Raw genomic sequence first — 122,976 nt, forward strand, 5'->3', positions numbered from 1 at the left:
AAAAAATTAAAGTTGATTACTTTCATAAATCATGTGAAGATCAACTGAACTGTGAGAGGTAATTCTGAAAAATATCAGATAGATTGAAAGTGCTCCCTTTGCCTTTATTTCTGTACATCTGTGAATAGCTGAAATACAATCCTTGTCCTGCTAAATCTAGTCAGGGGAGTTGGTTGAATTTGTGAGCCGTTTTGGCAATAGCTAAACCAATCATTTTATTGATCAGTTTCTAATTTGTGAATACTTTTGCCCTGCACAGGTCTCCAATGTTGTCCTGGATGTGAATTGAATGGACAGAATGTAAATTGCCCCTCCTTCTGACCAGGGATGGTGGTTGTCAATTTAGCAGTCCTGTGATGCCCTAAAACATCTTGGGGACACGTAACCCTCAGGAAAGCTTGTCACTGAGAACAGCCACTCCACCTGGGGCCCTGACTACAACTCTGGCATAACTGTGAATCAGAGACACCTAATGCCCTAAGCTCCATGGCACCTTCTCAGCCAATTCTTATTAAAACAAAATAAAAAATGATCTGCCAAGCTCTTTTAGACTTTCTGAAGAGAGGAAAAAAAAACCCCAAATGATCATGAAAGCAACTATCTGAAGCAATTAGGGGAACTGTGAATGGCTCCACCAAACAGAGGTTTAGATGAACAGACTGTTTCCTCATAGGTATTTTAAACAATATTTTTGTATTTTATACATTCTATAAACAATTTTAAATGCAGTGGAGTTACTGGTGATGAAGGGAAATATAAGAAGAGAGCAGGGTGGGAGTGCAGGATGAGGGAGGATATGAAAGATGAAGCTGTCTGAAATATGAAGATCTTAAGTACTGGTGTGTCTGGTTATTTAAGTGTCCCTAGCAGTCAAATAATGAGCCTTCTTCATGTTTTGCCTTTCTGGACTTGGCTTGCTTAGAGAAATTCGTAGGCATTAGGGTCTGTCTGGAGTTAGTTCCAAGATCTTTTTTTTTTCCCCTTAACATTTTGCAGCTGAGGCAGCCTTGTGAAAAAGACACTTTGAAGAGAAACATTACCAAATATGTCTTTTCTCCTACCCATATCTTCTATTTCCACAGGAAAGGGACGCAGGCACAAGCAGACCAATGGAAATGCAGGAGCAGCCACCGTCACTGGAGGAAAGACGAGCCCTGCCTGCAGCCTTGCTTGTAAAGAGAGGAAGCTGCTAAAGGTAAATGTCTTCATCAGTAACAGGGACGCTGCCACCTTGATGTTTCTGCCAGTTTTGTAAAGGTTTTACTCAGTGCTTCATCCCCTTCCAGCCACCCTTGGCCACTCCTGGCCAGCCAGCTCCAAAGATTGTTTTGCTTCCCTCAGCTGCTCTTTGCGAACTGCAGACAGTGAGAGTCTGTCTATTTTTGTCAGGGGGCATCACTCACACAAGCAGAATAACTGAGCCCTGTGCCATTAATGCGTCCTGCCAGAACCTCAGCTGCAAATACAGCTACATAACCTGATCCCGCCCCTGTGTTTCCAAAGATTTTTAGGTAATAATAGAATGAGAGTGCAGCAAGAGCTACTGTTTCTTTTTCCTGCTATTACTTTTCAGATACAAAATGTTGTTACTAATAACCACTGCACATGAAAGTCCTGAGTAAGGAGGGTTTGCGTTGTGCTAGGATGCATAAAACAGTCCTCAACCCAAATGGTTTGCAGTCCTGTTCATTGCCACCCACTCCTGCAATTATTAAATTATTCCCCTCCAGAGAAAAAAGTCCTAATCTCTGGAGTCACAATTATGTAAGTCATGATTTACACATACTGAACGTCCTCCCCTTTTTCCCCAAAATGTTACTATGAGCTTTAACACAGGTGAAATCAAACTTCCTAAGTAATCATCTTTTCCTTTCATCACTCTTTGCTGCTACTCTCCACTCGCCTTTTTCTGTATCTTATGATAGTCATGCTAGACTTGAGACAGTATGGACAACAGTTCATCCAGAAACACTTAATGATGGTTTCTTGTCTGGTTCTTCCAACCCAATGGGAAGCTGCTGCCAGGCAAAATCTCCTAAAGCTTAGTTTTGCCTTCCTCTCGTTTTGGAAGGAACTTGTCTGGCTTCCTTGCTTCTGACCAGCTTCCATAGAACTTGAAAATTAAAGCTTTGTGAAAAGTCAGGTTGAAATTAGCAAATACATTCAAGATACCAGAGGTGATCAGATAAATAGATCAGGTCAATAATACAGTAAGTGTTTTTCCTTAGGAAAACAGACAAAAATATTCCTAGATGTTTCATGTGTAGCTAGGGAGCAAAACTTAAAATTGTGGCTATTCCATTTCAGAATAGGAACGAATCTGGATTATTAATATAACTATGTTTCCCTAAGTGCTTCTTCTGCAAATCCATTTTCAGTAGAGCTCTTTGTTCTGCTTTACGTACTGCCTTTTTTGTGCCATTGTAGTAAAATATAATACAAATCAAGCAGGACTTGTGAAATCTTGTTCTCCGCAAAGAGCTGGAGTGACATTACACTTTGACAGCCCAAGCAGCTGTGTGGAGACAGAGTCTGGACTCAGCTGGTAGGCAACTTTTTGTTGGAGTTAACAGATGAAGCTGCAGATAGGGCTAGGACCAATAAAAACAAAAGAGTTAAGAATAAAGTTATGTCTAACAATAACCATGGGCTGGGGTTTGGAGACAGTAGGTAGTCTTCATGTACAGTTTCAGGCAGAAACAGTGGTAGGTTTATGATGTGTCTTGTTTGGTGATTGCAGGCTAGCAATGAGATAAACCATAGGTGACCTACTGGTAACCTATTTGGAGCTTAGGTTATAATCAGTGAGACCTAAGATTAGATATAAGGCAATTTGAAACTTCTAGGGGGACATCACATGGGTAGTTTTATTTAGTTTTAGTAAAAATCTACTTCCCATGACTATGTTAGATAAGACAAGAACTTGAAGGAAGCAGAGGGGCTGAGAGGAGGTTTAGAGCCACTGAAGCAGCTGGGCCAGGACCTAAACCACATCACACTGAGTTTAGGATTTTGGCTAGTGGATGGCTTTGGGATGGGACTGAAGATGAATCCAACACACAACATACAGTCAGGAAATCTTGTATCAAGATTTTTGTAGACAACAGACCATACCTGATTTTTCTTAAAGCTAGCTGGCAGGGCTAAAAATGAGGCCTCTGACTGAACCCAGCCACGTATTAGCTGTCAGGGCAAAGAGTGATTCAGGATAGCAAAAGTTGGGTGAAATTTTAGTGCTACAGCTAACGTGCAGGACTTCAGGCAAGGCTATGTCTGGGGCTGGCAGGCAGTGCCATCAGAGGGCAGCCTCAGTCAGCAAGGGACTTTGTGCCAGAGCCATCGACAAAGGCTGCTTGTTGTGCGGACTCAGGAGAGCACAGAGAAGGGGAGCTCTCGGGATCTGGTTAGGACATGGCACAGAGGCACCTTGGGCCAGGGATAAGACCACAGTGGAGGTTCAGGACTTGGGGGGGGGGGGGGGGAGGGTTGGGGGGTATTTTGGTTAAACTGCAGGCACTTTGTAGATTCAGGATTATATCTATACATCATTTTTTGCTAAAATAGGATTAGAGGCAGTAGACAGCTGTGAGCAAGGGGTAGGTTAGGAGTCAGTCAGCATCCTGGGAATGGTGCTCTGGCCCAGGGCAGTTAGCAGTTTGGTGCTAGGATTAAATACCAAATCCAAGAGATTCACATGGGAGCTCCACTCCTCAAAAGATTCAGCTATATCTCTAGGCTACCAGTCCTCAGTTCAAACTCAAGCCACATTTATAGCCGTACCTGAGATTACTTCTTTCTAAGTCATTAAAATTTCTTTAGAAGAAACAATAATAATCCAATTTAGTGTTGGCTTCAATCCTAACGCAACCTGACAAGTGCTTACCTACATCAAGAGCTATTAAAAGGTATTGTCCTGTTTACATCAGTCCTAGTTCCCATCTGAAGCTCAATACCAGCCCAGTGTACACCCCAAACAGATTGGCCAACCTAATTAAAGGGGAAAGGTGTATTTCCCCACTGGACACCAGCAATTATTTAATTAATTATATTTCTATGACTGCACATTCTTCTTCAGTGTAGCAAAAAAAAAAAGCACAGGGACTCACTTGCACCAGCCCATGAGAGATGCAGAGGTGCCTCACAGAGACTTTCAAAGACTGCCCTGAGGAAAGAGGTCATGTCTGCAGCACAGGAAGTTGTTGCATTGCTTCTTCTGAACAACACCTCATGAAAGGCTACAGGCTTGTGCATATATATGTGACGATTTCATCTGCAGTAATAAATAAAACTAGAAAAATAGCAGAAAAAAATGGGTAATATAAAAGAAATAGATGATTCTTTTCAACAAAAAAACATACAGACAATAAAAATTGTGGCCTTTGCATTTTCAGATATAATATTCCCTCTGGCCCTTAAGCTGGAGCACAGGGGGAAATGACTTGGTTTTCTACTAACTGCAATAAGCAAATAGTTATTAATAATTTCTAACAAATATTCTTTCCCTTTGGGATAACAGCCAAATAAGGCATGATACTCCCTGTTTACTTCTTGAGGAGACGGGTAACAACTGCCTCCTGTAATGACTGCACATAGATCCAACCCCTCCTGCAAATCCCTTGCGTCACTCATCCTCCTCTTCCCACAAAGCCCTTGTGCCTGCATGGATAATTACGACCATTCTGAAATTCTGATCTCTCAGATTTTGTTGTGTTTTTTTTTTTTGTCTCTCGTGTTCCCATTTCTCTCTCCAGCCTTGTAATACTCTGCAGGCTCTGAACAATGGATTAGCTGTTCCCTCCAGTCAAGGTTTCCAGAAATAGTCTTTAGAGTTTTGCCGTATGTTTATCTTTCTTAATACTCCAGTGAGCAGCCCCCTCATGACTCACAGGCAAACAAAGGTCTTGAATGGTTTATTTATTCTTCTGAGCTGCATGGCACTGCCTGGGGCTCGCCATGTGGGGAGCTCTGAGGAGGTGCATACTGTTGCACATATTTAATTACAAACAACATCATATTTACCCTGACCCATACTGCTATGAATCAGAATGAATGTCAGAAAATCTAGCCACCCTCAGGTAGCCCCACTTGAATATTGTTCCTGGAAAGGGTTGGCTCCATGTGCCAGTGTGCTCCTACATGTACACCCTTTCTCAGCTGGCATCGCTGCTGGGAGAAGCAGGGGAGGAGTAGGGAGGAAGCCATCCTAAATAACTCCACTTCTGACCCTCTCCACTAAGCTCTCTCCCACTCCTGACGGAGTCACTGAATGACCCTTTTCCATTAGCAGCAGGGTGTATTTTGGCTAACAAAGAACAAAGGCAACAAACAGTACTGGAGCCCAAGAGTTCAGTATTAAATAAATAAACAACTTTACCCTACTTGACAAAGACAAAACCCCAACAGCCAGTCACAGAATGAAATTCCCATCAAAAAGAAGACCTGAGCTGCAGGGCTAAGCAATGTTCTTCAGAGTACTGAACAAAAGACTGGCTATCATGTCCAGTACTGGGTGTGCAAAGCCATGCAAACCATTCAGGTATAAAACCTTAAATAACTTCAGAGGCTGGAAAAGAAACGATGTGGGTTACTCAGTCACACATCCCCTCAGGGGAAAGGATCAAGGTGAAAGAAGTCAAATGTGATCCAAGCAGGTACCTGATCAATCAGTTTGCCTACACTTCACTCTGTGCTCAGCTGGCAGTTCTGACTGAGAACATCTGGGAGCTCTTGCTTTTTCAGAGAAGCTGCTGGAGACTAGGCACAGGGTGATATTTAGACATGTTTCTTTAGGGCTCAGAAACCACTGCTGAGAAATATCCATTTAGTAATATATAAATATAGTGGGGGGGCACACATTGACATTGATTAAGGCCATTGGTTAAGATGGGAAAGTGACAGGCATTAGGTGATACTTTCACAATCTCCTCATGAGTTCTGGGAAGGTGTGCTGGTAAGATAGATACAGTTGCTGTTTTACACATGAAGATCTAAAATAAAACAGTTTAAGGAAAATATCTGAAGTCCTGGCCTATGTTCTTGAGCAGAGCTCCTGAAGTGTTCATGGTCATTTAGAATGGTCTGAATAGGAAAACTTGGAACTCAGCACAGGGGGTGAGCAGGTAGCTCAAAATCTTGGGAGCATGTTCCAGAGGAAAAAAACATCAGATCACCAAAGGAGGAAGATGAATCAAAACTGCTGCATGCTCAAAAGGAAAAAAAAAAAATAAAAATAAGGGACTGGGGCTCAGGTTATCTGAATATCAGTGTCTGAAATGGCAGGAGACTATCTGAGTGTCCTACCTGGTATGCAGCAAAATAAATGGGCCTCCCACAGATATGAGCTGTGCCATGTCTCAGGTACCAAAGGATGACACAGGCAAATTGTTCAGACACATGGATGGGTCACAAACTGCCTGTCATCTATGTGAGAGCTTTAAAGACAAACTAGGTAAATAAGGACATCTAACCTTTCTGGAATACAGTGAAATGATGAAAACTCAGTAGCAACAAGATGATTAAACTTATGTACCTCCTAGCCAAAGTCACAAACCTTCTCCAAATGCCTAGTCACTAAGGTGGTCTACCACTGCAAGATTAGCATATTAAAGAATTGGGGGCCCAGGAAAGAGGTCAACTCCAGCAGGCTGCTGTAGTGAGCACCTTCCCCTTACAGACAGGGACCTTCTGTTTAAAAGACTCTACTGGACACAGCTGTGCAAATAGGGTGAGAAGGAAAGCCTTTTTCTGAAGGGAGGGTTTATGTCTTTCATAGGTCAAGCTCCATCTGAGACCTGGGGGAAGACCAGGACAGGTAGTGACTGAAGCCTGAATAGGACATATATACTTCAAGATAGTACTTAGTATAGGAAATCTTTGTTAAAGATTAAGAAAGGATTGATGATATGTTGGCAGTATTTCCAGATTTCCAAGTTTTCAACATCAACAGTAAACGAAAGGTGAAAAGGGAGGAGAAGAAAGAAAGATAGAATGTTGGCAAATATGATGTTGCTCTCTCTGAGCCACTCCGGTCCTCACAAGTCAAAATATTTTGCACCAGGAAGGAAAGGATAACTTGTACACTGAGGTCTTTTATGAGAAAGGAAGTTCAGTCAAAGTGTGTATTTCCTAAGTGTCAAAGAAACAAATACTTTCAGCATCAAAAAACGAAAACATAAAACAAGTATTCTGGGCACAGCTCACTTCTTCTCACAAGGCAGGTAGAAGTCCTACAGGAAGAGGATGAGACAGAAATTTAGATGCTGGAGAGCTAACACTGTTTCGTGTATACTTAATCATGTTGAATTCCACGAATACTTTGAAACTAAGTCATAAAGTTTAAGCCTTTCTATTGTCAAACTCCCAGGCATATGTCTTTCTTTTTATTTATATATTTATTTTCTATAATACACCACTATCATATACTGCACTGTTTCATCTTATATGAATTGACATTGGCTGTACTGTCTTGGAGCACACTACCTGGTGCACTGAAAAGGGAACAGGTATCTGGCCATGTATATGTAGGGCACTGCAAAGGCTGAAGTTTACTCCTGGAGCAATGGATTTCCAAAGAAAGCAGAATAGGGTTTTTTCCTGTTTTGAACATGGTCAGATAAAAATATTTTTTTGCACAGAAGTATATTACAGAATTTTAAGGCTGCAAATTCAAGTGTTCTGTTTGAGGCTTATATCCTGTGTATAATATGTATACTATACATTGTCATTTAGAGATAAAGAATCTGCTGCACTGTGATGCTTTTGGATTTTTTTTTCAGCATTATTTTTTAAGCAGGAGTAATAATATTACTTTACAGAAACCATCTTGTATAATATTTGAAAGGTCTATAAAATCCGTATCACTGCAAATCAAGGTGCATAAGATGCTTTTTGTTTCATCAGGTCTTGGGCCATTGAAGTAGGCCCTAAAGATCAGAGAGGATTCTGTACTGAGTTTAGTAAAGGCATACCAGGCTGCTGCTTTGTGGAACTATTCACTGTTTCTGCTGACTTTTTGTCCAGGCTTATTCTTGTAAATGTAATCATTGCATGTGACATTTTAAGTACACATCACAAACAGTGTTAATGAATTCAGCTGCATAGCAGAAAACAGAGGAACTCAGGCTTACACTCATGTTTCCTAACACTTTCAGGCAGGATAGCTCAACAGAAAAAAAAAAATAAAATTTAAGTTTGAAGGTATTATTAGATGGGATAAAAGTGTCTACACACAAATGGAAGTAACCATAACAATTCGATATTAGGAAGAAATTCTTCACTGTGGTGAGGCACTGGCACAAGTGGCTGCCTCGTTCCTGGCAGTGTTCAAAGACAGGTTGGACAGGGCTTGAGCAACCTGTGCTAGTGGAAGGTGTCCCTGCCCATGGCAGGAGGTTAGGACTTGATGGTCTTTTAAGGTCCCTTGATTAATTTTCCAATGTAAAAAATATGCACTTAATTCTAGCTGGGACTTATCTAGTCTTAGTTATAATCACTGACTTACATGACATTTTTTTCTGCTAGATTAAAGTGCAAAATACTAACATGAATCTTCTCTCTACATAGACGGTTGCTGCCTAAAATAAAATCACTGGTAAGCTGTCTTTAGGGATACATACACTGATGTTCTTCCTAAGTGTTTTATTAGCTAGTACAATAGCACTGATTGTAGCCATCATTGTTCATCATTGTTCTTTTCTTTTAATCTGTATTTGTTAGGTATGTTAGTTGTCATGCAACAACTGAGAGACTGTTATTGTTTTGAATTATTCCCTATGTGCCAGTCCAAGTTGTGAAATGTCTTGGGTGACTCAAACTGAGTCCTGACTCTGCCCAAGCTTAAATCTCACAGCAGCAGCAGCTCCTTGCTGGGCTGCCAGTGAATACAAAGGGCCAAAAGCAGTTCCCAGAGTGTGGGTGAAGGGACGCAATGGTGAGCAGGAGAGGAAAAGGGGTTGGTGGCTGTGCTGGCACCTTCCCCTCATGTTAAACTGACAATTATCAGCTGCTGACATCTATAGTTCCACCCAGTATTTTGAGGTACAGAGTGCTCAGCCATTCCAAGGCTCTAGAGGTCAATTCACCATCTCCCATCCTGTGAGTCTTCTGCCTTGCCAAACAGTTCTGCGAGGTTTTGGCATCCCCCTACTTTCTCTGGGACTCACGAAAGACCCTAAGGCATCACACTCATATTTTTATTTCTAAGTATTTTTAGCACAAATAGAGATGTGACATGTTTCTAGTTGGCAGGGCTACACCCTTGTCATGATGGCAGCTGTCTGGATTTATGCCTGGTTTTGGCTTCATATGCCAACTAAATAATAACTGTCTTCTTGCCATCTTTAAAGCTGCCTCCTGAAGGAGAGACACTGGTTAGCCCTTGAACTCTCAGATTTTTTCCTTATCAGCAGGGGTCTCTGCCTTTCTTAGCCTTCCATCCTACAAGGAGATAAGTTTTTAATCATTCATTCCTTTGAATTTGCATCAGGCATATTCCTACTCAGCAGAAAAGATTCTTAGGATCCCAAATGTTGGAAAGATACTCACCTGCAACGTGAAAGAATATTGTCTAAAAACCATGCCTTGCTCCTGAACCAGGGAAGATTTGTATGCTGTGGAAAACAATTCCATCCCTGACTTTCCTAAAAAAAAAAAAAATCTACATAGACTGTGAAGGAAAGAGATATCAAAGAAAGTGAAGGACATTGTTATTTTCCACAGGGAAAAGACTATCTAAATATTTCTTAGAATGTTTCTTAAGTATTACAAGTAACTGAGTGTCTATTTCACAGTAACTTTTTTTTAAGGCAGCTGTGTGGCTTCACAGAATTATAAAAGTCATGAACAGATTAAACGACCTGAGATGATGTGCTCATTTTTCCATTCCTCTCCTGGTAAATGATTGTTCTCTGAGCAATGTATTTCCAGTGCTTTTTCTCAGTTCTGTTTAAAGGAGTCAGACAGTAGGGGTTCCCATTGTTTTCTCAGGAGGTTATTCCAGAGCCAAGAAATTCTCCCTAGATATAATCAGTAGATATTTCGTATTATTATTGTATTTTTTGTAGGCCATTGTTCATTTTACTCATGCTGAAAACATATCTTTGTGGTGTCTGCACTCTCAAAACTTTTACAAGTTTATACACCTGTGTATATATATGTGTGTGTGTGCGTGTGTGTGTGTGTGTCTGTTCCCCAGTTATGTCTTGGTCTTAAATGAGATCTATATCAGTTGATTCCTGTGCCTGCCTAGAGTTATCTAGGTTCACAATTGGTTCAAAAATAGTGTTCCACTAATTCAAAAAGTTCCTTCAAATATCAAATTTTCCTTGCTGTATTTTTTTTACCAATCTTCTTTTAATTCTTTCCAAGTTGCCTTCCCCCCCCCCCCTCGCATTTTCTATAAATTAAATGTAACTTTGTAGGTTTAAAATACATATTCTGTTGTTTGGGAACAGATGTTAATGTACCAGTTCCTCCCAGGGAGTTGGAGTTTCTCAGGTACTTTGAACTAAGAATACACAGAATGAAACTTTTTTATCTCACAGATAAGCACCATACTTTTTAAAGTGCTCCAGAAGAATCATTCACATTTTTAACTTGTACAATGTCACAGGCAAAATATAGAAAACTTACTCATATTCATGCCAAAACAATTTCTGCCTTCATTAACAGGTGTAGTGCGTACTATGACCAGCAAGCCACAAAAGCCTTGCTGCTGCTATGATTTGGTTTGCAATACAAAAGAAATGCATTTCTATTTGTTTGACTGTGAGAAAGTGATCCTGTAGAAGCACATACTCACTGAGCTAAAATGTGACTATAAAAAACATTCCTCTGTTGTTAAATCTTAGTGCCTCACTAGTATTCCATTCCCATTGTGAATGTGATGAATGTCTAAAAAACCCCAAGTTAATTTCTGCTGAGACTTCATTGAGTCAAAATGCACTATAGATTTTTTTCAGAGCACTGTACAAAAGAGTTGTCAGACTACAGCACTTAGATTTGCTGAATGTTACAAGTACCTAATGAGTACGGTATGCTAAAAGCTCCTCAGTTCCATTACATGTGCGATAGTACTTGAAGTCATTTCCATTTGGCTGTCTCTTAAGCATTTGCTGTTGTCCCTTTCTGAGCTACAGCTAAACAAAAAATAAGAAAGGCTCTTTTCCACACTGCATTCCGCATTTCTCAGCTCAGATTTTCTCTTTCCGAACCCATATAATTCATTAGCTTGGAAAGCAAAATGAAAGATTAAAAAAAAGGGAGCTTTTCAAGATGATGTAACCTGGGTTGCAGAGTAGGTCAGGACAGGAGTCCTAGCCAGTGTGCAGAGGAAATTGTGTGGCTTTCTCATGCAAGGTACGGGAGGAAGAAGTGAGGGAGCTGTACAGTACAGATATCTTGACGTAGGCACTACCTAAGGAGGTCAAATCATAAAATCACTGGTACTACTTATTATACCCTCTGTGCAAGTAGAGAAAAGACCTTACAGACCAAATAGGAATGGCCAGGGGAGAGCCAGTGCTGCACGATTCCAGCTTTGTGGCATATTTTGCCTTATACCTACTTTGAATCCATAGTTGGAAAATGAACTTTTCCTTTTCTCAGTAACAAAGTACCTCAGGTATCTTGAGGTTGAGCTAAGAAAAATAATTGTTTACTGCAATTGATGGAATCTTTTGCCAAATAATTGGATCAGGTTGGGAGCTTATAAATTTGAAATTTCCTTCATGAGGTTTGTTCATAGGGATGTCACCAAAAACTACAAAAGCAGTGATTTTCCATTCACAGAACTGAAAGAGTTTTTAAAAAGCTACTTAAGTTTAAACAAATGATGCCAGCTACCTCTTACAGCAATTGGAAAGAAATCAGCACTTACAAAAGGTAATTCCACTTGTCCTCCCTATAGCCACCTAACAAGAGGTGGCTTGGCTTTTCTATCTGTGTGCAAGGGTAAGGTATTTGCAAAGTTCTTCTTCCTGCATTTGCCAACACAATTTCTTAAACCAACAGGTACCTCATATGCAATGGGAAGGGCAGCTGTGATGAAGAGTTAATGGGAGTAGGCAGTGGGCAGTCAGAACATCTGTATACTCATGTTCATTTCCACACTGAAGAAATGCAGGTTTAAATATAAATACATAGATAAATTTGACTTAAGTAGAGCCCTTTTACTATGCTTATCTGGCTTTTGGCAAACCGCTTGACTAAGCAGTAGAGCTTATTAAAAATATAATTGCCTGAAACAACTGTTTTTTAAGTTTCTAAAAACCTGCTTAAAAGACTCCTGGGCCTTCCTAAGCAAGTATGGCTGTTCAAGGATGGCTGTTAGTACGTGAACAGCTTCTCAGTCTCCAAAAGAAAATGTTGCATGACCCACTGTGCCAGGCAGAAGGTGAGGGGTTTCTGTTCCTTCGTTTGAGGAGGCAAGCACTTCTGAATACTGCAGAAGGCTTGCATATTGATTTGAGATGTGCAACAGGAGCTCAGACATATTGTGAATGATGTTAATCTGAGTGTTATATATACATATATACATATATACATATATACATATATATATATAACTGCCAACCAATTGTTACATACATAGGTAGAAATTTTAGTTACTCCTCCAAAGAAACAAAATACCTCCATTTGGTGACAGGGATTACCATCATGCTACTGCTCAGGAGAAAAGCACGAATAGCATTTGCAGATGAAATGTTTCCCTCATGGGAGCTCTGTGAGGATAACAGGGAGAAGACAGCACTGGAGTATTTGGCACTAGGCCCACCCTCAATGTGCTCCCTACCCACAGGGATGCGACATTAGCCTGAATTGTTTGTGTTCAGCCAGATATCGTATCTGAAACTCATGGTTTACAAATACTTGGACTTGTTTTCAAACTAACTCTATCTATTCTAATAACATTGATAGTAAAAGGTATTCATATGCACACAGTAATAATGCTACTTTACACAGCAATATCTTTTAGGCATTAGTTTTCTACAAAGAATTGGGAAAGAGTAACTAATTCCCCAGAAGGCTCCAATCCAGTAAGTATGAAGTCAGTAGCCATTTATGCCTAGATAAGATTCTATCATTCAAACTGTGAGACTACCAAAATCCCAAGGGACGTCTGTATGCCAGATGAATCACGTCTCCACTTATCATTCAGGAATGGAAAGAGCCAGTAATGACTGCATTCAAACAGTAAATTCAAAACAAGCTTTCCAAGCTTCTGCACCCTGAGCAGTGCCAGTGACAGCAGACAATATACTTGGCCTTCAGAGTTCGGGCATGCGTGCATCTGTGTGCAGTCATCCTCTTCTATTTCAAGCAACAGGTTTATACTATTGTCTTGCACACAAATCCAGAGCTAAGCAAGCTGAGGGGAGCTGCAGACCAAGTTATTTACACAGTATCCACAGTCTATTTATTGAGGTGTAACGGTTTTAAAATCCTCTACTGAGGAGTACACTGTGTTCTTTGCTTTCTAAACATGCTGGAAAGCACACTGCATGTGTTGTCTTACCAGGTTTTGGTGATGTGAGTTTTGTGCCATTCTGTTGCAGGTGAGTAACATGTAAGGCTCTTTTAGTGCAGTCCAGGCACGCAGTGGTAAACACAGACTTGAAATCCTGGAGAAGGCAGGGATGCAGAGAAGCTGGCATTACTGGGACGTTATACCAATGAGAGAAATCTGTTGTAGTTTCATAACCTAAATAGATATGCAGAGGTTTACTATGGAAATCTCACCTGATTCATTGATGTTATCTATCCTGTTACATATGGTTGATAAGAGAAATACTCATAAATGCTTTGATACTCCATGGAAAGTGATATCATTCTACATAAATTGCTCCTATCTCTAGATCTTCATAGGATATGCAAAAAGGGAAAATGAGAACAGTGCCTCATCTGCTCTTATGCTCTGGTCACTAAAAAGAAAGATAATTTTGTCATGAAGTTCAGTGAAGCAAAGATGTCTTCTCTGAATATGAAATCTTTGTAATCACAGCTCCTTCCTATGATAAAAATACATTGTATTCTGTTGATGAACCTCAGTTGCAATTTCATACAATTATCTACTTTAATATGCTAGCAAAAAGCTGGCAAAAGCTTTTATTTTGAAAGTTTCTTTTTATAATCAAATTGTATATGAAGACCTGATTCACCAGAGTTTACCCACATGGTTTTCAAAAGGACCAAACTCACAAATAACTATTGTGGTGTTGGGTGCTGCAGAACAAACATTAAGAGTGGTTCTCTTTAATAAGCAAGCCTCTTCATCACTTGTACATAGGGGCCTCTAAACATCATTAAAAAACTTTAAAAGGGATTGTTTACAAAAACATCAGGAAGTTGAATAAGGTCAGGAAAAGCTGTGACGAAAGTGAACCCAGCAGGGATATTATTAACCAATCCAGACAACGTGCTGGTGATACAAAGTAAATACCACTGTCAGGTAAGAAATCCTTCCCCAAACGTCTTTGGTCAACACCTGAGCTCCGTTTAAACTTTACTGGAGGTCCAAGAGAACCATTGCATTCTTCTTAGGCTTTTTACTGTTTGTCTGCACCTGCCCTCCTCAGTTATAGCCTGAATGAAGCCACTTAGCCTTGGAAGCCATAGTGGAAATTGCAGAGCATCAGAATGACACCATTGTTGTTGAAGAGTACTACCTGATTTTCCAAACCTAGAGTCCAACAGCAACTTTACCCAGTCTGGCCCCTTAAACAGGATCAGTTCTCATGCACAGGTTCTCAAGTCAAGCAAACTGGCATCAAGAGCAGAGCAAGGCAGGGATGAGAGGCTTTGAGCTGCTCCTAGGCTAAAGAAGGGGCTCCTTGCTGGTGCTGAGGCTGCCTGCAGCTGATGCTGATGCAAGGAGGTGTTTGTACCAAGGGGAGAGTAGCTGAAGATGTAGGCTGGGAAAATAACCCACAAGAGGAAACATGAGCAAGGTGAAGTTTAGGGGGAAGAGATCATATTGCAACCAGTTTTAGCTCACTTTAATTCAGACTGCAAAGATTTTAGCTCCTCCTGAATTTCAGCAGTGCTTAAGGAGTGAAAAGGCTGACAGCTCATATCATCTGTAGAGGAGAGTCACAAACTGCTTTCATTCTTCGTGCTCCAATGTCATTTGTGACTCTGAGTGCTCTAGAGACAGGTATTTGAGCTCACCTGGAAGAGTCTTGGATGTCTGACTGCAGGTTCATTCTCCCAGGTGTGCTTCTGATAAGCCTTTTCATGAGAAGTCTGTGGTTAGACGCCCCAACTCAGCCAGCCTTGAGGAAGAGCTAGACAGCACTTCATATTTCCTGTTGTTTCACAGCCAGGTTTAGACAGTCTCAGGTATGAAAGCTTCACTTGCCTCAAGACTTACCCAAGCATAGGACAATAGAGAACTGACACTCATTTCTAGTGCAGACAACATGACAGGGGCCCTTTCAAAGCCTCTGAAGTCACTGTGATGACCTAATTCATGTCCCACAAGGATCTCAGTGGTTCGTGGATTTGGTCTTCAATCAGTTTGCTGTAGAGCTGCCTGAGGAAAATGGAATTAACAAGGAGTCCTCAGCACACTTCTAAACCTCCTTCTGTTGAAAGCAATGCTAGCAACACATGAAGAACTTCAGGGCAATTTTGAAAGTCCTTCTTCAATCCCACTTTTTCAGTGACAGGATTAGGTATTTTTCCTCCTAAACCTTGAATTTTCCACGCTGCTTTGTGAATGGTGAAAAATATTAAGAGGGTTTTTCACCTCAAACTTTTGGGACAGTTTTAAGCTGGTTACTTAAAAGTAGTTAGTTTTATACTCTCTTTCCTCACTGAGAGGCGAAAGAAAAGTTAACTGAAAAATGCACCTAATGATGCTGTGAAAAACACACAGAGATTGAAAAGTCCAGGTTCATATGCAACTCTAAGCAGCATCACTTCAGTATATTTTTACTCCTTTAATGAGCTAATTTTTCAGTGACTTTTCTTATCTGATATTCCTGGAGGGCCCTTGACATTCCTCGCATTTTTTTCCTTTTTGCCTTCAGCTGCTTCCTAGTCCCCTTTCTACTTCAATGTTTCATTAAGATACTAAGCTGAGTGACAGATTTTAATTAGGTGACATTTGTTGCTAAGGAGACATGCTTATTTAAACTAAATAAGAAGAGGTTACTTTAAAACCCGAATGCACTATAAAATGTAGGTTTATGTGTAGGAGGGTGCAGTAGTTTTTATCAGAGTGGTCATTAGCATATTTCTCATGTGCTATGTTGGAAAGAAACTTGCAATAACATTCATTTTTTGCTGCCTAACATAGTTCCAGTCTTGCCAGTCTGCCATGCTAATTAAACCTCTTTCACAAGTGTGCAGTTAAAGTTGGCAGTGCCTGGCAATCACTTCAATTTAAATTCTCTTGGAGTCAATATTGTGTTGTTATAAGAAGACCTATGTTTTTAGCATGGTTATTTTGGCATTTTGCAGTCCTAATTCTAGTAATGATAATAACTAAAAGAGTTGCTAGCTTTACTTTGAAAAAAAAGAAAAAAGAAATGGTTCATTTTCAGAGTACCCAGCTGGGTTAGGTCTTGTCTGAATTCCCTCACTGATAGAAGGAGTAAAAGATGGAGGACATGTATCGTTAATTATGGGAACATGCATGAAAGATTAAGACTGCAGTAAGGTTAAGACATCATAGCTGGTTTCACATATGAACAGCAGCATCCATAGGGATATTCATGTGTTTCAATTTGAGCCATTTAGAACCTTATTGAATTAAAAAAAAAAAAAAAAAGAAAAAAATGGATAACATGTCCAAAGACTGGGGGCAAAGTTTGATAGATATTAAAACAAGTATAAAAAATAATACAGTCAAACAGTATATAGCTGGGCGGTTATAGAGAGTCCTTGTAGAGATTAATGGACTATATCCCAAATTCCAGAGAGTTCTGAACTTCCCTTACCTTTTCTTCCTGAAATGGAACCTTATGCATTTTAGAATAGTACCTCTGATACAATCTTGGTTCAATTTCTGTAGGTCAAGGTCCTATAGATCCTTGAAGACCTTTCCATAAGAACAAAAAGATTAAAGAAATGTTTAGAAGTGAAAATTAAATTAAATTTTCACTAAGATAAGAGAAAAATAACTTGCTATCTCAAATAAGCATCATCAAGAAAGGAAATAAACTCTTGGTTTGTTGTAGTACTAGTGATAAGGGAGATCTCTACAGGCATTTTAACTGCAATTGTTTGTCTTTGACCTTGCCTTTTTCCTGGACAACATGCTTTTTCCAGTCTGGACAAAAATTGATTGCAACAAGACAAGAGAAAGAATGGAACTCTTCCAGTCCGAGTTACAAGGGCCCTAAAGAGCTACTGCTGCTTTTGAACTAGTCCAGCAAAGCATCTTGGGTTAGGTGCACATTTAGGATAGTGAAATTTACATGACACACTAAAATTTTGTTCTTTGTTACCATGACAGCTGCATGGTCAACCATTGTTTAATTATTCAGCAAAATACGTAACACTCAGTTCAGAAACACCCTTGAGAGTTTTAATGACAGTCAGAACATACTTAATAATAAATTCTTAACTGTTATGCTGCTATAGGTAAGAATCCTAGCCATCTCATATGTTTTTCCATCTGACTTCAGTCTAAATAAACCTATCTATGACTGGGCTCTCTCTGTCACCATTGGTGCCCTTTACTGCATTATTTCATCAAAACAGGATATTGTCCAAGAGAAAAATGAAGTTTCCTTTCCTTTAGCTAAGCTTCACAACAGCCATTTAGCATCAGGATTTTTAATCTCGAAATCTAGGAAATGGGAGTAGAGGTTTATCCAACAAGATGAGGGAAATGAACCTGGTTTCCCACATCCTGGCAAGTGCCTGAGTAAACTGCTCATGCAGAAGACAGGGGTAAAGAGTGCATTTAGTCTTACAGCAAATTATATTAACCGTTTTGTAGTAAATTTGAAATGTCAAGGAGCTCTGGTAAAATGAACATAGAAAGAACAAAAGGATTTTACTTTCATAATGCTGAATTTAAGGCAGCTCTAGGAAGAAGATATGCAGATAATACTGTCTGCAGATTCCCCTCAAACATTGCACCGTTTATATTTTTGTTTGAAAAAGTTTGCAGAAATAATTACAATGTTAAACCAAATCCAATGTAAATGAAGTACATTGGGACAACTAATTATAATGAACAAACTCTAAGACTCAAAAGCAAATGACTTACTGTAGCTGGTGTTTGCACAGCATCAAAAAAAAAAAATCTCTGACTGATAGTGGATGCTTCAAACACATCAATAAAGAATTTAAGCACATTTTAATGCTTTCCTGAATCAGAATTCTTGTCCAGCATATCTTAGTGCTGTTGTCTTTGCTAGAATTTCTAATAGTTTATTAGAGCAATGCTAAGTAATGCTTATTTTTCCAAGATGATGAGACAACTAAATTGCTCTCACTTCTGTTTTTGTTTCCCAAACATAGATGACTTCAGTGGAAATTTCAAGATGTATTTCTTCTAACCTTTTAGATTAAAAAGTATATAGAGAGTTTCAATCTCTCTAGTTATCAGTTTATGTCTATATATATCTATTATACTATTTCTCTTTATATGCACAATTATATCTCAAAAAACACAGGCAAAAACCAAAGATAATTTATTAATTTAATTTAATGACACAATAACATGCCTGGCCATGACTTTAGTCTAATTTGATTTAAAACAAACGTAGAAAAATATTTAAGTTTGAATAAAAGTCAGGGTTTGACCCCACCCTTCCTCTCACATCCCAACCCACCAGCCCAGAGAGAGCCTAAAATAATAACAGCAGTTCTGCAATATGGCCTCAAGGTCAACAGATTCAAGTTCTGCTCGATCAAATACAAATTTAATCTTAAAAGCCCCTGATTGAAACAGTAGTCCTCTGTTTAAAATTCAGTTTTGCATTAAAGTGCCTAAGCAGATCTTCGTGTTGTGGTTACATGCAAAAAGGGAGGTTACAGACAGCCAGTGCTACTCTAGTAGCACTTAGTGGGAAATCTGAGTATGTGCAGAGTCATTATTCTTCACTAGCAGATGTGTTGACTCTATTGACTTCATTTAGACAATTCCTGATGTATTATGACATCAGGAAGGTCAGTACTAAACTCAGGAAGCCACAGAGGCAGAAATTTGGTCGAGTTCTTTTCCAGCACCACAATAAAAGTTAGCATTTTTTTAGAGGTGTGTCTCAGCTAGATATCCATGCCTAGAGTGCACCACAAAAAATATTTACTCTATGGCCTGCTTTTCCTTCTGTCCCTCTCTCTACACGCAACTGTGCAAAGGCGAATCTGCCAAACGTGTTTATAGAGACTAATTTGCAGCTGCTACTGTGTTATGCATCCCTCTTCCATTAGCATTGTTATAAGGAGATGGACATAGTGCTATTTACTCCTTCTGAGGCTTTTTTAAAAATTTGCTTTTAACTGCTAACTTCAGGACCAAAAGCTTTTGAGGCCCCAGTTACCAGTGGAATTTAGGTGCTGAATCAGACTTTAAGCATTCTTGAAGATGAGTATGGGCATGGCTAAACAATTTTGTTTGGGCGCCAGGACTCCTCTGAAGATTGCAGTTGAGAGTTGACCACAGCTAGATTGCTTCCAGGCCTGTCACTGACTCCCTTTGTGTGAGTGCCAATATCTGTCTGTTGAATGCAGGGCAGGAAAGCCGTATAAATATACAGCTCATCTTTCAGTTCTTCCCTTGAATTCAGGGGAAGCCTGGAGATTTATTTATCTACAATGCTGACATTCCTTTTTCCTTCTTATGATGAGGTCAGGAGAGACTTGCCACCCACTCTGAAACATAATATGGTAAACCTCAAAGCAGTGACACAGGAAAGAATAGCAGGGTTTATTTTCCCACAGGGAAAGAGATGGATAAGTTGTCAGGGAAAGTCTTGTGATTGTGACTCTTCCAGTCTTTTGATATGATTGGGTGAAAATTGTGTCCACAATTTGTTCTTACTTCCATTAAAGAACAGTCACTGAAGGTGTTAATGGTACTTTGCTGCAAAAACGTACAAACCACTGGCAATGGCATGGTTCTGCTTGGCTGCAGCTCTGGTAGAGCTCCTAAAGGCAGCTTCCTTAATGTAATGTCTGGTTCCTCACCCTTTCAAGCCCATTTGCAATCAATGTGTTTAAGTACCACTGAGACATACATCTTTTCTGTGACATAGTGTGAGTACATAGGGACTGGAACACAAACTTAGGATCAATTTGGATAGGATAAAAGCACAAGAAGAAAGTTTCCCAGGGAGTACTGCCCTTTGCTCAGATGGTGTGTTTAGTTGTGTGCTGTCATGCATTTTCAAGTTCTCTGTTCTAACCTGAAACACCCTATGATCCAATGAACTGGATGCCTAGCTCACACACAAGTGCAGGTATCCACAAAGCAGGTCTTCCTCCTCCCTGTCCAAAGGGACATGCAAAGAATGTACCTAATGCACAAAAAACAATGAAATAAACATTTTCTGTAGAAAGATTGACACAGCACGCAACAGGTCCTTTCTGGCAATCTGCTGGCTGCTTGCTCATGATGCTGATGAAGACAGTCCCTGTGTGGAATGGTACTTGTCCTCAATGCTGGGTAACAACTGCCACGCAATCCACAGGGAACTTGGATGTTTAAAAGCAAGGTATTACAACGCGCACTGCTGTACTCTCCAAATAGGGTTATTTTTCTTGTTTTGCTTTGGGTTGGGTTGGGTTTTTTTCATGTATTTGGCCTTTGGTTTGTTTGAAACAAAGGCTGAGATCTTGAAGATAAACTGGTGCCTGTTTTGTGCCTTTCCAGAAGTGGCTCTCTTAGGTGTAGAACACTGTCCTATTGGAACTTAATGTTATTACAAACTTAAATGTTATTGAAAAACTGGCCATCAGATCCCTAAAGCAAAAGAGGAATGGCATAAGTATAAATTCTGTAGTTAACTACAGGTCTCCAGACTGTACAACTCCTGTTTCCTTGCCTTGTAATTGAATTTCAAAAAGTAATAAATGTTAAAAACACCAAGGAAAATAATCAGGCCATGAAATACAAGTCTGGTGGACAAAGGTAGCCAGGATCTAGTTCCCACCCTTGTTAAAAACAATAGGAAATCCATTTCAGACATGAAAATAAACTTCTGCAGAAGAGGTCTGATTTGAAGCCAGAATGAAATATGGTCTCTTCACACAGATTTGTGTTTGTCAAGTTGCTATTTAAGCAAGGTCTTCAAAGTAGCAGAAAAAGAACAAAAAGTGCTGAAATACAGAACAATCCATCCAGGGTAGGAAAATAATTTTGCCCATGCTAATATCTGAAAATGGAGTAGAGCTTTATTACCTTTGCTTGCTTGACAGCCACTTTTGATTTTTTAGCCTGTATGCCTGTGCCAGACTGAAGCTCTAATTTGACAACATTAAATCTCTGTGCCAACACTGATCTAGGGTACTTCCTTCTATTGACAGAGTGACAACTATAACGTTTTAGAGGTCAAATGTCTTCATATACAATGATAAATGTGAAGAAAGGATGAGCTGATCAAAACTTACATTTCTCTTGTACTACTCAGAACATTCTTAAAGTGCCTCTGCCATTTCTAGAAGATTATTCCTATGTTTGGCATTGCAAGGGAGTATTGTGTATGGACAGAGGGTCACTGTGTATTCTACTGATCCTGGAGACAAAAGAATAATCTGTCCATTTTCGTCAAGAAAATAAGGATGGTAGTACAAAAGCCTCAGGAAAATAATCAAGATATAAAAACATGTCTATGTCAACTTCTCAGTGAGACACTGACCCACAGTCAAACACAAAGCCATAGACTAAATAGAGATTTCCTACCCATAGAACGAAGCGCAGACTTCTTTGACTACCTGTCGTGGTTCAAACAAAGTCAGCCATAAATCAAGCAGTTGCTCTCTCACTTCCCCCCTTTTTGCCCTCCCCCTGCTCCCGGAGGGATGGGAAGGAGAATCAAAAGAATACAACTCCCACGGGTTGAGGTAAGAACAGTTTAGTAATTAAGGTATAACACAAATCACTACTGCTACCACCAATTATAATAATGATAAAGGAGATAACAAGGGAAGAGAATACAACACCTCAGCACCAGCTGACCGATAACTCGCCCCACCCTCCCCAACTGAGCACTGGCCAATACCTTGTCCAACCCCAAAGTGTACTAGCCCTTCCAGATAACTCTCAGTTATATCCTGGGCATGACGTGCTGTGGTATGGAATACCTCTTTGGCTAGTTTGGGTCAGGTGTCTTGTCTCTGCTTCCTCCTGGCTTTCCCTCCTCCCTGACAGAGCATGAGACTCAGAACATCCTTGGCCAGACCAAACATTTGAGCAGTAACTAAAACATTGGTGCTATCAGCACTGTTTCCAGGGTGAAAGTAAAAAACACGGCACTGCACCAGCTACTAAGAAGGAGGAAAATAATGAGTGCTACTGCTGAACCCAGGACACTACCACACTATTTACTTTTCAATACTTTCATTAGTGCATTACTGTTTTCACATGCTTGATTTCTTAATAATACTGCAATTACCCCTAGAGAGAAATGGGAGATATTGTCAGAGGGAGAAGGTTATTTTATAAGAAGGCTGGATTCTCTTTGACACTTTGCAAAAAATTCTGATTGTGTTGTACCATGAAGGAAAAATTCCAGGCGCATGAGATTTTTGAAGAATATACCAAATGGTTGACTATTCTGCTGGAGACTTCAAACAACTCTGTTGAAGACATTCCAAAATTAAGATTGAGACTGGTTCTCCAGAGATTTACTGCAGTCTGGAAAAGTACCCAAAACAGGGAGCACTTTGCTTGTACCCTGCAAGTTAGCACAACTGAGTATTTTGTGAAATCAGATTTCATTGTGCAGTGAAAGCATGGCCTCTCTTGGAAAGACCCCACAAAAAGAATCAGATGTCACACATGACCAATTTTAATTTCCTTACTCAATGAAGAAAAACTCTATGTTATGTCCATAGACTATCATGTTTTTGAGGCAGTTTATCTTGTCATTGCTTCCTGCTCCATCTATACGAGCATGGATTCATATATGAGCTGGCTTCAGTAATCTACAAGGTTACTGAATATAAAGTAAAATAGTTATTAAAAATATCTTCTTATTTAACCCTATATTACAAAGTATAACCTCACTCATAAATTACAGAAATTCAAATACAGGGATTCAAATATTCAAAAATAACAAGAAAGTGGTGAGGAGGAAGAACAGCAATTCTCTCCCACAGACTTTACCATATCCAGATCTGAGTACAGTCTGGTTAGAAATTCTTTGCAAAACTGAATTGTCGGCAGAAGAGTCACCACAGCACAAGAAGCCAAGCAGGCAGGGGAGCAAGGAAGAGGGGAGCTTGGAAGAAACTGGAAGAGTTTGCTTGGCTTCTTACAGAAGGTTTTCCAAAGCCAAGGTCTTTCCCATTCTGATAGTCACCAGACACCAGAGAAACTGATGTTACAGCTCATTATTTCGCTGCCCACCTCTAATCATGACAGAGAAAAATATTTGTCAGTTGTAAATCCAGGATGCTGGTTTGAGCAGTCACCTTGACACCCTTTCAGAGAAATAGCCTTGCTCAGATGAACACTGAAAAATGTACCTATGTCCCATTTCCATCAATGGTTAAACATGTATTTTAGACTAGGCACATGCTGGACTTTTTACTGAGTACCAAAAGATCTAAACGCAATCCCCATGTAAGGTTTCCCAGCCAGTTCTATCACATGTCAGCATGAACTGAAACACCTTTAGAAAGCTGGAAAGGAAACTCTTGCTGAACAGAAACCTCTTATTGCCAGTTATGTCACCCCAAGGGGCAGTTAAGAGAAGACCATCAGGTTCCTCAGTTCATCCAAGGTCAGAATCTGAGCTGAACTTGCAGGTCCTGGGGTGTGACTGTTCAGTGTCTCTCTGGATGGTTCTGCCTATGAAGACCTGCATTAGCACTAAGGTCATAAATGAAAACCCAAATGCTTATATAACCCAACACATTGTCTCACCTCCTTCCATATTACTACTGTGAGTCACTACAGGACAAGTCTGTCTTCATGACATGAATTTCTAATTATTTCCTAATGTGGTTAAGATTTTATGAAATTAGCAGTTTTGCTTCCCGTGAGCAGAAAAACTGCCTTCAAGGTTTTTTAGACTGGAAGCGCCTATTAGTGGAGTTGACTTCAAGTTGTCACTAGAAAGAAGTAGTTTTGATACCTAAAGTACAGGTCCTCACCTGGACCATCAAAGCCAGTTCAGCGGAAATTTAATCAGCATGAAACTCCGCTGTGCATTGATTTCCACCTCTCCACACTTCTTTTTCTCCCTGAGGTATACAACGTGTTTAATCTTGTTTGCAGTATATTTAATCTTGCTGGGGCTGAGGCTGAGATGCACAGTTTTTCTTACTGCTTGTACTGATACAAGCAGGCATAAAGTGTGATTTAAGGATGTAATAGTTATGAATATTTGGCTTGCACTGGAAATAACATTTATTTTTCACATGTGCTTTGAAAGTTGAATAAAGCTTGACTTAAGAAGGGGTTTTCTGTGATGGCTGCATCTAAATGGTGGCACTCTTACAGAAAGAACACCATTGTCTCTACTGATGTTCTTTCAGAGGTGGAGTGCCAGATGGTTGCAGGCTGTCCAGTTTTACAATCTGTAAGAAGGCTGTATTACAGTTTCATTTAAATGCGTACTTTCTAAACTGCAGTGACATCAGTTATCTGTTACAGCCTGGACTGCTTCATCAATGTAAGAGAGTGTCGAAAAGAAAATTCCACCCTGTACCCACTGAATTAGACAAGGAAAATGGGATTCTCCTGCAGGCCACCTCAGAGTATTTTCTAAAATCCCACCCATGGAGTGATTGTACGAACTGGTAGAAGTCAGTACCCACAGAGTTAAGGCCTTCCTTAAATCACGGTTCAAAATATCTAAATTAATGGATTCAACATGGGGAAAGGAAAATCAAAAGTCAGAGAGGATTGTGAGGTTTGTGTCATGAAAATATCTTTGTTCTGGACAGTTTGTTCACAATTATAGCATCTGAAGGCCAAATTGTCTGGTTTGTTTCATCAATCTTGCATTAAACAAAGTGAACGTATGCCAGACAAAAGGATTCACTGCTGGAGAATTCCCGCAAGCTGGAGTAGTCTTTGGCCACTTCAGACGCTGTGGGCAGAGCTCTGCCATCAGTCCCACACACCCATGTCATCACTTGCTTTCCTGGACACTCATCCCCTGTAGTAAGGGAAAACAGAGCACAAATTAATATTTTCCCTATGTTTTCTATCCAGAGCAATTCAACAGTAGGTTTGGTTTATAGTGAGTAAGTTAGAGGATGCTTTTCACAGCTAAAGAAGCCCCCACTTTTCAAGGTCCAGTTGCATGGCACACTTGTCCCACAGGGCAGTTGCTCAGTGCTAAGCCTCTCTCACTTCTCCTGGAAAAGGATGTGAAAAACTGCTCAGCTATCAGATGGATGCACTACCCAGCCATGCCACATTTTATACCCATCTTGTTACTATACTTTTATTAATATGGGGTTACCCTTTTCTTAGCCATTCAGAAAGTTACTACAACAACTGTTTTTCTAATCTGTCTTACTGTCACCTTTTTTCCTTGCAACTTTATCTCTGTTTCCTTACTCTGTCACGTGAAAGAAAAACTTCAGGCTCCTCACTAGCTAGTTATTAACTCTCCTACTTTTTCAATTACAGTGATAGTCGACTTTGACCTTTTGCATTCGTGTAACTTAACACAACTGGATTTTAAAATATGGTCCAAAAAGCAAAGCCATTTTACTGGTTCAAATCCCTGTTGAAATATTTGTTTTGACAAGATGCCTGGGAAAATCATGGCAAAAGTTAAGCTACCAAATGGTAGATCACTGAACATACCTATAACCAGTCTTCTGCTGGTATCCATCTGTCATCTTCTTTCAGAGAGACCATAAATTTGTGGGAAAGTCACCCACTTTTGATCTTGCCAACCATATTCCCATGTTGTGTTGGTAGTCTATGACTATTGCTCCTAGGCACAATGCAGACATTACCTCAAAAATGTATTATTTGTAAAAGTACTAGGCAAGGTGTTTATAGCTCACTTTTACATCGCAATTGATTCAGGCATTCAGGAAGTTTCTCTTTTGTCAGTCTCATGCTTAAATCTCCAGAGCAGTATAATTCATAACTCAGCTTAGTTTTCATGACTATAATAAAAAATGTTGCAAAATAATTAACAAATTAAACAAATGTGGCAGTACTTTTCTCACATTTTCTAATTGGAATTTTTACAGGTGCAAGCAGAGATTGGCTTTTCCTAAATAAAGTCCATGAAAAAAATGTCTTAGGGAAAAGAGTACAGTTTGACTAAGTTTATAGGGACTTAGAGCATCCTACCAAAATCTTTGAAAAGGAAATCAGGCACTGATACAGGCAATACATTCTAAAGTGATTCCAGTAGAACTCTAACGTTTTTAGAATGTGATAGGTTTTATTCAAATCATACTGTTCAAATCTTTTATGTAAAAGATACCATCACACCAGACATGTCATGAAATGACATTCAAGAAGTCAGCCTGTGTGGCTTGTTTTTTTTTTCACTCACTAGTGAAACACTATAGATACAGACCTCGTGGACAGAAAAATGTCAGCATTCATTGGAAGCTTGGTAAATCTGTGCTGCCTGTTTCTAATATTCCTTTTCTAATTTTCAGCTTTTCCCACCTCTTAGAAAAAGAATAAAATTACCCATCTATTCCTTGCCAGGTTAGAAAACAGGCACTCTGGATTACCAAGCTGGCAAAAATGCATTCCTTGTCAGCTCTTACACAGTCACAGCTGAACAACATGCCAAAAGGAAAGCTGTTCTGTATGGAAGCTACCTCTCACTTGATGCCATATATGTTGATGTGGGACATTTCTACTGAATGTAAAAAAGTAGAGTCACAAAATCAGCACAGCTGGAAAGTGACCAACTTCATACCACTGTGGTGAGGACATCTGTACAAAACAGATCCAAGTTCCCTCTTTCTCTCATCCAACACAAGGCAATGAACCAAGGAGTAGCAAGTGATGACCAGAGTGATTCACTGAAGTTGAATTCTGACCTGTTGAGGTTTGTTTTACCTTCTACTTAATTCTAAACTACTTGGAGGGGAAAAGTGAAAAGTAAATGATTCTTCTCTCTGGCAAGTGATTGATCTGTGGCATAATTTTTGGAAAGTCACATCATATTCCGACCTGTCTTTTACTTGTCAGGGTCACTTTGACCACTGAGTTTTAAGGGCAGAGCCTGTCTCTCATCATGTGTTTGCACACAGCCTAGCAATGCAAGCTTCAGTTTGGACCAGGGCCTTTAAGTACTATATAAATAGTTATTCTCAGAGAAACAAAAATCAAACACAAAAACTACAAGGAGATGAAAGCACACATGGTTTCCTGGTGACTCATTGTGCTCAGTCCTGAACACGTTGTTTTATTTTGCTCTCAAAGGCCAACTCACACATGGTGCCCTCCAAAGAAGAGTAAGGATGCCAACACAGAGGAGCAACCAACAGCAGAACTCAGGGCAAGTATTTATGGACTGGGCTGTTTTTTCTCCTTCTTTCCTCTGCTGAGTACTGCATCACTAAGCAAGTATCTCTCCCTGGCAGTTATAGATAGACACTAGTGCCTTATCGTGTTCTTGCTCACGGGGAAAGAATGTGTATCAGCTAAAGAATGAGACACCCGGGAAAGCTGAACGGAAACAATATTTATCTTTTTTTAAAGCCTCTCTCCTAGAGTCAGAGGCATACATTCTTTGGGAGTGAGTTTCTTGACCTGGTAAATGACATGATGCTTTATATGCAAAAATATTAAAAGGAGATTATGTCACCAGTAAAAATGTGCTGAAATGAGGCCTTTCCCTTTTGCAAGCCTTTAAAGGAACTTTCCAAGCTTACCAAAACTGTGCAGTCATGCTGCTGACAGGCAGCCAAGTTCACATAAGGACCAGTCCAAGGGCACCTTCAAAGCCAGAGTACTGACAGACCGCCCAATATAAACTGCAAGGTGTGTTAAACATGACATTAGCAATGTGGGATCTCAGTAACCAGAGCCCAGAAATTATCTTCATTTGTTCTTGTATCACAAGGTGAATCTTGAAATAGCTGTAAGTCAGGACTTGAGAAAACATAAAGGTGATTAGAGAAATAGAAGCTATGAAGACAAGGCACTGGACACAGATCAACAAGACACAGGCCAAGATCCACATAGGTATTTAGGTTCCTATCCATCTATTTATTTCACAGTGAGCATTGCTGCCTGGAAAGGAGTTACAGTCTTAAATCCTTTTGTAGATTTTGGCCCTCTGTTTTATTCTCAGGCTTGTTCAGCTGATAGATCAACTCAGCTCTTTCTGGAGAGTTCACAGTTCATAACTTATAAAACAAGTGCATAGCACATGTGTATCACAAGCACATCTTAACAGAATTGATGTTGTGACATGAAGGATAACAGAATACTCAGTCAAACAGATAACAGAATAACAGATAACAGGATAACAGAATACTCAGGCAAAAACATTTTCGTCAAAAAATTGAACATTCATTCTGCCTGTGTGGTAGGAAGCGCTTAATGTTTCAACACATACTTCCAACAAAGTTGAACTCTTGCCAGTTCAGCTGCAGCCATAACCAATACAAAGGCAAGGGATTTTTACTTTCAAGCAGATGAGGGCAAATTAATTAGTATATTATTTCCTTGGAGATGCTTATCCTTTGGGTCCTCCATACAGTAAACACCTAACGCAAATTGATTATGCTTTATTCAGATTTCCCAGGTAGAAATTCTGTTCACTGAATAATTATCACCCAAGATCTTAGGACTTGAAATGAAAACAACCATTGTGTATAAACAAAAATGTGGTTTGGATTTGGCCTTAAAAGGAGTAAAGATTAATAAGAAAAAAAATAATGATCAACCTATTCAGTTTTGCAGTTTGATTCTTTAGGAGACTTTTTTTGTTTTGAATGCTCATTATTTTAAGCTTTAGGAATGTCTTGCCTAAATCATGTACAGTGCCAAAAGAAAGACCTATTTTTAGGGTGATATTTCTCAGCTTGTTTCAGCAATGCAAATGCCAAAGTATTTGAAAGACTTTAAAGAGATTATAAACTTTTAGAATATACAGGTCAGTCCCTGTCTTCAGGGAAGTTTGGCAGGAACCCACCCACAAGAGAAAGCATTCCAGAAGGAAACTTACTGCAATAACTTTTTTGCTACAAGTGGACTGTCCAGGACAAAGTAATACTCACCATTGCCTGGGTTCTATAAAACTTATTAAAAAGACTGTTAGTATAGTATTGTCTAGATTACACCGTGGTTTTCAGTGCTTCCTGTATGCCTTGCTATAGCAATCTATCTCCTTCAGACAGCATATAAAGAAGAAAAGTAATGTTGGAGACCTATTTTCTTTCAGTAATCCCCCAGAATCCTTTCTGTATCTTAACAGTAACTGCAAAAGATTGCTCTGGTTTCAAATTTATCACAATCTCAGAGGAAAGGGATGCTAAGGGAAAATGGATACCTCAATCACAGATAACTGTTCCACATACAAATAAGATAGACAGCAACAGGAACTGTTCTTCCCCATACACCTGAAGTTGCATGTAGCAGACGATCTCCTACTTCTGGTAGGAGCCATGAGACAGTGAATTAACCTCAGTATGATTAGTGCCGTCCATTGGCACTTCATTCTCACTTGTTGTTGCAATCAGAGGTCACCTAGTACCTCTCAAACTCACTCCCATTCTACAATCCCTTTCCTTTCACATGCTGCTTTGTGGTAGTAAGTAAAAAAATGGGTTGGTTCCCTTGAGAGTTCAGAGAGAAACAAGGGATGAAGTAGCTTAGTGTTAGTGTGGCAGCTAGCAGACCTTTGTTTTTCAGAAGCAAAATTCTCATCCTGATTTTACTAATAACTGTTCTAGAATGAGAAAGTTTTGCTTTGATTTTCTTTTAAATACCAACAGAGACCTTTTCTAAAATAAATGTAACTGCAGACAGGAATCTGGGCTATGTATGGTAGAATTACACTAGCAGACTGACTTACATCAAACTTAGAGAGCTGCTCCCAAGATGTATACACATCCTTTATTCTTGAAAGTGCTGGTCTTTGATCCCCACTTCAACTTAAACCACAGCCTGGGTCTAATTTCCCTTTCTTCACATTTTTAAATTCTCAAAACCAACTCAGCAAGTTCTCATCCTCCCCTGCACCTGGGGAGAAAAAAGGCCAAAAAGGCAAGAGAACTAGCCAAAGGGAATGGGGATGTTCCTGGGTTCCTAAATGACTTTGCTCTAAAAGGCGGGAGGGGGTAAGCTGACCCACTTCTTGTAGGTGTTGTCACTGTAGGTGTTCTCACTGACTTCTATGTGCTTAGAACGCTAAGCAGAGATTTAATCCTCTTTGCCAGCACAACATGCTGGTATGAACATGCTATATAGTTTTCTGTTCATTAGGATCTGCCAGAACAGTCTCTTTAATATACCTGAATGTCTCCACATACATCTGTTGTTGGCCTCTGATCAACCATGCCCTTTATATATATATCTTCGTACCTTCTAAGGGTACTAAGATATACAAGGCAAAGGAAAGAGATAACAAAGATGACAGGCATAGACATCAGAGGTCTATTAATATTTCTGGAAAAGCCTCCTTTATTGAATTCATTAGGGGAAAAAAGGGGAAAAAATAATAAAAAAAAAGTAAAAGCTGATGGGCTGATGGACTGATGGACTGGAGTCCCAGTGATCAGACTAAATCAGGACCTGAACTTCATTGTGAATTGTCAAGGGGTTAAGAATGTTGCCTGCTCTTTGTTTCCTAATTTCACTGCATGAATGACAAGCCTGCATGCCCTACAAAGAATTTGAATATGAATTAGAATTGGAATATGAATTGTCCTTCCTTTTTGTGGAGTAAACCTGTTTTCAAAAGTCAGTAAGTTGCACAAGGTAGTCTGCAGTGTTTGTCACCATTGAATCCCTTTTGTAAACCCGATCAAGTTTCCATCTTAATCATAGTGGGAGAAAAATAAATAAGCATTTACTTGGAAATCTACATAAACTTTTCAGTAAAAACAACTTAATTGTTCATGATAAGAATATAGGGAATTAAAATAGTTAAGAGCTAAGAAAAATAACATTTGTTTCACATAAAATGAAACGAGTAAACAGGACAGGAAGACACTGCTTAACACTGTAAGAATGGTATTATAAATGACTACCTACATTTGAGAGTTGCAAACAACATAGAGTGAGATGAATCATGTACAATTATGAGTGATAATATGACACTGAGCAACACAAAATGTTGGCTTTATATCTGAAAAACAACCTTCTTTATTACAGACAAATTTGCTATATAGCAGCAGACTTAACTCCACCTTAGTTTTCTGTAAGTGTTCCAGTGTCAGGCTAGGGAGGCCTTTGAGCAATATACCATACACAGTGTACACTACTGGCAGAAAGATAATCATAGTCTTCTTGCCCCTGGGAACTAAGAATGTCACCAACTTGATGTCCATATTGTTGTTCCCCATTTCCTGGTAATTGTGTACATCTTCCTATATAATCCCCTTCAGCAAGCTATGTCTTAAAAGCAGTTAGGTTCCTTGCCCCAGACTCATCATACCCCTTGCAGTACTGCTAGTTCTTTCAGTTTCTAACCCAGGGTGATTCACAGTCATATTAAAAAAAAAATCTTTTTTTTTTTTTTTTCTGTGCAACACAACCTTTAAGCTCACATAGCTCCTTCCCCTGTCTTCCTTCACCCATCAATGTACTTAGGGAGTGTAATCCTGCACCTTCTTTCACTGTGCTAGGCTATACAAGCTAGTCCTTCTTAAGTCTCTCCCTTGCAAGATACAACTCTCATTCCCTGGCCATTTCAGTCATCCTTTCTGCACACCTTTTGTTTAAAGTCACCTTGCTGGAGAAAACGTATCAGGTGCCAGAGGTAAAATATGCAGATTCAGACTCATCTCCAGGCTATGCTAGAAACATCATATCTGACAAATGTTAGGATGATGTCTGCCTTCTTTCAGGACTCATCCTGCCTGTGTTTCATAGACATCCTATGACTGCTAATATCCTCAGCTGCTTAGCATACACTCCATCCTTATTACAACAGATGAACTCCGAGTTTCCAATGGAAGATTTTGCTATTTACTTCTAGATGTTTAACTTTTGCACTTTGACAATTCAAATGCAGGACAGGGATCTAAATCACGTAATAGTGTAAAATCTGTTCAGCTGCTATGATTCTATCTTGAGAATGGTTAGCTCTTCCCCTTTTATGGAGAAAAAGAATGACCTAAACAGAAACACAATGCATTGCATGTTTGCATGACCTCACCGTAGTCTTGTCTCTTTGGAAAGTACCCTACACTTGACATGCATTCCAAGTATACACTGCTTTGTAAATGTTTTTTATTCCTTCTTCCCAGAGCTTATTTTAAGCCACTAGTTCCTAAACGAGGGTCACAACCTTACTTTTATGCACAAGCTTGGCAGTATAATTGGAAGTGGGGTCATGACCCCAGAAGTGGGTCTTGACGGACAGATGTTCTGAGATTCAAAACCCTTTCTGACCTCTCTTAACACTATTGAAGTCTCTAGCAGTGTGAAACACATCATGAATGCAACAGAAGAAGATGAAGCTCTGCTTACCATCATTTGGGTAGTTCTGATGTACTCCACAGCTCTCAGCCTGAGCAGCAGGCATGTTGCCGGTGTCAAGACATAACTCTCGTGTTTGCCCAATGTGGAATTGGAAATACAATTTTCTTTGTGTTCATACATGGTATTTTTAAGCAACTGCAATGCAAATAATACAGCAAACATCTAAGTAATACACAGTGCTTTATGAATACTGTGGAGCTTATTCTAGGCCTCTCTGCTTAAGCTGTGAAATTATTCTGATGTGCTGATAAAGTCTTTCCAGGCTTCCATAGGGATCATATACATCATACCCCTCAGCTAAAATGCCCTCAGTTATTCCTGTGAGCTAAAATAGTTTGGTTTAATTACAGAAGAGCTCATGCCCAGATAATGCTCTGGAAGGAATTAAAGGGCAAACATAGCCATTTTCCATAGAAAAGGGAGAGAAAAAAATAGATGCATAGAGTCCTGTTGTCACAAACATTATTATGTAGGTTCATATTCTAGGGCACTCATAAAATGAGGAAATGCCTTATCATATTAGAGTGGGTGTGGACCAATGATGAGATGTGTGCCAGAGTGCTCTGGTTAGTCTGGATAGTCACACTTCTCACTTATTTACCCAAGTCTCCTTCTCAGAACAGTCGAGGCATGAGATTGCCTTTCTCTCACTTCAGAACATGGTTGGGAGGCCAGTGGACATATATCCAGATCCTGGATTTGAGAAACTTTCTGCAGTTCACCACTTTAGACAATGAGCCTGTGCCTATGCTGGTAAGTTAAACAATACCCAGGAACAGTCACAAGCACTGGAATGCAATTGCCTGCATAGTTCCCTATCAGAGAGCTCCCAGGCACCCTTTAAATTCTTGCCAGGCAGCACCCCCAAACAATTCCTGCACACTGCCTGCGGTCTGAACATTCACAGGATCATTCTCAGCAGAGGTTTTGCATGCAAGTCCTCTGTTTTGCAGGCTGAAAGAGTTTATTAAAATAGACGGTCTATTCCTGCCAGTAAACTGGTTTGAATTATACATGCAGAGTGTTAAAGGTTCCATTACCTTCAGCAAAGTTATTTATGATGTAACATATTAGTGTGGTTAAGGAGCTGGGATCCTCTGTAGGAAGGCAGTAATGAAGCTTTCTGAAATACTTTGAACAAGAAGTAAGAGTGTGAACAGCTTTTAACGTACATGAAGGAGGCATAAGTATTCACTTTGTTCTGATTGTTGTTGTGTATCCGCTCATATTCAGTCCTGTCCTCCCCAGAGAATAGAGACAGAGCTGGCAGAGGTGCTTGGGGAAAGATATAGCAGCCAAAACCACAAACTCTTGCTGGTGGTAGATCATCTCTGACAAAGGTCACTGATGGTACTGCTTAGCCCTTTTTTTACCCCCCCTGGAAAAGACTATAACTAAACTTCCACTGATCTCAGCCAGGAGAGTAGCTGTCTAGTGGTTCAACAATGTATATCCTAATAAGAAAGTCTCCACCACATTAACTGTAGGGGTCTTCATTTTATGTGTTAATGCTTCCCTTCATGCTATCATTTATTTTATTTCTTTCCTGAAGAAGAATAGCTGACACCCAATAGGTTTTTTTTCATGTCATGATGATGATACTACCTGCTCTTCCTTTTTTGGTTGAAACTTTTTCTCCTTGTGAACTCCTGACAGGTGTTTTTTTTCTTTTGGTGCTGCATTCTCCATTTTTAATGTAGGCCTGTGTTTTGTCTCAATGGTCCCAAATTTGCCAAAGGAAATAAGCATGCCTCTGCAGGGGTAGTACTTACCACTCGCTAAACGAATGTGCAAATGTCCACATCCAGGACTTCACAAAAACAAATCATCCTCTGCTTTGATACCAGCAGTTCAAGGTCTGTGGCTCTGAGCCCAAGTGCTTTGCTGTGCCCAAACCTCACAAGCCAGCTGGCAGGACTGTGCATCAGCAGTCAGGCAGGCTTGGTCTGCTGTATTTATTTATTAAACTGCTCTAGACACCTGGCACTTTTGTCAGGATTTTTATCACTGTGCTTTAGCACATATGTTCGGCTATGGAACAGCTCTTGAACGTTCAGGGTCCATTTGTATTTGTATCTGAAATAAGTAAATTCTGGATAAAAATGTGTAGTGTGTGCTGCACCTCGCTTTTCCAGTAAGAATGTCCAAAAAACCCCTTCTCAGATGACATACTTTCACATTAACTTGTATTTCCTTAAGATAAAAAACCTGGCAGTGAATATTCATGCCTACTTGAGTAGACCTGGTGATTATAGCTACACGTGTGTGTAACTATATGGAGAGCTCAAACAGTGGGTGACAAAGACAGTACAAACCTTTGAACAAAGCCTGAATCACCATGCAGTGGATATAGCGATTGAGTTATACATGACAATACCCCTCATCAGCACCTTCTGTTCTGTTTGATCATCAGTTTGCTCTTCTGTGAGGAGTATGATTGAAATTTAGGCTACACAAAGCAGAAATTATTTTAAGTTCCTATTGCTTCCTGGTTGTTTCCTTAGTGTTTATGTTGTGATTAAGATTCTTAAAAACCTCCTGCAAGGACCATCTCTAAGAATCAGACCCATGTACATAGATAGCCATTACCCTCAGTGGCTAAGTGGCTCCCTTGTTTCATGGAAAGTAGGTCCATGTTATATTTTGTCAGGCAACAAAAACAACCAATACCTCTTCATGCCTTTGCCATGCCCTCAGCTGAGGCAACTCAACTGGTTTGGATTTTCTGTTTTCTGCCCAAGATGAATGAAATACTGCGGATGTAACAAAAGCCCTATAAAACAAAGGTGCACTTTTTAGTCCAGATTACATTGTTGCTATGATCAGAGCACAATGCCACAACTTTATCAACGCACTGGAGGGTGCAGTTATTCTTTCCCTCAGAGAAGACTTTCCCCTCTCCTTTCCTACTTTCAGCTGGTTAGCGTTACCATGGGTACTGAGGACAGCTGCCCTCCCAGGTGTGCCAGGGCACCTCTTTGTGGGGTTCCCCTGTAAACTCTGCACTGAAATGGCAAGGGTGAGTTTTGCCCCTCCTGAAGCAGTTGCATTCCTGCCCTGTGTCACAGGATGGATTACTGCAGAGAGAGCTGCACTATCACTGAGAGAAGGAAACCGCTGCGTCATGGGGAAGGCAGTGAGCATGAAATTTCATTTACCTCCAAAGATTTATTCTATGCTTTGATAAAACTGAACCCAGACCTAAGCCCCATCAGGGTGCACACATGTCAGGCCCAGTTTGGGAGAACTCTGGCCACCACTGACCTGGATTAAAAACTACTCTCACTCAATAAAATAACAGCTTACAGTGGATCAGACCACAGGACCGTATACATAATCTCTGGTAGTGTCTTCAAGCAAATGCAAAGGGAAGTGTCCTAAGAATAAATCAAGTGTCCATGATGTTTCCCCATTATTCTGTCACAGCCTCTGAATATTTCCATCTCAGTGGCATCCTGAAGCAGATAGGACTTCAGTGTGTTTAGAAATTCCCAACAAATTTCCCTGAATTCATCCAGTTTCCCTTTGAACTTAGGTCAGCTTGTACTACTACAACTGTGTTAATAGCCTTTTCTTTTTTCACCCTGAATCTGGCTCTTACTATCATTATTTGGTGTCCCGTAGTTTTACTGCTGGAAGAGTTATTTAAATCACAACCATGACTACTTACTTTTTCTGTGTTACTCATGAATTTATAGACCTCCACTATACATCAGTCTGAGTAATCTCTTTCCCAGACTGAAAAATCTTAGTTTACTTAATGCAGAAGGTGTTCTGTATCTCCAGCCACCCCTGTTGTTCTTCTCTGAACTCTTTCTAGTTCAGATACACCATTTTTCATATGACAGTATGAGAGCAGCAGACAGCAAGCAAGAGTGTAATGCTGTTCCCTACTATATTTAAATTTCCTTAACTTTTAACCTGCACTGCAGTTCCATCACCCTCATTGTTGCTTACTTCATTAGACAGCAGCAGATAGGGACCTGGTGGTTTATTTCTCTACATATTTAGGCCTTTTTACAGGAATTTGCGGAATTTACAGGAATTTCAGCCTGTACAAATTTGGTGTTATGCATTGTGGCAGTGAATTTGTCAATCTACCTTTATATTAGGTTCTCATTGACCTCTAATATGACAGCAGTGCCAGAAGAGCTTACTATGTTTTCAGGTATATTTTGTACCACCATATACTGTGCTGAAGATCATCACCATCCCCATATTACCATCGGCGAGTCAGACCTTAAGACAGTTCAGCAGTTCAGCTATCTGGGAAGCATCATTTCCTCGGATGCCACGATCGACAAAGAGATAGACAACAGAATAGCAAAGGCATATAGAGCCTTCGGAAAACTCCATAAAAGTCTGGTATAATAAACACCTGAAGAAAAGTACAAAGGTCAGTGTCTACAGAGCCATTGTATTGTCTACTCTTTTATATGGGTCTGAATCATGGGTCATCTACCGTCATCACCTGCGACTCCTGGAACGCTTTCATCAGCGCTGCCTCCGTACAATTCTAAATATCCATTGGACTGACTATGTGTCTAATGTCACTGTCCTCGAACAGGCAGGGGTCACCAGTATCGAGGCCATATTGCTGAAATTGCAGCTGCACTGGGCAGGGCACGTCTCTAGAATGAAGGATCACCGCCTCCCCAGGATCGTGTTTTATGGTGACCTTGCCACCGGTAGCCACAAGAGAGGTGCCCAAAGAAGAGATATAAGGACTCCCTGAAACAATACCTTAGCCTTGGCCATATTGACTACCATCAGTGGTCCACCTTGGCCTCCAATCGGGAGACTTGGAGGCACGCCATACATAATGCCGCTGACTCCTTTGAGTGCTCACGAAGAACTAGTCTCGAGGAGAAAAGACAACGCAGGAAGAATCGTGTCCCACCTGTTCCACCCAAGGAGACCTTCTGCTGTGCTTTTTGTAGCCGGATTTGCCTATCCCACATTGGCCTTCTTAGTCATCAGCACGCTTGTAGTAAGTGTGGGTAAAAGCCCTTCCCAAATCTTCGTTTGCGAAGTCAAGCCATGATGATGATGATACTGTGCTGATCTTTCTTCCACCAAGCCCCCAGCATACCCACTGTCAATATTTTCATGAAGAGCTATGTACTCCAGTTTTCACAACTTCTTTATTAAACTCCTTGTAATCCTCTGGAAGCATTCATACTGCTCATTTGGTTCCTGGCACTCCAAATGACAATTTTCCATTTCTTATGTGGCTATTGATCCTCTGATCTGTTTCCTATTTGGATACAGAATCCAGAATAGATGAACTCTTTCATACCCATCAGCTTCTTTTAATGCTCTTCAGTTTAAAAGCTCATTCATAACCTGAAGTGCTATAAGTTTGGTTTCTTTAATGTCTATTCAAAGTCCTGTATCTGTATATATTTTTCATGACAAAAGGATACCCCATTCCTATGGCCTGGAATACGAGCCCCTGCTCCTCTACCATCTTTTCTGCTGGACATTAAAATTCTGCCTTTTGCTTTCTCTTTCCAGCCATGCACAGACTGCTGTAAACCTCTTAGAGAGCACTGCACAGAAGCCTTGCGGGTTTTAAGGTGCCTAGACTCAGCCTCCCAAATCTATGCCCCACCCCTCCTTTTGCCCTTGGTGCCTATGATGACTAGGGCTCCAGGATCCTGCCTGATGCATTTTACAAGGCAGCTCAGACTCTTAGGGACATCTACCACCTTTGCAGACCTCCCCAGCCTGCTCCCAGCCACTGGTCACACCTGCCTCCCAAAGGCAGTGGGACCTCAGCTCTGCTGTAGCTCCCTGTGTGCACTCATTCCACCATTTTTGGGGATCAAAAGCTTTGCACAGGAGTCCAAAATACTGGAGTCACTCTGATGGCAACAGACCAAAAAATCTGCTTTGCAAGAAAAGTTAAGCAGTGCTCCTTTTTTTCCCTAACCAGCCTGGAGACCCCATGAACTCTCCCCACTTCCTACAGAGCCACCTGAACAGCTAGCAAGGAGCAGCCAACCCAATTAGTCCCTTCTGTTTCAAAAAGGACACAAACCCTTGAACCATGCCAGATGCAGGACACTGGGCCCTGTAAGAGCTGTAGCATAGGCAGGCACAAGATGGCTTTCTTCCTTTTAATTACTTACAGTTATAAATCTGAGAGTATAAACTCTGCAAGGCTAAACAATATCTTCTCCCATGACTTATTAAAGTTGAATGGCACGCAGTCTTGTTCTTTTGCCATGCTGTTTCACAGAGCTCTGTCTCAGACCAGTTGGCGAAAACTCACTTTAAGATGAAAAGCTTTTGGAAAAAGAACAGCACATTCTGAGCACATAACAAGCACTCTGAGGCAAGAAAGGCTTTCTCTTATTTTTAATGTTAAGCTCATTAGGGATTGGGTTCGTGTTTTGTAAGTGATGTTGCAATGGCAACAAAGCTGGCTCTTTAACCACTCTAGGTGGAGCAGACTCACCTTCTCACATGTTGCATACTTCTCACCTTTCTGCATACTCCTCTCCCTGCCCAGATATCTGATCTTACCTTCAAACCCGCCAACAGATCTGCAGGCTGTGCATCCCCTCTCACTCTGCCCAAGAAACCTGTGCCTGACTGACTGGCAGACAATCACAGAGCCTTTTTACTCTCTGTCACCGAGTGCATGGCGATCTGCTGCAGCAGTGAACCAGTTAAAACATCCTCTTGAAGCCGTTTGCAGCTGTGTTCTGTGTATCTGTAGATGTGCTTGTCATAGTCTCTGCTTTCTCTTCTTTTCAGTGTTTCAGCATTCTAGTTCACCAAACACAAAACCACTAACAGAAAGTTCTGATCATACTTTTTCTCCTGCATGAGGGTAATAATTCTTGTCTTTACTCCAAGGCTGTTGAAAACTCTGTCCCTTCTATTTTTGTTCTTTTGCATCACAAGTCACACCTTCAGTCTTTTCCTATTTCAGGTCAATCACTCTCCAGTCCCCAAATCACTTATTTCAATCCATAGTCCTCATCTCTTTCAAACTTCTTCTCAAGTTTGCCATTTGCATCAAACCCTCAGGAAGAACAAAGATATCATGATATTTTAGAAGTCAAACAACTTCACAAGGATGTGGAAAGCAGAATCAAATCACCCTTGGACCCCTTTGGAGGATCCTGTTTGGAGAAACAGGAAAAAGGGACCATCATGTGAAACATGCTATCACACTCCTTTTCCAGCTTCTCCTCAAAGGTGCAGAGTTTTGAAAGCCTGTGTGCTCCAGCATGTCTCGGTAGATCCCAACATGCAGCAGTGTTCTGTGTTCAAGGAGAAAGGATAATACCAAGACTGAAATCTGCAGGCTTTTCTTTGGGAGTAGTACTTTCTGTGAACTGTTTTGCCTTATTCTGCTGTTTACATTTAGAATGACAAAGGTAACAATTATGTTCTGCATTATATTTACACCTACTCATTTACTACTTCCATATTTTGCAGAAGACAGAAGGGAGGGTTTTTTCCCCTGTTAATTAGTAAATAAAAAAGAAATGACAGATTAGTTTCTTTACTTTGTCATCTTTTCCCAGGTAGACAACTAGCTTTCATTTTGAAAAACTCAAGTAGTTTTGATGAGAAGCCAATTCCTTTTCTAGACCCCAGTGTTTGAGATGCAGCAGGTAAAAACTCTTCCTTGGCTGCACTATCACAACTTTTACAAGGCTGTGAAAAATAATGACAGCAAATATGGGGTATCTGCAGTATACTGGCTATAGGGTCAAAAAGGACTTTGACTGTGATATCATGAGAAAAATAAACATTATGTTGCAAGAAGAAAAGAGCAAGAACTTTAAAAGCAAGTTCTTGGCTTGAACCGATAGCAAAAGTTGCCTTGCTGGATCAATTTGCTTTTGTCCATGCTATTGTTAAGTACATGTATACAAGTACAGGAATGTTCCCATGAGAAAAAAAAAAAAAAATCACTTTGGTAATTACAAAGTGGCAGCATCATATTCTGTGCTGGATTAAAATATTTTGTTATCCAGATCAAAGTAAAACTTCCAGTAACAGCTGACAACTTATTTCCTTCAGCTGGACAGAAGAGAATGAAAAGAAAAACAAAACAAGGAAGAGAAGGAGCCACAGAGACAATTAAAAGTAGAAGAGGAGAGGAAGGCAGCCAAAACAGGTCACAGATTTTATCAGATGGGCATACAGCAAAGCTGGCTGGCATGACAGAGCAAATACTTGACGCTGTGAACACACTTCTTTGCTTTGATGCAGTCACTAGCATCCTACCTAAGAAAAGACACTGTATACAAGTGCCACATCATTTTACAAGCACTTGACACAAGGCATTAATCATTTTTTCTCACTAGAAGCAGTTGCCAAGTATTGTTCTCTGTTCTGGGAGTGAATTCAATGCGCGCTGCACCTACCTAATAGAGGCTGAAAGCTGGCCCAGGGTTTCACTTTGAAGGCATTTTACTGGAGCTTTCCTGTCATAATGCATTCACTTTTATAGGATTCAAAACCTTTATCCTTAAAAAGCTACAGGGGGACACAGATATGTAAGTGTCACTCCATGCATTTTAGCATCCTGTCTCCAGCAGCCTCCATTTACCATCGCTCTGGGAAAAGATGGAAACCACCCAGACAACTGCATAATGCTTTCATGGGGGGAAATGCCTTCCTGGTTCCTGCAGAGATCAGCATGTGCCCCGAAGCATGAGATTTGATTACTTTACTCCAGAACATAAAACTTCTAATGCTATTAGAAAGCCTTCAGGCTATTAGGCATTTTCTTGAAATACAGCTACCATGTCTAGCTTGAAGACCCCCTATCAAACAGGCCATGTGCCTGGCATTTCCTTGTACTAACCACCAGCCATTCATATCATCCCAAGAGCCCTGTTCATAACCAAATGTCCATTTTCAAGAAGCCAAGGGGCACCCAGTCTAAGCTTCCACCAGAAAATAAAAGATAAGTCTCAGATTTGGGACTAATAGGAAAACTTGCTTACAAGAAAGGTCTTTTCCTCCACTTCCTATGAGCAGCTGTGAACCTATCCCACCCAGGGAGCCCAGATGTTCTCTGCAGCAGGGACATCCTCAGAGAAAACATGCACCTGACAAAGTGGGTCAGCAACCTGACCATTGTAGCATTTTGCCCAGGGGTTTATTCTCAACCTGAGTGGTGCACCTGATCTTTCGCCCAGGGGCATGGATAGCAAAAAGCCCTGTGAAGTAACCATGGCTTGGTGAATTTCAGGCCTGAGCTATTCTGGGAGGAAAAGGAAGAGAAAGACAGAGCAAGATAGCTTACTGCTGGCTAAGCCTGTGATCCTTTGTAATAAAACTAACAAGCAAACTGCGTACCTATAGGCAAACATTATTATGTCGTTTGCTTGATCAGCATTATAACCACAGATCGCTCCAAATAGACTAGGGAAAAGATATTTTTTTGTCTAATCCCACCTCCTGCAGATCATTCAGCTGTGAATTGTGCCTTCCCCCAGAAAAGACAAAATGTTATTTAGAGACAAACACCCAGGGGTTTGCTGGAAGTAAGGGCCCTTCATCTCACTTGATCAGATTCTGACCTGGTAGCATCACTTCACTAAATAAAGCCAGGGTTCCAATCCCTGGCCTTGCAAAAGCTTCAAGTTCTACAATATCTCTATAATAATCAGTGACTCTCTGAAGGCTTTGCTCTGGAGTCACCCATTAAGCATTTTTGCATCATATGCTATCAGGTTTCACAGGCAATATAGTTAGTTTGATTAAACCAAATAGTGTTGGGGCAACTCACATGCCTCCATACAAGTCTTCAACAGAACAAACAGCATGCAGAAGGATGTGGCATTTTCCTCCCACAGGGATAAGGGGCCAAACACACAAAGATATTTGTAGATCTTGTGTTAGCAAAAGATCTGAAAACAAAAATAATTAATTCCATACGGAAAATGCACAGATGGCACAGAATAGTATAGCTGAATATATAGCTCAACACATATATTTCACAATTTCAGAAAATATATGAAGAATTGAGACAAAAATAACCATCATTGCATGGGTGACACATAGGTATCAGAATGAGAGGAAGAACTCAACATCCTCCTTCTCACAAAATGGCTGGAATTAGAATCATAGAACCATAGAATGGTTTGGGTTGGAAGGGACCTTAAAGATCACCTAGTTCCAACCCCCCTGCCATGAGCAGGGATGGGCAGGGACACCTTCCACTAGACCAGGCTGCTCAAAGCGCCATCCAGTATAGCCTTGAACACTGCCAGGGATGAGGCAGCCACAGCTTCTCTGGGCAACCTGTGCCACTGCCTCACCACCCTCACAGTGAAGGATTTCTTCCTAACATCTAACCTAATTCTACCTTCTTTCAGTTTAAATCCATTTCCCCTTTGTCCTATCCCTATATGCCCTTGTAAAACGTCCCTCTCCAGCTTTCTTGATAGCCCCTTTAGGTACTGGAAGGCTACTCTAAGGTCTCCCCTAAGCCTTCTTCTCCAGGCTGAGCAAGCCCAGCTCTTGCAGCTTGTCTTTACAGGAGAGGTACTCCAGCCCTCTGATCATCTTTGTGGCCTTTCTCTGGAATGAGGGGAGGATTGCTGTCTGCTTTGTATCTGCTTCATTCTTTATGTTATCAAATCTCATTTGAATTTTATGTTGAAATAAAGGCAAGAACCCAAAATCAAAGTAAGGTAGAATAGCAAGTTTTTTCTAACGTTAATGTGCCATCACCTGATTTTAGAGGGTTTCTACTTGAAAGCACTTTTCACCCATGCCTCAGGTAATGAAGGAGATCAACTGAGCTACAAAATTGAGATCAGGATTTTTAACCCGCTTTTGTCTTCAAAGTTTAAGAGAATCTGGAGTGAGACTTTTTTTATATATATATATACAACTAATTTTAAGAGCTTCAGATGTTTGTAAATCTTTGACCGAATCTACACTATGAAATTTTCTTTGTAACAGGACACTAGACAAATTGTTATCTGCCTCCAGTCTTTGGAGAGACCATTCTGAACCCTTTAAGCCTGAATGGTCACTAGGGTCAGGGCAGAACTATGTCTTTCAGAAAATACATCTCTATTTATATGCAATGGTTCTCCACATGAATCAGAAGTGAACTTTTTGTTTCTGGGAAACTTTATTTCTGACATGTTATTTATGCATTTTCAATATTAAACTGGGACAATCTGTCAGAAATTAACTTCTGCAAAGAAGAGATCTGGCAAAAGCCAAATTAGAAAAGTGTCTTATGTCTATGTAATAACCTTTTTTCCATTTAATTAGAGAAGTACAGAATAAGCAGGGAAATGATGATACTTTAAAGTAAGCATCTTACCAACATTCTGTGGCTTTAATTCACTGCTATGCATATAGGGTAAGCCAACTGATTGTTAAAAGCATGTTTATTGAGGATTAATATTCATGTAAAGGACGCACGCTTCTTAAGCCTTACCAAAGCTGTTTTTAATGATCAACTGGCATGTAATTAGACAAGAATAATGAACCTTTAAAATCTACATTAAAAGTGTATTGGAGACATTTGTTTCAAACTGTCACTGAAATATTTCTTAGATAATAGCTTCAACATTTTTATTCAGAAATATAGAAATAATCACAGGATCTTATTTTTATTGTCTCTCACTGGAGAAGGCCTGATTGGAATAATTATGTCATTTTAGATTAATCCCTTCTGTTTCTTAGAAGATGAATAGGGGTTCCTCCCCCCATTTGCATTCATTAAAACCCATACGCATTGTTTCCTGTTCATGCCAGCATTCTAATGACTTCTTAAAGTTAACAACATTAAGGTTTGAGAAGAAAACCATTAATTAAAGTAACTCTGTTCTCATAAGCTTTCTCATTGCAGCAGCTCACTAAAAACTTTGCAAGTGACATTGGTGTGTAGGAAACAGCTCACCCTGAACTTGTTACCGCTGCAGAAGAGTTTATGTTTGCACTGCTCTAGAACTTTAACATTAATTATTTTTCATTAAAAAACTGAAGAATAACTTGTCCTGTTGAAATATGACCTCTCCTGTCAGTAGTTGTGGCTGAGTTTGGGGCAAGCTGTGGGAAACTCTGAGCCGGTTCTGCTCTGCTACTCACACGATGTGCTGGTGGCTTTAGCACTTAGGTTCAGCCCCTGGATCACAAGGACTATTTCCCCACAACAACCATGCACTTACATCAGGTAACTGCAAACTGATCCTTATGCTGGTTCATTCAAAAAGACCCATGACCACAGTGCTTGGGTATGTTTTGTTATTTGCTAAAGCCCATTGTCTGACTAGAGGTAATAATTTCCATTTCTGCCTATGTGAGCTCAGGATGGCGACTTACATTTACCAGTTTGCTGATAGATTTGGATGGGTACTAGACAAGAAGAATGTAAAAGAATTATTCAAATGAAATTAACTGTTTCTTATTCTCCTGTATTTCTAAGTTGCACCTCATATCAATGGACTTTAAATCCCACAGAGGAAACAAAAATGATCAGTAAACTATAACTGGGGAATCTGTTGTGGCAAGAACTACACTTCCAGTGTCATGTCAAGAAATGGCGACTAAGTGTTAACAGTTACTGTGTTGGTCTGTGCTAACTTGTGGCTTGATTTTTTAGGTTTATTTTTAAGAGGCTGCAGCTCTCTGCTTCCTGAGAAACAATAAAGTCTTGATTACACAACAGGAAACATTAATTTGTGAGAATTTATTATTTCAACCATTCTCTTACACTTATTTTTCTGTAAAACCTAAGGAAAGAGGAGCAGTTTCTCTCTACAAAGTTCCAAGGAGCTGCTCCTCTGTTCCTAAAGAAGAAATCCTCCTCTGTAGTTCCACATCATGAATTCTTGTGCTTAGACTGAGTTTCCTCATGATGAGAATAAACAAATAATTAAAAGCAAGACCTCTTGCCATGTATCTTTATGATCCCTTTCAGAAGGATTAGTTTAAAAAGTAATGTGGCCCCTAATACATCAAATATCTAGAAACCCCACAACCTGAGTTTATATAAACTTATGTGATAGAAATTCTATGCTTTACATATGGCAGATGTGAAACTGCAGTGGAAGGCAAATGCAGCCTGTTGTGGCTCTGTTACTCAACGATTTGTGCAAGATAACACAGGAAGTCTGTGACAGATTTTACTTTAGATTTCCTAAATTTACGGCTATCACCCTGACCATCCTCCCGACTTTTTCCTCCCATCAGTAATGTCACCAGAATGATCATTACCAAGCATCAAACACATATCTGGAAAGGAAGTGGGAGGTAGTTGCTAAAGCTAAAAAGAAAATCTATGTTTTAGAAAGAAAACAAACTCTGTAGTCTCCACTTCCCTCTGGCACCCACAGTTCAAAAATGAGCTTTGCTTTATGTGGAGGGTGCAATTAAAGGTGCTAGTTGTTATGGACATACACAAAATATGCATAGAGAAGAACTCTCAGAAGCTGGGAATGAAATAACTAAGCAGCCAACACCACTGAGCCTTGAATACCCAGAAAATTGCTTTCTCTAGAAGAAAGACTGATGAAGTGTGATGACTTTTCACAGCTGGCAGTTCTCTCCTTTTTCTATGTGCAAAAAGGAGGCATTGCCTTGCTGTGCTCTTGACTTCATGACCCAAGAGGGAAACCCTTCTCACCTAAGTGGCACCGCGGCTGGCCCTTCCGAATGTAACCTTTCCACATAAAACATGTGTTAATTTCATAACATAACATTGCTGTGGAGAGACATGCTGAGATTGGAAATTGTGCTTATGAAGTAGCTTCACATTCCTGTGCATCTCTGGCATGCCATCACCCTACCCAGTCTGCTGCCTCCAGCAAAACAATGCGTTTTTATAGAAAAGGCCCCTAGCCACAAGAGCAGTTAAGGGTCCACTGTTTTGAAGTGACCTTAGCCTTGGGCCACATCCATTCATAGGGCAAAGAAGAGTATGTCCTCCTTATTAGCTCCTCCAGAGAGAAGTAAAGCCTGTGAGAAGGCAGAACTGTACAGTAAAGTGGCAAGTCTGCTGTAAAACTCTGCATTACTTTTCAGTAGTGGAATGAAACTGTGAGATAAGGCTGAGAAAAGCAATCCTCTGAAACTCACCAGGAAGTGGTTGTTGTTTTTGTTGTCAGACACAGATGACTTTGCCAGCGCAGTGAGAATCCAAGAGAACTTAGTGTCCCCATTTGGGCTGAAAATGGCCATGATAAACAACTGGAGTGTGCTGATAGCATATTGCCCTACATGCATTCTCCACAATACCCTTGCATTGCTCATTTTGAAAGAAGAAAAACATTTCCTGCCTGGATACATAACAGGGGAGTGCAAATGTTCTGGAATGACCTGAGACAAAGGCAGGGTTTTTTGTTTTGCTTTCTTTTGTTTTAATGAGACTCAGAGAAAAATAATGGTTCAGGATACCAGCAATAGCTCAGTTGGTCTTTTGCTCTAGTTCTCAGAAGAAAGAAAAACAAGCTCTCTGGACTGCTGACACTTTTTCTCCATATCTATCATACACCGCAACTGGGAATGCTTGCTAAGACTGGGAAGGTGGTACTGCTCCTGCTTTTCTTAGAAAGACCTTCAAGTATAAACATTTCTTTGTGTTAAATATTAAGCTGTTGCCATTTCTTAAGATATTTCTCCATTGCATAGCTGCAGTTGTAGCAGCTATGGCAACGACTGTAGAAGCCAGGTGTAGACCTGGCCTATCAATCAGCACTGAAACAAACACACAAAGAAAGTAAAAAATAATCTCTACACTCGGTAACTATCATTCTAATACTCTTTTATTATTTCACATAAGAAAACAATTGGCATTTGAAAATGCACAATTTAATCAATTAAATTGTTTTAAAATACCTTGAATAACATTAACTCATCAAATTCATAACCAGAGAAAACTAAGATCTGAAGAATCTGTTGGACTTTCCCCTCAGAAGCAAAAGGCCTGGCTTTGAACTTTCACTAGTATTTCATTATTTTTCTCATATGGCTTGCAGAGAACTCTTATCACCACTGTTAAGTGCAGTAGGATCCATGGTCAATGTTTTGATTGCATTCAAAAATAATTTCTTGTGTAACAGAGGAATATATACAAAGGTATTCAACTCTTACTTCTCAGCCCCACCTTCTGTACGGTATAATATCAACAGTCACAAGAGGTTTCCACTTTCCTCAGCTCTTAGTTATGAGGAGAAATAAAAGCAAGAGGCACATGTGGGATGATCCTGCTTTCACATCACTGAAAATCAGGACTAGTTCCAGAAAGATCAAATGAGCTGTACTTGCTTAATATTAGCATATGTGAGAACACAAGTGACATGTAATACCACTGTAATTGTTGGCAGTAAGAGTTCTGCCCTCTTGTGTATTTGTTCTTGTAATTTTGACTGTCTGCCTAGTATCTTTTCACATGCTGAATCTCAGTTATGTTAGTCCCTGTTTATTTCTTTTTGTCTGGTGACACCCACTCTCATTTTCTTTGAGGTTGTCCTGATAAGGTTAGGAAGTTTTGGTACATCATGAACTTTGAACGGTGTTTTAACATTGAAAGAAGACTAACGTTTTCTCCTTCTTTAGGCCAGAATTACAATCTTTGCTATAAATCTCCATATTATTTAATTTTTAAAATCTTGATAAACAACTTTGAACAACTAATAATAACTCTTGTATTTCTCTGTTCAACTCTCCACTGGTATTTTCAGGAGTCTTGTTGCTCCCCACCCTTGTTAGCACAGAAAACAATTTTTTGTTAACAGTGTGCAGTTCCTTTAGGTATGCCTCCTCTTTCTTATAAATGGAACTGGCAACATTCAGTGCTCTCTCTTCCTCCAAACCTTTCTGCATCATCTCATCTCTAATACTTAAGTATTATCCAGACCTGGAGTGGGACTCATCTCACATAATCATCCCAAAGTTATGGCCTCTAGTCAAGTCAACCCCTTTTGTTTCTTCTGTAGTCAAAAGAGGGAAAACCATTATGTCAAGATAAAAGTCTTTCCACTTTAAGATCAGTGAGTTGAATTGCCTAACACCACTTAGAGCCTTACCCTAGACAGTAAGTGTGAACTAGATATCAGTTTTCAAGTGGCAATGGTTAAATGAACCTGAATTTTGGTTGCAGGAGTTGAGGTTCCCAAGCACACAGTGAATGGAAAAGATAACACCAGTAACAGTGTTTTCAAGCAGAGAGATGATAAATTTCATCACTTTCATGTCATTTCATTTGAAAGTATCTGCAGGGATCATGTGATGGGGCTAAGGGCAGCATAAATTTCATTAAAGCATCTTTTTGCAGTGTGCAGAGAAAAGAGTACAGTTAATTATATTGAGCACAGCTACAGCCACTTATGTAGATATCATGACTTACATTCAGTTGAAAATGGAGTATAAGAAGACTTCTCAACAGATCAGAAGTACTAAAAAATTTACACAGAAGGTAAGTTAGCATGGTTTGATGGTTTGGCAAGACAATGTACAGGCAACATTTTTTTTGTATTTTACAAATATAACGCAGGACCAAAAAAATAAAAACCAAGATAGAAAGATGATTTCAGTTAAAGAGCAGCACTGACAGAGGACTAGATGGGAACAGAGAGCTTGCAGACACACTTAGGATGGTTGTCAGAGTGGCACTGTAGAAGCAGTGTAGCAGCATGGCTATGTGGATGTGTGGTTAACTCTTGGCTTTATGTGTGATCTCAGGAGAGAGGCTGAGACCTCTTTGTCTAACAGAAAGTAGGTTGAAGTAGAGAGTGATAGCCCTTTTGAAAGAGGTACTGTGGACACGTGAATTTACATAATACTCAAGCCCCTTTTTGGTACCGCCACAACACATATTGCTGCTAAAATAAGATTTCTTACAGTGGTTAAAGGGATGAAAAATAACACTGCTCATCACCTCTCCATCCAATCTATGCTTCCTTCTTTTTAAAGTGAAGATTTTGCTAAGTGCTCCCACACGGGCTAATGTCTCAGAAAAGTGTCTAACAAACATTAACAGTTACTTTAGTTTGCAATTTAAAACAGATGTCACTCTTCCAAGATAGGACAAAGCACTTCCATAGCAACCTTCTGCTCAAACTACCAGTAGGAAGGTCATAACCCCTCGAAAATGAGTGTGAAACTGGACATACTGCAACCATTTCAGCAGAAGATCCCCACTCTTCACTGCTATAAGAAGGATATGGAAAGAATGATACTACGACATCAGCTATCACTTTCTTCAAGAGCTTAAAATGTTTTCCATAAAATGTTTTTATCATCTTCCCTATGCTGTAAAAAAGCTTGTTGCATCCCTAAATGTGGGCCAGATTAGGCAGCCAAAAAGGAATTGAAGCCCCATTATTTTAATCAGAACTTGCTGGTGCAAGTAAGCACTTTTTGGATGTATCAAGTGCTGTAGAATCTGACCCAGTATTAATAGACACTAATGGCATGCTCTCCATTTATAACTTTATGCTCAACTTAGAATAAACCTTTTACTGGTTTGGAATACATGAACACTGTGCGGAAGTGTTTATTCCATGTCAGTACCCCAGTAACAAAACTCCATTTGATACCAGTGGGCATTTTACCCTTTGAGTGACCACTTCCGAGGAAGAGGCATTAAAGAGAATTACAGATTTGCTTCAGTTATTTTTATTCCAAAAGGAAAATATGTTCTGATACAGAACTTAACCCAGACAAAAATACTTACTTGCTAAAGGGCAGAAGTTAAAATAAAAATAATCCTCTAAGGGAGCAGGAGTGGCAAGGCTGGGGATAGGAGGAATGAATGCAAGTGCAAACTAAGGCATGGAACACATGCAGAGTGTACAGATCAGACTGGACACTAGATCCAAAATCAGAAATAAGTTCTTGCAAGATAGGTAGTGCAGCATTCAACTTCTCTGTCTGTACCCGAAAGCTTAGATCTCCAGTTTCCTTTGTACTACTCATCAGTGGAGATGGGCACCTGGGACTTCAACACTAAATCACCTGTGCTCCATCACTCACAGCTGCCTAGAGACAGTAAGATGGAACAGACTGAGCCTTGGTACCTGCCTTCCTCAAGTTTTCAGTTAATGCCCAAAGAAGCCTGAGTCACTTTATGTAAACATTAGGTAAAACATAGAAACCACACTGCAACCTGCTAGCCCTTAAGTGTCATGCTCCCTCTTCATCTCTTCTTGGCCCAGTGAGTGCTGGATTCCAGATCACATAAGGTTTCCTCTTTAACAGAAGCTGTGGAAAACAAGTTTTCCAAAAGCCAGACGATTAAGAAATTCAAGGACATCTGAAAACAGACATCCCACAAACTGGGCAACAGTACTATTAGATTAAGTAAACTCCTGAGGACTAAGTAAGGCAGTAAAGGACTAAGTAAATCCTACCCCAAGTGCCCATCAAAGTATAATATGTTACTTTAAATCAGAACTGGACCCTGCACCCCTAGTTCAGAATTAGCAGGTGTCCAGACTTCTGACACTCAGATATGACTACATTTGAAAGAATTTTAATTAGCCCTTTGCTTGTTTGTTTGTTTTTGTAAACAATGGTCTCTACTCAGGGATCCACAAAAGTAACAGCACAGCACTCATTCACCACAGAAACAGACTGATATTTGCTTCTTTTTATAACACACTTTTTATATCATGTCTTTTTGTATCTGGGGTCCAGTGACAGAGCTCCTATTTCAGGCTATGGAGTACGTATTCCCTTTGAATAGCTTGCATCCTCAGAAAGACCAAGAGCAAGCAAGCAACAAGTGGGGCCAGACCCTCACTTGCCATTCCATCACTTTAGGATTCTGCTCAGCACTGGGGACTGGTACTGACAAAGCATGAGAGTTTTCTGCTAAATACAGTCAGTATTTTGGAAGCTTTCTGAAGGCTATCAGTGTCCTTTCCCTGGGCAGAATGAACTCACCACCTCAGGAAGCTGTCCTCACAGTACCATGGTGGGGTCTGAGCACCCTATGCAAAAGGACTGTCTATTCTCCACCAGGTGCAACTTAGGTGTAGCCTGGGATGGTGTTATCAGCCCAAACTTGTTTCTTATGATACCTGTCACACACACAGAATCATAGAAACAACTCTGTTGGAGAAGACCTTTAAGATCATCAAGTTCAATCATTACCCCAGGACTGCCAAAACCATCACTAAACCATGTCACTGAGGGCCTCATCTACATGGTTTTTGAACACTTCCAGCGACAGTGACTCTACCACTTCCTGGACAGCCTGTTTCAATGCCTGAGCACCCTTTTGGTGAAGGAATTTTTCCTAATATCCAATCTAAGCTTCCACTGGTGCAGCTTGAGGCTGTTTCCTCTTGTCCTATTGATTGTAAGTTGGGAGAAGAGACTGACCCCCACCTCATTACAACCTCCTTTCAGGTAAAGAGCGATAAGGTCCCCCCTGAGCTTTCTTTTCTCCAGACTGAACAACTCCACTTCCCTCAGCCACTCCTCATGATGGTTCTGAAGTCAAAGATATGCTTAGGAACTTCTGTGTCCTCATGAGCCTCAGAAAGTTACATCCCTTAGAGCCCAATCCAAGCGCATTTTGGTCAGCCAGAAGATTTCCACTGGCTGTAGTCAGGGCTGAAGTGACAGCAGTGCTTGCTGCCAAGAGCAGCATTTCCTTTAACAGCTGCTAGGTAACTGGAAGCTTTCAATCACGGGAAACAACTGGAAGCTGTAATGCTATATGCTGTAAGTATCCCCAGGAATTTGCTTAGGAAAAGGAAACTGAGGATATTGAAAAAAAATCATTTATTTTAGTCTCGAAGTATCATAACAGATTAATCATCTCTTGTAATATTTAATGGCACTTACTTTTGTGAAACATTTTTGTATATAACCTATGTGTTAGCTTCTACACTTCGCCTCTCTCCTATTAAAATTTATAAAAAAAATATATCCTGTTCTGAGCTATTGTCCTATCTCAAAGTAGGGCACTTTTGTGGCTTGGAAAGTGTTACATCCCACTGTTTCTGTGGTGGTATCTAGCTCTTATGAAGATGTGCTTCCTACTCACTCCATTTTTTTTGGACTGCTGCATGCATGCTAAAGGACATTACTACAGCAAAAATTATGACATCCAGGCAAAAATTCAGCTTGGAGCATAATAAATCCTTTGAAGAGACACAGCCTAACACTTTTCCTGTGGCTCACACTGTCTCAGATGCAGTTTCTGAGAAGATCCAACCCTACATGGATCACATTTTTCCATGGCCTACCCCTATTCTGCATTAAACAGAGAAAACATCCAGATCTCCCTTGAAAACTGGAGTTGAAGAGGAATAAAGGTAGCAAAAACTTCCCACAGAAAATTTGATAACAGGCAGATGTGCTTGAGTTTATAGTCCTTGACGTTCATTTGATGTCTTCCTATGGAAATGTTTTTCTGGCCTACATGCAGCAATAAAACAAACAGTGTACCACATGCCACTCTCCTTGGCCAACTATACTGATAATAGGGTCTTCTTATGACCTTTTCACAGGACATTTGAACACCATACTACATTAATATTGTGTCTGCAGTGCTTTCAGACCAGAACTGGACAGGCAGCTTGGAGGTCAGAAACAGTTATTCAAGTCTAACCTGTACCCATTTAGAAAAGGATGCCCTTGTAAGATTTTTTGTATCTTTCCTGGATGTTTTATGCAGGCAACACCTGAAGTAATGTAGACCCAACTATGTGGGAAGAAAACAGAGTTTCACTTCAGAGCTCATACTCTCAACCTCTGGGAATCAGTGTTTCTTCTCTTGTTTCTTTAATTCTTTTTTGAAAATGTAGTTATTGTCTGGGAAATCTGACTCCAGTCAGCCACCTGCCAAGTACTGACTCACTTCTGTGTACAAGATGTTCCCAGTTCTTTGCATGTATTTGTATCTTCTTGCAGAAGGTATCAGGTCAGCTGCTTTCTGCGTGCTCAATGAGAAAGGACCCCCAGTATAAGCAAAGGGTTGTGTTCTGGGGTTTCTTTCCCTCTCACTTGCTTCTACTTGTATTTTTCCACTGTCTATGCCTTTTGACAGAACTGCTTCATGTATCTTGGAAGCATTGTCAGGGACTCCTGGGTCTGCAATTATTTTATTGAATTTTCATTGTACACAAACAAGGAATGGAAGGGGAATGGGAAAGGGAATGGGAAAGAGAGGGAAGGGAAGGGGGGGGAAGGGAAAAAGTAGTTCCTATGTAGATAAGACTGTCTAAATCACTTAAAGAATCCAGCCTTTGTTCCTGAATATCCCTGAAGTGCAACTTTCCAAGGGAAGTGATACTTTCCAAGGGGATGAACACAACTGCTGTTGAAAATAAGAGTCCCTTCTGCTAAACTCTCAGACAGACAAGTCCTATAGCTCTGGAGCTGGAGACCAATATTTGTGCAACCATTTTGCTAGCTAGTGTGGAAACTGAGGTGATTATGGGGTGGCCCAAAGGAGGTTACTTCAGAGTAACACAGTATGGTAGCAGAGAAGGGATGGACTCTGGTAGGTGTCCATGTACCCATCTCCCTAGCATTCTCTTGACCTGTGGCCAACTATGTCTGGGGAAAAGTACATGGATGAGACAAGTATAGAGTGATGCACCTATCTGGAAGAAATGGACACAGTTTCCTACCTATAAGCATAGCCTGAGTTTCTCAGTATTTGGTTTATAAATTTGGACTTCTTAAATGATTGAAAGGATGAAACACTGAAAGCAGAATGGAAAAAACAGAGAAAACAAAGTCTGATGTCTCTTCAAGAGCAACACGAGCATCCACTGATGCCATTCGGCACAAGCCAACCATATAATGACTCTGCAGCATATGTGACTTCTTCAGAGCATCTTAGGATTTCTTTCATGGTGTGTTTCTCCTGAGTGCAGAGTATATTCCTTGTTTTGTTCTACCACTATCACCTTCAGCCCTAGCTATTTCTTTAGCAGAGATGCAGAAAAAAAAAAACCAAACAAAATTCTTCCTGCCGAGGAAGAAAACCTATTCCCACTGTGTTAAAAGTAGATGTATGGCTTCCAAAAATCAAATAACACTTTTCTTAAGCAGCTGTACCTGAAAGTGGTGTACGTTAGAAGAAAACAAGAAACAATAGTAAAATGGAAATTCTCCACAGTAAATAATGTCACAGGTACAAAGCTCCAGAGAGGGAAACTTGGAATCACTATGAGACTGAAAAAGATAGTTTCAAGACAAACTTTATAAAATGACATAATGATGCCTGAAACTATGTATCATTATAATGACAGCTATAGCACTATTTGTTGGTTTTTTCCCTAGATTCCTGAATCTGACCAACATGACCTCGAGGAAGTACTCCTGGATGTCAATAATAGTATCATTACCTTCTGGGACAGCTTGCATTTACCAAACAAGTCTTGCAGTACCACTGATCAGCAATCCCACTCTTATCACATTGGCTGCCCAGCTTTCGGCAGCAGCTGCAGTGGCGACATAGCTGAAGCTGCTGCTGTGTGCCTTAGAGATAAAAAAAGAACACCCTATCTGACTCACTGAATTAGTATCTGTCAGCTCTGCCAACACTGTGTTCAGTGTCTGGGAAGCTGATATAGTAAATTTCTGCCCATATTGGTAATGGCAATGATTCACTGAAACACTTGGAAAGATGTTAGGATCATGTAACAGGATTAGGACTTCTCTACCTGGCAAAAGAAATAGGGATTTAAACTACCATAAATTACCTCTGAATGTTTCTTTTGTGTTGGTTTTCTTTTCCATATTTAGCTGGATTTCTGTTTTCAACTGTCTTTCTTTGTTTCCTTCATTCCTTCCTCTCTTTTCCCCTTCTCTCTTTGTCCCTTTTCTCCTCTTTTCTCTCTTTTCTTTTTCTTTTGCCTTCCTTCCTTCCTTTCTTCCTTCCTCCCTCCCTCCCTCCCTCCCTCCCTTTCTTCTTTCCTCCTTTCCTCCGTCCATCCCTCCCCCCCTTCCTTTCTTCTTTCCTCCTTCCCTTCCCTTCCCTTCCTTTCCTTTCCCTTCCCTTCCTTCCCTTCCCTTCCCTTCCCTTCCCTTCCCTTCCCTTCCCTTCCCTTCCCTTCCCTTCCCTTCCCTTCCCTTCCCTTCCCTTCCCTTCCCTTCCCTTCCCTTCCCTTCCCTTCCCTTCCCTTCCCTTCCCTTCCCTTCCCTTCCCTTCCCTTCCCTTCCCTTCCCTTAACTTCCCTTCCCTTCCCTTCCCTTCCCTTCCCTTCCCTTCCCTTCCCTTCCCTTCCCTTCCCTTCCCTTCCCTTCCCTTCCCTTCCTTTCCCTTCCTTTCCCTCCCTCCCTCCCTCCCTCCTTTCCTCCCTCCCTCCTTTCCTCCCTCCCTCCCTTCCTCCCTTCCTCCCTCCTCCCTTCCTCCCTTCCTCCCTTCCTCCTTCCTCCCTTTCTCCCTTCCTTCCTTCCTTCCTTCCTTCCTTCCTTCCTTCCTTCCTTCCTTCCTTCCTTCCCTCTTTCCTCTTTCTCTCCCCTCCATGTCTTTTTATACCATGCTCTATTTCTGTCTTTCCTCAAAAGTGTGTGGTGGGAGAACCTAGGAGTAACTCTTATGACCCACTGATAAAATTCATGTGTATCTTCATAGTATTTTACAGATTGATACTTTCCCTTTTCCCAGGTGAAAGGATATGTTTCAAAAGTCAATTTTAGAAGAACAGACTGAGGTAAAGAAAACTTGTTGATAACACAAGATTATATGCCTTTGGGTTTTAACCTGTTGGTACTAACTACAGCTGGGAGCCTGCAGTTTCACCAGCATGACTATGCAGAAATTTTGGACCCTGCAGTTCCCATGGGACATACCTAAACCTACTTCCCTTCCTGAGAATTCATGTTAGTTTGATAATGCCTGATTTAAGACACTGGAAAAAAATATGGAAAAAATATGGAAAATATAGAAAAAGTATGTAGAAATACGGTATTAGATGTGAGGGAGCTAGAAACTCAAAAGGATTAATGGTGAAGGGCAGGGAAAAGGAAGTTGCGGGGTTCAGGCATAACAAAAAATATGATGTTTTTCTTTTGGATGGACCTGCAGGAAAGGAATCTGAAGGGCAGAAGACAATGTAGACATGCAGTTGAACTGAAATTGAATTTAAGTGCGCTAGTTAGGTGGAAGCTGCCACTGAGCAACTGCCACAGAATCACTAGAAACTGAACTCCAAAGACTTCCCCTGGAAAAGCTGAACTTTCAAAGAAGGGAAAACTCTTTCACTGGTCATTTCCCTCACTATGCCCCAGCAATAGCTTTGGATGTCAAGTATGATATGATACTGAAGTATGTGGAGGTCCAGGGGTGAGTCATCAGTGGATTCTATCTAGTATTCATTAAAGACCACTATATTTGTTAGTTCTACCTTCAGCAATACCTCTGAAAATGAGTACTGTAGTCGTCTGTGCAAAAAAACCCTCTTTGCTTACTCTGGTGGAAATCAGCACAGATAAGATTCTGCTGGCTGAGGTGAGACTGGAGATCCAGATCTCTTCCTAGGATGCATTTTCTTCAAGCGAAGCCCCCCGAATGTATGTTTATAAGTATCTGCTAATGTTTTGGGGGTTTTTGTAAAAATTAAGCAGAAAGAACCAAAACAAAGTGTACAGCTTGTTTCACTCAACGTGGCATAACAGGAACAGACAAGACCAATGTCTCACAACAACATACCATCTTAGACTGTACTTGGTACATAGCATTCTTCAAATATTGAAACAGGACTGTGTTTAGATCTGAAGTTTGCTCAGAAACACTGGAATGAGGAAAATACTAGAAGAAAATAGTTGGCTACCACTTACATGGCTTCTGTTTGTTTGGAGTTGGGAGAAAAAATGTTACTAGAAGCAGTAATTGGTGAGACTTCTGAAATTATACTGAAAGGGACAAATTGAGGCCTGGGTTGGTTCTATGTAACTATTGACCACTAGCTGTGGGAAAAAAAAAAAAAAAAAAGGGCGTACTTTTGTGATCCTTTTTTTTGCAAAAAGTACCCTGTGGCTTCAGTGAGGAACTGGAAAACTTCCTCACCTTGGTGCATCTGTGATATATGGTGCTCAATGCCTTTTTTCCCATGTGTGGTATTTTCAATTTTGGCCATGTAATCGAGACCTGTAAACCTAAAAAAACCCTAGAGATCTATCTGCAAAGAACATGCAGTACCAAATAACATTTGAGGGTGATGTGGTAGAAGAAAACGGATCAGCAATTTATGAATTATAGGTTGGACACAAATGGGGGAAAATGCTGTAACACACTTTGCACCCTCAAATATTCACTGTTTCCCTGGTTTCACATGGGGCCAAATTCTTGAGCTCTTGTGTACATCTAGTCATTACAGCTCAACAGCATCAAATGCCAGTGCAGAATGGCATTGACCAGCTCCTTTTTAAGTATCTTTACCAGGAAGTGTGAATGTTTGCAGATTAACTGAAGGCTAACCATTGAACTTCCCCACTGAAGGAGACATAGTTTGGTCACATTGGTCACATTTTTCCTTTTTTTTTCTTTTTTCTTTTTTTCCTATTTTTTTGGTGGGGGGAGAGGTGGTGTGGGGGGAGATTAAAAACATTTGATTTGGCCTGAAGTAAAGGTGCATACTTCACACATATTTCTAACCAACCCCCAAAAACAGTCTCTGGCTTTGAACATGTTGAACAGGAAGACATTTAGTGTTGGAATGCTTGCTTTGCTGATCCAAGAAACACACGTTCTTATTACTCCTGGGCTATCTAAAAAGGTTCAGGGTGAAAAAGTTTAATTTATATGTAGAACCTTGTTTCCTGTTTTATTTTTTCCTCTTGTGTGCCAAGTCTGTTTTTTAAACTCAGTGATAGGAAACACATTTCCCCTTTTCTCTCTTTCGTCTCATTTTGTTTACCCAGCTGTATATTTCATTTCAATTTATAGCTCATACTCTTACCTGGCTTAAAGTCCAAAGACACAGTGAGAGAGAGGGAAAGATGTATGTTGTGTTTTCATGGCTACTGGGGAAAAGGAAGAATCTGGGTGGAGGTGAAGCTGCCTTTATATCAATATCAAAGGAGTGGTGGATGAAGACTTTTCTTTCAGGATGTGCCACGCTATATGTTGAAGAAAGGTAAGGAAGAGGGCACAGGGAAAGCATTGGCATTGCAGAGCATCCCCTAAACACTGAGTGAACTTATGCATGTTTTACTTTCTCAAAACGAGATACCCATCTCAGCAATTTTGCTTAGTTTGGAAATACTTGCATGTAGAAGCATGAGCAGCTAAGAGTAAAATTAAAATAAAGTGAATCACAGAATCATAGAATTGTGGAATAACAGTATCATAGAATGGTTTGGGTTGGAAGGGGCATTAAAGATCATCTAGCTCCAGCCCCCTTGCCATAGGCAGGGACATCTTCCACTAGACCAGGTTGCTCAAAGCCCCATTCGACTTGGCCTTGAACATTGGTGGGGCAGCCTCAGCTACTCTGTGCAACCTGTTCCAGTGCCTCACCATTCTCACAGCAAATAATTTCTTCCTCATATTTAATTTAAATCTCCAGTCTGTCAGCTTAAAGCCATTCCCCCTTGTCCTATCACTACATGCATGGTCCTGTAAAAAGTCACTCTCTGGCATCAAGCTGGTAGAAGTGGTATAGACTGATGTTCCCCTCCTCCAACAACTTTACTTTAAAGCCTTCTTCACCAGTTTGGCAAGCCTATGATAGAAGGCTTCCCCTTCTCTGACAGATGGATCTCATCAGCCCCCCAAAGACCAGGTTTCTCAAAACAAGTACCATGGTACAAGTAGCTGAACCCCTGGCTGTGGCACAAGCCCCATAGCAATTTGTTGATTTGCCAGATTTGACTAGCCTTTTCCAGCCCCTTTCTCTTGGCCTTTTAAGTAAAATAAAACAAAAGAAAGCAAAATAAAATAAGGCCAGTCACACATCTTTGATATGTCTAATACACACATGTATTTATGTATTACGTACTCTGCAAGGGAGTTGGCACCCCAGAGGAAGAAAGGCCTTCTTGAACAATTTAAAAATTGTTTTTAAAATAAAATTGTGCAGATAAACTATGATTTCTGCAATTAAAACCAAATCAGGGAGTGTCTGTAGAACTGGATTTTTTAACTATCTTTATATTAGGGCCACTGTTTAGAACAGATTTTGAATAAAAGTATAATATTTATTTCTTGGGAGGTAAAGTGATGGCTAATGAAATCCATTGTGCGCATAACTATACAGGTCTATCATAGCTAAAGCAAACTACTAGGCATGGTATTCAGTTCAGTTCAGTACTCAAATTTTTAAGACTACAACAGCCTTTAGAATAGTTTGAGGTTTTTCTTCTTTTGCAGTCCCAGCATTTTGATACTGCTCAATATGAAAAAAATCCAAGCTATTAAATGGAAGTGAATATGCCAAGAAGAAGCTTGAGGCTGTGGCTTTTCTCATGTGCTGTCCTGGGGGTCAAGTGATATAAAATACCACTGCTCTGTTTTGAATTGCTCTTCCTTTAGAGGTCAAAGTGTTTATCTTCATAGACTTAGATTTAAAATTTAGTATAAATCATAGAATAGTTAGGGTGGAATACATATGATTTCTTCTGCATGTGCAACAGGTCCTTCACTTCTTTGTACCTCTATTGTTAAGAACACCCAAGAGGTCAATAAAATAGTCAGTGCACCCACAAAATCTGTCCAAACCAAAACCCGTTACTTCAAGACTGCGTGGCTGGAACACACAGGCTGACAAGGACTCATGCCTCCAGAAGAAATCACTGCTACTGTGAACTCTCATGGACCACCATGCAGCATCACTTCTGCACTGTTGCTAGAAGGCCAGCCAGAGGACCAAAGAGCATTTGCCTGCATTTCTGCCACCAGAGTGCCAGGCATGCAACAGCTGGTGCTGAGGCAGGACTGTCAAAGCTCTCCAGGAAGCAGAAGTTCTTGGAAAAGACTGTTTTGTTTGTAGGACATTTTCCATTTTCCTGTAGGCCTGCAAGCAGCTCCCTCCTATAGCTGGTGGCATATCCCAGATGGTGGTGTGCTGAGAAGGCTCTGCTGTGTGCTGGCCACAGTGGGTCTAGAGTTCAAGATCTTTCATATCCCAGGTCCTTGCCTTTTCTGAAGAGAAGGTTCAAGAACAGCAAGAAAAAATGTTCCTTGTTTCCTGCCAGAATGGCACAATTCTAGAGTGTCTCTAGAGCAAAGCCTCATGCTGGTTTAAGGAACTGTCCTGCCTTTTCTCTCTCCAGAGATTTGGGATACAGGGAGGGAAGGAGGGCTCAGCCTTCAGTGTATATCACCTTGCTCAAGGAGGTAAGATGCTGCATTTAACTCTTGGTTTTTGTATGCCAAAGATTATGCAAGGAACTCACCCGACCTCTAGACAGCAAAATAAAAAGTCTTCCTTTGTCTGTCAGAATACTTTCAAAACAAAGATAAATTATGACTTTTTCTGACCGAATAATATGAAACCAAGACACTTATCACACCATTTCAAAGGCTGGATGCTAACCACCAGCAATAAATATGTTTCACTGGTAATTGAATGCAGGAATTATGGTAGAGCAAATCACTATTTAGGTCCTGGCTGAGGAATATTACAAAGAGCTATTGGCAGAAGTAGAATGAGCTTCTTTTATCCAGCTAGTGTGCTTTTCATCCATCATCCCTTTTATTGTCTGAATAGATTGTAAATATTTTTCTCCTTAGGTTTTCCTCATTCTTCTGAGAATCCTTAAAAAAACCTGTATTTCTTCCATGTTTTAGGAACTCTCCATTTTATCTCTGCAGTACCAGCTACATGCACATTTCCTCCCAGGGAGTGGTCCTACACCAGATAGCACAGGGTGACTTGCATCCGTACTGCTCAGGGCTATACTGTGAGCATCTCACCTTCTGTCTCCTCTGGAGCCCACTGGAAACCCCTGTGGCCCTAAGACATCACTATTTTACATTGTGACCTTTCAGAATATTTCGGTCTACTGCAGCAATGTTTTTACAGCATAATGCACACCATGGAGCACGGTATGAGTCTGTGCGAGGGTACTCAAGAGCATGAGTTTGCTAGAATAACAGAAAAACCACATTGACATGAACAAGCCAAACTAATGTTTTCTGGGCGTAAATTACCCCCAGAATTATTTGTGGATTTTGCATGTAGAAGCATGCATGTCACAGGGAAGACTAAATTTATACACAGCATTTCTAATTAACCCCTTATCTCTCAACTCTTCTTCCTAATTAGACATAAGTGGTAGTGCAAATGACAGCTGAGCACACCCTTATCTGCTGAGAAGCTCTGCATGATTTCTGGAAGTTTCCAGAGGTTAGGTGGTTCAGAAGATAGAGCAGTTGCCTGTGCTTCGTTCCTTATCGATGCAAAAATGAAAAGCCTAAACACTTACTCAAGAGCAGGTGTTTGCAGATAAGGCCTAGAAAACTAAAATCCTTATTCAATGCCTAAGAGTTTTCCTTGCCGATATTGGAAAACTTACTGAGAGGGATTTAAAACACCTGGAAAGCTCTTTGTAAGCTTCCTAGGCCAAATGGTTCAAGCTATTTAGAGAGCTTGTCATCCTCTTCTGTTCTTCCCTGTTGGTATTAGCCTAAGAAAAGGTGGTTTTATTCCAATTCTCATGAAAGTCTTCAAATGCAATTAGTTTCATTTAACACTAGTCTCTGACACCTTCCCTAAGTATCTTTCCAACACACATTGCTTATCAGTGTAAAAAAAGTTCTTGTTAACAGTTCAATTTGCTCATCTGATGCCAAACTAAGGGGTTTCTACCCACCTTTTTCCATTACATGACCCTCAAGCATATTTCTATCTCCACAATTACTATGTCAAAACTACATTCGCCTCTCTGCATCTGGAAAACACTGTTCTCTGCCAGCCTGGAGAGGAGGTGCTTGTATGGAGGCAGACATGTGCCAAGAGTGCTGAGGCAACATGCCCTGGAGTTTTTCACAGCATGAGGAGCCAGGAATGCTCTGAAAGGGAAAAGCACTCAGGAACACTGCAGGAGGATGAGCTGGGTTAACTGGTTAAGTAGCTCTTTAAAGAGCTTCACTATTTCTAACTCATCCACATGGCAATCTATTACAAATGATTGCAAGAAGACAATGGCAGAAAGTCAGCAGCCACGGTCCTTATCTAATGTCTAGGTGAACAAAACCATAGTTACCCCAATACCAGTGATTGCATTCTGTTTAAAACAGGGGAAAATTTCTCAGTGCAACTCGGTGTTAGCTCAGCAATTCCCTGTGGTGTAAAACCGGGTGAATGGGATTTGTGTGTAACTTTTAAAATGTATTTTGATTCTTCTCTGCCAACATTGTGGGAAGTGTAGGTAACTTCTCAAGATTCTACATCATTAACTTCAGCTTCCTCAAATCCCAGAGTAGACTTTTAAAATTGTACTAAAATTACCTTCATTTTTCAAACGTTGCTTTATCTGTGTGGCTGGTTATTCCCTCACCAGTGTATTTCACCAAAAATAAGATTATTTTTTATATCATTAGTATAAAGATATTAGTATGTCTACAAGAAAAATAGACTTCAATTAATACTGTGCCAATGGAAATGAGGCTAATGAAGCTTATTGCATTGCCTGTCCATCAGCTGTAATTTACTTTGAAGATTAGAAATGGAAATGTTGACTTTTTATAGGTGGCAGATTCTGAGGAAGAGAAAGTGACTTTTGCTTTGAACCCAAAGGAAGAAGAAGCATTTCAATTAATTTTAGAGGAACTATCAAAACTAATCCCAAATAAGGTTAAGAACTGCAGTCTATAATTCCCTCTGCCCCCTCAAACTCTTGAGCTTGCTATTTTTCCTCTGCAATTCATCAAGAGTTATCTTTCTACTATGTATGACAATGAGGACACTTTTTTTAGAGAAGATGTTACATTTGTGGTGAGTGAGCAAGCATGCACAGGTAGCTGTGGACAATTTCAGGCACATAGTGTCAGGCTGTGTTTCTGTCTGCATTAGGCTGTATGTTATGATTAATTTTAGCTCTAGAAAATGTTATCTGAATGTCCTTAGTGTCTTTCTAGGATCTAACTCACTCTCTTAAAACACTAGTTACAAATCCAAGAAACCAGTTTGTTTCTGTTAAACCTATGACTGCTTCCCGTAAGTAGTATTTTGGGAAATGGGCCTTGATAAACATTTTCATTTTCTCTGAAAAGTTTTGCATGTTTATACGTATCTGCAGATATGGGTATACCAATGAATTCATTGTTTATCAAGGCAAAAAATCAATCGGTATATTAATGACTTTGTTGATTCCTACTCTTTTTTGACTTGTGAACCTGGTGAGACTTGGGTTTCTTTACTGTTTTATTTACAGATTATGTAAACATTACATTTTTCATTGTGTTTGCATCAACTCCTGCAGAAGTCCCCTAAGTCTCAAAATAGTTTTCTGTGTGTTGTCAAAGCACTATTTAAATCCAGGTTGGCATTTAAGGGTAATTCACATTTACTGTCTTTCAGTGACTTCCCACCACTTTTCCTCAGTTTAAAAGTGAAAGCATGTTAGTGGTTTTAGCTATGAGGACAACGAGCTGTTTCTTGGTTTGAAAACAAGGTGGCATCTTCCCAGATCATGTACAAAATCATAGAATGACTTAGGTTGGAAAAGACCATTAAGATCATGAAGTCCAACCATTACCCTAGGACTCACAAGACCACCACTAAACCATGTCACTGGGGGCCTCATCTACACAGCTTTCGAACACTTCCAATGACAGTGATTCCACAATGAATGTATCATCATCTCTATACCAGTCCCAGTTGCAATAAGACATTAATGTCAAAAATGAGACCTTGAGAAGCCCATATGCCAGGAAGGCACCATAGCATGCAAATCATATAACAACAAGGCACGTTATTTGTGGTGGTGTAAGTGGCAGTGCACAAGGATACGATTGCTAGCTTCTACTTATCAACCATACACCTGACCCATGGGATCAAAAGAAATATGGTATTTTACTTGTAAATGCATTTAAATTATTTAAGCCAGAAGGAAACAAAACCCCATGACGTATACTAGCATTTTTAGACAAAAATTTCAGAAGTTAGACTTCTAGTCAGTCTAGCCATAAATATATTGTTATGAGAGAAGGATGTCTCTCCCTTTTCATGAGTATCTACTACTGCCTAGCAAATGCAATTAATCCATTCTTGATGGAGTTCATTATTTTCCTTTTGCTAATACATATATCATTAGGCATTACTACATTTGTCTGTGTTCATGTAAGAGGTCTGCATTTTAGTATCTTGATGTTTCCTGGGAAATGGTTTGGTGAAGATGGGCAAAGCAGTTCAACTAAAATAAAAAAGCTTTGTCTATTCTTAGAGTCACTACTGCTCAAGGCTTGCCTTGCTTCCTGAAATGTTAGGTTGATCTTTTTTACAAATGTTTTTACTTTTGTGCTTCCAGATCTGGGATAGACATGGAAATAAATGTCCACAAAAGAAAGGCAGAAACTGTGGTAGCGCCAAGGAGGACTTGAGATATTGAAAATCTGTTGAGAAATTTTTCTACACAAATCACTTTCTTTTCAATTTCACAATATCAAAACATTTGATTTATTCAGATAATGTTTGGATAAGAGTCTGCGATCTCCAATATCTGTCCAAACTGAAAACAAACTAAAGTGAAGTCACCAACCTTTGGGGACAAAAATATTTGGGCACTGGGTAAGTTTAAATGTTACAGGAAGCATATTCTAAAAGCTCCAATATCCATCTGCTGTATAAAACGAAGTGTTTGAAATTCCATCATCATTCATATTTTTGCTAAATGATTGATTAAAACCTGAATTTGAGAAAAAAAAGAATCTCATTAATTCAGTTCCTGTACCTATTCTGGGAGCAGTGACTGAAATCTAGGGAATACTTTAAGAGGAAAAGTCCTGGTCAGATCTCTAGGGCAATTGACTGATGCTTAGCTAGGAATCTTTCTGGAGGCCTTGCTGAATCTTGAATCAGACCCTAAGATGTCAGTTTATGTGTAGATTGGAAGGTAAATGCCATAAAAAAGCATGTGTACACTGTGCCTTTGGACCTGCAAAAGTACAGATCAAAAAATACAGATCGGAGAGAAAGACAAATGTGATGGTAATTAAATCAGATGAAACCAATGCATTTTCCAGCTGTAGTTAAGATCTGTTAAGCAAATGGCAGTTCCATATTTTCATCTTTCTAACACAGGAATGTAAGTATTTCATAGCTGTTGAAAGACAAGCTTTATAAACCACATTTTCAAAGTATGAGCAATCAGTTCAGTTTTTACTTTAATTTTCCCAAGCTTCTGCCTTTTCACGGTAACAACATAATAGTTCTTGGGGAGGAAAAAAAAAAAGGAAAAAGAAATTGAAAGCATTTGGACTGTGCATCCAGTAATGATAGCTTAGGCTTCAAATAATACGTTTTAATTGTAGATACTGAGTAGAGGTCCCATGACAATCTACTTCATGGGTCAATAAAAATATCAACACTAAGTTCAGGGAAGTCAACTAAAGCCAGCATTTTAAAAAGCTGGTTTTTATAACTCAATCCCCGGTTCTTAAATTTTCTATTTCATAGATGAATGTAATACTGCTTCCTACTAGTAATGTTGTCTGAAATATCACATTTCAAGTATTTATTTTCAGTTAAAGTGTATGAAATTTAACTTTTGTGTATTGTATATATTCTCGAAGATGAATGTTTCTGAAATGTTTCAGCCAAATCTATATGGATGCTCCTGAGAATATGCAAGAACTGAAGAGACTCAGTGCTTTTGTTTTCCTGATCAGACTCATTTCGCAACTTGGTGACCTTTCAGCTGGAAGTGGCTTGGTCTGCTAAACCCAGTACTGTGGGCATGTGCTAGGCACACTAAGTTATTTCTTACAACATCCATTCCCATTGGACTTAGGCACAGGGCAGCTTACCTTACAAAACAGCAGAAAGAGGCCAGTATCTTCAGAGAAGCTCAGAGCTGAGGCAGTATAGAGATGCTTTGTGTTGGCTGTTCAGATAGATGCAGACTCTGCCCCTAAAGACAGGCAATTTCTTCCAAATTGCTCTGGCAGCTACATGTCTCAATCCTACTGAAGTGAAATGTAAGTCCATTTGCGCATCTGGGATGTGAATAAAGAGCAAGATGTGCAATGAACAAATACTAAATTGCTTCTTGTTTAGTAAGCCCAAGCCAATTTGTGTCTACAATGGAGCAGGACTTCACTTTCATAACAGCATATGAATGTGTGCTGCATCAAAATGTGGACATGACAAGGTGTTGAAATTAAAACAGTATCTGGATACTTCCTACCTTGCCCTTGACTTTGCATCTTCTGAATAATAACAGATTGTCATATTTTGGGAGTTTCTGGGGTGGATGACATAACTAATTCTTTTCCTTGTTTAATCTTGTGTTGTTACGCTTTGAACCATTAGAAAGTCCATAGTTATCTCATAATTATTTTAATCTGTAGAACATGACTGAAAATAGAGAAGTGAATTGTTAGTAATGTATGTCCTTTCTTTGAATGCAATGAGGGCAGTATCCTTCCTGTCAGACTGAAAGTAAGCAAATCATTATCCCCCCTGCACTAATAGCTCAAGAACGTGAAGTTTATTACCAAAGTCTTGCTGAAATATGAGGCCTGTTTTGCACACCTGAATATATGGCTAGGTAATCATAACAGACTGCCCCTCTTCAGAGTAAAACATACTAATGTCAGTATTAAGTCTGTTGAGCAAGCTGTAAAAGGGTTCCAGGAGGCATCTCCCCTCACATGAGGAGCTCTAACACCTTTGTTACAACTCCAGGAACTGCACCAGATGTTAAAAGGCAACCAGCAGGTCCTGTATTACTCGGTTACAGCCCATGAATTGTCTCTTTATAACTGTCAAGAAATTGCAGTAGCTTGAACCATTTATAAAAAAAAAAAAGAAGTATTCCAGAAAAATGCTTATTTCGCTTTTCCCCACATCCAGCAAATTGTACCTGTGTTAGAGCCATACAAATGTCCTGCAGATGATAGAAACAAGTTGTCTTCTGTATGCAATGGTTCTCTGACACTCCAACATTAGTAGAAAGGTGATCTGTCTGTTGCAATTTACTTCTTGTTAGAGCTCAGTTTTAAAAACAGCACTCCACTGTTTGTTTCTTCTCCTAATTAAAATCTTGCACTGGGAAAATGTGATGACTCACCTACTTCTCCCTTTTGCTACAGTAAGATAAAAGAGGCTGTTGGCAAGTGGCTGGAGAGCAAGATGAAGTCAAGAAGAGAAGCCTATTCTGTCCCATCACAAGCAGCATCTGGCATCTGGCTAGCACTGCCTCTGCAGACCTTTTCTTCAGGTGACTCAATCTCCCACATTGACTGTAATCCTGGAAAAAGGGCTCATGCCAAATAACCATCCAGATAATGCTGCAAATTCCAAGCTAATAAGGGAAATTGCCTATTCACTTGAACAACAGTCACAGGCCTGGGAGACGCCAGCCTCCAACTGCAGTCATGCCTTGGCTCATTAGTCCTATGTGCCCCTGAAACTAAACTGTCAAAGGGGTGTTGAGTGCACAAAGCACTGGGCAGCATCTGAATTAAATGCCTGCGCAGAACCAAAAATAGAACACTTTGAGCCCCTTTTCTGTTATGAAGAAAAAATGCCTGGACAAAAAAATGCTTTTCTTGGTATTATTTAATGTGTTTTTCTGTCTAAAAAGCTAAAGATTTTTGGCCTCAAGGGGTGCTAGCCTGTTACCTTAGAGACTGTTTCTTTTAGAGGCAGTGGAGTGGCAGAGGGCATGCCTTTGCTGCTTACCTTGGCAACCATGAATTGCTAAATGCTGTTCCCATGAATGCAAGCCTTTCACTGCCATTAGCACTTGCCCACAGGTATAAACATTCCTTCATGAAAAGGTCCAGGGGAATGCACACTACCTCGATAAAAATCAAGACGACAAACAAAAGCATATTATATAACAGAGCAGTTATATAAAATTAGATTTTGAAACAAGACGTGTCTTTAATGACATTGATCCTGGACGCGGTCAAATTTCCTGTTCCATTTATAACCCCTACAGCCATACCAAGCAGTGGCAGCAGGGATGGGAGGAAAGCGAGAAAGCTCGACAGGATATTCTTGTTTCTGTAATTGCAAAATGGAAGACCACTGTGTCTGTACTCAGAATAAATGTGCTGGAGAGCTTCACAGGAATAGCACGACTCCAGCGGTCTCCCTCCCTGGCACTGAGGCAGATGGAGGCAGGAGGAAAGCAGAACTTGCTGGGGCTGTGCAATGGCACTAGCTCCCCCAGCTCATAGGAATTCTTTATGGTCTAGCTGGGCAAACACTACAGGCAACATTCTCAACATGTTTATCTGTATAAACCCTTGTGCTGCAAAAACAAGAGATTTGTTGTATTCTTCCTGTAAATGAGGCTGTTGATCATGGAGGAATTAAGTTCTAAACTTAATTCTCCCCTCCCCACCCCCCGGTCTCCATTTTGTAAGCTGATTCTTTAAAAAAAACACAAGATTTTCATGCTACTATCAAGTCAGTTCACTTTCTCTGGTCTCATGTGATAGTCAGTACGTCTAATAGAATCTTGGCTCATTTGGGTTTTTGGAATGTGGTGAGGTATATTTTAGAAAAAGAATAACCTCTTGGGAAAACGGCTCCACTACAAGACATGTCTCTAAATGTCTGTCAAAGGAGAGCCAGAAAGCATCATATGGCTCAGACCTCAGCGGAGCACAAGAAGGCTATGGTCTTGATCTACATACACATGAGCAACTTCATTCAATCTTAGGATGTTATCCTACAGCAGGTTCTTGGGGCCATGAGAAGGTTCTTCTTGCCTTGTAGCAATGGAGCTTGACATCTTCCATGTGAGCAGAGTGGGCTGGCCTTGCATTCCCCATGTGCCATGACACTTGGCAGACAAATGAGCTCTTGAAAGCTGAGACTCATGCAAAGGCAGCATTGTAGAGCCTCGGGATTGCCACTGAGCCAATGCTTATAAAGCTGAACTCAGCCACATGTGTAGGCAGACAGCCTGCTTCTTCTGAAAGATTCATGCTCACACAGGAGATGTCAGTAGAACAGCAGCTCTTAGGATACCAACCTAAATGATTCTGTGATTCTATGTCCAGGCCAAATCCCAGCAGAGCCCCACTGATGCCAGAAGAATGGCCAAGCTATCGGTTTTTTACCTGATGCACTGCGTGTCCCTAATCCGTTCAAAAGAGTTAAACTACATTAAGAATCAGATCTACTATTTGGTTTTGATGTAAAGATTATCAAGATTCTCCTTTATAATGTAGTAGCATAAAAATCATGCCTTATGAGCTTGTTTTCTTATCCCTTTTTGGTGCAGCACAGAGGATTTTTTCTTTTCTGGTATTAGCCAAGCTCACCCCATGCATTCCCTTTCTCCTCCCTCCCCTGCAGGTGATTAAATGGTGGACTCAGCAGTGTATGAGTGGCAGTGATGGAGACTAACAGGGCAAGGGAACATCTCAGTCAGCTGAAGACCCCTTCTGTATTAGATAAAACTGTTATTTTTTCCACACATTCAAGTGAATATTTCCCTTCTTTGTACAAAGGGGAAATGCCCATTGCTACCAAACAAATGGCAGCAGGGCCAGCAGGTTGATGAAGGTGATCCTCCCCCTCTCAGGTGGGACCCCACCTGGAGTACTGTATCCAGCTCTGGCGCCCTCAGCACAGGAAAGACAAGGAAGTGTTGGAGAGGGTGCAGAGGAGGGCCACAGAATGATCAGAGAGATGGAAAATCTCACCTATGAGGAAAGGCAGAGACAGCTGGGATTGTTCAGTCTGGAAAAATTTTTTTCTCTCAAAAGAGGTAATGTTATGCTGACAAGAAAAATATTCACAGTTGTCACTTCTTATGATAATTCTCTCTTTTTCTCTGTCCACTCTCCTAAGCTCCAGTCAAGTGGTTCTCAATTCTTTGCTGGTAAAGCAGAATCGGTACAGGCTCTTGTTGTGGTTTAAGCCCAGCCGGCAACTCAGCCACGCAGCCGCTCGCTTACTCACCCCCCAGCCCCCCTACTCCTTTCTCCCCCCCTGCTCCCAGAGGGATGGGGAGGAGAATCGAAAGAATGTAACTCCCACGGGTTGAGATAAGAACAGTCCAGTAACTAAGGTATAACACAAATCACTGCTGCTACCACCAATAATAATAATGATAAGGGAAATAACAAGGGAAGAGAATACAATCGCTCACCACCCACCGACCGATACCCCTCGAGACCAGACAAAATGGTCGTGGGTAAAACACACTCTGTATGCATGCCAACATGGTGATCCCCATCACAATCAACAGGCAGGTCTCAAGAGTGCCTAAAGGCCATTCAGAACCTTCAGAACTCTCAAATGATGCTGTAAACGGTGTGGTGGGTGGGCTGGGAACGTAAGGGAAGGTCTCCTTCAGCAGTTTCTGCAACTTGTAGTTGAGGACTCCATACAGCTGATCCCATCTCCGATGCTTTCCCACAATATGGCAGGACCCACTGTGCCGTTCGATTTTCCCAGAAGCTTGTGCATGGTAGGGGATGTGATATACCCACTCAATGCCATGGTCTTTGGCCCAAATGTCTATAAGGTTATTCCGGAAATGAGTCCCATTGTCTGATCCAATTCTCTCTGGGGTGCTGTGTTGCCACAAAATCTGTTTCTCAAGGCCCAGGATAGTGTTCCGGGCAGTGGCGTGGGGCACAGCATATGTTTCCAGCCATCCGGTGGTTGCTTCCACCATGGTAAGCACATGGCCCTTGCCTTGGCAGGTTGGTGGGAGTGTGATATAATCTATCTGCCAGGCCTCCCCATATTTGCACTTCAGCCATCATCCTCCATACCAAAAAAGGCCTTAACCGCTTGGCTTGCTTAATTGCAGCATGTTTCACAGCCGTGAATAACTTAGGCAATAGTGCCCATTTTAAACTCCACTGGGCCAAACGACTCATAACATTGTCCTTGTATGGAAACCTTTCTTTCACAGCTGCCAAGAGCCGCTTCCAAAGGCTGAGGGACTTTTTCTCTCTAGCAATTGTTTTGCCAATTTGCCCTTCCCTAGCAAGCGATCCCAGCTGCTTGGCTTCCCTACTTTCTAGTTCTTGACCATCGGCCCCATTGTCCCAGTATCAGAGCAACCAGGTGATGATGGGCTCCCCTGGTTGATGGATAAAATCTTTTTGCATATTCCATAGCTCGGTTGAAGTCCAAGGTCGAGAAGTCATCTCTTCTTGTTCTTCTTATTCATGTGATGATGACTCCTGATCAGATGCTGTCCTGGGTAGCAAGTGCCTTGCTCTGAGTATCAGAGCAACCAGGTGATGATGGGCTCCCCTGGTTGATGGATAAAATCTTTTATCCTATTCTGTGGCTCAGTTGAGGTCCAAGGTTGAGAAGTCACCTCTTCTTCTTCTTCCTCTGATTCATGTGATGATGACTCTTGATTAGATGCTGTCCCGGGTAGTAAGTGCATTGCCATTGCTTCTTCATCTTGTCTTATTATTTTTTTTCTTTGCTTTTCCCCTTGCGTACAGGGGCAACCGATACTGGCACAAACTGGTCCTCTGGTTTAGCTGCAGTGATTATCACTGTGGTTGGAGTGTCTGCAGTATCTGTTGTCGGGGTTTGGGTAGCTGCTGTACTTGTCACTGGGGTTGGCGCAGCTGCTGTGCTTGCAGCTGGAGTAGCTGCACTATCTGTTGCGGTCGAAGTTTGGGTAGCTGCTGTACTTGTTGTTGGGGCTGGTGTAGCTGCTGTGCTTGCAGCTGGAGTAGCTGCGCTGTCTGTTGCTTTGACATCAGATCCAGGGACATCTTTTTCCCTTTGAAGGTGCTGCATAGTGTTGAACAGGGCTCTGTCAGCATAGGCCAACCCCCAGCATGTTGCCATGATTTGTCCGTCTCTGGTATGACCAGGATGACAACACACCTCATTTAAGTGTTTTACTAATTTTTCTGGATTTTACACTTGTTCAGTGGAGAAGTTCCAAAGCACTGGAGGGGCCCACTGGCCTAGATCCTTGCCCATACTATCCCACACACCCTGCCACTCATAACTGTCCAGCCTCAGGGAAAATATCTTGGTCCTCATATATCGTTGTCTAACCTGGGTAACCTGCGTAACTGCCCTCAGTTTATATAGTGGGCATGACGTGCTGCAGTATGGGATACCCCTTTGGTCAGTTTGGGTCAGGTGTCCTGTCTCTGCTTCCTCCTTGGCTTCCCCTCCTCCCTGGCAGAGCATGAGACTCAGTCCTTGATCAGAGTAAACACTACTGAGCAGCAACTAAAAACATTGGTGTTATCAGTGCTGTTCCCAGGCTGAAAGTCAAAAATACAGCACTGTGCCAGCTACTAAGAAGGAGAAAAATGACTGCTACTGCTGAACACAGGACAGCTCTTCTCCTGGTGCAGCTGGCCAGCTACCCCCAGAGGCCCTGCCTCAGCATCTCACCTCATTCCCTGACATCCTCACTTCCCCTCACAATGCCTGATGTCAAGCACTGACAGCCACAACAGAGACGGGGTTACTCCCAGCACCCCTGTGAGTTCTGGCCGACAGCCCAGTATCATCTCCCACTGCAGTGGCATGGGGTTCATGCCTGCTGACCAGCTACTGCTCTGACTCTTGGCTTCTACTGATGTTACTGGGGGAACAGCTTTGTGCTTCTTTCTGCTACTCACACCAGTGGTCACAACACCACTGTCACACATCTGTATGCATATAAACATACCACCAAGCCAACACAGGCCAAACACACCAGGAAGAAATGCCATTATAAAGGACAGCCGCAGTACTTACACTTTTCCTCCCCCCAAAGGGAATGTACTTGTCAGCAGCATTAAATACAAAACCAACAGCAAAACATGAGAGCTGTTCCTTGGCTTCTTGATTGAAACAACCTTCCTTCACAGAACAAAATGTGCCACTTTTCAGTTATTTGTCAAGTGAGAGACAATGGTAGTTACAGGACATTTCTATAATCCACAACTGAGGAAAATTGAAGAGGTATTTGATTTATGGGATATGAAGTAATTGTGAAGCAGTGCAGTTATGAAATCCATTAGTACAAGTATCTTTCAAGGAATACTAAAAAACTGGGGACACGTAGATGAAGCTAAGCGTTTTTACAAACTTAGAATGTTTGCTGTGTAGAAGTTACGGTGCAACTGAAGAAAGCTAACAAGCGAAATATTTATGATATTTTACCTTCTTTTCCTGCATTATCTAAGTACATGAAATTTCAAGTAACAGAACATTTGTTCTGTTCAAAGTAGCAGAATACGTAGCATGTGTAAATTGAATAAATTAAGCAAAAAAACATAAACATTTCTAAATCGACTATGAACTTGAGAAAAATATTCTGTCTCTGTTCTGCGTTCAAAACCTGTTGCTGAGGTTGATTTCTGAAGCCCTCAGTATACTAAGACCAGTATGAGCTCTGGCATCTTCTTCAGGAAAAAAGAAAAAGAAGAGAGGAAAACAACCAGGAGGACTGGAATATCTGTAAGCATACACCATCTGGCAGCTGAGCTAGTAGCAAGCAGACTTTAACATTTAGAGGCAATTAATTTTTTTAGTCAAAACCATCAAAAAGCTATTTCCTTTTAAAAGCATGGATAGTTCATAGAATCATAGAATAGTTAAGGTTGGAAAGGACCTTAAGATCATCTAGTTCCAACCCCCCTGCCGTGGGCAGGGACACCTCACACTAAACCATCAGACTTGAGGTCCTTTGCTTCCTCTAGCTCAAAGACACCCTCACCTTCCTTCCCTGCTCAACACCATTATGGAAGTACAGGCCAGTGGCTGCCCGTTTCTTTCCTGGCATGGAGCAACAGTAACAGTTTACCTCAATGCAACACAAACCTAGACACATAGTGGCATGAGATATCAAAAAAAAAAACAACCCAGCTATTAAACCTGAAGACTGGTAGGCGAATAAAGATCAAAGGCTACAGTCCTCACTCCAATGTGAGCTTTTCCATTGCTTCCCAGTCATGCCATTACTGCTCAACCAAGTGACAACAGCCCACTGTCCTTCAAAGCTACCAAGGAAATTTCCACGACACACAATAAGGTCAGATACTTCATTATATTTGTTTTATAGCATCTGTGTCAGGTAACATTTAGATTTGTTTAGCTGAATTTCCTGTGTCTGGGCTGTAAATTCTTGACATATTCAGTTATTTTTCCACAACTACAGCCCCCTAGAACAAAATGTTCTTGCTGTGCCTTGCCTTCTTTCCCACAGAAACTTCCCACAAACACTCTCCACCTTCTCTAAGAGAGGAATTTGGTGTGGTTCAGTCACCAAGTTATGACATCTCAGGTTTTGGAGGGTGGCTTTCTCTAGGTCCATGCTGACCTCAGCCCTACTGCAGCTGGTCAACAGGTGGTCCTGGATGGTGGAAGGCAGCACAGCCCTATCCTTGACACAGAAGCATTTACACACTGGGTCTGGCATACTTCCCTGTGACATACAGAGCTAATTTACAGGGTATAACAGTCTGGGTGGGTGCAATCAAATAAACTGGTAAAATTTCAAGGGAAGCAGGTAGCAAGTGGTTTTGGTTCACTACACTGAATGTGTTAAAGGCTGAGAGTTACCAAGAATAAGGACCAAGCAAGATAAGGGATATTTTTTCTGTAACGTGGTGAAATAAAAGAGAAGTTTAAATCAGCATTCTAACAAGAGCTTCACAGGTCCCAGTTCTGCTACTATTGAATGAATGAGCAGAAACGTGGAGGAAAAAAATACTTGCTTCTGGTAGGGAGCTGTGAAATGCCGTTATTATCAGGGAGTAGCGGAAAAGTTCCCTGTAATTAGCTAGCGGTCATGTACAGGGCTTTTTCAATTAACACCAGAACTACTCATACCTACTGGGAACACACCAAGGGAACAGCAGTCTTTTTCCCCGCTCCAGATTTTTGCTGTGGGCCAGATGGTCCTGACCATTTTCTTTCTCTGCTTACAGAAACACACTCTAATTGACCCACCAACATAACTTGTCAGCTTCTATTGTAAAACAGTGATCACAGTTTGAAGGTATCAATATAGGTGGCATACCATGATTCTCTTATATTGCTGTACCAAAGTCACCAACAAACATTCCGCATTTGAAAGCAACCCTAGCTAACTGTGTTACTGATTTACGTCACAAGTTATTGTATTACCTACTCATGGTTAAAAACATGTCTTACTGTGAAAGTTTTGGACTAACAAGTATTTTTGATGGTTAATACCACAAGAATATGCTACAAATTTTTACTTGCACAGTGGCTTAATCGCTGCCTCTATAGTGAAGTCGCTGCTGGAATGGTGGACAATAAATATTTAACAGTACTCAACAGTGCTGTGCAAAAGTGTAGGGCACAAACTGAGGAAGAACACCATATCCAATTGAAGTGGCAGAGGAATGCAATAGGAAGAACGTAATTACTTGCATGAGAATTTGCCTAGAAAACTGAATCTAACACCCCTATTCCTTTGAAAATGTACTTTTTATCATATAATCATCTCAGTTTCCTTGCTAGGTGAACATTGCATTGTTAGAGTGTTGGCAGGAAAGTTAGGAGAAAAACAACACATACAACAGAATGAATATTTCTCAAATGTCTATTAATTTCAAGCTGATATAAGAAAGAAAATGTCACAGCTGCCTAACGAAAGCAAAATGGAAATCAAGAAAAAGGGAAAATCAGATCTGTTTTGAGCTTCACACATTTCTGAACTTCTGGAAGCCAGGGCCAGAGGCAGAAATAAGCCAGGATACTTCTGACCCAGGAAATGCTAAACTCCACACAAATGCCTTTTTTTCCCATAGTATTTAAAGACCTGGGGCTAGACCTACACTTGGAAACTGCTAAAAATGGTTTGGCCATTTGTTACGGTTTTGATGAGGGCACTCAAATGTTTAAAAAAATGGCCTGGGATCTTTCGGATGCCCTTAAGTCCTGGAAAGAAGACCTTAATTCTACATTCATTAGTAAGAGCAGAAGCTTCCATCCAGAAAGTGATTCAGAGGCAGCAATGTGGGAATGCCTCATGTTTAGAAAGCCGGCACCCAGCCCTGCAATGCTGGGCTCCTACTACCAGGCACTGTGCAGGGGGTGGCTACAGGGAATCATATTCACCCTGTGTGCTGCTAGACTAACACTAAGTAGAGAGTTCCTCCAGCTAGCAAGCAGGGAAAACCTGAAGGAGAGGCACAGATTTAACTCTGTCCTCTGTGGCCCATGTGTTGTATGCAGTCATTGCAAGGAAACTTCCCCTCTTCAAATTCACAGCCTGTAGGAAAACAGCCTAAATTACAACACAGGGCAGAGGTTTGCTTTGCAAAACTGACCTCAGGACAGTCTACAGTGGCCTGGTTGACATTTGCTGTTGGAAGAGAAGTGGCTGACTCTTACTCACCTTGTCCTTCAAAATTGGGCTCAAAATTCAGAAAGGACTCTGCCTTTTCCTATTTCTTTGCAAAGCTCCCAACCCAGCTAGTAACAGGCACGTGCCCTCCCACCTGCTCAGGCACCCTGTGCAACAGAGGGATAGATGCTCTTGGACAAAGGGAGAGCAAGTGGTAATATATACATTACGTACAGAGGATAAAGAGGGGTAGCTCTCCATGTTAACTTTAATCACTTGGGCCCTGGAAGCAGCAGAGGTAAAAAAAGCTTATTAGCTGAAGCATAGCACCATGAAGCAATATTAACCTTTCACACAGAAGCTGACTTGTGTGTGCATGGTCTACATATGTGCCAGAGCCAAAGGAGAGAGGGGATGGGGATACCTGGCCTCAATCACTGCTCTGGTCATTTGTTTGTTACGCTGTCTGATTTTCCACAGGTGATAAAAATGGGGTGGTCTGGCATCTGTACAGGCTGAAGACAAACATTATACATTGAAACACAATGGTATACAGTTGCAGCAAGAAAGAAAACAGAAGACTGGGGAGACAAGCTTCAAATATAATTCACTTTAATGACATATCATATTTTAGGCCGGCCTCCCTTCACAATGTTCCACAGAAGGAGCATGATCAGCAGGTTGAAGGAGGTGATCCTGTCCTCTGCTCTCGTGAGACCTCACTTAGAGTACTGTGTGCAGTTCTGGTGTCCTCAGCATGAGAAAGACAACTGTTGGAACAAGTCCAGAGGAGGGCCACGAGTATGATCAGGGGACTGGAGCATCTCCTGTACGAAGACAGGCTGAGAAAGTTGGGACTGTTCAGCCTGGAGAAGAGAAGGCTGCGTGGAGACCTCATAGCAGCCTTCCAGTATCTGAAGGGGGCCTATAAGGATGCTGGGGATGGACTCTTCCTTAGGGACTGTCGTGACAGGACAAGGGGTAATGGGTTGAAACTTAAACAGGGGAAGTTTAGATTTGATATAAGGAGGAAATTCTTTCCTGTTAGGGTGGTGAGGCACTGGAATGGGTTGCCCAGGGAGGTTGTGAATGCTCCATCCCTTGTGGTATTCAAGGCCAGGTTGGACAGAGCCTTGGGTGATATGGTTTAGTGTGAGGTGTCCCTGCCCATGGCAGGGGGGTTGGAACTTGATGAGCTTAAGGTCTTTTACAACCCTAACTGTTCTAGGATTCAAAGGTCCTATAAAACTAGTCTTAATAGAGACATTTACAAGCACATAGTATAGAGTTAGAGGAAGCAAAGACCCCTTTTATTCCAGGAAATACAGAGAAAATTTCCATGCCCACATATGCACCCATGCACTCACAAAATCTCCTCAAATGCAACTTTATGAGAAGCAGCAGCATTGATCAGCTTGGATCAGCCTGAACCACTTCATTTTGATTGAGGAGAGGAAAAACAACAGTAAAACTCAAACCGCACAGTTCAACAATTTGGGCCAAGTCCTAAAAATAGAACTGCTTTCTTATGGAAAGAAATACCAAAAAAAAAAAACACCACCCCAACAATACAAAACAAACAAACTAACACACACACACACACAAAAGAAATAACAAAACAACTGCCAGAAGTTCTGAACTGTTCTCAAAATTGTCTGAATTTGGTGCCAAGCACACAGGGCAGCCTGATATCTAAGAGGTTACCTGTGCCAGCTCTGAATCCCTTCTGCAACTAGAGATTGTATATCCAAGACTGGGAAGTGACTATGGAAAAAATCCTGTTTTCTAGTGGGCAAGCCTTCCAGCCATTTTAACCCTTGCTTCCATGCTTGCCTTGAGGCCTCATGGTGCAGTCTTTCCCTGGCAGACTGCCTCCAACTGCCAGCACTTGCAGCCCAGCATGTCACCGTCATGGGACCAGCCTCTGGCACCCACCCTATAGCAGCCTGTGGGGTGAAGCAGCAGCTTTAAAGCCTGCTAGGAGAGGGTTTGGCCCTGCTGGCAAGGCCAGCATCTCCAGCCTTCCCTGCTGCCTGTGCTTGGCATCTTCAGTAGCACCCATCTGAAAAAAGGAAGACCACAGGCTCCAGCCAGGGGGTGCTTGCATGGGATCATCCTCCACCATGCCCAATGGGTACAGAACAACCTGCCATCTTCCTCCTAGCAGGGAACAGCACATTACTGGTGGAGAACGGGTTTGCTTTTGCACAACAAATCACTAATGCGAATTATCTGCTTGATATTATAGTCATGGAGTAAGGCCTTCCTGTGCCTGATGCTATACAAATTCAGAAGGAGGTGTGCTGTCCGTGGCCTGTGAAATAATTTAAGAAGCAAGGCAGTTTTCTGTTTCCCTGCCTGCACTGTTCAGAATGGGTGAAACAAAAAATAATGTTAAGAAAGAAAGTAACAAAGCGGCTTACATTTATCCCCTGTGAGACTCCCTATTATCTTACTTAGACACAGGCAGAAATATAGCTTCTCATTATTTTGCTTTCATATTTACTTCAGGAACAGAATATAGGAACAAATGGTTTCTGCACATAATACTGGAAAGAAATATGGGTCTTCATTATCCATGCAGGAAGGCAGGATTCTGGATTTTCACAAATCACATTACAGCTTCGAACTAAAATACCTGAAGTGTCACTACCAATATCTGGCAAAGGAATTCCCAAGTGTTACCAAAACTGCACCTCCTTTTTCTTGCTATACTGATGGCCTAACACAGGTTTGTCCAAAACACCTGAAGATGCTGACTGCAAAGAATCCAGGATGGCAGCTCCACCATTACCCCCTGAAATCCTTCCCAGACCCTGGAAATGCTTGTGAGACATTTCACTTGTGGTTCAAGGCAGTGTCTGTATTACTGCTTTTTGACTTTTGCTTTCAGTATAAAAAGGTATTAAAATAAGTATATTAAAAAAAAAATCCTTAGCAGTACATTGTTAGTTAACTTTGTCAGTTTTATTGCTGCTAACCAGACTCCACCGCTTTCCATATAAACTCCAGACCCAGTCCTAGCTTCACTTACCTGAAACCTTTGTCCTAACAAAGTGGCAGGATAAGATACTTTCTTCCACTCCACATGACTGAAATTTATATATGGAGGAAGAGAGGCAGGACATTTAAGGAGAAAAGGTCACTTTTCGTGTAAAAAGGATTTTTAAGAAGTGAGGATCCCAGCTGAATTTTTGTATGCCAAATACAAGAAATATAATATGAGAGAAACAGCAGTGCTATTTTGGGTCGCATAAGTATCATGTTCTGAATTACCCTTTTATTAGCAGGCAGTCCTTTCCTGCCTCTTCGTTCCAGCATTTACACACCTCAGGTTCATACAGTTCCATTGCTGCTTTGAGGAGGGCATCAACTTTCCTTCCCTTAAAAGATGTAAGTAAACCAGAACATGAACTTAGCAAGACGCACATCACAAAGCACAGAACAGCAACTCTCACAGTTTTTAAAATGTGTTTTTAAGGAGAAGGTTAACCTTTTTTATATTAGATTTATCTTCTTCCTAAATGCCTGACCCAAATAAGCAATCAAAGAGAGTGAAAGCCTAAAGCAATCAGTTCAAATTTCATCATGTGATTCTGGCCTGGTGTGTAAGAAAACACTCTATTAATTTAATAAGCAAAGTGTGCATTGGAAATCTTGTTCTAAGCATTTAATGGAGTTGCATAACTCGTGTGTTTATTAGAGGTAGTAAAAATAGCCAAGGGAAACATTTATTTTTTTAATTAATTAATGCCCTTTTATTTTAAGAAACAAAGTTGCTTATGCTTTTTACACATATTTAGGATCAAAGTTCTTTTGAAAACCATTATCAAGGCTCTTCAGGTACCATGTTTAATAAAAACAGTCTCTTTTGAACATGATAAATTAAGAATTGAAATTATTTTTTTTCAGTTTTGCTTTCCAGGCAGCTATCACAAATACTTTCACTTCATAGAACAGAGTGGTTAAATTTGTTTGTTCAAGAGTCTGAATAAACAGGGTATTTTCTCCCACTTGTCATTTTAAGTTTAAACCTATGCATAAATTTTAAAGCTTTCATATGATTTGGACCAATTGCAGAAGCGCCTTGGAACTGAAGAGGCTTCTGTCAGAGCTGTACTAGGCACAGCTCTGAAACTGAGGCCAATCGAGTGAGTGCAGGAACATTTTTAATTACTGCACCACCTTATGCATTTATTATTACTTAAGTGCACTTGACCCCACAAGTTGTCTAATCCTTCCTTTTAACTTCTCCACGGTCTATTAAACATCCCCTTTTACAAGACTCTCTGTTGGAATTACACCCTTGGTGGCTGTCTTTCCCACTTACAATATTCTGACAGCCCTTAACATATTCCAGTCCAGATCTGACCTCTCAACAGTACGTGTCTAAATTGAGTCGATCTCACTGACAAAGATCAAACTGGTACTTAAAGTGTCTCGTGGCTGGATTTCCTTCCCAGCAGACCCACGGCTTCAAGCCGAAGTAAACATGAAAGGCTGCATGCAGCTGCAAGTGGTATTAGAATGGAGAACAGTGGAAGCCTCATATGATCTCAGCAGCAAGTGCTCCTGTGGCAGGGGAAATAGGTGACAGGCTTCCGGCCCTAGAGAAAATCCATGCCTAGAAAGCATGATGGTGATATTACCTGTGCATGATCAGTGATACCTGCCACACAACTCATGCACAACGATGATACAGTCAGCACCAGATAAATAAGTTCTCTGAATAGAAATGGAAGATTTTATGCTATTTCCCTTGTTTGCAGTATTGCTTGATTCACTTGTACTTATGGCTCAGAAGTTTTCACAAAAAACATCCAGAAAACCAGCTTCCCTACAAATCCAGGAGATCCAGCAGTGTAACATGCAGTATAGGTCTTCTGCATGGAAAAGATTTGCTGCTTTCAAGTACATAAAGCAATTAATGAATTCTGTCCTGAAGGTGATTGCAAGCTGACATCAAAATAGAATAGAGAATCTAATTCCTACTCTTTTCCACAGAAAAGTCACAAAGTGTAGACAAAATTACTGGTTTTGCAGGGAGATAAAGAGTGTAAGCAAAGAGCTACAGCATCTACAGTTTTATCTGTGAGTTCATTATTTACTTACAATCAGGCATTTCATTTTCCTTTGAAGTTACATCCTCTTCTTTAGGACAAATATTCTAGAAGTCAGGGAGGAGAAAGCTCTTGATTTCACTTTCTTGAAAAGGCTATTTTACCATTTTATACTGGAAAACAGCTGACAACTATCTTCCTACAGGGCCTACAGAAACACAACTAATACAGAAAAAAAGTCTTTGAACTAATTCTTGCAATACCAATGTAAAAGAAAATCATCTGCTTGCCAGACAAGTTCTTTAGGTCTAAGACAGAGAGAATGTGTACTTTGAAAAAGAGAATCTATTTCCCAGCTAAAAGTGTTCTTTGGAAACCATTCCATGCTCCTAGAAATTAATCCGTGAAGTTTATTTTCTGGCTACGTGGGTGGGGGAACACGGATCCAGGAAATACACTCATCATTCTCAGTGGATTAGAAAAGTGAACGTCTGTCTCGCACAGCTCTTTTAACATTCCTTGTTTCTCTCCTTATTTTCCTATCCATTGTTTTTCCACTCAGTCTTGCACTGACTCTTATTGAATGCAAAGTTGTCAGCCCTGGATTTCTTTATCTATATCCCATTCTTGAAGAAATGCTGCTATTCAAAGACTCCTAGTAAGTCCAAGCACCAAGGGAAAGAAACCCAGAGCCTTGGTAAGATCTCACTGGGTGATTGTGAGGGGTTGGGACATCTAAGGTTTTCTCAGGTTCAAGTGTTAAAAAAAATTATACCTCTTACCATCCTGGTAATGGAAGGGAGAAATCAGTTAATTTGGGGGTTTTAGAAAGCACCCAAACCAATTACTTTATATTTTGTTCTTATAAAGCAAAAACAAAACAAAGACCCGATTACCCCGAGATAAATAGGTGAATATTTGCTCTGTACTGTACCCTAGCAGTGAGAAAAACACTATGTCATTTCAAGATATATGCATGTAGGTAAATATAGCAATCACTAATATGACATATCCGCTAAGAAATGTTCCCTTCTTCATGTATTACAGAATGAACTGAAGAGTTCTCATTATCCCCTCTCAGCTTTGTACTAGCTCTCCTTCTAGCCAGGGTGAAAAACATTGTGGCATTTCAATTCCACTCTGTAGCTAAGCATTTTCAGTAGACACCGTATGTTTCTTGCCTTGAGGCACCAAAGGCAATTTGTTAATTTGGTTGTTAATTCAGGGAGAGAGGGGTGTCATTTCACAGCTTCTGTGTAATTCTCCATCCCTTAGCTATGTCTGGTTTTCTTCCAAATATACTGTGGGGTTTGGAATTTGTGGTAAAGTTTAGAAATTATTCTGGGGTTTGCTTTTTCTCCCAAAAGGTACTTAAATTGAGGTATCTGGCTGGTACTTGGCAATTATTACTTAGAGAATAAAGCCTCTTGCTAAATCCTGTGTTGCACGTGGTGTAACACCTTCAGGCACTGTGCCGAAGGAAAGTGAGGGTATTTCTGGGGATTCCACTAGAGATGTGTGAAAACTTAAAATTTCAACACACACAATGTAACCAGCTCCTACTGTTTCTGAACTCCACATTTCAATAATACCATTATTTTTCCTGCCTGCTATAAAATGTCACAGGGTATGATGACAGTTAGCACTTCCCCTTCTCACATGATAAAAGGTGATGGCATCTGTCTGTAAGTACATACATAAATCTGCTGGAATTGCATACTATGAAACATTTTAGGCAAGATGTCCAGTTCCTCTAGTATGAGAATATCATGCTGTGGAACTAAAATGCAGAATAGGATCAACAGTATCTAAGATATTTAATAGCCCTGAAGCTAGGCAGGGATGAACTAGCATACAGATTTCTTTGAACCCAGTATGAGTAAGTCTTTGACTAATGTAAGCATTTTAAAAGCATTTAATGTGTATCTCATAATTCCAGGAACACAGCAAGCCTTTTGCTGCATTGCTTTTTGGATATTTTAAGTGGTAAATCCTGTATGCCATGTGAGTATCTGCTTCCATTACAGTTGTTCTGGTTCCCAAGAAACAAAATCCTCTGCTTTTAAAAGCTTCTTACAGTTTTCTTTTCAGTTTTGTTATAAAAACTCATGGGATATATTCCATTTGCATAAAATTGCCACATAATTTCTGTGACTTCCTCCTGGGAGCATTATTTTTGACTGTGCAAAAACAAAATAGTTGCATTTTACAGTATTAACATAATCTGCCAACATAGAATCATAGAATCAACTAGGCTGGAAAAGACCTTTAAGATCATCAAGTCCAATCATTACCCCAGGACTGCCAAGCCCACCACTAGACCATGTCACTGAGGGCCCCATCTACATGGTTTCTGAACACTTCCAGGGACTGTGATTCCACCACTTCCCTGGGCAGCCTGTTCTAATGCCTGACAACCCTTTTGGTGAAGAATTTTTTTCCTGATATCCAATCCAAGCCTCCCCTGTCACTGCCTGAGGCCATTACCTCTTGTCCTATTGCTTGTTACTTGGGAAAAGAGACCAACCCCCAACTCACTCTATCCTCCTTTCAGGTAGTTGTAGAGAGAGATAAGATGCCCTCTCAACCTTCTCCAGACATTCCCTCAGCTGTTCCTCATTAGACTTGTGATCCAGACCCTTCACCAGCTTTGCTGCCCTCTTCTGGACCTGCTCCAGCACATCAGTGCCCTTGTAGGGAGGGGCCCAGAACTGAACGTGGTATTTGAGGTGCAGCTTTAATAGTGCCGAGTACAGGGGGACAATCACTGCCCTAGTCCTGCTGGCTATGCTATTTCTGATAGAGGCCAGGATGCTGTTGGCCTTCTTGGCTGCCTGGGCACAAGCTGGCTCATGTTCAGCTCCATCAATCAGCACCCCCAGGTCCTTTTCCAAAGAGCAGCTTTCCAGATACTCTTCCCCAATCCTGTAGTGTTATCATGCTTTACTTAAGTCCAAATAGACAATGTCCACAGCTTTTCCCTCATCAGCCAGAAGGGTCCCTTTATCATAGGAGATCTGGTTGTTCAAGCAGGAGCTGCCCTTCATAAGCCCATGTTGACTGACCCTGATACCCCTGTTTTCCTGTATGTGCCTTATGCTCTCACTTAGGATACCAGCCAATCTCTGATCTGACCTTCTTCTGTCAAAAATAAGACCACAATAATAAACAACTTAGATACTGAGCTGATCATCAGAGATTTCATTTGTTCTTTGCTGGATTCCTGGATAGGACAGAAATAATAATCAATACAAATAACAAGGGCTGCTTTGGTAATTTTGACAGTTAAACCCACTGAGTTTTCTGACTTGAACTTACACATCTTATTTGAGGGAGTTTTCTGTCATCTGAAGACTAAAGAACCCTTATGAATCTGTGAGACAACAGCTTCATTGGTACAAATTCTTGCAGTTCCTCCTTTTTAGCTCTCACATCTTATAATACAGAGTTCATCGAAAGCTCTATTCAGACCTTTTCTACTCTTCTCAGTGAATGAGCATTCAAGTATCAGTGCAAAACCATAATACTTTCTATTTAGTTAAATACTGTACGTATCTATTCCTTGGAAAAAATATACTGTAAAATGTCCAGGTTCTTTGGCCAGTTCAATTTGCTGTCATTGAACTCTCTGATTATATTCTTTGCCCGTGTCTTTTTCTCCCTGCAGACATTTTGTTCTGTTTCAAGGGCCTGTACTGCTTTGCTCAGTTAATGTTCCCCTGTGAGGAACTCAGCTTTACCCTAGCCGCTGAAATACAAAACGAGGCCAAAAAATAAAAAAAAAACTGTCTTGGTTCCTTCATATTTTTCTGCCATTCTTCTCATTTTCAAGTCTTCCATGCCAAGACAACAGAACTGCTCTTTTTTCCATGGTATGGACTCTAGGAAGCCCTTTGTCTTGCAACACCTCTTCTCACTGTCCTTAAATCCTCAAGTCCTTCTTCCTTTTGTGACATGATCATATCACATACCTCAGATACCACCCTGACTTTCTTATTTCTGGTTTCACAGGGTCACGATGTTTTTGTTAATCCTGAATGTGTCTATAACTGACTTCAGAAGTCAGCCTAACTGGGACAGCACACAGGAGACCTTGGCAGAAGGAATGCAAAAGCAAAATCTCCCAAAAAAGGTTTCTCACTGGATGTGGGATTGTTACGCGAGACTTTCTTCTAGGATGGGATACAGATTTAAAGTAGTCTGGTTCTTAATATCCAGGCTAAATCATCAAGAACAGTACAAACCATGGTATTTAACTTAAGAAGCGTAAACAGCAATTTTCAGTAATGTTGTTGCTCTGTATGCTGTATGCTGTGGCTGAACCTGCCAACATCTGGACTGTGAATATTCGCTGCCAAAGCTGCACTTGGTGGTTGCCAAACTGCTGAGCCCACGTGTGGCTTCGCAGCTTGATATCCAGAGAACTCAACTATGATTCAAATTCTGAAAAATCTCTGGGTCTATGGTTGCAGTATGATTCAGCAATTTGGAGGACAGACTTCCTAAGGGAAAAAAGAAAACAGCAGCAAAAAAAATCCCACACTGACCATATATGGCATACAACTCTTAATGAAGGAATAAACTCCTTGAGCACCTTCACCTTACAACAGAGCCCCATAACTTGCCTGGCTGGTACAACATATGGCTTATCACATGCATCAGGAGCTAAATTCTGCTCCCCATGCAGAACTATGCAAACTCAGATGAACTCCACTGATTTCAGTGGTACACATCTTGTTTAAATATAAATATACAGAAGCTCCTCAACATGCCTCTTGCTGGTGCTATTTGAAGTAAGCCTGAAATCATTAACAAGGTAGACAGCAGCTTCCTTACCAAAGAAAGCCTCCCGTGGTATTCCAGGAATGTAGTTAGAGAGGTGGATTCAGCCCCCACCACACAAAGATACTTGATTTGTAAATGAATTAAGGCTTGTGAACTGACAAGGAACAAAACCCCTGGTTCTGCACACCCATAGAATGCACTGGGAACCTCAATCCTACACTAATTGCTCTGTGTGCTCCAGGGATGTTTGCACACACATAAAAGTTGACCATAGCTTGCCAAAATGAGGTGCCTACCAGCCTGGTACATGGAAGAGTTCAGCTGCTAATTCACATTGCAAACCCTATTCCTGAAACTTGGCTCCTTGCCTTCTTGAAGATAAAAATAGTTAAACCGTGATTTTTGCTTCATTTATTGATCATTCGGGTGGGCCAGCACTCCGCCAAGGCATAAGAGTGCACAGCCCTTATGCTGTGCTGCTCAGCCCTGCCTCATCAGACAGGCCAGACACCATCCAGCCATCTGTACTGCCCTCATTCTTCTGGTGACGAAGCCTATGCTTCCTTTGCCAAGCAGAGTGGCTTAAGGAATATTCTCTAGTCCTTACAAAATACATGCTCGGTCATTCGGGAAATAAATGAAAAGAAGTGGAATAAATGCTGCTCCAGTTCAAGCTGAACAATTTGTTCAGCACTACAGAATGTTGCTTTAGGAAAGCTTCCTTTTAATACAGTACATGAGATAAATGGACCCCTTTTTTCTCATTCCCTTCTCTTTAACAGTAATTGAATGAAGTGGAGATTGTGAGGTAAAATCAAGCACATCTGGGTCAATTAGCATGGAAAGTCAATTCTTTAAAACCTGATGGATGCCTCTGGGAATCGCGCACTTCACAGCACGAATCTCAGCGCAGTGCCGCACTCTCAGCAACTCAACTCAATTAGGCCATTACGTGGTTCTTTAAATCTGGGGATGCAGGGGAATTGGTTAATTGTCCGCTTGTCATGGTTCCTCCTCAGGGAGCACGTAAACGTCTTCTGTTTCTCCTATAGATGCACGGTGCACATAAGAACAATCCATTTTTGCTGACTTATTCAAAGCTTATTTCTCCCGTGGGAAAATTAATCTTCCTCCTCAAACAGTGCCCAAAAGAACAAAGCTCTCCAGTGGAAACAAACCATCCAATCAATATGGAATAAGTTTTCAATTACTACAGTCAAGTTTATATTTCTTTTTCCCTACTAGACTCAACTACTTCTCCCTGCTTTCACTTGTTTATAGCTTTCACAACCAAACTCCTCAGCCTGCAATGGGGTTTCACCATTCTCTGCAGCTATGAGCAGCTCGGCCACACCCTTGGACTTACCTACTGTGCTGTAAGTCACCTGCTGACTTTGCAGTCATCGAAGCCCAAGGAAGCCATTTAAGCATTTATGAAGCACTTTACTCTGTGGACAAAGCTGAGCACTGACAGAGGATAACTCAGCCCACATCTGGATAGGTGGGCAGGATGACACATCCAGGCCTGATCATCTGTCCCCAATGAGAGCAGCTCCAGATCCACTGAACCAAGAGGTCCACTAAAGAGATTTTGAATAACCAGCCTAAGGCAGACTTTCCACTTTTAGAGAGTAAAATTAGTGAGATTAATCTGAGCCACATCTCCACACCACTGTGGCAACCACCCAGGAAAGACAGACGGCTGCCCCTGTCTCACCACACCACATCAGTGAGCTCCTCTTCATGTGCACACAAGAGGCTGCTTTCACTCTCCTTTTGGTTCATGTTTCAGACTACTGGACACCCAAAATCTCTAGCTGGCCTTGGTGGGAGACAGTTACTGGGTGCTCAGGGTTGTGCAAAACAAGTCACCCCATTTAGCCCCTAAATAGAGATTTAGAAGGCTAAAATTATCTTCAGATTTTTTTTAAAACTTGGCATGGTATTAAAATCCATCCATGGGGTGAGTTAATTTTTTACCATCAAAGAGAAGTTAAACAACTTCTTCAAGGTCATACAGCAGGATGACTAGGATTAGAATGCCACAAATTCCGTGTGCTATAACCAGAAAATTATTCTGTTTCCTAAATGTAACATAATTGAGACATAGTTTGATAAATGGAGACTGAGTAAGCCACACTAAATCTACTGATGTGTTCTGCAATGTCTGGATGCATCCCCAGCCCTAGCTATGAAAGGAAATGTAATTACGGTAATGGGAAAGTGCAGTCCACCCATCATTTGGGTTACCACACAAATACGTAGCTGACTCCAAATATAGAACTGCAGCAATGTTTCTTACGCTCTTATCTCTCTTAGATGTCTTTTCCTTAAGTTATTAGCTTGCCATCTTCTCCTCTGACAGGAGAAACAATCTATTTTAGTGTAACCCTACCAGCAAAGGGCTGTCACATCCTTCAGGACATAGGGAACAGCTGCTCAAAGTTTTCACCAGAGAGCTGCCATTGGAGACAGATACCTTCATTTGCCCACGTAGGTGTAACCAGCGTGTTTGCTCAGGCGCAATGCTGGGATGAGGGAGGGAAGCTAAGCCTGAGGAAGAAAGTTCAAGTAGGAGAGGAAGATCAGGAAACCAGAAAATTTAAAAAAAAACCTTGTGTTTTGGAACCTATGCCAATTTTAAAAACGAGGCATATGTCTCTTAGTGCAGTCTCAGCCATGAATGCAGGGCAGTGTAGAAATTCACAAGCCTCATTTAAACAGATAGTTTAGCTCTAGAAAAGCCGAAAAGCATAGCACAGAGTCCAGGCTAACTGCTCCTGCGATGGCAGTTTAGACCTGTCAGCTCCTCAGGTATAGAAATGTGAACTTACATTGGGATCCTTAGCACATATCACTCACTTGGTCTACATCATCTGGAGTACCTGTCTTCAGAAGTAGGTGTGTGTAACTTAAAAACTTCAGCTGCAGTCCCAGAGTATGTGCAAGGGATCCTGACAACAAACTTTCTGGCTCTCCTTCCTTTCTTCAATCCAGGGACACAATGCCAGGCACTTTTCCTCCTGTGGTAAACCGGCATGCAATTATTTTTGTGCACCTCAGCTTGCCTTGGCTACAGAAAAAAGGGGAGATATTTTATTAACTTTCATGTCCTGCACCAGAGTGTGATAGATAGGAGCACTTCCAGGTTCACCCAGTTTTTGTGGGCGAGGGAGAAATGGCTCATTGCCAGATGTCTGTGAAGGCGTTTAGTGGTATCTAAAGTTGAAAAATGAGTTCTGACTAACTTTAAAATACTAGCATCTTTAGGTTGTCATACCTAGATTTTTACCATGAGTTACAGGAGTATAATCACAGGCAGCAGTGAGAATTAGAGAAATGGATTGCGACCTGCACATCCCACAAGGCTATCTTCTTGGAAACACCTTGCTCTTGCACTGACCAACAGCGTGTTGCAGCCAAGTTGTCCTCCCAGCCATGGCAGGGACAGCCAGTTCCAGCCAGTCCCAGCATGTTGGTGGCAGCTCCTTCAGAGCTTCTGGACACAGCCACAAATCAGAGCTTCACATCGAAGGGACTCTGTCCACTTTCCACCCTCAACCAAAGCAACATGACAGCTCTGTTCTCAGTGAAAATAATATGGATGCTCATGTACATGCATCTGGACCAATTGTCAAGCTGTTGCAGATCCAAGATGCTTTAATTTCCTAGGTAGAAAAAAAGGGAGAAAATAAATCAGCAAGCTAGCTCTTCTGCCTTCTGTCGTTCTTATTTACTTGGAATTCATCAAGATGGTGCCTGATCAGTCGTGGCTGGAAGAAGAAAATAAGGAAGGACTAGAGTAATCACAGTAAATTCAATCCAAACAAGCCAACAGTAGTGTGAAGGCTTTGTAGATGTTTCATAATCCACATGAAAGGAGTTCCCCCAGTCCACTTTCTGCTAAAAATGCACCTCCATCCCAGAGTTAACACAGAGGCAAGTAGCAGCTGAATTGCCTTCCAACCATAAGGTACAGTAGCCCCTAGAGTTGAATGTATGTTATATATATGTTGAGGAAGGGACAGACTATTGCATGGCAACTGCATGTAGCATAGCCAATTCCTGACTGCCCTGCATATTCTGTAATTAGTCTCCTGTTCTGGTTCAGAGATTGTGTAAAATGCTGCTACCATGTTTACACGGGCTTCACTTTGATGCAAGGAACTATATGAAATATCACACACACACAAAAGACAAGGCCTTCTTCTAGAGCTGTCAACAGCACCTTTGCAACAGTGCACGCACCTTAAAAATAAATAAATAAATAAATAAATAAATAAATAGAAAGGGAAGCATTTGCAATGAATAAGGACTTGCTTTTCTGACCCTCCAACACCCAAGGCAGCACAAAACCTGGTATGTTCTCCTTGGCATTACAAATATATACACACAGAAACATACTTGCACATACCTATATAGACCCAAAACCCTTTCCCCAGGAACATGGCCTTCCCTTTTCAGATACGTACCAGCAGCAATGCATACACTGAAGAAACAGAGGCAGAAACCAGTCACGTTTTTTCACATAGTAGTTTTTATTCTGCTTGCAGCAATTCGTGCCTTTTCCAGCCACAGTCAAGGGTTGAATCCAGATGAGCCAAAGGCAGCCTAGGCAGGATGTAAATGAGACCACACCTTCCAAACACCCTCCAATCATAAGGGAAGAGCATGGATGTAAATAAAACCACACCTTTGCTGGACCAGCCTCCTCTTCTTACGTAAAAGAGTTTCCATGTAAACAAGACCACTCCCTCAGATGGCCTGCCTATTTCCATTCCTGATGAGAGGCATGCAAGGAAGGCCAATGCTTTTTACAATCTCTGAAGCAAAACAGACAGGAGTGTAACATTTACCCTTCTCTTGCTCAGAGAAAGGCTAGTTCCTTCTTTGGAAAGCACTTTCTTGCTGTGTGTGGGATACCATAAGCCAGCACAAATCTCTCCTCAGTTTTCCTGTCAACCATTTTATGAACAAACTACCTGCCTACAGGACATGGGTACACATTTTAAGGTGGAACTTCTACCTTGCACTGACAAGCCGCCTCAGTCTTTATACTGACATTAGATAGGTGCTTTCCTTCCAACTGGGCAGAGTTCAGAAAAATGCAATGGAAACAGTGAGATCCTCCTCCATTTTCTCTTATAACCTTCTTTCCACACGCACATCCAGAACTGATTTAGAGATTTCCAACCCAGATCAAAGCAAGAGGTTTGTCCCAGAAGGTAAAGAACTAAACTGCATCCAGGCTACAGTTTAACTTTTTCCAGATGTCAGAGCTCACTACAGTCTTCTCTAAAACTAATTCTGGTTTGGGCCAACAAGCAACTTAAATATCAGTAGAACATTACTATCAATGAAAATCATTTAACTACTTAGATACACTTAAGATGTCTAGGTTAGGCAAACAACTTGAAGCAATTCTGAGAGGAAAAACACTGTTCTCATCTACACTCTTCACAGTAAGAAAGTCCTGGAGGAATGAAACAGGCAGACTCCAACCTCCTAGAACAAGATACACGAGGCAGAATGAAAAGTGCTTCCAATACCACGTACTTTAGCCAAAAAGGTGGTTTTTAATAAAACTGGGGGTGTACTCCATTCCCATAGAAATGGTGGAAACACAGATGTTGTCCAAGCTTAGGAAAACAAAACTGTCCACATTTTTGATGTTTGCACCAAAGGAAAAGCTACTGCTTTGAACATTTGATGGAAGACTGTTAAAGGAAATTATTATTATTATCGTGGCTCCCACCAGTGTTACAAAAGACCAGGATCTGACAGCATTTTCCTTATAAATCCATCTTTCAGTAGAGTCTGAGTTGGCCTGAAATAGCTAGTTGGACCAAAATCTGGATTGTGATATCTCTGGAAGCAAAACTGCATCTGGCTGTTTACAAAATTCTGGTCTACAGAGACTGTGAGAGCAGAAGAGGGAGCATTTTTAGTGGTTAAAGCCGTCTGTCTTGTTTGTGCTGCTGATCAGCAATCAGCAACCAAAAAGGAAGTTTGGAATTAGTGCTGATGAGCATCCAGAAGTCTGCATGCACACTCAACCATGTCCTCCAGTGTTTTCTTCTGAAACATGCAGCTGGCACAAAACAGAGGTTGTCTCATGATATATCTGGAGCTCACATTTCCAAGGACATCCTGGACAAAACCCAGCAAGGACCACAGAAAGAAAAGAAAGATTCCCAAACATTCTTGATTTTCAGCAAAGAATTATTTCATGCCTGGGCTTAAAAACTAGGCTATGTCTAAAGCATGATTATTATACTAACTTAATGAACCAGTCCATTAGGCTTGAAGGGTAGCACTGAAACCAAAAGACAGATGCAGTTTTCTTTTTTGAGCCAGCTCCCCCAAAACTGCCTACCCTAAAGATGTATACTTTAATTGAAGCCAGAGAGGAAGTAAAACGAGAACAGCAGTCATAGGGCAAGTCTGGTTTGACAGATACTTCATTTTATGGAGTAACAATACTGGTTCCCATTCACAGCTCCTGCATCATTACAGTGTTCAGTGGCCTAGGCAACTCTCCTGTACATGTAGCACACCCCAGATCTCTATTTGCTTCTACAGCTTCCTTTCACACTTCAATTTCCATAGTTGTAAAAATGAAAGGAGACAATTATGAAGTTCATTATTATTTTTATTATTTCCCTGTATGAAGCTAATTAGGCACTGGGCAGAACAGCAATGGGCCCTGGTACAAAACCTACCACAGGCTGCTCTTTCAGTCATATGTCTGTACGTTTTTCTGCTTTGCAGTTTGTTTATCTTCCCTTCAGTGTTTTCTTCTCTTACCATTTCTGCTCCAGTTTATGCCACACACCTCTTCTTCCTCACTCCTCCTCCTTCATAATGCTCAGCCCTTTTCCAGTCTCCACATCCTGGCTACTGTCGTCTTGCACTTAACCTCAACTATCCTTTCAACTGCAACACCCCTAAACTCAAACCACCTAACCTGCACTCTCAGGAAACACCCATTCTGGGTTATTAGTTCTCCCTGTTTTACCAGATTTTACCAGCTCTTTTACACAAAGATGCCCTTAATATGTGCAGCACAATTGGCAAAAAACAGAACATGAGTGTGGTCTCTTAAACGCAGTGACTGTTTTATTGTGCATTCCTGCAACACTCTGCACAACTGATAACCTTTGCACACTAGTTTACTATTAAAAATGCATTACCCCATCAATTATGTCTTAATTTTGCTATTTCAATAGGTTAGATAAATCCCTTACATTTTAATTATCTAATTAGTTAGATCCTTTAGGGACACAGTCACTTAAACTTAGAACTATTTTGTGAACAAAATCTATATAATGGTATCTGAGATAAATTTTGAAACAAAATATTACAAGAAAGAAACTGCTTTTAGTGAGAGACCAATAAACACACTGTAAATTCTGAAGGTTTGCACAACACTGAGTCGTGAATGACTATTCCAGAAATGGAAAAACAGAGAGTCTCTTGACATCCAAATAGGGTGAGCAGGCAGTGCTCCAACAAACAAATCAGAAGTGGAAAGAGGAAAAAAAAAATGTCTTCTCATATCCAAATAGTTTTGAAAATGAAAACAGGGACTAAAAAAGAAGAATTAAAACATGGAAGCTGAAGCCTATTCCCACATTTTATTGCGCCACTTCAAAGAAAGCTAAATGCAGGCTCAATCTTGGTGAGAAACAACATACTCTGTTTTATTCAAGTGTTAGATAAGACTCACTGATGAAGATGGGGTTTAAAATAAGATGGGATATAATCAGTGCACAGAAAGAGAGGTCATGGTGCTTCCTCTTCTTTTTTCAAATGCAAAGATGACTTTTCTAACCTGTGCACTTGGGAGGTGATAGATCAGGTAAATAAGGCCCCCACATCAGCTCCTCCCCATGCTATTCTGGAAAGCAGTGAGTCTGAATGAGCAACTGCTGGTAACACTGACAAGTGCTTAATGCTACTGCTTTTTGCTATGAAAGGCAGGAAAACCTCTGAAGGAATACCCTTCACCAGCAAATGCAGCCCACACCTGTGTGCTCTGAAAGCATCCCTGGCACATCACCCTTCTGGGAGATGCTTGAGGGGTTACGGCAGAAACCCAACTACAGCTACTCTGGAAAGTGTTAGATGAGGAAAGACTGAGGGAGCTGGCTCTCTATAGTTTGGAGAAGAGGAGATTGAGGGGTGACCTTATTAGTGTATATAATTATATAAAGGGGGAGTGTCACGAGGATGGAGCCAGGCTCTTCTCAGTGGCAAACAATGATAGGACAAGGGGCAATGGGTACAAACTGGAACACAAGAGGTTCCACTTAAACTTGAGAAGAAACTTCTTCTCAGTGAGGGTGACAGAACACTGGAACAGGCTGCCCAGGGAGCTTGTGGAGTCTCCTTCTCTGGAGACATTCAAAACCCGCCTGGACATGTTCCTGTGTAACCTCATCTAGGTGTTCCTGCTCCGGCAGGGGGACTGGACTAGATGATCTTTTGAGGTCCCTTCCAATCTCTAACATACTGTGATACTGTGATACTGTGAGTGTTAGATCCTTTCTGCAGGGGCACTCAGATGAAACTTGATAAATGCAAAATGGTCATGAAGCAGCTGTAAGGAGAAGTAACGTCCTTGTGTTTGACTGCCAGCAGAGAATGGTTTAGTACCCCTGGGTCTCCAAAGAAGCTCTCACTAGACTCAAACCCCCCTGCTCTGTGTCTCAGGAACCTCCCCTGCAAACCCAGCTTTGAAAAAGGACGACATGCAACTGCTGACTCTCTACAAGTGGTGAAGCTTTAGCCAACACTCTCAACCATAATGTGTACTCAAGTACAGGACTCAAGTAAAATCACAGAAGATGCAGAATGATGGCTGTAGGTCTCCAGAGAAGCCATCCTTTACCTGATGGGCTCACTGACCTGTTATCCAACACTGACCCTTTGAACTACCCAATCCAAGGCTCTGTATTGCAGACATTCACAACAATGAGATTTGTTTTAGGAACAATTACAGCAACAGAAAACAGTAAAAATGCATTATTAAATTTGCTTTTACACAATAAGCTTTAATAACTCTAAATGAATCATAGAATACTTTCTAAGCATTCTTTGATGTGGGCCAGAAAATGGACTTTCTGCTCCTTGAAGAACACTGGGTTTCTAAATGTCTCTCCAGCCCCACTTACAGTGGCAGACATTATAAAATGTCACTGAAATTGTTTTTCAGGCCAAGCAAGACCAGTAGGTCATTGACACAAAACAAATTTAAAATTAAACTTCCCCAGTGTTTCTCCCTTCCAAAACCAAGCCAGAACATTGACATGTTTAAGAACAAAATAATTCCAAGGTTTTTCTAAGCTTTATTTTGCTGAAAATTCATGCAACTGATGCACAAGGTCTATTTCATCAGGATGCCTCTTTCTAATGAAAACAAACTCCAATTAAAGCTTCCCACTTGACAGAGAAATTTAAGGAGAAAAGACTACAAATGTTCCTGGTGACTTTTTTTTCTCAGTTGAGAAAATGATAAGCTATATAAACTGCATTACGCAGATGAGCAGGCAAAGGCCCCAACTTTAAACACACAACCAAAAATAAAAGTCCTGGAGATCTGAAGGGGATTTTCGTAGCCTGTCTGTAGTTCTACCTGGTTCCCTAAGAGGAAAACAAATATCGGACTGCTTTATATACTCTTGGGGGAAAAAAAATAATCCTGTCATAATTTTTAAGTGTGTTGATCATAGTCTATTTTTAGTTCTGACAAACCACAGAAACATCTCCAGAAATATTCTAAAGAAACACAGTGACCTTTCCAGCTTGGAAAGCAGAGATGCTTTAACAACAACATCCAATCTGCGATACAGGCTGGATAAATCTAGAAGACCCCTCGATGGCCTACCAAAAAACCTCCCATATTCACCTATATCCTATCCCATAAAAATTTCTTACCTAGGTTACCAAAGGTAGTCTTAACTATCAGCTCATACTCAGAAGCAGATCAAGGAAGAGGGAGCACTGCTCTGAAGATAGAAAAGGATGTTCATGGGAACCCAAGCTACAGGCAGTAAGAAACAACTTGTTAGCTTTACCTCTGTGTTTGAGGAGGCAATTCACCTAAGACCCAAGCAGAAACAAGCAAAGGTGGTGAAAAGACACTGAGACTCAAACTGCTTCAGGAATGAGAAAATAATGGTCAGGAAAAGGAGAAAGCTTCCAAAATGAACTGGGATTTGATACACAAGTGATGCAAAAGTAAGTGAATGCTTTCCAAAGGGCAAAGGTGGGCAGGGAAGAAAGTTTTACCCCATGCTCTAGTGATGACATGCTACAGCTGGTCAGGCAGAATGCCACCACTGTCCTATGGTCTATCTGCTGAAGCTGTCTATAGCTGGGTATTGTATTATGTCTAACAATTATCTCAGCTCCTACACTCACTTGCCAATTCAAAACTTCCTTCCAAGCAAGAACAGTCATTAGCCAAGAGGATCACAGACCTTGGGTCTTACTTCACCAGAAGTCTCCCCGCATCAGTACTGTGGCTCCATGTCACATAAATTATCGGCACTCTACTGTCTTAACCTTTGGAGGTTTTTTCTTTCCAACTTCCCTGTTATTCTCATCTTAGTTCCCCCCAAACCCCTAATGCATTGGTTCCCTTAGTCTAGGACTACCAAATGTACTTTAAGTCCTGCAACTATGTTCCTGCTTGGCTTTCTTGGTAAATATCTGTGGGACACAACTCTTGTTATCTTGGCTTTTGTGTGCGTGCGTGTGTGTGTATTATTAGGGTTTTTTTACTAAGTGATGATAATGTACTGCTCTGTGTTGGTCTGCTGGAAAAGCAGGAGAAATGAAGGAATTTTGAGTAAAAACATAACTTTGGCAAGATTTGCTCTGATTGCCCTCGAGAAACAAAAATTAGACACCTCATCCATTCATCAACAAATTTGGCTTGAAATACAGCATCTGTGGTTTTCTTGATGGAATTATATCATAATAAAATAACCTTTTTAAAATGCCAAAAGAGTATTACAAATCTGCTCTGGACACAATGCAAAATGAAGACTCTGCAGGAACAAATCTGTGACCTCTAGCACCAGAAACACACATTTATACCTTTTCAACTAAAAGAATGATTCAACAGTAACCATGCTGCCCATTCATCCTAAACCACGATGAGGAGTAGAAATAGAAAAACACATCTAGTCAAAGTGTTGGATGCCTTAAACGCTCAAACATCAAAATCTTTTTTGGCTTTTTTTTTTTTTCCCCGAAAAGATAGAGTGATGAAATCAGAAAAAAACACAGAAAAGATTTGGAATTATAAACCACTTAATGCTTGTTTGGCTCTTGGTTTTGTCTTTGTACACGTATTGATTCTTCAAATATTACGAAACATACACCATGTCCAAAATTAGTATCTTGACATCATACTTTGCAAAAGCACTCTAATCACACTCTGGGTTTTTATATTGTTAGCTTCCTACCTTTTTATTCTCTTCTTTCACACATCAATCATACTTTGTTGCCAATTTCCTCAGCAAACGTTCTAGGAAGAAGCACTGACAAACCAAGCTGAAAGTGCTTTAGAAAGAGTGGAACAAAATTGTAGGTATCTTTAAAAGTGATTTATGTGACGCTGTGACACTGGCCCAGTTCAGTGCTCTCCAGCTTTTTATTCCTGCAAGAGTCCAGGTGAGTGCAATGAACTGTGGTATAAGCTTCAATATGTTTCTGACTTTAATACCTTCTATAACTCCTGCATCACTGAGGGATATTTTTGATGCTGCTCTGAATTTATTTAATTTTCTATTTTTCGGTTTATTTTTATCTCTGGTTAACTCCATTAATTTGTAACAACCAGCCCTAAGAATAAACAAGAAACATGAGGTTTAGGCACAATTTTGCCAAATGTATAAATATTCTTGTTATCTTAGATGTTTATTGTTGAAAAAAACAGCCTTGTATTCCTTGAGACTTCCAATATACTTACCATAGTTCCATTCAAACCTCAATACTTTACCTCCTGAAAGCAAAACCAAATTCCTTATGTCTTATTTGGAAACTAGACCATTAATTTTCTTTTTTTGTGTATGTTAGGCACAAGGTTGTGGAACAGCCACTGAATTTATCAATATACTATACACAAAGAACGTGGATTTCTCCCAGATTACTTTTGACGACTGTTCAACAGTCCAGGAATCACAGATGTACAAAAAACCCAGAAAAATGGCACCCAAAGAATTGTTTTCCTTTCCAACCTATGTTTACCATTAAAATCATAGAATCATAGAATAGTTAGGGTTGGAAAGCACCTTAAGATCATCAAGTTCCAACCCCCCTGCCACGGGCAGGGACACCGCGCTCTAAACCATGTTACCCAAGGCCTCATCCAACATGGCCTTGAATCAAAAGCAATGACCTGCTTCCTCTGCATTCTAAAATAACACATTTAGTAAGTAATACACAACATTGTTATTTCTCATGATAGGTTACAGAAACATAAATATGATTTTTGCATTTCTCCTTTAATTCTTCCTTTTTCCTTGCTTCACTGTCTCGTTACAGATCTGTACACTCAGATCCGGAGGATTTTATAAATGAAAATGTGCCTGATTCACTCCTTTTGGCTCATTTTGGATCATTTGCTTTCCTGATCATTAAACAGTTCCTAAAAATTACTTCATTCTTTCCCAAAAATTGTTGACCAGGGTGTCCAATGATAAAAATCTGCAACACAGACCCCAAAAGCAGCCTGTTCCTGAGTACAGCAGGGCAAGGAAAAATGGAGACTGGCATCTGAACGTGCTCCCAACAGCAGTACCCAGACTTCACTGCAGACACACTTTTTCTTCTTCTGGCAAATGAGTTTGCCCGTGGTTAAACAGATGAACACTGTTTATCGGCAGTAAAACGCTGTGAAGGTGGTGGGAAGGATGCTGCCAAGCCCACCTCATCCTTGGATGGTTCATTTTCACCGCTCTCCTCACACACCATTTCCTCCATTTCCTTCTGTATTCTCTCCTAAGCTCTTCCCACACAAACACATGCGTGAGCCGCTCTCTTCAGCGCTGTTTACCCTTTCTCACCAAGCACCATGGCTGGTTGACACAGGGCACACGCGCAAATCCAGCACGTGGGTGGGAAGCTGAGAGGAGGGATAAGCCCCCTTCCACCCTTTTGTGCTGCACTACCCCAAAATCCTAGCCCACTCCTTCTGCTCTCACACCCACATCCCCATTTCTGTCCCCATCTTTCCTCCTCAATAAGGATGAAAATGGGCACCAGGCCCACTGGCAGGGCAGGGCAGTTGCTGACAGCCGTGCTGCTACTGCAGACCATGGGCTGCAAAAGCAACTGTGGGCAGACACAAGAGGAGAGACTAATCTCACAGCTGGGGCTAAGGCATGAGGAGCACAGCCCCTTCCCCATCCTTGCTGCACAGGATCCACAGGGTCCAGCTATTCATGCATCAAGCAGATAGAGCAGATTCTCCACCACTAACAGTCCCACAAGAACAAACCTTTTCTACCAAGTTGTTAAAACTTTCCTCGATGCGTCCTGCGCCTCGCAAAGCCGCCTTGCCTCTGCCTAGCATTTTTTCTTCCTTAGCAATAGACCTAACGTGGGAAAAGCCTTTCGTCAGAGCAACAGGGATTTTGCAAGTACTGTACAACTCCCACATGTCATCTTCCCTCCTGAGGCAGGAAAACAATTCAGTCACATTCCCCTTACATCTGGACAGTAGCGCTGGTTGGAATGGATAAGAAAAACAGCGTGGTTTTGCGTGCTGTGAACCATTCAGCTTGCCCCAGATGCAGAAACCCTCCAGCTTCTTCCCCCAACCAACACATTCATTCCTAACACATCCACTCTTCTTTTGCACCCGCTCTTCTCCCCGTAAAAGACTGGCCAGGGTACGCACATGGAATACAACACTTGCCTCGGTGGATTCTTGGGCAGCACAGTCCTTTCCAAACTTCTACTCCCCCCTGTGGCAGCTTGATGGCAAAAAAAAAAAAATGCAAAGCACGATTCCCAAGACATGTACTCTACTGTCACTCTTTGCAAGCCATTTATAAAGGGGAAAAAAAAGATATATGAAGGCCTTAGTAAGGTCTCATTCAATTTAAGATGGTAAAATAAGAAAGCTGAAAGAAAAAAAATAAGATGGTAAAATAAGAAAGCCCAGGGAATTTGAAATTCAACCCTCTGTATCTTGGGAATGACACAAGGAGAAAGGAAAAGATGTTGGCATTTTATATATGCTTTTAACACTCACCTGAATATTACAAACTTCCTAACTCACAGGGTGAACACTAGTTAGGACAGTTTTAGGATTCTCAAATACCTTTCAAATCTTAGGTAATGAAAAAAGGTAACTGATGGACTGTCTTTTCACCCCATGTCATAATTGAATCTTAAATAATCATACAGATCTACCATGCTATTAAGGTTAGACTTTTCCACAGGATCCATCACGGGTAACTTCCTCACAAGAAATGCACCACAAGTAACTTCACAGACTCAATCTTCATAAAGACCGCATTGTCCAAAATGGTCAAAACAAACACAGTGAAAACCTAACCTTGATTTCTATTTAAACCCCTATAATAAAGGGGTTATATATAGAGTAATATGCTCAGAAACGCTTGCTGTTAGTATGAGTTCAACCACTTTTACAACTTCATGCTTTTTACTTTAAAGCCAGACATCACTAATATACTTGTACAAACATGGTTGTACACTCTAGGCCTGGGACCATTGCCCTTTAAAAACACTACATTTCCTCGACTAGTTCCTGCAGGAAATCAAAGTGTCTTAGAAATATCCTCACTTCTCTAACAATGCACATTTCTTGAAACATCTGTTTTTCTCAGCTCCATGTGAAAAGTAGTCTGACAGAGAATTTCCCACGCACACCAGAGATTAGCATTGTAAGATGGCTTTCAGACCTGGTCTTGTAGTTGCTAAATTTCACACACATCCACAGGTCAATAAGGAAGCCACCTTGGCTGTTGTAGGTCACAACCTAGTTTCCCTGTCTGCGTCACTTGTACAGATGTATTTACACAGGTCACATACCATGCATCACTTGCTGAAAAAAAGAGCCAGCCAAGCTGGCAGCTGAACCATGGAGAACCATTTTCCTGAAAATCAAGCAACCTCTAAAATCTGATGTTAATATGTTAAGGACATCACATTCCTTTGTAGGTCAGCTCATGAAGCGTGCCTATCAAGTCCTCCAGAGGTGTTACAGAGCTATACAATAACGCAACTCCTCCACTGTTTCAGGAAGGCCTGTGTAAAAGAAAAGCCCATGCTACACTATCCCAAGGTCAGTGAACTCAGGTTGCATCAGAAAGGGGGAAATTTTTACAAACAGTGATGTCTGTCTCCCCAAAGAAAACACTCTATTCATCACCCCCAAATGTACAAATATCCATCCTACCCTACTGGACAACATAGACATATGTATCCCACAGGATTCCCCACAGGCCTCTACTTCTCCCAGAGCAGCTACAACATAAATTAAGAGATCCCATAGTTTAAGACAGAGCAAACTGCATTTGTTAAGTGAAGGCTTAATTAAACATCAATGTCTCTCAGCTTGGGGTAAAAAAACCCACAAGCCCTCAAAATTCACACTGACAGCTCTGAGAGCAGCAGGTTGAAAAACTGAAAATAAAATCACATGCATTTTAGAATAAGCAAATCTAATTTATTCCTGCCCACAAATGCCCTGACAGAGTGGGAGGAAGTGCTCCTCCAGCTGTTTTCCACGTGTTTCCTCAAGAGACAGACCTCAAAGGACTTCTGGTGGATGTTCTGAGTCAAGTCGCTGGTCACGTTTCCTCTCCAGCCAGTGGCACTTTTTATGAATTGTTAACCGTTTACAGTACAATTGTCAAAGAAGCAGTTAGTGACTCACTGCATTCCTGCAGTAGTTGATTTACTACAGCAAGAGGTTACGAACCTCAGTTAAATCTGAGGAAATAACTGAAAGTCTCTTCCCTCCTTAGTCACCTTTGCAAGCTGTGGAGGGGCTCTGTGCTTTCCCACAAAAACCCAGGACACAGCCAACCTCTGCACAGATGTTGTGAATGCTGCTCCCTCTACAGTGCTGAGAAGACCTGTGTCAAATTCTTCAGAATAAAAGAACCTGAGGCTCGATAGGTAAAGGATCCCTGGCTTCATGCTACTTATAATCTCTCATACCAAGTTATATATGTGCTTTGAATACTCATCTAGATTATTCTACTTCCAGTAATCACTTTGCTGCTTTAAGACCACACACATTCATAAAAACTTCAATTACTTTTTAAGGAGGAAGCCAAGAGCTTCAATCAGCATTCTCAACGACTCTAGAAGTACAAAACGTTACATGCCAGAACATAAAGAAAGTAAGTTCTTAAATAATGACTATCATGGAAAACAACAAGATCTGCTAAAGGGAATCACATCTGATGGATTTGCCAAAGCATGCACTAAGAAGCTTTAGCTCAATAGACTTGGACTTCTCAAGTCCAAATATTTTGATGGCCAACAGTGCATTCAGTGAATCTGCCCAAATGACACTAGCAGAGAATCTGATCCAATATCACAAGGAACTTGGAATAGGTCCACCAGTTCAGCAGCAAACATTTCCATAGGCCCTCTGCCATCCTCTGCACTGCCCAGCCTTCATATCCTGGTTCCTTTTGGAGAAGAGCTAATGCCTCTCATTGGTAAGACTAGCTGACATGAACTGTCACGGCTCCAAAGCGGAAGGCTTGCACCACGTGCCTCACTCTAACAAAGCAATACAAATGGCACAACTTGGATAACTTGCTTGACAGCTCCTGGAAAAAGTACTTTTCACTTTGCCTTTGTTGATTCATGAGCTCACACATCTCTCCAGAAAGGGATGAGCAAAAGTCTAGCGAGTAGTCTACTTCACAGCACTTTCTATGCCTACAGATGCATAGAATAACTTACCAGATGACTTCTAAGAAAGACAAATACCAGGCAACCACATTCACGGTGGAATAAATCTCTTTATTCTGTGTCTATTTCTGAGCTAGCAGAGTAAGTCTTGCTCGGAATCTGCATTTTAAGCAAATGCCTGCTAACATAACTTTAACTGGACCTCTCAGGATTTTGAGATATATTTATTATGATTTTTAAGAAGTATCCTGGTGAGCATTTTGGGAAAAGAACTAATAGGCATACCAAACCTGAGGCAAGCCAGAAATGTCTGAAGCCAGCTACAAGCCTATCGTGATGATAAACAGCTCAGGGTCCAGCTGTCCATATATGGCAAGACTTCCTATAAGACTGACAGTACTGTATGTGCATTGCGTATGGTTGTTGGATCAGATTCACATTCCTTGGGAATGTTTCTCTGGGAGTTTTTGATTTCCGCTTTGAGGGCTGGCTCAGACCCCCAATTGCTCTTATAAAAAAATATCTGACTGAAAGTTGAAAATGTGCAAGATTCTTTCTTTAAGTACACAAACACTCCAAGTCTAGCCACTTTCCTGTAGTCTTGCCAGATTTTCGGTATGTCTGATACCTGATCAAGTGGCTTTTTGGGGGGAAGGAGGAAAAAAAAAACCAGAAGGAAAAACACAAGAGAGGAATGCAGCCTATCCACACCTGTACGTTTTACAAGACTTCACCAAAGGAGCTATACCAACTGAAGCTGGTGTAGACACACGCATACCGTATATAGCTGTGTAAACAAGTCTGCAAGGCCAATGCAGTGAATTCCTAGTTTCAGCAGAAAAAATATACTATCATAAAAGCATGTGCTGTATAAACACCTGTATGGAAGTCAAAAACAGTGCTTTTAACCATTTCATTTGTCAATGTCATACGTCTCCAACCCAGTACATTGTCATCAGAAAGGATAAGCTGAAGACCGATGAGACTCTGAAAGAACCATCTTTGCTTCCAGGTTCCCTTTGCCCCTGTGCGTACACACACACGCACATATGAGGTAGTCAATGAGTCACATCCAACAGCACAGAAGCCAGAATGACAAAATGTAAACCTGATGGACTTTGATTCTTACCCACTGTCATGGGCTGGTACACCTTGCAATTCAGTGGGCTAATGCCCAATACACAGCGCTGCAAGACCAGAATCAGTTCTGAAGTCCAAATGCCTATTTAAGTCCTTTTTCCCAAGGCAGCAAGCTGATGGGTCTTGCTGTGCTTGGCCTGCAATGGGAAGACTTAGGGCAGACTTATCCTTTAATTTTGTATTTCCTTGCTTTCTGGTGATTTGTTACTTTTAAATATACTTTTTCTGTCAGTAAGATTCTTGTTTTGTTTAATAAAATTGTTTCTCTGAAAAAATACTCATACATGGAAAGTTATAAAACATGTCTACAGCTTCTCCCTCTCTGATGCTCTCCTACCATATTTAGGCATTTAAAAAAGGCATTCTGTTTACCTGGTTACATTTGCATTTTGGTATGCGTGTCATACACAGCTTGGTACACATATTATTTACCCAGCACTGAAGCCATTAGAGTCTTTCAAGTACAGATTTTGGGAGCCCTCAAGGTTTGGGAACATACATTATTTACCATAACTGTTCCCCTCAGGTCTATTTTCTTCTTTCAGAGCCAATCTCATTTCTGTTAATGGAGAATTTAAGCAAGAAGAAATGACATTCAAATGACTTTACCAGACAAAGTACAGTGCTGGCAGAAAATAAATAGTAGTTCTACAGTACAATACAGCCTACCAGGGCTTTACATGAAATTGTTGCTTTTTCCCTCATACATATTGCTACATCATAATGTGGCAGTATGCCTGCATGTGCAGGGATGGAAAGAAGCGGGGTACAGCAGTGAGAGAAAGCCTGCATGAAAAGATACATCTTTTGAGATACCCATCAGACTTCAGTCTGCCTGATAAGATGAATTAAGCTGATCTCTCTCATTAAACACTAACATACTTCTACAGGTCAAAAGCCAAAACTCTGGCATTCCTTGCATTAAAGCTGAGGTCAAACAATATGACATCACTGAATACTCAAATGATACATTGGGAGGTGGGGGAAGAACCATCCTCCTGCTATAAATAAATAAATAAACAAACAGAAAGTCGTAACAGTTCTCTGCTGTGATTTAATACAAGACATAATGCTTAGGTCCTGTGTTCAAATACAACCTATAACGTTAAGGTTTTGGCTGAGTGCAGTAACATGCCAGTCCCCTCTTCTTGTAATCCTGGGTAGCACCATCAGCGAGGTTGGGAAGCAGGGATGTGCGAGGAGCGTGTTGCTCAGAAATGACAGCTGCACACAGGCAGTGGGAAAATAATAGCCACTTCTTCCATGCTTCAGACTCCATCCGCTGTGCCAAATATTTCAGAGTAAATAGGCACTCTCTCTATTCATAGAGAGCATCTATTAGGGAAGGAACACATTACAAATATCCAGTATGATTCAGTGGTACACAGAGTCAATTTATACCCGGTAGCGTAATTATACCTTTTTTTGGTGGTACCAAAGCACCGGGACCATTCACTGCTGGATACCAGGCACCCCGAGGTGAGGGCCCTGGCAGGGCCACCCCAAAAACACCGCCCTCCTGTCCCCTCTGCCGGGGGAGGGACGAGAGGCGAGAGGGGAGAACCGAGGAAGAGAAATAACGGATTCCCCCCGGACGCCCCTGGCAACCGCCCCGCCGCCCCCCTCGCCCCTTCCCGCTGCCCGTCTAGGAATAACGCGCTGCCGGGGGGGAGGATGGAACGGGGGGACCCAGAGCCGCTGGTTCCGGAGAGGAGCTACACTTAAAAAACATCAGGATGAAAAATAAAAAGACGAGAAAGGGGTGTGCGTTGGAGGGGGGGCACAGACGGAGGAATGCGGGAGTCAGGGGTCAGGGCCGCTCCGGGGCGGCGGTGGCGGCGTGGGGCGGGGCGGGCGGCGCGGCGCGGCGCGCAGGAATGCGCGGAATGTCGCTGTTTGTCCGCGGCCCCATTCAGCCCATTGGCGAGGCTGTGCCGACGACGTGTATAAAGGGGCGTCCTTGCCGGCACTGCGCAGCACTCACACAGCCGCTCTCCCACAGGACTCACAAGGAGCGGAGCAGAGCAGCGAAGCAGCGAGCAGCAGCCTGCACAGTGCCCACCGCGACAGGCCCGTCCGCGCACCGCTGCTGAGAAGAGCCGCCCGACGGGAAGCGCTCATCGCCTCGCCTCACCTCGATTCGGCTCATCTCACCTCACCGCCCCTCTCTGCCGGGCAACCCGACTCCGCTGCCCGCTTGCCGCCGCCGCTCTCAAGCCGCTGACCGCCGCGGGATGGCCCCCGCCAGCTTCGCCGTAGCCCTTCTCCTCTCCCTCCTCAGCCCGGTAAGTGCCGCGGCCCGCGGCGCCGGCACCCCAGTTCCGGCCGGCTTGGTCCCGGCAGCGGTCCTGATGCCCCGCTTTCTCTTTCTCTCCTTCCCCGCCGCTGTCAGGAGGCGCAGAGCCAGGAGTGCAGCGGGCAGTGCCAGTGCGGCACGGGGCCCGGCCCCACCTGCCCCGCCGGCGTCTCCCTTGTGCTCGACGGCTGCGGCTGCTGCCGCGTCTGCGCCAAGCAGCTGGGTGAGCTCTGCACCGAGCGCGACCCCTGCGACCACCACAAGGGGCTCTTCTGCGACTTCGGCTCACCCGCCAACCGCAGGATCGGCGTCTGCACCGGTGAGTGAGCGGGGACGGGGCCAGCCGCGGGACAGAAGCAGCGCCCCGCCGGGCTGGGGTCTAGCAAAGGGGGAAGCCGGGGAAACTTCTTCGCCTCACCCTCCGCTTCCTGCCCCTCGCAGCTCGGGACGGTGCCCCCTGCGTCTTCGGCGGTATGGTGTACCGGAGCGGGGAGTCCTTCCAGAGCAGCTGCAAGTACCAGTGCACCTGCTTGGACGGGGCGGTGGGCTGCGTGCCCCTCTGCAGCATGGACGTCCGCCTGCCCAGCCCCGACTGCCCCTACCCGCGCCGGGTGAAGCTCCCTGGAAAGTGCTGCGAAGAGTGGGTCTGCGACGAGACCAAAGAGCAGACTGCTGTGGGACCTGCACTTGCTGGTGAGTGGGGGTCCCTCAGTGGGTGGCAGCTGAAGACAGTGGGATGGGTTGACACAGGGTACCCTAGCAGCTGGACTGCTGCAGTAAGTGTGGATGCTCAAATTTCCCAGGAAGAGGAAGAGAGCCTTTAGCAGGGCATGATGTCAGATGATGGTCTCATTTTGGCTGTCTTGACTCCTGCAGCTTACAGACTGGAAGACACTTACGGTCCAGATCCAACAATGATGCGTGCCAACTGTCTGGTGCAGACCACGGAGTGGAGTGCTTGCTCCAAGACCTGCGGTATGGGCATCTCAACCAGGGTCACCAATGATAATGCCTTCTGCAGACTGGAGAAACAGAGTAGACTCTGCATGGTCAGACCTTGCGAAGCAGACTTGGAGGAGAACATCAAGGTAAATAATCTAATCTTTTATGTATAACCTACAGGGATGCTTCCATCCACTGACTAAAAAACAGTGTCTTACCAAAAACTGTGTAGTTTTGACGGAGCATTAGTTTCAAGTAGTTTATCTTTAAATTTGAATTGTATCCCAGTGATGAATAGTTTACTACTAAATGTCCTGAATTTTCCTTTCGTGCTGTGTTATGGTACTAAGACACTTGCCTAGTGAAGATACAAGGATTAGCATGCCTGCTGCCCTTAGCTTGCAAGCTTAGTGCTGCATGAAAGCCTACCTTCTAAGCACTTTGTATTCACTTATACCCTAACAGAAAGGCAAAAAGTGCATTCGCACCCCCAAAATCTCCAAGCCTGTCAAGTTTGAGCTGTCCGGCTGCACCAGCGTGAAGACCTACAGAGCTAAGTTCTGTGGTGTATGCACTGACGGGCGCTGCTGCACACCCCACAGAACCACCACCCTCCCCGTGGAGTTCAAGTGCCCTGATGGGGAGATCATGAAAAGGAAAATGATGTTCATCAAGACCTGCGCGTGCCACTACAACTGCCCCGGAGACAATGACATCTTTGAGTCTCTGTACTACAGGAAGATGTACGGAGACATGGCATAAAGCCAGAAGGAGACGTTAACTAAATTCCCGACTTGAACTGATCTGCATCTCAATTTGTAAACATGATTCAATAGCACAAGGTATTTAAATCAGTTCTTTTTTTTTTTTTTTATTTCAACAAACTGTTCCATGTGACTTAAGACAATTTTTCTACTGACCCCAAATGGCGGTTTGAAGAAGAAGGTAAAACAGATGGACGGTGGGACCACAGCAAGACACAGCTTCAGAACACAATGTTCATGAGGTGATGTGAAGGGTGTAAGGGAAATAGGCAGGAAAAGCAGATTCAAGCAAATGTTCCCTTAATGTGGTACAGCGTGCTTCATGTAGTAGTGCAATTCAGAAGGAGACTGTTAGCATGTTTGCTGATGTTGGCTTAGTAACAGCAACAGCTGGAAGGCAAACTTTCACCCAGCAAAGTGCTAAGTAGAAGGTGTTCTGTTAGGACAGTAATGTTTCAGCTCTGACGCTCTGATTCATATGGCTTGGTCAACAAGAATCAGAATCATGTCTGTTAGACTGGACAGCTTGTGGCAGTTAATTTACCTGTAACAAGCTACTTTTTATTAATATTGTAAATACTGTGTGTATATATATATTTGTACAGTTATCTAAGTTAATTTAAAGTTTTGTGCCTTTGTTTAATGCTTTGAAATTTCAATGATAGCCTTCTTTTTTGGAACAAGATAGATAGGATTTAAAGCTTGTTTGACAATGCATTCAAAGCATGAAATACATACTCTAGTGGAAATTGTTCAGATAGGGCCAAATGGCGAGTTGAGAACAAGATGGAGATTAATGTTAGAGTTGAGGTGCCCGCATCCTTACAAAGCAATCATCTGGCAAAATACATTTACTTCTACTTTATTGGACAAGTGGCTTTAAGAAAAAAGGCTCTTCTGTAGCTCATCAGTCTTTCCACTCGAGCATTTGTTTCTTTCTTTGACAATGGCTCTTTTTGGACAGTTTATTTGTTGAGAAGTGTGACCAAAAGTTACATGTTTGCACCTTTTTAGTTGAAAATAAAGTATTTATATTTTTTATATAAATGGCTTGGTATTTCATTTACCTTTAGTCTTCACTGCTATTTTACATATTCCTAAAATGGTTTGGCTTTGCACTAGGTGAAAATCAAGTAATGCATTGTGAGGGTTTTTGTCAAGAAGCACATACACTTGCCACTAAGCTAATGATTTATGGTTGCTTATTTTGTTAGTAGTGAACCAACTGTAGTTTGCTACTCTTCTGAATGGAGGGCAGGGCCAGGCTTGCTTTGGCAAGCCCAGTGTTGCATTAGAAAGTGCAGCAGGTTCCAAATGCATCACTTGTGCTGGCTCTAAAATGAATCAGCTGGTCACCATAGCATTCAGCTCCTGCTGTAACACACCATGCAACGAGCTTAATTTCATTGACATGTTCCACTGGTTAAAATTTGTTTCCAACTAAGGCGAGAAAAACATTTTTAAAGCATCTGCAGTGAAGTGGCTCCTCACTCTAAAGTCAAATTCAGAAGCCCAAAATCTGGTAAAATTCTCAGTGAAGAGCTAATGACTTGTATCATAAAAATCACAGAATGATACAGGTTGGAAATGGCCTCTTAAGATCTCGTGATTCAACGTTCATGCAGAGTAGGGCTAACTTAGATATGGTTTTCCTTGAATCAAAACCTTAGTATAGTATGGTGGACAGAGCACTGAACTCAGATAGCAAATACCTTCCTACTTGGTCACTAGGAGCAAATCATTTTACACGACAGTTCTGTGTAAAGCATCCATTGATTCAAACTCTTCCAGGCCCACAGATGAGAAGTACTGTAAAAGCTACACATTTTGATAACAGTCCAAACATTCCTCTCAGATAACCAAAAAACAGGACAGTTCTGATTCACTTACCTCATCCCCCTAAAGCTAAAAGGAAAGCTTCAGTCCTGTGCTAGGTCCTACATTAAGAACAGACTTTTTTTTTTTTGGTCCCTTTATCAAGACAAGGGAATTCTTTGAATTTAAAATTAACCTTTGCACTAGAAGCATTAGTTCTTGTTTTCAGAAAAAAACCCAAGAACTCTCCAACAAGAATCCTTTTCAGCCAAACAAGTTCAATCTGGAATTTCCTGGTGGTGAAAGAGTGTTAGCTTACAAAAATGTCCATCCTTCCTGAGTACCTTCCAATCCCATTGATTTCAGCTAGCATTAGCAGCAAATCAGCATAACACCAGCTTTGACTAATGATGGACAACAGAGCCCTAAACTAATGGGAAGTCAATGGGAGCCTTGCCAGTGGCCTCACCAGGCTTTTCACAAGGCCATAGAAGTATTTCCCCTTCTTCTAAATAATATGAGGAATTTTCCTGGCATAAGGAAGTGGCTTTCTGTGTTCCATATTAAATAATAGTTTTGGGCAGCCTTTGGCTCTTACAGTCCCTGAGCCTCTCCAGCATTTTGCTCTATTTTGTTTTCTTTTGTTTGGGTTTTCTTTCAGGTTATGAATACGATGTGGCCATGCAGTTCACCCTGGAAATACTTCAAACACTCCTACAACCCCAAGGACTGATTTTCCAACCACTGCTGTGGCTCCACCCCCAAATAACAAGAGCACTGTCATTTCTAGTTCCAGCAAGGACAGGACATGGACTCCAGTCATAGCCATCACTGTAGAGGCTATCAGGAACAGAACAGAAGGTAGCATAATATGCCTGGCAGGTTGGGATTAATGCCTTTAAGAGATGCAGTGTTTATGATGCTGCCCAAGCCCATTTATTAACAGAACTGCTCTGCATTCTTTTACAAATTTATATCAGACATTATAATGAATGACCATTCCTTATCCTTATAACATCAACGTCTTGAGCCTCATGACTGGCTCATGAGATTCAGCCAGGTTCTGCACCCAGTCCCCTGCAGCATAGCCTGCATCTCAGACACCTCAGCTGCACAGGGCTGTGGCCTCCCTTGGCACTGTCCACCAGCTATGCCTACTGTTTAAGGCTGCAGGGCCAGAAAGCAGCAGCAGTGGTCTGGTTTAGGAAGGGCCATCTGCATTTAGATACCCACAAAGGGTTTCCCCCACTACAGCTCAGGATCACGACCTACCCTCTGCCTGGTAATGTAGTGATGCAGCTGCTTTGCCTGCCATCTGACAAATACCACACTGCTTCAGAGGCTAGGGGAGAGGGACAGAAGAGGCCTCCTGTCACAACGTTTCAATGGTGGTTTGCTTTTACCACTGTGAATTATAATAAGGAAGTATGTTGCACATTCAGATCAGTTTAGCAAGTTGTTGCTCTCCCCTGATCAGTTCAAGGATCATAAACCTCAGCATTATAATGATTTGCACTTGTTTTTTCTCCCAGGAACACGTGTATTCTTCTGACAGAAGCATGCATTTTACACCGCTCTTCAGGTGTTAGACCTCTGAAGGTAAAGAAATTTAAATACTTTGTTGTTAAGTTCTCTTATAAGTGTAAATAAGCCTCATACTGTTTGTCAGACTTTCAAAGGCATCCTGGGAAAAAGAAGCCCTTGTGTGGAATTCATGGCATCTTAAATGATGGTTAAAATGTGAGCCTTTCAACTGTAAAGGTATTTTCTGATTTCATTCTTTGTGCCTAAGATGCATAGATGCAAGAATCAAAACCTGGGTTTGACAGTCCAAAGTCACCTACATGGGAGACAACATTGGTTCAAATCGCTTCTAAAATACATTCTTTTGGAAGTTGCTTTCAGATATTTGCATCCTCAGAAAATCCTATTGTGCAGTTTGCTACTGCACTTTTAAAGCATTTTATTAACATATGGAAGCATATTAATTCAAATGACTAGCTCCTTAAAATGTATCTTCAGCAATAGTAATGATACAGTTGGTAAGGGACCACTGTAAAGTCAGTAATCGTTTAATACATGATACTCAATTAATCATTAAACAGGAATTCAAGGTGGCTGGAGAACAAAGTAACAAATAATTTGTGAAATAACTCTAAGCCATCATATTTCAGATTTTTGTACCATAACACTTTTGTATGGATTTGCAGCTTAGCTTTCTAACACAATACAGATGTGAACAACAGACACGGATTATAGCCCTTTCATATGAAATAGGCTCTGCTCTCCAGATGGAAATTTGTCAGATTCCTCAGAGCTAAGAAACATCCAAAAGGCACTAGTTAAGAAACTCTTCAAGAATGAGCCACTTTTAATGATCCATAACCACAGAGGAACAAATAAGTCTTTGAACAGTATCCAGTTGTTTGTCTCACAAAGATGGGGACTCAGCTGAGAAAACTAACTTTTGGACATCACTAGAAATAGCATGCTCTTAACTAGATCATTTGTATTTTTTTTCATGTAGCATGGCTTTTTCAGACACTCTGCTTGCATAAAGTACTCATACCATTGCACTGAGAAGGACATTAAATGCAAGAAGGAACGGTAATATTCTTACCTAAACATGTAATAATTCAAACATTCTGACTTTGCATCCTACCACCAAAAACCTAAGTTCCTTAAAAACAGGGCTTAAATGTGGCTTTAACTGATGTTATACTATGCCTACATATGGAAGCAGTTAGCAAGAAATTAGGATGAAATACCAGTGGAAGGCTTTGCCCAAAACCCAAGAAGAATCCGAGAGAGGAAGTAGCTCAGTTAACTTATTTTTCCTCTCATTTTCCACTTTTTTTCCTCCCTGCAGTTCCTTTGATTCATGCCCATAAATGGACATACCAAAAGCCACCACATTCTCACAGTGTTTTTCAGCCTGCCTGGAACCAGGAAATACCAGGAATTTCTTCAAGGAACCTGTTCCCGAACTGTACTAAAGCCTTCAACACATTTAGCAATTGAACACAGTTTAGAAGCATGACTAAGGTCCCACCTCCACTGCATCATCCAGCATTGCTCCTGCAGAGAATGACTGCTTGCAGTCATTAACCTTAGCTCAGTCCATTTCAGTTCCTCTCAGTGGTAGTCCAAGCCCAGCCCCCCAGAGTAGCGAATTTGGGATGATTCAGAGAAGTCCCCCCAGAAACCTCTGGCTGCATGTTGTGGCAGTATTCCTCAGCTCCTGTCTGTTATTGGGGCAGTGCCAAACGCAGGAGTATTTATGTTTGCTTAATGGTAAGTAAATCCAACCCTAATAGTAGTATAATAGTGTTTATGCTGTGAGGAACAAAGCATTTTACAGCCTCCTGAGCAGGACCAAAAGGTTGCTAACACAGTACCGCAGTGTAAAAGCAATCCAGTGGTGCCTCCATTCATTACTCAGCCCCATTAATTGGGCCACTGAAAGAAATGCACAATCCAAAGAAATGTTTGGGTTTTTTTTAATTAGTCCTATTAAAAGCAGGTATTTAGCAGCTTTCAGCACCTATGAAATATGTTTTCCTGCTTCTGCCCTAAATGCTAAGAAACAGCCAGTTTTCAGGACTTGGGTCAGCCTAGCTAACTGGCATAACTGCAGTCACACTGGTTTAGACCACCTGTGACCCCAAGTCCTGTGGCTGTACAGCATTAGGGGAACTGCACAGGGCTGTGTGCCTGGGAAGGCTCCCAAGAGGATACAGCCTGGCTCCTGTGGCATTTGCTGGGAAATAAGCAGTTGCAGGAGCACAAACTGCACAATAAAGTATTCTGTAAACAGCTAAAAGTACAACCTACTAAGGAAGTGATAAGCCAGTGTAAATGGTAAAAATGTGATAGACAAGGACACAAAATAGACCTGAAATACTGTTCAGGCTTTAGCCAATATAACATCTGGGAAGGTATTAGATATCATCTTATACATTGTGATACAGTATGGTGTTAATTATGCTTTCTTAATTACATATTTCTTAGACTGTACAACTAAAAAGTCTAAAAAGACATTTGATGTTTTCTGATGAGAGATTATTTCATTGTGGACTTTGTAATTTGGCACAACACTACGCTGTAAAGGGACTCACTGTCGTAACTCTCAGGTGCATCACATGAGCAGAGCCATTTGCCGATCCAACAATGGGTATGGTCCAGCTGACATCTGTACCAGCACTCTGCTATCACACAGTTACAGCCCCAGGTGGAGACCCTGGCAGGAGGAGAGTGTTGTGGTTTATGATGGAATTTTTCTGGGAAGAAAAAAAAACTCTGTTCCAGCTGAAACCAGGACAGAGGATTGGTAAAACAACACAGAACAGATCAGCTAAACAAATGAACCACTCTGGTGTTCAGCATCATAGCCAACAAGAGCAAGACAGAAAGATAACACTGTGCAAAATTTGCACCTTCTTAACTGTGAATCCAGAACAAGAGAGAAACAAGTGTTTGAAAAAAAGCAGATTAGTTAAGGACAACTACACCCTGTAATGCAAAAGTAAAAAGCACACAGGTAATAAAAGCTCATGCTCTTGCTGAGAAAAAAAATTTCACAAATTTCCTATTTCTGCCACCCTAATTTAGCCTTTTCCATTTCTACATATTGTTCTAATTGTATACATATTTCACATATACATGTACTAATTGTAGGTTTGTTCGGAGGTCAAAAAGTCTCAGTAAGATGACCAAGCTTCTGAAATCTAACATGGTCACAGTTAATGAAGAAGGCCAGCTCATCTTGTCTCAGGAACTGGCCTGAGTGCCTCTCAATGGGTTTTCCCATCAGCATTATAGCTGTAGTTGCCCATCTGAGGGAATCCGCTCAACTGAGGTTTTTCTTCTGCCTGTGACTCCAAATATTTTTATAAGATTGCATAGAAATGAAATGTTTCTTTTCTTCCAGCTACAGGTCCATAGCCAATAAGTAGCCACTTTAGAAAGCACTACATAGATCAGAACATGCTCCTGCCAGTGATCCCAAATGAATTTCAGCATGGCTTATGCCTACAAGAGGCCACCAGGAACCAACATTGCAAGGAAAGGCAACATTTGGCTTTGCTTGCTGCATTATAGGCCTAGTGCTGAAGCTCATCCTTATGTTCTGTAGCACTAATGGGTAGCATTGTGGAAGTGCCGTTTTGTTTTACAGTTATTTGACTAGATACCCAATTAAATGCTGTTAGAGAAGCATTAGCAATGTTACCTGCCTTTCCTTAGCAGCCACAGTACCGGACTTTTAGAGCTTTTCAACATGGAATTTTCAGTTCTGGCTTTTCTGACTTCTGCAAGTGTATATAACGAGCATGCCAAAGCTTGGAAGTACAGCCAGCCAGTAGAGTGCAAGGACTCTCTGGATACAAACTTGCTTTCTAAATGAAGAACTAATAGACTTTTTACATGCAGAAATCAAGTAAGACTCTTCTATCCTTAAGAGTGCTTTAATTTCATACAGCAGATTAGAGGCTATTTCTGTAATGTTTTCTTTGGCTCCTGAATGGCATTCTCCACAGCCCTTATCACAAAACAGTTTAGAAACTGTGTATATTTGCTAGCAACCACAGAGACATATACAGTGCCCTTCTCAACTAAAAGCAGAGCCAAACAAGCAAACATAATGCTGGCTGATAAAATCTCATTGTGCTGATTGTGAGAGGCAGCATGTTCTTGTTCCAAATAGTTAACAGTTTTGACTAAGGTGTCTCAAAAATTATTAATTAGACTTCATTAAACCGGACGTTCTTTTGTGTGTGTGTACTCTGCATATTCACACCAGAGGAACTTGTGGAGTGGTAGGAAACAGCCTGTCCTTTAGTCAGAAAGTAAAGAACTGTCCACTGGCACCTGTATTTTGTTTGCGTCTCCAAAATAAGGAGGAAGGAAAAGTCAGTCTGTCATTTATTTCATGAGCTCATTTAGGTAAAAATTGCCTTTTTGATGAGGCAGGTTTGGAGCATATAATTTAAGTTACATGGTGCTCTTGATAGATGGTGTAGGAAGTATGGCAATGTAGTCTAGTAATAAACCTAGATAGCACTTAATACACCACCTGAACAAGTATCAGGCTAGCAACTCCTGAAACAGCAAATACATTCTGCGCTGGGTACTGCGTAGGCCGTGTCGGGTCCCAGCTGGCACCGACTCTGCTGCAGACGGCTGCCAACCTAGCGCTGGGTCCCAGCGAGAATGACGACGCTCTTTCTCTGCATCACACTGACACCGTGTGGCTCCTCTGCAGCAACAGCAGCAGCCTTGTGCTTCAGGTATAAAAACTTCCCCTCTGTGTAAATCCATTATGCTCCTTTTGGCGCTAGGTATTTAGTTTCTCACTTGAAAGAATTCATGATATTTTGTTAAGAAGGATGGTGTGAGCTAAGCATATTGTTTGGAATACAGGGAATATTTTTTATTTTCTCGGAAAGTATTAAAATAATGGCTACACAGGTCTGTCTGAGCACCATGCATTATTTAGACATATGCTTATACATTTTGCGCATCATTGCTATTTATATTAAAGATACAGAAAACAAAACACCCATGCATGCAGTTGAGACTCCTCTGGAACCAGCTACAAGTCACAGGGTGAGCTCTTGCTGATCCCCTTCCGCTCCTGCTTTGGGCCTGTTGCCATTCTTTGAATGGGCAGCAAGCAGCAGAACAGGAGCTCATTGCAGACCCTCCCTCAGCAGCCTCTGACTTCCCAATGGCACCCATCCTGAAGGAACGGATCACAATAATACATCACCATAGATCACAACGATTGCCACCAACAGGTACTTGGAAAAATCATCCAAAAGAGATGTCTGTTTAATAGAGGCAATAATAAGAGTATATTTTAAATGCCTTGCTTTTCATCTTGCGTGCTTCTTGAAAACTAATCTACCCTCCAAGGTTCAAGTTTTAGGATGAGCAGAGCTTTCTTCTCCTCCTCAGGTGGGTACAGATTCACATGTAAGCGTCAGGGATCTGTTAGAAGTCCGTGAAATTATTTTACATAATTGCATCTCTTTTTCCAGTTGACTAATTATGGTACAATAAGCCCTTGAGTTAGAGTGTTGAGAGAGAAACTCATTTCCCTCCTGACTTCTTCAACATGCACAGACAGTGAGTCGCGTTCATCTTGTGTTGGTTTGGTCTGATAAATAGGATCTTGAGTCTGATGCTCTGAATCTAACCCAAACCTACGGTAAGAACCAACTCCTCACTTGAGACCCATTCCTGTGTAATTGGTTTGGTCATACAAATGGACAAGAGGGCTGCTGTGCCTCATCCTCGAGATCCTTTTACTGCAGCTGGCCCCTCAGCTGGATGGCAGAGCAGGATCTGATACATGGATGGCTATATTACTTAGGCTCAAAAAAGCGGTATAAAATGCCAGATGCTTGTTAGGTGCATACACTTCTTTCACAAATAAGCAAGGTTTTTACAACTTTTTGAACACCACCTTTATTCAGTAGTAGTAATGATCTAGGTCTAAGGCATACTCAGGTAAACTTCTCCCAGTCACTCTGTTCCCCATATAAGTATTTTGTGTTGTGATTCAGCCTTAGCACTGCTGTTCTGGCTATTTTCAGAATGGCTTTGAAATTATTATCATCCACACACTCCATCAAAACTATAAACATAAAGTGTCACCTCTTATACCATCAAAATATGATATATATTACCTCTTTAAGAAAACCATTTTCTAAAGAGAGGCCTAAAATCAATGTATGTTTTGGTTTTAAATGCGTGGCTTTAGGAAAATGTTTGCCATCTATCAACTCCTCAGAATTTACCTTTATATTAACATGGGAAATATTTCCCTTTTATGTATTTATCCAAGTTTTTTCAGCCAAACCAGGCTAATTCCTTTTTGTGCTCCAAAAAGCCATACAACTGTTGTCAACTAGTGGATCTGTTTCCTTCAGTTCACAAACCACTGACCCTCTTCCGATGCCCTTTCATTAACGGAATAGCTGCGCTCTTGCTGAAATACCTACAGCTCTGTGCTTTTGTGGACTCTGACATTAAGCTCCACATGGCTTTTTCTTGTATGTAGTTTTTCTTTTCTTGTAATACTTTGGGTTCACCATTATGTCTTTGGTGCCAAAAAATGTCCACCTTCCATAAGTTTTAGTTTGGCATGGATGATGCTTTGGCAAATTGTCATTGCACAGGATTCATTTCAGATGTTGCAGGAATCTCCGCACTTTCTGTATTCAAGGAGCTACATGTCAAGGAGCTACATGAATGCAAATTTCATCAGCTGCTGAATCTGAACCGCTGTCACCAACTGTTTTCCCAGAGCTAAAGCTATCTATGCCCTCAGATGACAAACAGAGTGTGCAAGTTGTTCTAACTCCTGATAAGGACTTAAAGCCAGCTACTGGATATGTCTAACAATTTTCTTTCTCAGGGTATTTTCTGATCTTCCCAGGTTTGTTTGTTTTGCCCTCCACACAGACTGAGAGGTGTTCTATCAAATGAAAACTCTTCTCCATATGAACTGCATGTCAGTCCAAGTCCTGTTCTCTTGAACATGAAGTCTGCAGCCAAACTTCTTGTCTTAATCAAAACACAGTCTTTACCATCCAACCCACTGGCTGACTTTCCTCTGAAGTCATCATGACTGCTCATTGTCATAACACCACCCCACCTCCCCCATGTGAATCAGGCAATTTTGGTTGCAATGTGTTCTGATCTTGTAGCATAAGGGGAGAAGGGGTCTGGGATCATGCTTTTGCTGTTCTTGTTTTTCCCCCTTTTTTTTTTTGCAGAAAGCTATGGACAACTTAGTTTGTATTGTGTAAGCTCCAAGATAACATCCATTTCTGTGAGGTATCCTAAGAACTATTATTTCCCGCTGTGATTAAGAGGTTAATACAGAGTCACAGTGCATTTCTACTCTGTTGAAGCCAGCAGTGCGAGTTAGCATAACTCCCATAATCATAGGATAATCATAACATAACCTTCTGCTGCAGAATTTTTTTCTGTAGCTCAGCAATTTAGTCTTCCCAGTACTCTTGTCCTTAAAAATTGTAGCAGGAATGTTTGCTAATTACAAGACTGTGAAATACTTCATAAAAAGCCTAGGAAGGCTATTTCATCTCCAAGTGGCTTGCCTGGATTTCTACTGCTACAGGCCCATATTGCCATAGAAAACGTACACTGAGTAAAACAGATCATTTCCCAGTTATCTCACATCAGACCAGAAGAGGGCCAGATATCACCAGCAAATGCAGCTACATTCACAATTTGTTCAAAGTTAAATGTGTTCATAAGTGATTATCAACCTTTTCACCTCCCTAAATAATTTGTTTTGAACAGCAGAACCCAGTGTACACATTCTCCAGGGTAAAGAGGCTAGGTAACATTTTAAACCTAGTTATAGCACTATACAAAGAGCATAATTGAAATTTTGTGGTGGACTGTGCCATCTTATGTAGCCAGCAGGCACGAGTTTTTAAAGTGAATCCATCATCTTCATCTCCTTTGTGCCACCCAGAAATTCAAAGCTCTGGTACAGATGCAGATGGCAAAGGTAAGGCCTCCAGCACAGAGAGATACAAAGAGACAGAAACAAATCCTTTTTCAAGCCCCAGATACTGGTGCTGAAGAACAGCTTTACCAGCGCCATGAATGTAGTCTCATGCCATCTAGACCAACTTTTAGCCATGCATATGTGCGCTATGGACATGACCAAGGGGTGTTTCCACTGTCTTCTCATCAGGTGAGATTGGTCATGAACTTTGGGGCAACTCCAGATTTTTCCATCCCACTGTATTTGTTTTATTTCAGCAGAGAAACTAAAAATAGAAAGGACCAAACCTGCAGTAAAGGGCAACACTCATTTAACACATGTTGTGGCTGAGTAGGAATTTGGTAATTTGCAATGGCATCTTCCAAAATCTGTTGCCAAGCTTCCATAATTATTGCAAGTTTGTCCGTGGTCTCCATAGCAGCCTTTCCTGAGTCTCAAGGCCTGTGTGGTGACTCACAGAGGTTCAGTGAGGCACTGGACTCCTTTCCAAGGGAGTCTGAGTCACAGGATGCCAAACCTGGACTGGTTTCCTGTAATACAGAGGTTCCCAAATTACAGTAGACATACTGCTAACAGTACAAAAGCCACCTCAGTTTGGTGCTCCAGCACCTCCCAGACATTGCTGCCAAGTGTATGAGGGCAAGTAGATGCTGCTGCTGCCACTAGCAATGGTAGTACCCACACAAAAATATTTGGGAACTTCTGCTTTAGCAAGTTGCTAGGCTCACACAGACGCTGTCCCTGAATTCCTTGGAGGGGCAGAAACAGTTTGCACAGCAGTAAAAGAGCTGAGCAAAGCCTTCACCCTGAGCCCTGGGATAGTTTCCCGATGTCAATAACGGTGCTGCTGTGGGCACAAACTGTTAGAGCAGCTGTCCTGTGACCATGCAGCAGGAGAAGTCCCTTACAGTGCTGTCACCCCTGAGCATCCACCCCCAAGTGGTATGATTGGCAACTCGTCCTAGCACAGGTGCCACCTCAGCAACCGAAATGACATCTTTCCTCCCAGCTGACTGTCCTAACCACAGTCACAGATTTAGGCTTTCTCTTACATTCCTTTTTGCCTTCTGATCCCCATGAATATCATTTTCCTGGAAAAGTGGGTGCCTTCCCATGCAACAGAGGGGTAGCTCCTCCCAGCTTGCCAAGGCCAGTTTATAACCTCGTATTTAAGGGGATAATTTTGTACATTGAGACTCCTCAGACTAAGGAAAGGAAGAAGCCCAGGCCACCCACTCACCGGATGGGACAGGGCAGCCTCTGGGAGGTGCCGTTAGCAGGCAGCTATTGTGCACTGTGCTGGACACAGTGGTTTAGTGGATGCTGGATTCATCAGAACGAGAAGTTACAAGAACAGGACCATCTCAAATACAGGCAGTTAGGTATTGCTTCATTTTCTTAAAAGACAAGTGAATCCTGAGGTAAATAAGAGCAAGAAGCCTGTAACACATTAGCCAAATGAATTAATTTACCTTGCTGCTACTGGTGGGAGCAGCCAGCAATATAAATCTGTACCACCTGAGTACCTCTGAAGACACAACTCCACATGCATTTATTTCAGCAGCAAAGCTGGTAATTAAAGGGTGGTTACAGAAAAGAATGCAACTCCCTTTTTATAAGGACACACATGGAAAAGACAAGGGGTGATGGGCACACATTACTCCTAGGAAGATTCCAACCAGACACAAGAGGAATATTTTTCACAATCAGAAAAGCCAGCCACTGGAATAATGTCCCCAGGGAAGTGTTTGATTCCCCAACACTAGACACTTCTAAGATTCAGCTGGACAGGGTACTGGGACATCTAGTCTAGGTCATGCATTGCCTAGAAAGGTTGGACCAGATGATCCTTGGAGTCCCTCCCATCCTGGCGTTCCATGATTCACTCTGTTGACCCTGAAACAATCTTTTAATGTCTGTGAAGGCTCCTACCACTCCCTTCCTCAGTTATCCTTTCCTTGTCCTAAGCAAATATTATTGCTTGGGACACAGAAACTGGTCAGCACCTTCACTGTAACAGTTGAGCACCAACTACAGCTTACAGTACCTCCTAATGCTTTCCCTGGGAAGGCCTGGTGATACATGACACTGGTACGCGCATCCAGACTGATGACCTTTAGTCTGCTCCTCCACTATCTTTTTTTACCTGAAAGAAGACCAGACAATGCAGCGGCTGAAATTAAGCAGCAGTTACACTGAATAATGCTGACAGTCACATCATGACAATGTTGCTCTGACACCTTCCAGCTTCATCCACTAAGAACGCTCACTGGACCTCTGATACCTCAGCTGAAACAAAATATTTTACATCCAGATAGACAAAGCTGTATTTTTTTTTTTGCAGAATTATGAGTTTGACAGTGGCCACGGCATGCTCCTTGGGGCCCACTGGGCTTCAAAACCACAATTCAGTATCTGCCATCCTGGGGTGTCACCAGCCACTCGACACCATGACTAGCACCAGCAATTATTCAGAGTGCTCTGCCACCACTACTACAGATGTTTCTAAAAAAGCAAATATGAAAAAATAAAAGAAGCAAAACTATTTGCACTAAGTTTAAATCAGGATAGCTCTCTTCCTTGTCAAG

General features: G+C 41.3%; 1 protein-coding gene and 2 long non-coding RNA genes across 4 annotated transcripts; 1 reads left to right on the top strand and 2 right to left on the bottom strand.

Moving 5' to 3' along the window:
* Positions 1–24,105: 24,105 nt before the first annotated feature.
* LOC133225695 (uncharacterized) lies at positions 24,106–95,941 on the bottom strand. 2 transcript variants are annotated; one of them, XR_009729239.1, is made up of 3 exons: positions 95,861–95,941; positions 80,399–80,505; positions 24,106–25,286 (listed from the first exon to the last, which is right to left on the bottom strand). It is a non-coding gene; the product is annotated as an uncharacterized LOC133225695 (long non-coding RNA). The 2 variants fall into 2 exon arrangements; XR_009729240.1 differs by lacking the exon at positions 95,861–95,941 and adding an exon at positions 91,440–92,471.
* A 10,120-nt stretch (positions 95,942–106,061) lies between these two features.
* Positions 106,062–106,869, bottom strand: LOC133225721 (uncharacterized). Its single transcript, XR_009729250.1, has 2 exons — positions 106,744–106,869; positions 106,062–106,359 (listed from the first exon to the last, which is right to left on the bottom strand). It is a non-coding gene; the product is annotated as an uncharacterized LOC133225721 (long non-coding RNA).
* Positions 106,870–106,993: 124 nt separating this feature from the next.
* CCN2 (cellular communication network factor 2) lies at positions 106,994–110,073 on the top strand. The gene is made up of 5 exons (XM_061378450.1): positions 106,994–107,309; positions 107,417–107,639; positions 107,762–108,013; positions 108,197–108,408; positions 108,728–110,073. Exons 1-5 carry the CDS (start codon positions 107,259–107,261, stop codon positions 109,022–109,024), a joined length of 1,035 nt encoding a protein of 344 aa, XP_061234434.1. The 5' UTR covers positions 106,994–107,258; the 3' UTR covers positions 109,025–110,073.
* The last annotated feature ends 12,903 nt before the right edge of the window (positions 110,074–122,976 follow it).

Source organism: Neopsephotus bourkii, unplaced genomic scaffold (assembly GCF_033783945.1).
Source record: "Neopsephotus bourkii isolate Nb327-2 ecotype Australia unplaced genomic scaffold, CSIRO-AGI_Nbou_v1 NB_1765, whole genome shotgun sequence".
NCBI classification, from domain to species: Eukaryota; Metazoa; Chordata; class Aves; order Psittaciformes; family Psittacidae; genus Neopsephotus; species Neopsephotus bourkii.

Coding starts and splice junctions, on each gene's coding strand:
- CCN2 (XM_061378450.1), top strand. CDS start 107,259: ATGGCCCCCGCCAGCTTCGCCGTAGCCCTTCTCCTCTCCCTCCTCAGC. Junction 107,640..107,761: donor CAGGATCGGCGTCTGCACCG/GTGAGTGAGCGG, acceptor TGCCCCTCGCAG/CTCGGGACGGTGCCCCCTGC. Junction 108,409..108,727: donor ACTTGGAGGAGAACATCAAG/GTAAATAATCTA, acceptor ATACCCTAACAG/AAAGGCAAAAAGTGCATTCG.